The sequence below is a fragment of the Lepidochelys kempii genome, chromosome 9 (assembly GCF_965140265.1).
Source record: "Lepidochelys kempii isolate rLepKem1 chromosome 9, rLepKem1.hap2, whole genome shotgun sequence".
Taxonomy (NCBI): domain Eukaryota; kingdom Metazoa; phylum Chordata; order Testudines; family Cheloniidae; genus Lepidochelys; species Lepidochelys kempii.
The window spans coordinates 30142185-30286363 of NC_133264.1; the positions used below are offsets into that span (position 1 = coordinate 30142185).

Genomic DNA, 144179 nt, shown 5'->3' on the forward strand with positions numbered 1-144179 from the left:
AGGGAGCATGAGACTGCTGGAGAAGATGAGGAAAGGCTATCACAAACAGGGTTAGAGACAGACAGCTATTTCCATCTCCTGTCTTGTTTCAGGATGAATTTTCAACCTGAAATGCTCACATATGCAAATGGGAGTCAGCAAACACTTCTGCTCAGAGGTCTAAAATCAAAAGTTTGGGATCAATACATATTTTTAAATCTCATGTTGATTTTAAAATCCTAATAGATTCATTGAAACAATCTCATGAGACTGGCAATACTCATGATGACTTATCCCACTGAATGAGGCTTAGGGCTGAAATTTGCCATGACAGGTGACAGAAACCAGCCCTTTCTCCCACCCCTTTATTTAATCTTCTAATTTATTTAATAAGAAACCCAAGGAAATTGCATATCTGTATTTGATGGGTTCTGAATGTGAGCACAAAGCTTTCTGCGAAGAGAATGGAAGAGAGCTTCTAAAATTACACAGTCTTCTTGATCACAGATCTATATTGGCTATGAGCCAATATAATATAATGGGAAGGCTGCTAGCTCCGTCTTAAACTCCAGTTTCCTATGCTTCATAATCTTAAAATAGAGCATCATGAGAGAGATCTCAGAGGGGTAGTGAGGATCCCTGACTACATACCTCCAGTCCAGAAGATATTTTTGTTGAATTTGGTATACGTAGAAATCTAAAGGAAAGGATTCACTTCAAGCCTGGACGATGTGACAGAATTCTGGTGTCTGACAACTTTGGCTTACTTTTCTCCGTGTTGGGCTGTCTGGGATAGCACCAAGCAATTATTGTTTGGCACTCTCCCTCTGATATCTAGACAAAAGGGCTTTGGAATGTGAGCTGAAAGGTCACCAGTAATGGGCATGCTGCTAAACTGGCCTAGGCACTTCAGTTGGCAGAACTGGAAAAGCCCATCCGAGTTATCTACCCTGGAGACCTCCCCTTCCTGAAAAGGTGAAGTGAAAGAGGGAGCAGATTACTGAAGTCTGTGGCTGAGAACTTCAATTTCAAGCTGAAAAGCAGATTCCTACTCTCTGCGTAGTTATTGCTCTCTCATCTCACCTACTTCCCTGCTTTGGTGTCCTGGCAAAGGTAAAGCACACTTTGATGCTGGGTGACTTTAAAAAAACAAAACAAAACAAAAAAACCCTACAACTGTTCCAACCCTCTGAAAGCAGCCACTTTGCAGACATTTGTGGCACCTTAGAGACTAACCAATTTATTTGAGCATAAGCTTTCGTGAGCTACAGCTCACTTCATTGGATGCATACTGTGGAAAGTGTAGAAGATCTTTTTATACACACAAAGCATGAAAAAATACCTCCCCCCCACCCCACTCTCCTGCTGGTAATAGCTTATCTAAAGTGATCACACTCCTTACAATATGTATGATAATCAAGTTGGGCCATATCCAGCACAAATCCAGGTCCCGTCCCACCCCTCCCCCCTCCCCACACACACATAAACCCAAGCTGTTGGTAATAGCTTATCTAAAGTGATAGCTTTACCAACAGGAGAGTGGGTTTATGGGTGGGGGGGGAAGGAGAGAGAACCTGGATTTGTGCTGGAAATGGCCCAACTTGATTATCATACATATTGTAAGGAGAGTGATCACTTTAGATAAGCTATTACCAGCAGGAGAGTGGGGTGGGGGGAGGTATTTTTTCATGCTTTGTGTGTACAAAAAGATCTTCTACACTTTCCACAGTATGCATCCGAAAAAATGAGCTGTAGCTCACGAAAGCTTATGCTCAAATAAATTGGTTAGTCTCTAAGGTGCCACAAGTACTCCTTTTCTTTTTGCGAATACAGACTAACACGGTTGTTACTCTGAAACCTTTGCAGGCATTTGTTGCAGTTCTCAGTCTTCCCCCTCATGTACTGCAGCAGCTGGCAGGCTCAGTTACTGTCTGGGAAGCACTAAAATGCTCCCTTCCTGTTCTGACTTAGGTGGGCATCAGCATGATTGGAACTAGTGTTCTGTTCAAACCATGCACCATCTGTACCCCCTCCCAAATAAGCAGAGTTCAAGCTACCTACCTGGTCCTGAAGGAGGAAATATTTTTCATATTTTTTTTTATTCACCAGCTTTAGAAGTGGGACTGAAAAGAAACATTCAGGATATCTGAACAAACTCCACATGTACAGTCTCCAGATGTGCTGAGGCTACTGCCCTATCTGAAATCTAAGACCATTACAATGGTTTAGAACTCCCTGTCCAGGCCATATCACATGGTTGGTATCAAAGATGTAAAAGTTATGAGGCTTGATTCTGCTCTCATCCCACTCCTACACTGAAGTTTCTCCACTGTAGTTTCTCCTGTACTATTGATTTACATGATCTAAGAGGGCTGGTTTGCAAAGGAGACTTCCTACCTAAAATGGATCTGAGTATAGTTCTGAGCATTCACATATGCCCAAGTGAAAAATAATACCTTTTTTTAAAGTTCTCTCCCCATGATGGTAACCTAGTGGTGGTTGCTTCATGTATGTTTTTTACCATGGCAACAAAAGGAGCAGTTCAACTCCTAAAGTCCCTAAGGGTAAAAAATGTTCTCTGACTGATTCAGTCATAAAAACCACTGACTGAGTCTCAGTCATGGTCCCCTTTACTAAGATTCATATTGCCTTGAGCAAACATAATTAAAAATCTATTTTAACTCCATTTCCCTCCCTAGTTTAGACTCCCTGTGATTGGCTTTGCATGCCAAATCCCACACTGTAAACACTTCCTTGTGGAAAAACAGGCTGGTCAGGATGTAATATTGGCCCACGGGTCAGAGGCTGTGACAGAGTGCTGAGCAACAGTAGTTGATCCAGCACTCTTGTCACTGTAACTTTAATTAGAGTAGACGTGGTTCAGAAGAGCTGTGCCTACCTGATAGCCCTCCTCAGCCCATCCCCACTTAAGGGGCTAATTAGACCATCAGGCAGAAGGTAGGAAAGAAATGTAAAAGTTCAGAGTCCGAGCCTAGCCTTACAGAGATCTCCCAGGGGAAAGCTCCCTTCCCTTTCCCTCATTGGCTAAGGATTGGGTCCTAGTGTAAATAAGGAGTTGCACAAGTCTGTAAAGGTGTGTGGGGAAGGACAATGTGAAATAAACCACATGAGGTGCTTACCAGAAAATAGCCTCTGAGCTGTTTGTAACTTGAAAAGACAAGAGCAGGACTCTGCCCTGTCACACAGGCATCAAACTAGACTACTAGTGGCTCTTGTCGTTCTTCCTCACCTTTCCCGTGGTCATCTTCAGTTACAGAGATCCAAAATGCTTGCTGGAGGCCTGGAGAAAAGTTTATTCAAATTGCCTTGCTGGACTTCGTGTGATAGAGAAGAAACCTTCTTGCAATGTCTCACTTTTGTCTAGGTTTACTTGCTCTATTAATGCTGGAAACAGATGGTTCAAAGGCAAACTGGGATGCCTCTTTAGGTAACAGGGTAAATAGGCAGTGGGACCGGTGTGAGCTCCCCCTCACTGTGAACAAGTTAGAGCTTCTCATGCTCTAGCAAGAACCAGCTAGCACATTCCCTAATTGTCAGACAGCAGCCCAGATGTGTTTTGTCTAAATAAGCTGGAGGGAATGAGGTCATCATGGATGAGCAATCTGGCTATAAAAATTTTAGAGCTGGGGCAGGGAAAGAAATTTAGTCTGGGAGCGACATTCCACGGCTAGAGAATGTGAAAGAGGATGCCTTGTCCTGGGGCAAGGCCTGTAGGAGGAAGGTTCCCTATTCTCAGTGGTTTTCCTCCAACTCTGCCAGCTTTCTGGGATGACTAAGAAGTAGGCATTATCTCTTGCTTGAGCTTGAACAGCTGTAAAATCACATTTACCCAGTGTTGCCCAGAGGATTCAGGGGGACTGGGGCAAAGCAGTTTCGGAGGCCCCTTCCATTTAAAAAAAGTGCAATACTACAGTATTCTGTGGAGCCCGGGGGCATGGGACAAATTGCCCCACTTGCCCCACCCCCAGATGGCCCTGCATTTACCCACTCCTCTCCATTGGTTAAATATATGTGACATCTCTGTCTGCTTAGTAACATGCATTTATGTCAGAGGAACATTTTTTGTTAGGATGGTTTATTGACAGACGTACAAAACCAAACAGACTCCTAGTTTCAGACTTCTAGGTAAACAGCTTTGCCCACGAGCTCCTATTAATTCCCCAGTAAGAGTCCAGGAAACCTGGGCTTTTAATCCACTTCTCTGAATCTGCTCATTTTCCACTATACTCCTTTCTGCCATCCCTAAACTATGCAGAGGAAAAGCTTTGAATTAATAATAATCTGCTTTAACACCTTGTATTTGAGGATCTCAAAACCTCTTACAGCACAGTGGAGTTGAAAGTATTCAGCACTTTCCAGGAGCAGGACCCCACAGTTCAATTATCAGTTGTCTACACCTATGTAAATCCCAATAGCATGAATGTTTCTTATGGGCACAAAACAAGGTGCTCAGGCTTTTGTGTTGAACAGATGCAGGTAAGGAAGGTTATTTGGATCTGGATTTAGCTTAGGAAAGAGGTAAGGGGTTCTGACTTCAGGCCAAAACAGCACTGTGGGCATTAGAATTTGTCCTTTTCAGGCTTGATCCTTCACTCTTTGACGTTACTGGCAAACCTTTCCTATGACTTCAGTGTTGCAGGTCTGGGGCTATAGATGAGACATCATGTGTTTCATACCCAGGGGAGGACCATCAAGGAAAACCTAACATTACGCTTACAGCCACCAACATCTTACTCCATTCTGGAGCCTGTGGAGTAAGGGAAAATCTCTCTCCTTGTAATTTTGGAAGCCATTCTTTTGAGTAATTATGGGTAATATAGCTGATTATACCCTGGTACTGCTTGCCAACACCATCAATCTTTTGTTCCTAAAGACTGGATGTTATAACTATGATTACAGATAATAATGAGAAACAAAGTAAATACTTATAAGGAGGTTTGCAGAGAAGCTATAAACGTAGTCCAAGAAGTACACTAAGATTCAGATCCTGTGAGTTCCCACAGACCTCCACCTTCAATGAGACTTGACTTCAGTAGCGGGTGAGGATGCTCAGCACCTCTTGGGAGATGCTCAGCACCTGGCAGGATCATATCTGGCAACAATTAGGAGAAATTCTGATTGAGGTTAAAGATAAAATTGAAGGGAGGTAACCAAAGAAATTATATTCAGAAACCAGAGTACAATTATGGCAGTGGTTAAAGTGACTCCTTTAAAATGAGATGTTTAGCACATAATTTACTGTTAGGACTGAAATATCAAATACTTATTTGATATGTACCATTGAGCCTCTAATTCTCGGTTACTGAGGCATGCAAATATACTGTGTCTTCTAATGCTGTGTTCTGTTTGCTGTGCCTTTGAAATCATATTGGCACTATTTTTAGTGTGGTTTTTTTTTCCAAATAAATGCTTTCCGTTTCTTTAATACAGGCCATAATGTGTTTCGCAGGCTTATGGAGAAATTGGCTAAAAATGTCAGCACCTGAATGAAATATTTTTTTGAAAAACATGTATTTTTCCTTTTGGACTGAAGAAGGATTTTTTAAACTTTCCATTATATACGACCATTACTCTTTATTTGCTTTGTTAAAAAAAAAAACATACTTGGTAGTTTCAGCTCTTACTGCACTTCTTCTGGCCCATCTAAGTCTTAAGATGCACCAATTAATATATAATTTAAAACAAGCTTGTCTTATTTTCAGGTATTACACAGGGAAAGCGATTTGTAAACTGGGAGAACAGACATGACTAACTCCAAGTAGCATTACTAATAAAATATCCAAAAATAAACGTATACTAAGTTGTAACACTTCTGTAATAAACTAGATCAAGTACGTAACTGGCTGTGGACAAAATTCAGCCATAATTCTAGACTTTCAGTGACTTGGAGCCAACCAGTGATTTCATAGGACCATAATATTAATAACATTCAAAATGTTTTTCTCTCATGGGGAGAAGAAACTGAAGGGGTGTGGAAGAGGAGAAGAATGATTGGTCATCTATAAAGCCACTATGATTGCTGCTGAAGGTGCATGAGGAATGATTCACGCACCCGCAGACAAAACAGACCTATTGCCTTCTGCCAAACATGACAAATTTGTCATCTGCTAGAAGAATCTTCCTAGCACTTGGGTGATGTGTAGGTTTTAAAGTAGCTTGTCATCATGAGATGTTTTCTGTTCTTTCGACAATGCTGTTGGTGAACTGATGACGACACTTTATAACTCTGTTTTCCACAGGCTTATTATTTCCCCCTTCTCCTGTGCTTTATTACTGTGTAATGGGGTGCATCAGTCCTTCACGGCTAGTGAGGGAAGCTTCTGGGGCCAGCACTATCCCATTTCAGGGGTTTCTGGAAAAGATGCATCTGTGGGACATGGGCTTCGTTAGTACAAGAGGTTTTTGAAGTGGTAATTGAAGATTTGCAGGAGACATGCAGACTGACGGTTAGGGCCCTGTAGACTTCAATCACAATGTAAGATGAGCTGTAACTCTCCTCCACTTCCTTCAGTGTGATGGAGTTTCTGGTAACAGTAGTGCTCTGGCAGCCACGTGCAGTCCCAAGGTAGGCAAGGCATTCTGGCAGAAGGGACTGTATAAATTCTGTCACCCCTCCCAAAGAGGTAGGGGGAAGCTGCAGGAACTGAGAAGCCTCTCCTGCAAAAAAGGAGCAACCAGCCCCCACACACTGTTGTCTAGTTCCTTTCCCTGTAGGAAAGGACTGAGATGGACCTCTGAGTGAGTATGAGTGGGAGAACCATACTAACTACAGAGCATACATTGAAAAGAGAGGCTTTGCATCAGCTCTCTCTGGGGAGGGGCTGTGCTAATATCAGAAACACCAAGGAAAGTCTTTGATGGGGATTTGTAAAAAAAAAACAAAAAAACACTTCTTGTGTATGGCTCTCTAGTTTAGCCTGCAACATATCCTTTGACTTTTTTTTTATAAAAGGGGAAAAAGTGGGTAAAGGATCAGTAACTCACTTTATATACCTCTGTAAGCAGAGTCCCAGGGGAACCACACTGAGGCTACTAAATTAGAGCAAACTGCAAAGAATGGGGCACACAATCCCCAAAGCTGGTGGATATTCCAATAGGATATTCCAATTTACCAAGCCAGCACAAAACAGCTTCTATAATACCTTCCTGGTTACCCAAAAGTCAAGAACGCAGTTCCCTTAGAGCAGTGGTTCCCAAACTAGAGGCACTGCTTGTTCAGGGAAAGCCCCTGGCAGGCCGGGCTAGTTTGTTTACCTGCCACGTCTGCAGGTTTGGCCGATCACAGCTCCCACTGGCTGCCGTTTGCCGCTCTAGGCCAATGGGGGCTGCGGGAAGGGCAGGAGGATCCTGTTATGGTCCTGCAGGAGAGGGAAAGGAACAGAGCTTGGCCTGAATGTTTGACATTTGAGTTCTAAATATCACTAGTGACGTTTGTGCAAAACACTTAAAAAAAAAAAAGTCTTACACCTGCAATCCTGGGAACTGGCACTCTGGTTGAGTGGAAGGCTTTGAACCGCTAAGAGAAATTCTTTCACCCAACTGCACAGTTACTGTTACAACAGTTGCAAAGACCCCCCCTCTTGCTGCCTTTGCCCCACATATCCCTGGAGGACAATTTCTGGAGGATCCTCATAATGACTGGTTCTCACATTGCATCCTCTCTTTTGCTATGGTCCTAAACCCTCTCGTGTGTGGCTGCTTGTGGCATCCTATAGAACAAGGCTTGATGTGATAAGGTAGTCTGCATCCCTGCATTGCCCCTCTCCAGTCTGATGCCTTTGCACAGCAGAACTGCATTGGTTCTGATGTATGAACGACTCTCCACAGTGCAGAGGAAGGGGAGGAATTTCCCTCCAAAAGGAAGAGGGGAAAGGGAATGTTTTAAGTATAAAAGCGTCTTTAAGGGTCAATAAAATGTCAAGGGAGCGGGTACCATGTAATTTTATACTAAAATTGTGTAGTCTAGAAAAAACAAGAAATGATCATTGGCAGGGCCAAATCTCAACAACGGTCTCTGTTAATGCCAATTCAGGGACATGGCTCCCATTATTTTTGTCTTTTGGGGTTCCTTGCCATGCCTTAAGGGACACCACAACTAAAAATAAGCAAAATAATCACAATTAACTTTCTTTTTTTATTAAGTAAAATAAAACATTAAACAGAACACAAGCAAACAATAGGGACTTCAGTTACAATCTTTGAGAGCTTTTAATAGAGGCTATTCTCCCATTGCTGTAGTAAATCTACCTCCCCGAGATGTGGTACCTAGGTCTGACCTAATGTTTAATTACATTCAAAAATTCATATGCTTGTTTTGTTAATATGTTTGCTGTTGAAGAAAAAAATCCAGAATACATAGCATTGTTTTATTTAACTAAAAAAAGAATTTAAATGTCTGTCTGATGACGTTCTCTTCCTAGTACAGCATGGCAAGAAAATCCTCCAAATATTGATTAACCTGTTGAATTGGAGATAGTTCACTACCCAATGACTTCATAAATATCTGCTTCAATTGAAATAACAAAACAATCATTCATTTTCTGATACAGCTGTAAGACTAATCTGAAAAGTTTTCAAAATAAATCACTTTAAAAATGTATAGTGTATACCTTCCAAAAATGAAACCCACATCTATCTCTGCATTGTGAAAAATATGTATTAAGGTTATAGCAACCAACAAGAATTCACTTTTATGTAGAAATCCATGATTAAATTGAGTCTTCCTGACTAGTGATTTAAATCAAATCCACCCTGGCTCAAAAAGAAAAAATGAGTCTTAAGTCCCTTTGTAAATCCCACCCTTAAGTGCTGCAATGCTCAGCATCGCAGCACCTAACTTTTAGGTCCTTTACTGCCTAGCTGCATTCACACCCCTCAGTGATGTGTCAGCCCTCTCCCCCCCATACAATGCAGGGGAAGAGTTAGGTGTGTAAGAATGGAATTCATAAAAGGCAGCACACTGAGTTGAGAGCCACCCAAATTAGATAGTACGAAAGGGTGTGCCATATCTGCTCTCTAGTTTTACCACCACCATGAACCTTCTGGCCGCAGGCACCTAAACCAATTCAGTCCTTGTTAACGAAGGGTGGAGGAGGAAGTGGTGCACCATTCTCTCTCTTTTAGCCCAGCAGTTAGGGCACTCACCCAGGATGTGGGAAACCTGTGATCAATTTCCCCCAAATGATGTGGAGAAGGGATTTGTAGGGTCTCCCAGGAGGGCCCTAGCTCTGGGATATTCTGGGGCAGGTCTCTCCTGTTCCACTGTGTATAAACAGTTAAATATTCAGGGGGCCAGAGCAAGTGAAGATGAGGCTACAGCTCAAGGAGTAGGGCACTTTGCTGGGAGACCCACATTCCATTTCCTCTGCTCCGAGAAGTGGCAGTTAGGTGCCTAAAATCCCCTGGTGACCCCTGTGCTATCAGTACACCAGAGGGCAATGAAAGCAAGAGGATGATTCTACTCCGGCTTTACTACCAAATATCAGTCCATCAATGCATGTTCGTTCCGTCAGAAAAGATGGACAATGTCGATTATTCTAAATAGCAGCTATAAAATGATGCTTGTCAGATAACAACCCTTTGTGATTATGGCACTGCTTTTCACTTTTATATATGATCTATCTGTATCAGGAAAAAAATTCCTAGAGGGATGATTGCATCAGCATTGTCTTCTTCAAAGAAATATACAATAAAAGGGAGTTGAAGACAGTGTATATCTCACTGCCTATCCCCTAGATGGACAGCAATGCTTTGCAGAAACAAGATAAAACCCAAAGCTGCAAGCCATTAATTAAATATAATATTGGCATCCTACAGGCACCTACTCCGAAGCACACACTGTTCAGCTGGATGATAAGACAACACATTATTAGATACAAGACTTCTTCACATGACACTTAAGAGGCCTCTGAAATAGCGCAGATCAGTGCCTCTGGCAGAGTGCTAGGCACGGCAACTTGCACTCCCGGCAGCCACAGCTAGGACACTAGACTTAGCAGCAGGCAACGTAGCAGGATAATTACCCCCTCCGACCCAGACCCACGGTGCTAGGCTCCCTTGCACCCGTGGAGGTTTTGGCCTAGTGTCTCCCCTTCCCCATGATCGCCCTGCTCAGCTCCTGGGCTCCGCCTGACCCCGCGGGGCACTGCAGGGGCAGCGGCCTCGCTTTGCGAACGGGCACGTGCGGAGGCTTCCCACCCGCTGGCTGGAGGCCGGGCCGCTTCTGCTGTCCCGCAGGCTCCGGAGCCGGCTCTGCCGCGGCCCGATCCCCGCGCACGGGCCGGCCCGAGCCGCAGCCGCCTCCCGCCCCCGAGCCAGCGCCGCTCCCGCAGCCAATAGCGGGGATGCTGCAGGAGGAGCAGCCGCGGCTCCCATCTCCGCCCCGGGGGTCTGCCGGCGGCCCGGATCCTCCCACTGCCGCTAAGCTCATAAAGCCCCCGCCCGCCCTGGGGCGGCCCTTTGCCTATTGCCCTGAGCGGAGGAGGAGACGGGCGGCCCACTGCTGCAGCGGCTGGAGGCGGAGAGCTCGCGAGGGGGGCTTCGGTGCCCCCTCCCCGGCAGCGCCCCCTTCTCCGCGGCGCCCGGCGCCTCCCGTGGCGCGGGGGGGCGTGACCGGCTGCGGCGGGGCAAACGGGAGCTGCTGGCGGCGCGTCCCACTGGAGGGGCGAAGATGGCGCTGAACGGCAGCAGGCAGCCCCCCAGCCTCCTCTTCCTGCTGGCTCTGGTTCTCCCGCTAGCGCCGCCAAGCCGGGCAGCGGACACAGCGCTGCCCCCCATCCCCGCAGGTGAGTGAGGGGGGCGGGAGGCCGCTCCAGCCCCTCTTCGTGCGCTCCGGGAGGGCTCAGGGCTCATTCATTCATGACCGGCCCCGCTGCAAGAGACACGGGGAAATTGCCCGCCCGGCTGGGCTGCCGCAGGCTCGCCAGGTCCCTTCCGACTCGCGGTGAATTCTCGGCGCTTGGGGGTGTTGCAGCGAGAGGCGAACTGGAAGTTGGAAAGTTAGTTGCCCCTCCCCCGGTGGTGGCTGGATGACGATGATTTATAGGTAGCTGTGGTTTGGTGAGACGTTGAAAACTCTCCGATGGTTCTCTCAGCTTGGCGCTGCTCAGCCCCGTTGTTGAAATGCTCTCCAAGAGCATCGCCAGCTCTGGCTTTGGGCTTGTGCGTTTCAGCGGAATTGGTTGCTCGTGTGTTCTGTTTACTCCCCAGTGCAAGATCCGTCTGAAAGATCAACCTCCTCCAGGCTCTTGGGTGACTTGCCCTAGGTGACCGCTTTATGCTGAAACAGGGAACTTTTTTTTTTAAAAAAAAATGGAAATGTTTTTAGACCTCCGAAACAGTTTTATTTGGAGGAGGGAATAGCTCTTTCTTCATGGTGCATGAATATCTACTGATCATGAAAATCCTGCTGGGGAGGAACTATTCAAAGATCTCCCAGTTTTTGAATAGCAAGTGGATAAATAGAGGGTCATAATGTATTTAGCAAACAGTAAGGCAAACCACACAAATATAGACATACACTGGCTGAAAAGCTAATGTCCAAAGCCAGGATCTTCCCCCATGGGGGAAGAGATTTGCCCCTGTCTTCCCCTTTCCCTGTTAAGTAATCAGTCATAGAATCATAGAATATCAGAGTTGGAAGAGACCTCAGGAGGTCATCTAGTCCAACCCTCTGCTCAAAGCAGGACCAATCCCCAATTTTTGCCCCAGATCCCTAAATGGCCCCCTCAGGGATTGAACTCAGAACCCTGGGTTTAGCAGGCCAGTGCTCAAACCACCAGTTCTCCTTCCTCTCCCCCATGAATAGCCTGAGATTCCTGACAAGGTGTTGATGGGCCACATACTTCTTAGCTCCTGGAAGAGCAGATGGTGCCACTCACTGATGACCCAACTTAGTAACTTACATCCAGTGAAGCTACACTACTTTGTTTCTTCATAAGAGTTTTCTCCTAGCGGAACACATTGGAAGGCTGAGCTCCCTCCCTTTCGCTCCAAAGCTTGTTCACGTTCTGCCGCTTGAATCTTGTAATGTTCCAAGAAGCTAGACGGCAGCAAGAAATTCAATCCTTAGTGTTTCAGAGTAGCAGCCATGTTAGTCTGTATCCGCCAAAAGAAAAGGAGTTAGTCTCCAAGGCACCACAAGTACTCCTTTTCTTTTTGCGAATCCTTTGTGAGTAAAACAATAGCAAAAAGAACTTATGCCCAAAACCGGTTGAAAAAGGGGTTGGAAGCGTCTGTCAAAATACTGCCTGTGCTTCCAGGGAGTCGCTTGTTACAGGTTTGCTGTAATTTTGAACCTCTCACTGGATTCTTGCATGGGAAAGGTATCCTATCCTGCTAGATGGATTTCACATGGTGATAAAAATAGGTAGAGTCTTGACAAGTTCAAAGCAATAATAAGGTTATTTTAGTGCCTGGTTTAATTCTCTCAGTATGCAGAAGAAAAGTTTTTAGGGAGTGAGTCTTGTAAATCTCACCCCGTTTGATGAGACTGTATCGGGTAAGGTTGTTGGGAGCTTGAGTAATAACTAATGTAACAAAATCTTGTGTTGACCTATACCAGACTGTAGACCTGTGAACCTGCTCGTCTGTAGCTTCCTTATATGGACAGTGCTGGCCTTGTTAGCTTGCGATTCTGGCTTTAGTCCTGTTAGTGATTTCCTACAAAGCTGCTCTGTGCACAGTTTATTGCAGTCTGTCAGAGGCTCTGTGTGTGTGTGTGTGTGTGTGTGCACACGCACTGACACTGCTGTTTTTATATTAGTCAGCAGTGTGTGTCAATTTACAGCAAACTGCTTGCATTTCATTCCATTCCAAGTACACTTCCTATAAAAGCACCTTTTCAAACTGTAATATGTGTCTATTTTATTAACTGAGATAAATAAGTGTTTCAGGGTGGGTGTTAGAGGTAGGATCTCAAGATTTAACGGATAGTTAGTGTTGTACTATGATCTAACAGGTTTCAGAGTAGCAGCCGTGTTAGTCTGTATTTGCAAAAAGAAAAGGAGGACTTGTGGCACCTTAGAGACTAACCAATTTATTTGAGCATAAGCTTTCGTGAGCTACAGCTCACTTCATCGGATGCATTCAGTGGAAAATACAGGGATGAGATTTATATACACACAGAACATGAAAAAATGGGTGTTGTCATACACACTGTAAGGAGAGTGATCACTTAAGATGAGCTATTACCAGCAGGAGAGCGGGGCAAGGGGAGAAAACCCTTTGTAGTGATCATCAAGGTGGGTCATTCCATCAGTTAACAGGAACGTCTGAGGAACGGGGGGTGGGGGGGAATAAATATGGGGAAATAGTTTTACTTTGTGTAATGACCCATCCACTCCCAGTCTCTATTCAAGTCTAAGTTAATTGTATCCAGTTTGCAAGTTAATTCCAATTCAACAGTCTCTCGTTGGAGTCTGTTTTTGAAGTCTTTTTGTTGTAATATTGCGACTTTTAGGTCTGTAAGCGAGTGACCAGAGATATTGAAGTGTTCTCCAACTGGTTTATGAATGTTATAATTCTTGACATCTGATTTGTGTCTGTTTATTCTTTTACGTAGACACTGTCCAGTTTGACCAATGTACATGGCAGAGGGGCATTGCTGGCACATGATGGCATATATCACATTGGTAGATGTGCAGGTGAACGAGCCTCTGATAGTGTGGCTGATGTGATTAGGCCCTATGATGGTGTCCCCTGAATAGATATGTGGACAAAATTGGCAACGGGCTTTGTTGCAAGGATAGGTTCCTGGGTTAGTGGTTGTGGTGTGTAGTTGCTGGTGAGTATTTGCTTCAGGTTGGGGGGCTGTCTGTAGGCAAGGACTGGCCTGTCTCCCAAGATTTGTGAGAGTGATGGGTCATCCTTCAGGATAGGTTGTAGATCCCTGATGATGCAATCCACTGAATGCATCCGATGAAGTGAGCTGTAGCTAACGAAAGCTTTTGCTCAAATAAATTGGTTAGTCTCTAAGGTGCCACAAGTACTCCTTATGATCTAACAGAATACTTAACTAATTTGGTAGGGGCGTTACATTAACTAATCCTGGTGATAGCTCTGTGAAGTAGGATTGAACTATTAATTTTGAACAATACTAATAGAAAACAGTTATTTGTATTATGGAGGCTGCCACTTTTTTTAAAGTGGATTCTGGCTAACATGAAGATTAAGAAAATCTGTACTGAAGTATAACAGACTGCTGACTTGGAAGCTGCTCCTTGAGTTTCTTGATCCCAGACATATAGCAAGTTTGTTTGTTAGCTGCAGACTCCAGTTCTAACCGGCAGTGATTTTCCTGAGTTATTCAGTGCACATTTTATTGCCTTCTATTAAGTATGTTTTGCTGCTCAGTGAGAAATAGAACTTGACACGTCTCACTTTTATATCACTGTTATATCAGTCTTGAGCTCAATTTCTAGGCTGCTGGTATTTTGTGGAACAGTATGTAATTTTCAGTGTGTAACACACAATTTTCAAAACATCAATATTACTTACATTGGAAATCATTTGTAACAGGAGTGAGGAAAAGTGGCTGCCAGATGCTATCTTCCTCTATTATTTTCAAACATCGTCTTGATCAAAAAGTCCAATGTCTCATTAATACAGAATTACAAATGTTCATGAAGAGTGAAAAAAAAAAGAAGATAGTTAACAGACCAGAATTGTGCAGTTTATTGCAGCTAAAGTTACAAGAACTACACTGGGGGGTCAAATCTAGTTAAAACAAAAACTCTTCTCCCTCCATCTCCTCCCCTCTTCCCCCCCCCCCCGAAAACTCAGCTATTTTTTTCAGCCATAAAAAAAAAGTACATAAGGACCATTATTGTCCCAATTGGGTACATAATACTGAGCGAAGTTGAAATCAGTATCTAACTGTGCATGATGAAGCCACAGTTTGATGTCAAGACATTTCTTGTTGTGTCAAACTTAGTAAATATCTACATCTTGTCATCTAATGTAACCCACCCAAGTGAGTTAGGACACCTGTAGGCTTCAGCAGGAATTTTATGGATTGCAGTGGAGTCTAAAACAGATTTAAGTTGCTAAATCTGGTGTTTAGGCACCTAGGTACCTCGTAGTCTTTTGGATCCTGATCCACAGTTGACTTGCCCAAGATCACACTGGAAATCTGGCAGAGCAGGGAATTGTATTTGGGTCTCCTGAGTGTCAGGCTGCTGCCCTAAACCACTGGATTGCCCAGCAAAAATTACTTATGTGAAAAATCCCTATTTCTGTGAGTAAAGCCACTGAAGTCAGTGTGGGCTGCTCCCATGTGAAATGATTATTTGCGGATGTGTTGGCAAGATCTGGCCCTGAATTAGATTAAAACATGCAGAATGATAACTGACTACTGTGGGTGTGCAGCAGGGAAGTGTGTGTGTGTCTGAAGATAACCGTAAATAAATAAATATGGTTGCTCTTGGAGTGCTGCTCAGAAAAGTTGCTTTTGTGTCACATTTCTAGTTACTTTTTAACTTTAAATATTGTTGGATTAACTTTGAAAGGCTTCCCTGGCAAAATAATTTTGACACATTTTGCAAGCCTTTTATAGCATTCAGGATACGTGACATAATGAGGGTGGAGTGTGTTAACGTGCGTAGTAAGTGCTTTGATGTATGCTAGTTAGTGCTGGAAATTTCAAATCATCTTAGATTTATAGACTAAGACAAGATTTTGCCACCCTTCTTCACGTTGAGAAACAACTTAGTGTGCAACTAGTTCCATTGATTTCATTGTGCAACTTGCAAGTGTGGCGAAAATCTGACCCAAACACACTAATACCAAAGCAGACTTCAGTGGAACTACTCACTGAGCAAGTTTCTACTCCATGTGAGTAAAGGTGGCAGAATCGGCCTGTTTATCACTGAGGCCATGATCCTGCAAGCTGCAATGCACAGGTACCGTGGCCGGCTTGCTACTCATTTTAAGTCAGTGGGGCTCTGTGCAAGTAGCTTGCAGGATTAGGGTCTAAATTGGCTGCATGTGTCTCATATGAAGTATTTATTTGCACTAATTAAAATATTTGGAAATATCATGACTAGATCATGTCTTAAGTGTTTTGATTTCTTCTCTGCCAATTTAATTACTCATTTAAAAACAAAAAAAAATTACTGGACTGTTGGCATTGAGGGACCATTCAATTTATGCAGTGAATTGTGCTATTAAAATATGTTAATCAATATAAATATCCTCTAGTTCTTATGGAACTGTTACTGTTTTAAAGTTTACTTTGCCCAGTGCTTGAATTGGTTACTTTGCATGAAGAATAGGTATGGGCATTGTAAGGGCATCTGTAGGTTTTTTTTTAAAATATTTGATTTTAAAATGCAAAAATAAAGTGCTCCTCAGAATTATGTTTGAGAGGGTCATAGACTGAATGATGAGAGAGGAATAATTCCCTTTTCACTTTAAACAGTGACTTTACTTTTCTGCAGCATAAAAATACCTTGTTTGGTGACATTTCTCTAATGGGAGTGTATTGTAACTGTGTAGGAAATATTTAGATAATAGTTAGATTATGGTTTCATTGGAGGGGGTATATTTAATCATTAAAGAACAGATTTTGATAGCCTTGCTCACATTCAGGAGCACCCTATTCAATGAGTAGATGAGTAGTCTGACTATTCATGGAATAAGATACTACTCAAGGTGAGTATGGGTATCATAATCTGGCCCATATTGATCGGACAGAAGTGAAGCATCTAAAAAGCATAATTCCAAAATAGGTCACTTTCCACCAATAAATAACTACACCCACAATTTTCAGTAGTTACTTGACAATACACTGTTTCAGACACACAACAATATCTTGCATTTGGCTCTTCTCAAAACATCCTGACTTCTTTACACTTCAATATCGTTGTTATAATGTGTATATACATTCCTTTATATTGTTTTGTTGGTTTTAATTCAATATTGTGGCTGTAGAACGTCTTACATGCTGACAAATGTTCAAAAACCTTATACGGAAAATATTTGGCCATTTCATCCTTTTCTATGGAAACCAAAATGAAAGGTGCACAATGTATTGCTGTATAATTTTATTGTAAATTATGATAATTTTTGTGATGAAGCACAGAGTAATTTAAGGCTGATTTCCGAAATAGTTTAAAGCAACAAAATACAACTCTGGTTTGATTAGGAACCTTAAACTGGAATTTTATATGGGAACTATGAAAAAAATCAATGTATTTCTTTTTTGATCCACTAGCATATCTTTAACACAACTTGAATTTTTTTTGCTGTAGAAGCAACTTGGAGGACTTAGTGTGGATTTTTCTCACAAGTGTGACATGGGGTTTGAAAGATCATGATTTAATGACCTGAAGGATCTTATTGGGAGATGAGAGTTAAAGAATGTAAAGTGTAATATTTTTGTTTGATAGCCGTGCTAATTTCATTCTTTTGACATCACTGTTGTATTTAAAATCTGGCATGAGTTCCTATATTTGTAATTAATGTGAGGATTAAAGCAGAAAAAGTACCATTAGCCTTAAAATCTGAGATGTAAGATTGAACAAGAGAAAAGTGCTAGACAAACTTAGTTTTTCATTATGGGCTAAGTTCAGCATTGAAGTCAATAGGAATGTTTCTATTGACTTCCAGATGGTATAGGATCAGATTCCGTAGGCCTGTCCTGCTTCCATGGAGTTCAGTGGAAGCCAACTTGTGCTCACGAGTAGGAAAAATCAAATTCCACTAATGAAAGCAGTTCCAGCAGGGCCATTCCATGAAATGCAAAAACTAACGAGTCTTTGTTCCATAGTGTGTGTTTAATTTAGAACTCTTATTATAACAAGGTGTTATTTAGTTACTGATCTGGATTCTGACCTTACACCTGTTTTACATCAGCGAACAGTAACTTTAATAGAGTTAATCCTCATTTATAATAGTGTAAGTGAGATCAGAATCAGGCACATGGACTTACTAAAGAATCTCAGTCACTAGCATAAGGGTGGGTAAGATACAAAGTCTTAGAGGTGGGCTAGATATCCTGCTTTTCTGTGCTGACTTCCATTACAAGAGTCCTGGAGCAAACACTTGCCAGGAGTAGAATGGGAGCAGTTTCTCAATGATGCTATATAAGGACTTGAAACACCATTTGCCCCCCTGGCAAGTAATGTTAGATTTCCCTGGCAAGTTGGGGTTGAGAGCCATCCATTTGTGTAGAATAAAGGAGCTCTTCAGAAAGAAACACTTCTGTCCTGTATGGTTGTGAAGATGAACTTCTTGCAGCCTGTGTAACTGTGTAAATAGTTAAAGCCAGACTTTCTAAAGACCTCAGGGCCAGAATTTCAGGTGCTTAGCACCTACAATTGGGGCCAGATGTTTAAAACTGTTAACAGCCTAGCCGCTCCCAGTGTGAAACTTCTGGCCAGATTTTTCAAAAGAGCTCAGAAAAAGATTTTTCAAAAGAGCTCAGAATTCATTTGGTGCTTAATTGGGAGTGGAACAATTCCGAAAATCTGGCCTATATTGTGGGTGCTGAGCTTTTTTGAAAATGGGAACTGTAATGACTGTAGGGAGGCAGCTTTGTGTGTCCTCAGCTCTGCTAAAGCTCCAGTTCCTCTTTTCTCAAGTAAATACCGACCTCAGGATGGGTCATTAATGCAAATCTCAGTCTGTGACTTCATTGATAAATTAGCTGTAGGGAATTGGAAGAAGGTCTTTGGTAAGATTCTCACTGTTCTGTTTGACCTTGTTTAAACAGGTGGCCTCATAAAGAAATCGCCTAAGGACAAGAAATTTATTACTGATATTGTAAACAGTCAAAATGGCAGGAGCTGAATAAACTTGCTCACTTGTGCCGCTTATGTCAATTTCAGACTATCCACTGAAAAGCTGTTCTGTTGACAATTTACAAGAATTTCCTCACAGTTGTTTAAGGAGCAGCTGGTTCATGCATTATAATGACATAACATACCAAATAAACTGTTTGTTTTGTTTTGTTTGTTAGTTTGGTAATTGAGACCTGTCCTATGCTTGCTTGAAACAAACACTTCATTGAGTAGATAGGGTCTGATCCAAAGACCAATTAAGTCAATGGAAAGAATTTCATCCTCTAACACTAGTAGTTGGTTTTCAATAAAAATCAAAGTGGTGAAAATCTTGTGTGAGAGTGGAAGTCAGCCCTGACACGGAGCCAACATTCTGTCTGTGACATCCATTTCATCCATTTAATGACACTAGATTAATTAGTGAACATGCAATTCTTTAATAGGGCTTTGTTGAGTGTACACTCAATGCTACTGGAAAACCACTGTATATGGTTTTTAGAAGATGGGCAGCATCAACTTGAAAATCTAAAATTATTTCTGGAAAACATTTACTACTATTGCAAGTAGAGAAATTTGGCACTCTGGGTACAATTAGTTTCTTTTTTCCTTTTGTTTAGTCAGTCAGCTTTTTTCAGTTGTTTGAAGAAACAGGGAAAAGGAAAGGAACCTAAACTCTTAAACCATAAAAACTGGCAGGGATATTCAGGGGTGGATGTAATACCCAACAGTCCTTTTATTCTGTGTTTGCACTTGCCTAGTTCCGTGGAGCACTACTCTTTCTTTTTTTTTTTTTGGGCGGGCGGGCGGGCGGGAAATGCCTACACTCCAATAGGTTTCAGAGTAACAGCCGTGTTAGTCTGTATTCGCAAAAAGAAAAGGAGTACTTGTGGCACCTTAGAGACTAACCAATTTATTAGAGCATAAGCTTTCGTGAGCTACAGCTCACTTCATCTGAGGAAGTGAGCTGTAGCTCACGAAAGCTTATGCTCTAATAAATTGGTTAGTCTCTAAGGTGCCACAAGTACTCCTTTTCTTTTTACACTCCAATAGTGATTCTTGTGTAGACATACTCAGATTAGCTTTATCTAGCTATCTTGAGGTACTGGAGCAGTGAAGCTGTGGCAGCATGGGCTAGTGAACTGAGTAATTACCCGGAGTTCTGGATGGGTTTGTACAGCCTGCATTGAAGTCTATACGACTGCAGCTTCACTGCTTTGTAGAGAGACTAGACAGCAAGTGTGAAAAATTGGGACGGGGGTGGGGGGTAATAGGCACCTATATAAGATAAAGTTCCAAATACTGTGACTGTCCCTATACAGTCGGGACATCTGGTCACCCTGCTGCTATCCAATATTTTTAAATCAGCCCTATGCTAGCAGCTTATTTTCTGTATAAGTCAAGGTAATTGTTGTAGATTTCCTTACATTTTCCAGGATATGCTCCAGAAAAAAATACTTGATTTGTAACACCGATTACAAAATGTAACTCTCAAATACACAGATTGTATCACAAAGAAGCTATTAAGAGTTTTCCTTATCAATCTTTACTAGTCTCATCATAAAGTTCTGGGTTATTTTGAGTTTTGAATTCTATTCAGTAGTTTCAAAACCCAAGAATCACTTCTTTGTGCCACGTTCGTTTGGATTTAATAGTACATTCAGTAGTTGCCATTACCCTTTATATTTACTGTTGTGTTTGCGAGACAGAACATTTATGAGAGCAACAAAAATAAAACTGTCTAATGTGTCATGCTTGAAGGAATCTATCAGGAGAAGGTGCTGGCTGTGCAGATATCTTGGTTATAAGCACAGTTATGGACTTACGAACCAATTATCCATTCCAAACTTTTAAAAAAAATACCTCTGTTCAAGGCCCAGCAGAGGGGGGAGGTCGGGAAAGTTCACCAGCAGCTTTTTCTAAATAAAAGTACTAAAAATTCTGGGAGTGCAGGTATCCGAATTCTGAAGACAATTTTTATTTATTTATTTTACTTTTAGACTGCCGCTTGATGTAGATGACCAGGTGGAGTTCCTTTTTTTTTTTACAGGTTATTAGCTGCCTTTCTGTTCCAACTCCTGTGGATGCAAAAGTACAATAACAAAATAACAAAAGTAGAATAACAGAGTCAGGACTCTTAATAATTTCAGCTGTTTCCTGCTTCCATATCCATGGAAATGAGCATCCAACTGGGGAGCGAACAAGGGTTTAGAGAAACTTTTTTTTCTCCCTCTGTTTTCATTTTCTATGGAAATTGGATCAGAAAGGCAGCTGTAGGAATTCTTAGCCACTTTAAGCTATTGGTTGTGACCTTAGAGTACTCGGTACCAGGTTTCAGAACAGTAATTTAGAATATTTAAATGAAGGGGAGGGGAACCTATTAATTTGTCTGATCTTCCAGTGAGGGAGAGGATGAGCTAGCAACTGCAGTAGAACCTCAGAGTTATGAACACTTTGGGAATGGAGGTTGTTCATAATTCTGAAATGTTTGTAACTCTGAAAAAATGTTATGGTGGTTGTTTCAAAAGTTTACAGCTTAACATTGATTTAATACAGCTTTGAAACTTTACTATGCAGAAGAAAAATGCTGCTTTTAACCATCTTAATTTAAATGAAACAAGCACCAAAAGTTTCCTTACCTTGTCAAATCCTGTTTTAAACTTTCCCTTTATTTTTTTAGTAGTTTACATTTAATACAGTACTGTACTGTATTTGCTCCTCCCCTCCCCGTCTCTGCTGCTGCCTGATTCCATATTTCTGGTTCCAAATGAAGTGCGTGGTTGACTGGTCAGGTTGTCACACTGGTGTTCATAACTCTGAGGTTCTACTGGAATACTTTATATGCAGGACTAGCTAAATCTTTTTCCCATTTCAGGGATCTGAATCTTCACTTACATCCTCTTTGACGCATCCTATAGTCTGGAGAGTGACGTATGCCCTATTACTCAGGGAACACTATAGTGAGTAAGGGCATCTATATGGATGGCTGGTCCCTCTGTCCAACTTGCATGGTTTCCATCTTCTGTTTGGTGCCATGCAGTCAAGCCCACCTGCCCCGGCTTCAGCCTGTCTCCTCTGACACACTTGAATAAGTCCAGCTGGAGGTGCACCAGGGCTAAGGCAGGCTTCCTGCCTGCCCTGGCTCCACATGGCTCCCAGAAGCGGCTGGCATGTGTGGCTCCTAGGCTCAGGGTGGCCACGGGGGCTCCGCTTGCTGCCCGAGTGCCGGCTCCGCCGCTCCCATGGGCTGGGAACGGTGGCCAGTGGGAGCTGCGAGGATGGCGCCTGCAGGCGTGGGCAGTGAGCAGAGCTCCCCGGCCCCTTTGTTTAAGAGACGGACGTGCCATCCGCTTCTGGGAGCTGACTAAGGTAAGCACCGCTTGATTGGAGTCCGCACCCCAAACCTCCCACACACACCTTAATTTCCTCCTAGACCTTGCACCCCTTTCCCCACGCCAACCCTGAGCCCTCTCCCATGCACCAAAACCCTTGGCCCTGCCCCAGAGCCACACCCCAAGCTGGAATCCTCAGGTCCTCCTGCACCCCAACCCCCTGCCCTAGCCCGGAGCCCCCTTCTGCACCTTGAACCCCTCATTTCTGGCCCACCCCAGAGCCCTCACCCCCTCCTGCACTGCTGCCCCAGCCCGGTGAAAGTGAGTGAAGGTGGGGGAGAGTGAATGATGGAGGGAGGAGGGATGATGTAATCTGGGGGTGGGGCCTCAGAAGGGGTGGGGCTTCTGGGCAGGGCAAGGGTGTTTGGTTTTGTGCAATTAGAAATTTGGCAACCCTAGCCCAAGCTCCAGGACCCTCCCACTTTGCAATTAAATAACCTGTTAACTTGAGCCCTGCAAACCCAAGTTAGCTGTCCTGGGCCAGCTGTGGGTATCTAATTGCAGTGTAGACATGAGCCTGTGTTTGTCTCCATGGCTGTGCCTTCTCTCCCTGGAGTCTTAGGCACTCTTCTTCCCCCATTCCCTGTCTCTTGCCTTCTAGCCACTTTTGGCAGGTATTTGTGCCTCTTTGATTTACTCTGCACCCAAAAACAGAGGAATATAGATCTAAAGAAGTTGCCAGTTACACAGCTGTAATTCTGTTTTGGATTTACATAGTCTCTAGAACCCTAGGGGTGGAACTATATTTCTGTAATTGTAAATCTTTAAAACTCTATGCAGTATGTGGCTCAGAGAGCCATTATCCCTTTTGTACTTGGGGAGAGTACAAGCATGTCTGTGTCAATAGGTCTACAAGATTTGGATCTAAGAATTCAACCTCAGTCATCATATGGTAGCAAACGGTATTCCAGGTCTTGGCTGCTCCTAAAACAATTCTGAAAGTGTCCACAAGCACTGGTGCAAATCTGTGTCTCTTCATTCAATAAAAATAAAAACCATGTGGGTCAAAGACTGGCAAAAGTCTAGCTAGTCACACATTGTTTGGCAGGGGGCTTGGGCGGAGGACATTGTTACTTAAACTTGGCAGAACGGTTCCTGCTTTAGAACTTGTTGGCTAACCTTCAGCCCAAAGCAAACATTCTGAATTATAGTTCTGACTCCTGAAAACAAAAATTTATGATGGGAGTGTTGTCAGATCCTTGATTTATGGCAGCCCAAAAGTCAGTTATGTAAGGGAAATTAGATGATGATGTAAAATGTTCATTAGGAATCCTAATAAGTTACAAAGACCTTTGTATGCAACCTTGGCTTTGTCGACATGACTAGCAAAGTGTTTCCTTATTGGTAAAGTTATAATTTGCATTTAAAAATGAGCACATTTGCCTCTGGAGATACTGTGTCAGCTAAATGCTGAGTGTCTCTCAGTGGTTGTCTCTGGAAAGCAGGTCTGTTTTATTAATGTAATTGTCAGACTGCCCTCTATAGTAACACGCTGCTAAGTTTAGCACACTCAGCTGGATTGAAGTTCCGGTCTGCATACATCCTTTTATACTTTGGTATTGCGTTGGGCTATAGGATCACATGCTTCCTGTTTACATGCTGCTTAAGTCTGCTGTATAACAAAACACTGGGCCTGATACTCCCCTCTGGTGACAGACAGGGTGCAAGTGACAGCTTGTATGTCAATGGAGGCATACTGCCAAAGAGTAGGTTTCAGAGTAACAGCCGTGTTAGTCTGTATTCGCAAAAAGAAAAGGAGTACTTGTGGCACCTTAGAGACTAACCAATTTATTTGAGCATGAGCTTTCGTGAGCTACAGCTCACTTCATCGGATGCATACCATGGAAACTGCAGCAGACTTTATATACACACAGAGATCATGAAACAATACCTCCTCTCACCCCACTGTCCTGCTGGTAATAGCTTATCTAAAGTGATCATCAAGTTGGGCCATTTCCAGCACAAATCCAGGTTTTCTCACCCTCCACCCCCCTGCACACAAACTCACTATCCTGCTGGTAATAGCTCATCCAAAGTGACCACTCTCCCTACAATGTGCATGATAATCAAGGTGGGCCATTTCCAGCACAAATCCAGGCTTTCTCACCCCCCCCCCCTTTTTTTTTCCGGGGACACACAAACACACACACACACAGAGGAAATGGCCCAACTTGATTATCATACACATTGTGAAGAGAGTGGTCACTTTGGATGGTCTATTACCAGCAGGAGAGTGAGTTTGTGTGTGGGAGGGTGTAGGGTGAGAAAACCTGGATTTGTGCTAGAAATGGCCCAACTTGATGATCACTTTAGATAAGCTATTACCAGCAGGACAGTGGGGTGGGAGGAGGTATTGTTTCATGATCTCTGTGTGTATATAAAGTCTGCTGCAGTTTCCATGGTATGCATCCGATGAAGTGAGCTGTAGCTCACGAAAGCTCATGCTCAAATAAATTGGTTAGTCTCTAAGGTGCCACAAGTACTCCTTTTCTCTTTGCCAAAGAGTAGGTGGATGATCAATGCTCATGGAGAGTCCCTTTGCCCCCTGCATGGATATCACTGGTCTCCTGCAGTTGCTTTGATTCCCTACATGTATAGATCTGGGTGGGGGGCACAGTCATGTTTGTTGTCCGAAATATTATTGTGCATGTAAATTGCATGTGGTATTGGAAGTTTCCAGAAACTAGATAGGATCCATTTTAATTTCAGCAGTTTGTAACGCTATGCCATGGGTGTCCTGTCAGTAGCAATGTTCAAACCCAGGCCCTCTAGATCTAAAAACATAAGTCTCTACTGCTAAGCTAAAAGACCCCGCTCTGTTAGCACAAAGGCTGTATGAATTCTAGCAATCCAGCTATTAGAGTAGGATAGAGCCACGCTGGGTGATCCTGAATTACAAGCACATTATTATGTAGTCTCATGGAGATGAAATGCTAAGTTTTAACATGAGGATTTTTTAGCTGTTTCTTCTTTTTCCCTTCCCCCTCCTGCTTTTTAAGTGAAATGATAGTTTGTTAAAGGTACTGAACTCACAGACTTTAATATAATAAGTCCTGCTTTTATCCACAGGGCCAAGTCCTTCTTGGTGTCAGTGAGTAGCCCTGTTGGAGTAAAGGAGACGACTCACGTGAGTAAGGAGGCTAGGTATAGGCCCAGGAAAATTGATATCAAGTACAGTGACAGAGGAATCTTCCCAACATTGCTTCATCAATGCATCCTAACCGTTATTTAGAGGGATCACCTTCGGGAGCCAGATGCTAAGTGTAGCATTCAATCCTTGATCTATGGCTTAGTCTTCCATCAGGGCGTGAGACATGATGATTGTTGTGATGTGTGGAAATCTGCTAGAAACATACTGAGGCCATTGCATTATGTGGTCTTTTATTTGTTAATTTGAGGTTTCAGAGGCATCACATCTTGGAATCAAAAGACACCTTGATTAAACTTACCTGTCCTGATTCTGTTTGTCACATACACTAGTTTTATGACTTCAACATGACTAGTTTTATGACTTCAACAGTAGAGTTACCTCAGGTTTATTCCAGTATAAGATTAGAATATGGCCCATTGACTTTAAGGACTTGCTGCATCTGAATGGCTAAATTAGTGAATTCAGGTCCCTTTTAAGTAAGACTCATTTGACCTCTTACATTTTCATAGCAGATTTCAAGAAATTTTTAATTGGAATTGACATTAGAAGGTAGCTGTTTTGCAGGACTAATGTGTTAAAGCCATCAGGCTCTTTTTCTTTTTAAAATTGCTCACAAATAGAACTAATGAGAAGTAGAATTGTCGAAGGAATTGACATTAAAGATGAGTTCATAAGGAATTTAATGTGATGTGTGAATGTAATTTTTTTTAGGTCTTTTTCTTCTTTTACGGAGGGACCTGATTCTTCTCTCAGGGCAAGTCTACACTACAGAGTTACATCAGTGCAGCTGCAACAGGTCTGGTGATGCCGTCATGCCGATGGGAGAGCGCTCGCCCATTGGCATAATGACACTATCTTGGCGAGAAGTAGAAACTATGTTGATGGGAGAGTGTCTCGTGCCGACATTGTGCTGGTGTGGACAGCCCGAAACTTGCATTGCTCAGGAGGGGTGGGGCTTTTTCACACTCCTGAGCGAAGTAAGGTATATTGATTTAGGCTGTAGTTTAGACCTGCCCTCACTTATATAGGAATAAGTGAGCAGCAGCTCCAACGACATCAGCTATGCCAGTTCATGAGATCAGAATAAGGCCTATGAAGTTATATGAATTACACAAGTATTTTTTTAGTAACTTATTGGGGGTTTGAAAGAAAAGGGAGCTGCTTTTTCAGCTGTGTGCCCATATAACTGTAATCTGATAAATTTTTGCAGTGCCTCTCCAGACACAATAGACAGGATGACAGCGCATTCTGTCTGCTTTCTTCAGACAGGTTCCAATTCAAAAAACAAAACAAAACCCTTCAAAGGATAACTATTGCATAAACAGAGTACAACTCAAAGCACAGTAGCTGCAGTTGCTACTGTGTTTGTAAAAGAACTCTTTAAGGATCACATACACCTAACAACTTGTACCCTCGTATGATCAATGGATTAGAGATGCTGAATGAGAGTATGCAACAACTCATTAGCTGTAATATAAAAAATGCGTGTTCAAACCAGGACAAATATACCAAAAGACAAAATATTCTTATTGCAGATATTACCTATAGCCTCATTTTGATATGACACAGTTTGAGACACTAAATAATGTAATCAGTTTGTGGTTTCAATTACTACGAACCATCTTGTAGGTCCTCTTGAAAATCAGTGTCAACTGTTCCTCAATTTGGCTGCCTACATTGCCCCATTTTATACAGTCACAGGTTGTGATTATTTACATGCCAGCATGCTTGCTCATTTCCCCCATCTTGAATGAGTCTAGTAAAATGTACTGGACCATTACTGTGCTGTATAATGAATGTTGGGCTAAATGAACACAGTGCATATTGGACTGCGTGCCCCAAATGTCTTCGCACAAAGTGCTGATGGCTTTATACGAACTTTCATTGTACCAAAAACCAAACAAACAACCCTCCCTCCCCCAATTAGCTATGCTAGATAACTTGTGCTTATCAGAACATGTTGGTTTGAATTTTTTTCTGAGTCATTAAGTTGAATTGCATATTTAAAAAAAATCTAATCTAGCCCAGGCTTGGCACTTACATCATCGTGTCTAGTACAGATGTTGAAATCCTTGATGTTAACATTCTGCCGGAAAGGGTAGATGTAAAATATGTCTGCCCCAAATGAAATTCTGCCAAGTCTTGTAAGTCTGTAGCTAATTCTTTAGAGGTCATGTAGGATTAACTTGGCTTTGTAATGGTCTAGTATGATCACATTTTCCAGTGCATTCTATTTCTTTTAAGTGCTGAATTTTTAAATTAATATATAATTTACTCTCATTCCACAGGGAAAAAACCCAGCCCTTTTCTCTTCAGTTTTGTTTTAGTCGTGGTCCAGGATTTACTTTTATTCATTCTATATTGACTCCCTTATAACCACTTTAGATTGGCTGTCCTTTTAAACAAACAGTTTTTTAGTCATATAGAAGTACTATTTCACATTTTGTGTGTAGTTGTAGGTCAGTACCTCCATGGACACTTTGCATTGAAGTCCTATTGTGAGAATAACCCATACATTTTAAAACATGGGGACTGTATTTTTACAAAAGGCTGCTGAAATATTTTTAAGTTGCAAAGCTTGAGAAATTTAAAAATATTTGGTTAAGCACCCTAAAGCTTGGATGTTTCTCTAAACCTGTCTAGTATACAAACTTGGGCTGTAAATCTCAAATTGATTTTTTTTCTTGTCACACTTGAAGAATTTTCAGTTTCCACTTTGGCTGGGGATATTAGAGCCACCTCTCCTGCACGATTTTGGTACTTTTGATCCAGGAAATGAAGATGTTCAAGGACCAGAGGAGTGGGAAATAATTCTTTTTTTTTAACCTCCAGAAGTTTTTGTCCACTCAGTTCTTAGTTTATCTGTACTACTTCACTGATCTCTATTAAATGCTACTCTTTACTTAAAATATCATTTACATTTCTGTTGGCTCTTTGATCCAAAATAATTTCCAAATACTTTAATTTAAAACTTTTGACACCACTCCATCACTGAAATAAAGCCACGCAAGGGAGGGAGGGCAGTAGCTAGGCAGACAACCAGGGCAAGGCACTGCACAATGGGAGTCAGAGCTGTAATTTTGATTTCCTATTTATATGGATCTTGAGGCCAATCTCTGTAGTCTAGTGGGGTTGAATTAAAAGGAAACACTTTCCTTCATGAACACTCTAGGTTAAAACTCCACTTCTCCTTCGATGTGGTTAGTGAATCATGTTATTTTCTTGGGCCCTGTTGTTCTGTTCCTAGTTCTCCTTTTGCTATTTTGTTAGCTCTCACCCAGTAATCAAAGGAGTAGATGAAGAAGCAATGAAATAGTGATAGCTCAATTGGTTTGCTGAAGCGCGCTGACCCCAGGGAACAGTAACTAGTGATATGCATCCCTTCTACAAGGCAAGTGACAGAAACGGATAAGCAGTATATTTACTACATCATGGTTTGTTAATTTGATTGTTGCCAAGCCAAACAAAATGCCAACTGGAAGGTGACCAATAAAATACACAGATGTTGAAGACCTGTGTGTTTAGGGGATGATCAGTCTGTCCTGGAGTGAGCTGCAATCATAGTAGGGATGTTGTCACAGCTTCTGCCTAGAACAGATGTTGCAACACCGCTGAAGATAAGACTAGGGGATTTTTGGGGAAGTGAAGCAACGTGAACTCCATCTGGAGGAGATCATTTTGAATTTCTGGATCAGTTGATCTCACAAGCTCTGTTTAGAAAACAGCTGTGGCTTGAAACAAACTAGAGAACTGAAATACTCACTGGCGAACCGACCAGTCTGACTAGAAAGTTAAAGTTGGATAGGGTTCCTGCATGATTAGGTACCCATAACTGAGTGTGGACCTTTATTGCATAGCCATGGTATTGAGGCCATGGTACAGAGCAGTGCTCAACAGTTGGGTCAGAGCAATGCCAAGCTCTTTCGGAGCTTCACAGTTTCATCTGAACTGTTCAAGATACAGACTTCTCAGTCAAAAGCAAAGGCGATGACAAGAAAGTTTGTTGTACTGTCATTTGCTGGCATGCCACTGAAAGTACAGAGTAGTCAACAAGGTATCATACAAACCTCAGACTTGGAATAAGAATGAACAGTTTTTCTCTTTGACAACATGTTTTAAAGGCAAAAAAATTTAATCAGTCACAGGAGTGCAGGCTTCCAGGGGACTCTACTCTCAGCAGTGTATTTCTAGAACTGTAAACATGTTAACCTATAAACAGAGTCTCCAAGCCCCTGTGCCTGCCAACTGCATTTAAAGGATTTGTTAAGCTGGGATCTGGTACAAAAGTCTGTGCTGCCGTGTGGTGATCAGACAAAGGATTAGTTCAAATTCAGACTAGAAATGTATTGCATCCTTTTTCTTTAGCTTGTTTTTCGTTTATATTCCATTTGTTTGTGTCTTAGATATATTCTGCTTTTTTCATTGGGGCATATGGAAGAACACAGGGTTTTTGTTCATCTGAAGTCATTGGTTCCTCATCTGAAGTTGTAATCCTGTAATGTGACATCCTCCCCTTTTTTTTTTTCTAAATCAGACGCACAAAGGGGCACAAGTACTTTAGTAACACCACCATGTTGCTCAGTGTGGACTATGAAAGCTAATATGCATTAAAATCTGATAGTCAGCCTCTTTGTCATAAACTGTGGCTTTATGATATAAAGTTGTTGATCTTATCTCTCTTTGCCCTCACCAGATAAACTATTAGTTCTAACTGTTGCAACTAAAGAAACAGATGGCTTTCACCGCTTCATGCAAACTGCAAAGCACTTCAACTATACAGTGAAGGTACTGTATGCTGTCACTCATGCTGAATATTGGACATAGTTTTATAGCCTTAACTCAGAAATGAAATAGTCTTAACACAGAAACAATGTGTCATGATTATGCTGCAGTCAGGTAAAACAGTTATGGAACCTAGCAATGGAGACAACCCATTAGGTCATCTGTTCCGTATCCTTGCAGGATATGTTTCCCATTAGACATTTGCTAGTGTTTTGTCTAGTCTGTTTCTAAATGTGCCAGGGAATGGGGTTTCTTCCACGGACCTTGAGAAATTATTCCACAGATTCATAGATTTCACTGTTAGAATGACATTTCTGAAAGCGTGTTTTCTTTCTGAATTTCATTCCATTACTACCACATTTGTTATTACTCTTAGCTATTTTGCTGTTACACGTTTTCATTCTAAGCATGCCACCCTTCCCTCAGTATTCGCACCCTTCAAGTGTTTGTAGATTATCATGTCACACCTTAGTTTTTGCTTAGCAAAGCTATATTTATTTGACTACCTCATCATCCCTCCTGCAGCAAAACCCATGGGAGCTGTGCTGACAGAGCTCATGAAGCTGAAGATGCCTTCAGGGCCCCATACCTCTTAAATGGGTCCTACTATTGGGGAAGTGGGGTGCATAGAAACCTAATAAATCCCTTAGCTGTGTTATATTTCCCAGGGAATCTCTGCAGAGCTGGTGAGAGGACAATACAAATCTTCCCACTCCTCCCTTATCACTCTTTCACCACTTTTGATCACCCAATCCTCTTGGTGGCCTACTCTGGACTACTATTTCCAATGCAGAATGAAGGAATCTGTATCCTGAAGCTGCCTCCTGCATGCAAATCTCACAGGAGCATGATCAGCGCCCCCCCGCCCCCCCCATTTTTAAAACTTTTCTCCATAAATCAGTCCCTCAAGATAAAACCAAGGGATTGAAATGTATCTTTGATAAAACATTATCAATGCTTATCACATCCGATGAAGTGAGCTGTAGCTCACGAAAGCTTATGCTCAAATAAATTTGTTAGTCTGTAAGGTGCCACAAGTACTCCTTTTCTTATCACACTATTGAAACTATAAATCAAAAGAGACCAATTCATGGCAGTTGGCCCATTGATTTCTCTTTTAGAAATAAGTTGAAATGCTGTAGTCTGTTTACTTCAACCATCAAGTCCTGAAAAAGTACAGGAGGAAAAATCATCTTTCCTAACTGAACAATAATATATTAAAAATCCTAGGAAACTGACCTTTGGAGAGTGCCATTTGCTTGTAATTTTGCTGATTGTTATATAGCAACTATATTGCTGTAATCCCTCTGACAGTTAGTAGTTCAAGAAAAATATAATAATCTAGTGTTTAAACTTTCAAGGATTACAAAAGATTTAGGTGAAAAAAGAAAAGGAGGACTTGTGGCACCTTGGAGACTAACCAATTTATTTGAGCATGAGCTTTCGTGAGCTACAGCTCACTTCATCGGATTCATTGTAAAATGCAGTGAGCCAACATTTCAAGCATTGTAAGTAACACGGCTGTTACTCTGAAAAGATTTAGGTGGTTATTGTTGATATGATTCCCTACAATACTTGGTAAGGATGGAATTCTGTTGATTTAATTGCCTATCATACATTGAGGAATCCATCCTAAACCTGTAGTGTGAGAAAGTGGCCTGAGGCATTAAAAACAACTAAATGTTTATAGTATCAGAGGGGTTGCCATGTTAGTCTGCATCTGAAAAAGCGGCAAAGAGTCCTGTGGCACCTTATACACTAACAAGTGTATTGGAGCATATGCCACTTAAATGTTTATAGTTTCCATTGTCATGTCCCTTTTATGCTCTTACCCCTCTTTACCTCCAAATACTGTAGCAATGTTTAAAGGTCATATAGTGAGTGAATGTTTTAATATACAATTTAGAGGAATATTACCATCAACATATCTTCTCTTCCTAAGTGAGAGAGATATGAGATGTAGTGGAAAGTAATCTTTGGGTTCTTATTTGGTTTGGAATTGTCTCTATTTCTGAAATGATGTCATTGTGCTCAGTTCTACTTGAGGCATGGAAAACTTACAATGCTTGAAATGCTGGCTCACTGCATTTTACAATGCTAGAACATCCACTAGTTGGCGTTTGCTTGCTTGCCTCTGCTTTGACATCCATTTTTTAACAAGGTTATATTAAAAATTACCCTCTGGGTACAAGTGAAAAAATACAATTTCTCCCTGTTCCCAGGTTCTTGGTAAAGGTGAAGAGTGGAAAGGTGGGAAGTTAATTAACTCTATTGGAGGAGGACAGAAAGTGCGATTGCTGAAAGAAGGAATAGACAGCTATGCTGATCAAGAGGACTTGATTGTAATGTTTATTGAATGGTAAGCAAATTCTGCTTGTTGCTTTCATGCTCTATTCTGTATAGGATGCTAATAAAAGCTCTTGTGGCATGCTGATATTTTCTCCTCTTTTAGTTTTTATTGGAGAAAGTTAGCTTCTAGTTTTCCATTCATAAAAATATTATGCAATTGGAGCAGATGTTGGTTTTTGTCAGATTTACAGATGTAGAAATTGTCTCAGGGCCATGGCTCTGCTGTACTATGAACAATGTTATTGCATGACCAAGCTGTGAAACCCATTGACTGACTAAACATTTGGTTATTAGTTTACCTTTTCCCATGAAAAAGCAACTGTCTTGTTGCTGTTCTAACAGAAGGTGATTGTGAGATGGAAATGGTGTGTGAGGAAGTGGTAAAAGCAGCTTCAAACTGAAGTGGTGGCCAGTAGACCGCTGGGGCATAATTCTCAAAAACACGAAAGCCCCTTTATGTTGGTCTGGCAGTTTAAAGGGGTCTTAAATAGGCTGGAAATGCTCCCTGGAAATATCTCCTGTGTGAGGGGTCTCCCCAACTGCTGTAGAGCTTCAGTAAGGGCCCCCTCACCAGCCATGATTCTACTGCCTATGGGGAGAGGACAGCCCCACAGCAGGGATGTAACATGCTGCAGCACACTGAACTACCATGATTTTCTGCTTCCCAGGTCCCATAGCAAAGTATAAGTTAGAGCAACTTCCCTGGGGGCCAGGTAGGTCCCTCAGACCAGAATACAAGGAGCACACAAAGGTGACCTGAAGCTATCTTTCCCTCCCCACCTGCCAAATCCCTCCTGTTCCTTCCCTAAGGACAGGATTGGTGTAACTGAGAATCTGGTCCATGGAATTCTACAGAAGCTTCTCTGTCAACTTCTATCAGAGCCAGGTCAAACCTTTAAAGCAGTTGCCTTGGTGGATGCAAGGAGAGTGAATCACAAAGTAGGGAATTGCAGAAATGCTTCAGTTTGTGCACCCTGAGAAGTTTTGTGTGAGCTGAGTAACATCTGCTGCTTTTATTATTGACAGTGATGTCCTATCTGATGCAGACTTCTGTCAGTTTGGAATAAAATTTTTGGCAGACATACTACAATTCTTTTTTTTTTCCTTTTCTTTCTTTTCATCTTTAAAACCACTCAGTCTGTCATTTACACACACACTCATTCTAAACAAGACCACAATGCAATGGCCTCTTGGACTTACATCAGGTTAATTTCTCTTTTGATTTAGTATAACTTCTGTGCAATTTTGGATTTCCTTTAAAGTTTGAGTGTTTTTGCAAGTTAAACAGATATGGAGGGGTAGGTTAGCAAAGTTCATATGTGAGAGAGTGATCTCCCTGCATCATCTTATTTATTCAAAAGTTCTCATGCTTTTCTGATTACATTATGAGTTAGGGCAGCTGTTCGACTGGATTTTCAACCTTACAGTCATGTTTTATGACTTGACTTACATTCTCTCATTTTTTTCTCTTTGTGATATGCAAAAAGTAGTTAGAAATGGAAAGCAGAAATCAGTTTACCTGCTTTATGAACAACATTTGTAATAGAACTGACAGGGGACTAAATATTTTCATTCTCTTACATTTAATTTGCATTTAGAGTGATGTACGATTGGTAGGATAAGCTACCCATTCAGATATGAAATTGCTACTTGCAGACACTTTCTTTCATATTTAACCTTATTACCAATTTACTGTATTTTGATAAATGGAATGCATCTTGAGAGCAATTGTTTGTTTCATTCTTTAAAAGGAGTTAACCTTATTTGGGTTTGATAAAATGAGTAATTTAGTCTGCCCTATTGGGCAAGTACTAATGAAACTTATTTTACAATTTAATTTTGAAGATATCTTTACTTAGGATGTGTGTGTAATCTCAAATTTTTATACTGATTGTAGAGGGATTTCTTCCCCCCACCCTCCATTTTATATTTCTTGAGTTAAAGTCTGTCCTTTTTGCTTTTGCCCTCTCCCTAAGTGGGTATAAAAGTCACGAGGTCTTACTCCGATAGTCTGAGTATTAAAGTCTCATACTGCTAATTCTCAGAGTCCCAGGTTCAAATCCCACTGTTGCTCATGCAAGGTCAGTTAGATACACTGAATTACTGGTGCAGTCTCATAATTTCATGTAGGAACAAGTTCAGTTTTCTAGCTAGAAATGGGCTGTGGTATTAATCTAAGCTATGGCTGAACACCTGTGTAGAATTGGGAAGGAATTTTTCCTATGCTGCAAGATGCTTTTTCTTTTTTTGCTTTCCTTGAAGTAACAGGCAGGCATGGCATGTAATGAATGATACAGTCAATGACAAGATTTAGTTACATAAAAGTAACTAAATGTTGCAGGAAAGTAGGGTAGTTTTTGCAAGGGCCTTTGCTTACTTCAACCGTGAGCAATGGGCCAGGAGCCAATGAGGACTCAGACAGGAGTATTGGGCATCTAAATTGTGCACATGTTCACTCATCCATTATCAGTATTTTTAGCACTTCTCTTCATGAAAGAGGAGCATTAGAAGGATGGTTAATCCCTAACACTGGCATTTGTTTGGATCAGAAGTGAAGCTGCCTTGTATGATAAGAGAGCCCTCTCAGTTAGTGGAAATGGGAGCTCCACAATGGATTGGTGTTGCTGAGTAACAGTTGTGGTGGTGGTGGTGTTTAAATTAAAGCTCACTATTAATAAAGTTTAATCACACTGACTAATAAAGCTTCAGTTTGTTTTTTAAAGCCATAAACACCTGTGTGGGTTATTCTTTCGCTTGCTGAGTCCTGGCCAGCATATCCATTTCACAAGTAGTTAGTGCAGGGCATTACGCTACTCTTCTGGGGATGAGGGAGGAATGGAGCCACTTTTGATAAACCTGCTATTGCAGTAGTAAATTTGCTTGGGAAGCAGTGCTTTGGAGATGCAGCTGGCTCCTGTCCTCAGCTGGAAGATGCTTCAGTAGATCCATTTGAAAAAGTGCAGCCTGCCATAAAACTACTGGGCTAAAGCCTTTGACCAACTCCCCATCAGCCTTTCCCCTCTGTCTTGCTGTATCCTAGCTCTGAATCAGGCTTCACCAATTTGAATGGGAAGAGGAGGGAAGGATGTTTCTGGGCAAAGGCAGATAATTTTTGTAAGGCAGGGGAGGTTCCAAGGCATACTTATTTCTTTTCATAAAGTCTTGTGACAAACCTACAGGAGGGCAAACCAGTTTTCTATACGTTCTGTAACACACTTCCTTTCCTTGGGGTGCGTATTTACCAGTTACTCTGGTTTGTGCTGTAGAGCCCTCCTCCTCTTCCAAACTAGTGGTGGCTGTGTTGGTCAGGTCTGCCAAGCCAAATGGATAGGATTACCTTTTTTAAAGGCTCTTTATACAATTGCAAAATTGGAATGAGTGTTAAGAAGTTCTGTGAATGTAAAGATACTTGGATGTGAAGCACTTTATTTTAGCATCATAAATTTAAATCCTTTTAGCAAAGTCTGTAAAGATTAGACTCCAGCACCCTTATTCCTACTCTGTAAGTAGGTCCCCTTCCCTTCAAAGGACTACTCTTAGAGTAGTACTCAGTGGATGGATTCTCCTTTAGTTCCTGCATTTGAGGAGGGAAGTAGCTTTCAAGCAGAGACGCTGGCGGGGTGTGGGGGGGGGGGTTTCACCTTCTTTTACAGTGTGGGGCATTGAGCACTTGCTGGTTTGAACTAGAGTAAATGGTTGATTCTCTGTAACGTGAAGTCTTTAAATTATGATTTGAGGAATTCAGTAAGTCAGTCAGAGGTTAGAGGTCTAATATAGGTGTGGGTGGGTGAGGTTCTGTGGCCTGCAATGTGCAGGAAGTCAGACTAGATGATCATGATTGTCCCTTCTGGCCTTAAAGTCTGAGTAATTGATGATGCCTTTTGCGGGGCTTACTCAGCCTCTGCTGCCTGCCCCAACCCATGTAAATTAGAATGACTTTCGGGCTGCTCTGACACTCTGCTTCCTGTGGTCGCTGGGAAGCAAAGAATAGATGTTGTGCAGTACGCTCTGGCATGCCTTCTCCCCTAATGTATATGCTTATGCCTTTTGGAGTTAAGTGCAGCAAGAAATTGCACCTGCTTGAAGAGAAAGGGGCACCAAAGATGATACTATCAGAAAAATGAGTTTCCTTTTAAATTACTCATTTGTCTTCAGAGTAATTTATGAGGCAAGGATTTTTTTCCCTTAACTCCAGAAAATGGTGGTCTTGCTATTACCGTGTCCTCATCCTGGCAGATAGATTGAGATTGTTTTTGAAGTCTCTCTTCCTTCCCCTCTTCCCCCATAGGAAATAAGCTGGAAAGTATGCACTATGCCAAGTCTCTCAATTTTGGAATAAGGCATTTTTTTGGCAAAGGGACTTAACTCTGACTCTGCTGCTTCTGTTATGGTTCATAACAAGTAGCTTTTGCCGGTGGTTTTCTCTTCCTTTATAGAGGATGCTTTGAAAACCCATTTCTCACAAATGCCTCTTTCAACAGCTGTTTTATTACTTAAACAGTATTTTCCTTTAGAGTAAATAAGATAAATGCCACTAATTTTCAGAGTGTATGCATGCTTAGATTTAATCTAGGGAGAATAGGGACTTGGGCAGATATCGTGCCCTCCACTGCCAATGTCTACAGGAAAGTCAGTTAGGTGGGGAAGCTAACTGCATTGTGTGGTATGGGTTGGGGGCAGATGTAACAATAGCACTAAGTCAGGTCTTGAGGACTTCAACGACTGGTGTAGCTTCATTGGTACAAATCCTTAGTGTAAAAGGGGAAGGCAAACAAGTGCAATTAGTCCCACTTTCAAGCAAAATAAGCTGCACCACTTCAAAGAGTATCTTATTTTTGCTGGCTATACTGGGTGTTGGTAATGGTACAGCTACACTAATGGCTGGTCACTCACTGCTGTACCTGGTTAGAGAAGGCCTTAGAGGAATCGGAGCCTTGTCAAGTGACAGGGATATGTAACTTAGAAATGCACCATTGGCAGGAATAATTTAAATAAATTGAACTACACATAAACAGTGCTTATTGTAAAATTAACTGTAACCTCTTGGGAAAGAGACCTGGGCATCATTGTAGACAGCTCAGTGAAAACTTCTGCTCAATAAGCAACAGCAGTCAAAACAAAAGGTTAAGATGTGTAATGAATGAGAGAGAAAATATTACAATGCTCTCAGTGATATGTCTCTTTTCACCTAGAATACAGTGTAGTTCTGCTCAACCAACCTCCAAAAAGTTATAGCAGGAAAATGGTGTTCAGATTTGAGAGAGTAATATTACTAGAAATAGAAAGATTTCATTATGAGGATGGAATGAAACACTGGAGCTATTTAGTTTAGAGGTGAGGGAGAAGAAGGGATATGTTTGCTTAATACCAAATGATGAATGAGATAGAGAAGTTAAATGCAGAGCTTCTGTTTACCAGTTTTTTGTAGTACAAGAACATAATAAAATTGAAAGGCAACAATCTTCAAAACTGAGAAGTTTGTTTCCCCTCTCCCCACTTGGCCCTCCAATGCACAATAAACTTGTGACGCTCACTCCTCCAAGATATCACTGAGACCAGGAGCTTAGCAGGATTCAAGGACTGGACATTCTCATGGGTAAAGAGAACATCCACATTAACGTTACAGTGGCAGCGGGAGAGGGGGATTACAAGGAATAAAAGACTTTCTCTTTCATAGCCATCCAGTAACTGACCGGATTTAGGCAAAACTTCTCCTATGGGCAAGTAGTTCAAACTGGTCTGTTGAAGGGCTTCTTTCCCCTTCCTCAAACATCTAGTGCTGGCCATGCTAGGAGACAGGCTGCTGGACAAGATGGACTACTGATTTAATTCAACCAGCAGTTTTTATTTCCTATGCTCCTATTAATTTGGTTTACTTTTTTGAAGTAAGTGACTAGATTGCATAGTAAAAAACCCATAGATCAAGACTCAGACCATGGGGCATATATCTGTGCTATGCAACATATTCATGGTATTTATTGCATATGTAATTGCTTTAAATTCAAACCTCTATAATTGTCACTAAGGAAAGCAGGCATCCTAGCCTAACACTTACTGACTGGAATAGCACCTAAAGTGTGCATAAACAAGGGCGCTAGTCATTAGATGTAGACAGTATTTCATTATATTAGTGTTAAGGTAGATGCATTCATTGGTTTCCCTAGGTTTACAACTGTAGGGCTACTGTACATGCTCAGTATGTGACTTTTTAAAGATAGTCACCCCATCAAATCAAAACTAGTTGCTTTCTGGAACAAGACCACTCACTGCTTTCCAGCAAGGGCCATTTTATGCCAGATTTCAACCCCAATCTGTGTCAGTTGTTGAGCTCCTACCCAATAAATAAATTAATTTTAGAAAGTTGTTTTACAATTGGAAAAAGTATATTCTTATTATTATTATTTAAAACTCCTTAAACTAAAAAAACCCAACCAAACCAAAAAAAAAAAAAAAAAAAACCTCCAAATTAGAGGCAAAGCCTTAAACATTTCAGCCAAAAAAGTGAAATATTCAGAGAATTTTGTGTGTAAGTGGTCAGGGAAGGGATACATATATGTAGAGTGGTTAAGATAGTGATTGGTCATATCTTGGTAAGAAATAGGATCTGTAGATGGTGTTAACTTAAAGTATGGTAATATACCATGTTTCTGAATGAAACAGTTACATCAAAATTAAGAGACCACTCTTAGGTTTATTTAACTCTGCATGGTTTTAAGTCTGAATAAGCCAAAGCTTTTCTGATTTGAATTTTCTTGTTTAAAATCAGAGCTATCTAACAGGTCTCTCTCCATTACTTTAGCTACGATGTTATCTTTGCGGGTGGCCCTGAAGAGATGCTAAAGAAGTTCCAGCAAGCTAATCATAAAGTAGTATTTGCAGCAGATGGACTAATATGGCCCGATAAAAGATTAGCAGAGAAGTATCCTGTTGTCCGGAGTGGAAAACGATTCCTTAATTCAGGAGGTAGGTATGATGGTTGTACATAGTAAAGGTTAATTAAGGTTAGCTGTTCTGTTGTTCTCATTGTGTGTGTGTGTGTGTGTGTGTGTGTGTGTGTGTGTAGGGGGGCAACTAACCTAAAGTGCAGGTTTCCTAAATTCATGTTTGGGCACCTAAATCACCATTAGAGGAAAAATTTTTGTTCACTCTTGTGACTGAGAATCACCTTGTTCTTTTCTTCTTTCAGCATGAAGGAGTCTTGCTTTATTCTTAGTTAGGTGTCAGCCTCCTTACATCACCAGCCTGTTAGCGACTCAAGAGCTTTTCTCTGGGCTATGCCAGCTCTTACTTTACCTTGCAGTTTAACAGGTTCACCCCAGTCTTCAAGTCCCTTTTGAAGTGATCCCCTCACATGGGCTACTCACAGAGCTACCAGGTCCACTGTTCCCAAAGGAACAGAACTCATCAGTTTGTAAGATTCAGCTCAAGATCAGTACTTTGCTTAATATCACAGCACTTCAATAAACTTATTCTCATTGTCAGTATAAATTTATTATCAAAGATTCAAGTGATTAGAGTAAAAATACTAGAAACAAATATAAAACACAACTGTAACATGCTTTCTAGAGACTAAACTTAACTAACAGGTTAACCACTTGTCTAAATAAGTTCATCTCACCCAAAGTCTCCTGCGGTGTTTTCAACGAAGGCTCGCTGAGATCCCATATACCCTCAAAGTTCATTGTCTTTGCTCATAGACAGGATAACCACCTGAGGCTTGCTTCCCTTGCCCCCACCCCCTGCGTGCTGCTTCTGTGTTGACTTTGTATATAAATGAGCATCCACTGTGTTAGCTTATACTTCTTAATTTACATCCTGAAAGAGGGATATACATTTCTTACCTCCTGGCTGAAGGAAAACCTGTTTTTCATCTTTGCTGGTAACTAATACATTTATACAGACTTTAAAATACATGTGAAGGTCTTGTGCTGCCAATACTGAATTTCTAAACATTATAGATGACCATTTCCTAACTCAGAAAGTGTTGTGGCCAACATGGGGGTTGATCTAATATACTTAGCCTTCTGTAAAGCATTTTACTTGGTATGTTCAATGTTTTGATTAAAAATCTAGAACGATATAAAATTAACATGGCACACATTAAATGGATTAAAACCTGATTGACTGATAGGTCTCAAAATGTAACTGTTAACAGGGCATCATCACTGAGTGGGTATGTTTACAGTGGTGTCCCAAAGAGATCGGTTCTTGACCCTAAGTTATTTAACATTTTTATCAATGACCTGGAAGAAAACATAAAATCGTCACTGATAAAGTTTTCAGATGACACAAAACGTGGGAAAATGGTATATAATGAAGGGGACAAGTCACTGATTCAGAGTGATCTGGATCACTTGGTAAACTGGGCACAGGCAAACAATATGCGTTTTAATATGGCTAAATGTATATGTATACATGTAGGAACAAAGAATATAGGCCATACTTGCAGGCTGGGGGACTCTGTCCTGGGAAGCAGTGACTTTGAAAAAGATTTGAGTGTCTTGGTGGATCATAAGCTGAACATGAGCTCCCAATATAATGCTGTAGCCAAAAGAGCTATTGCAATCCTGGGATGCATAAACAGAGGACCCTTGAGTAGGCGTAGAGAAGATTTTTTACCTCTTTATTTGGCACTGCTGCTACCACTGCTGGAATACCGTGTCCAGTTCTGGTGGTCACAATTCAAGAAAGGTGTTAATAAATTGGAGAGGATGCAGAGAAGAGCCACGAGAATGGTTAAAAGATTAGAAAACCTGCCTTATAGTGATAAATAGATTGAGCTCTTTGAATCTAATGTAACAAAGAGAAGGTTAAGAGGTAACTTGATTCCAGTCTATAAGTATCTGCATGGAGAGCAAATATTAAATAATAGGATCTTCTATCTAGCAGAGAGGTATTGTGACAGGGCACTATTAGTAGCACCCTGGTCTCTGAGGTTGCTACAGCACTGGGATGAGTGCAGGCTTAACTGAAGCCAATTAATCAATTTTTGTTGGGGGTTACTGACATTTGGCAATTTCTGGGCTAATGGGACAATTGGCTCAGTAATTGGGAGGATATAAGTGGAGGAACAGGAAGCAGGGGAAAAGCTTAGAGGGTGAGCTGGGGCTGAGCAGAGAAGGCTATGTGGAAGCCGCCGCTTGCTGTAAGCCTTCAGTATGCTGTTATACTTTGTAAGGCTAGAATAAATATGTGGTGAAAGGGCAACAACCTGGTATGTTCTCAGTCATAAAAGACACATGAACTGGCCAGGCAGTGAGGTACGCTGGATAGCAACCAAGGAAAGGTATACACAGGAGGGGTATAACACAATACCATGGCTGGAAGGTGAAGCTAGACAAATTCAGACTGGAAATAAGGTGTAAATTTTTGACAGTGAGGGTAATTGTCCATTGGAATAATTTACCAAGCATTGTGGTGGATTTTTCATCACTCACAATTTTTAAATCAGTGCTCTAGGAATTATTTTGGAGAAGTTCTCAGGCCTGTAATACACTAGGTCAGACTAGATGATCACAATGGTCCCTTTTGGCCTTGGACTCTGTGAGTCCATCTATGAATTTTCAGTGTATGTTTAAGTAACTCCTTACATAGTATCTGTACACACTTTTCATAGTGGTATTAATGACCAGTGTGATGCTGGCTTTCATTTGAGATTTCACATGACATGCTATTGAGAACTAGGATGCACACACCAGACTCACGAGATTTCTATAACTCTTTTGTCAGTTAACATTGAGAGGTTCTTGGGTCACAACACTTTTTGTAATAGTATTCTCTATTTTCTTTTGCAGGAATGCGTAGGAAGACGTGTGCTAATTTGTGAGGGGGAAAGGAGGGTTATTGAATTGAGAGTGCTAAAATATTTATTTAGCAAAAACATTGCTTGGACAAACTCTGGCTCTGGAGCTGCCAGGATGGGGTTTCTTCTTGGTGACTTTTCCCTGATGGCTGCCATGTTTTTGCTAGAGATTCTATGATTGATTTACTTTTTTAAAAAAAAAAAAAACCAGCAGCAAAGTCTTTAGACTTTGGTTTTGCAAAGATGATGTACAAAATGTAAACCAAGTGTAACTGAGGCCTGGTCTACACTTAAAAATTAGATTGATCTAGCTATGTTGCTCTGAGCTGTGAAAACATTTTAACCCTGAGCCATGTAGTTAAATCGACCTAAACCCTGGTGTTGACCTCCCTACTGCCTCTCATAGAAGTGTATTAACTACATCAACGGAAAGAATCTTTCCCTCCAATGTAGGAAGCAGCTACCTTCTAGCTCAACAGCAGCACGGCTGCAAATGATGTAGCTTTGCTGCCCCAGCAGCTGTGCTGTAGACGTGCCTTAGAAGGTAAGGTCCTTATGAGTCTGCAGGCAGCTTGCAGCAATAGCTCTGAGAGAAGTGTGACCTACTGCTATTTGATTTCAGTGAAGTGCTAACTCTGAAGCCGAACTGTTGTCACTTTAAATGTCAGCATGGTGAACCATTTAATTGCTGAGAAGAAGGAAATACGTTGACTATGAAAACCTGCACCATCTGTTGTGCATGGCATCTTGTCTTGGGCTTCTCTTGGACTCATGAGTGGTTGGAGCTTCATAGACACAGCTTTTGAAAGTTAATGCCATTTCCGCCCCCCACGCAACCTAGCCCCTGCTTTGGTTTGTTTTGTCTTTGAAGTAAATGTGATGTATGGCAAGTTTCAGCTGAATTTCCTGTACTGTTGTGGCATGTTGGATTTATACTTTCCTGCCAGCAAGGAGAGACTGACAACACTAAGGCTTAGCTTCATGCCATTTTCCACAGCTGGATCCCTTCTTTCTCAGCAGCAGGCGTAGCCTCAGACCCATACCTTGGAACTGTCTGAGCTCTTCCTCTAACTGTCTAAAACAGATCCCAGAATCCTTCATGTTTCTTAATATACCATTATAAGGAAAACTAAACAGGTGAAAGCGATTCAAAATATGTACCATGAAGACAGATCTTTGGAGATGGAAATTGATGGCAGAGAATGGTTACACTGCCATCTGACATGCAATGGAATGATCAGAAAGATAGTTTTCAAGTAGAAATAAATTCTCTTGTGTGATATTGCAGGATTTATTGGTTATGCTCCATATATAAACCAAATGGTACAGCAATGGAACCTGCAAGATAATGATGATGACCAGCTGTTTTATACCAAAATCTATATTGACCCACTGCAGAGGGTATGTAGTGACTCATTTTCCCCTTAATAGTAGTTCTTGCCACTTGAAATAACTTGCTGCTTCAATTGTAGTGTCAGAAGGCTGCTACAAACTTGCTAAGAATGAAAAAAAAAGTTTGTGTAATTAGCTGTGAATGCCATAGTGCAAAGATGGTTGCTGTACTGCAGGGGCTCTCAGCCTAGAGGGTCACAAATAGGGTTCAGGAGGATCATGATTCAGAGTGTTGTTTCAGGCTGTCTGCGGATCTTGGCAGGCATCACTGTATTGTCTTAAAATAATAGCTCTGCGATATGTGATCAGCCCCATTAATCTCAATAAAGACCCTGTGGACTCTGCAGGTACCTCTTGCTCTCCAACTTTCCACCCAAAGGGGGAATTAATCGGATTACAGCCTGGATTCTCAGCATGGGGAGCACAAGTCCCTATCCATCCCATATTGCTAAATGGGAGTTCCAATTAAGTCCCAGCAAATGAGAAGATCACAGGGTGGTCCTGGTATGGCAAGAGAGGTCCCAGCGTGGAAGAGTCTGGGAACCAGAATGACATGCCAAAGTTTCAGAAGGTCATGCTTCAGAAGTAATTTGGAGTTTATAACATGGGATAAACGAAGTGGCTTACTGAGAGGTGAAGTCCTTTGAAATGTGTATAAAATCAAACAGTAGTTTGTGAAAGCAAGTCACAAAATATGTAAGGAAATCTGGAGAGCCCAAAGGAAGAACTGTAATTCAAAGCTGAATATAAATCTTTTCTGTTTGAAGTGTATATGCCTAGATCAACATTTTTAATTTTGGGTTCCCACAGTCAGGCACCTAAATCTGTAATTAGAAATTTAACTCATACCCTGAGTTTCAGAGGTATAGTTAATCAGAGCTGCAGCACGGAATTCCTGTTTGATCCTTGCTAAATGCTGTTTTCACGGCAATGAAATACTTCAAAAATATTTGCAGGTCACCTCTTAGGCCTGATACTGAATTCTTTGTTCACCCTAAACTCCACTGAAGCCAAGGAGAGCTTGGGGCGTTCAATGAAATATACAAAGAAGCCCTAATTATTTTCTAGGGGCAGTGTAGAAACTTCAGTTCTAGTAGAGCTGTATGTATTAGAGCTACTGATACTGTGTTATATCAAGAAGCTTAGTTTTAACTTTTATATTTGAAGAAATATGCTGTATTTTGTGTATGGGGGAGGGGGGGGGGAGTTTGGTTTTAAATGTTAATCCTGTTTGGCTATGACTTTAGTCTTTTTTAGTCCGAGAGAGGGCATGGGGGGGAGACTTCTCTCTAGCTTATACTGACAAACTGATTCCTTTGGAAAGTCATGACGTCCATTTGCTGAGTTTACATAATTTAAAGCAAACTCATTGCTTGTGTATAGGGCCTTACCAAATTCACAGCCATGATAAATGTGTCCCGGACTGTGAAATCTGATCTCCCTCCATGAAATCTGTCTAGTATAGGGTAAAAGCACACAAGACTGAATCCAAGCATTAGCTACAAATTAAAAAAACAAAACATTCTCTATCAAATTTAACAAATGGAATAGAAATGAAGCAAAGGAAACAATGAACTGTACAAACGTCATTTTTAGGCATCAAGTGTCAGGGACTTACCACTACTTTCAAAATGCTCCCTTGAAGTCTTTAAACCATGATTTGAGGACTTCAGTAGCTCAGACACAAGTTAGGGGTTTGTTACAGGAATTGGTGGGTGAGATTCCATGACCTGCGTTTTGCAGGAGGTCAGACTAGATGATCATAATGGTCCCTTCTGACCTTAAAGTCTATGATTCTAAGACCAGATTTCCTGGGAAACACCAGCATTTCTCAAACTGGGGGTCCTGTCCCAAAAGGGAATTGCAGGGGTTGGAAGGCTATTTTAAGGGTGGCAATACCACAACCCCCCCCCCCCCCCACTTCTGCACTGTCTTCAGAGCTGGGCAGCCAGAAAGCAGCGGCTGTTGGCCAGGCACCCAGCTCTGAAGGCAGCACCGCCGCCAGCTTCAGCACAGAAGTATGGGTAGCAGTACCGCAAACCCCCCTACAATAACTTTGCGATTCCTTCCTCCCTTCCCTCGCCCCCCCACAAACTCCTTTTTTGGTCAAGACCCCTATAATTACAAAACCATGAAACTTTAGATTTAAATATCTGAAATCATTAAATGTACGATTTTTAAATCCTATGACACTGAAATTGACCAAAATGGACCGTGAATTTGGTAGTGCCCTACTTATGTACTAGATCAATTTAAACAATTTTCTGATAAATCAGATGTTCTGGAGGGAATACATGTGCAAGTAACTGTCAGCTGTAAAGCTAAATGAGACTTTTTGAAAAAGAAGAGTATTGAAAGATTAAAAACTTGCAATTAGATCCCAAAAACAGATGAAACCTAAAAAAACCTGTAACTTTTAACTGGTTAACATCTGTCAATACATGTGCTATGCTAACTGCTATAACACCTCAGTGTCCTTGCTGGTTTTAATTTTTAGGCACGTATCAACATTACTTTGGACCACAAGTGCAGAATTTTCCAGACCCTGAACGGGGCTGTTGGTATGTGTATTAGCACGTATATTGAGTGGCATGTACTGCCTCTGTGTCTGCCGTTAACCTTCCTTTTTTGTTTGCTTTTAAAGTGAAAATAGTTCTCTTATTTAAATAAACAAATTTTACATGTATGCAAGGGATTACTCCATGATGAACACATTAGTGAGATTATCAGGCCTCTCAGATCTGATATGTACAATATCAATTGATTTTTCTGTATCACTAGCAAAATTTTTAATCGTTTTGGTATATCTAAAACTAGGTTTGTCTAACTGAACTTCCTTCCTTACCTCCACCTTTGACTTTCAACTGTGGAACAACAAAATTGAATTCCTTCGTAAATGGAAAGTTACAGTTATGCTATTTTATGAGCTCTAAGCAAAGCTTCTTAAAACATGTGAAGGATGTAGACCATATTCTCCATGTCTAATTTACCTATGCAGTGCTTAGAGACTAAGGTAATAAGAACGCCCATTAGATAAGTAGTATAAATTAATACTTCGCTCTTATATACCATTTTTCATCCACAGACCTCAAAGCATTTACCGAGGAGGTCAGTATCCTATCTCAGTTACACAGAGGGGAAACTGAGGCATAAGGCGGAAAGGCACTTTCCCTCACTCACCCAGCAAAATAGTGGCAGGGCCAAGACTTGAACATAGGGCACTGGACTAGGGCCAGACTACTTACAGGACCAGAATATATTTGGTGCTGTGTCACAATTAACAGACTTTAATCGCTTGAGCATCCTCCAATTAACTATTTTCATTCATATTGTTAACATGCTGGTTAATTTGCAGATGAAGTTCTTCTGAAATTTGAAGAAGGAAGAGTAAGAGCAAGGAATTCAGTGTATGAGACGCTGCCCATCACTCTGCATGGAAATGGCCCCACTAAAGTAAGTGACAGTCACTTTTTCAGCTTTTATCAAGGACCAGTTTTAATAAGACAACAAAAGAAACTGAAATAAACTTTCAGCATAGCACAGGTAAATGAGGGGCTCACTTTCCGATTAACGTTAATATGCGTCGTGGCTAAAGTTTCATATATTGTGCTGATCATTTACTCCTCAGCCTGTTATTCCATTGCCACTATATTGATAACAAGTTATATCAATTGCTCACTCTTTGCTTAGCAAACTGATTGCAGCGCTGGATTTCAGAAGCTAATGCTTTCATTGAACTATCATCATTGCTGAACAGCAAGTGGAGAACTTTGATTTTATTCATAATCACAGTAGGTGATTTATGCATAGTGGGGCTTTTTTCAAATGAAGTATGTAGAGGCTTTGGGGGGAAGAGAAGTCCCAGGCAGGGCACAGAAGTGGAGTATAATGCCTCAAGGCTGCAACTGCCATCCTGCCAACACTAATCATTTTAAAATCCTGGCCACTACTGACTATTAGTTTTTTTTCCTCCTAGCATTTGATCTTTTAAAATATAATATCTAATATAGTAGATATTAAAACTATGGTTGACTTAATTCTAAAATACATACTAGATAGCTGATATTTCTTCCATATGGCTTCCATTTACAAATATTTGCTTTGATTCTATTTGGCACTAATTAGTACCTCTACTTAGCTGTCAACACTCAGATACAATTGTATTTTTCCGTTTTTGTTTTGTTTTTTTAAGTAACGTGTGTGACAAGTGGATCGGGTGAAGCCTAATTCCCAAAATATTCTATATTAAACAAAACTTGTTTCTTGTTTATAGTCACACAGCAGTTTACCCTACTTCTGTCACAGTGCAAAAGCATTTTAAGGATTTTAGTCTAAAAACCTACTGAAGCAGGAAAAAAATAATCCTACTATGAGTTTCTCTGAAACATTTTGTCATAGTCTGATTGTGCCCTTCAGTGGCAATAGAGTTTAAGCAGAGATACATAAATGTGATGAACAGGTTAGAAAAACATTTAAACGTTCACCAGATGAGGAATGGCCATGCATTGAAATAATCTCCAAAACTAAAATACTTAGTATTTGCAAGAAACTTCTATTTTATACATGCTCTGTTGAACTCAGATTAGGATTTAGTGGATTACTTTTTATCTAAAAGGTAGGAGCAAAATTATAGCAATAATATAAAGTGTTCTTTACTCTTTTCCTTAGTGTAGTTATCTTTGTATTGGTGTCATATTTTATTTGGCTAAGCACTCTTACAGATTTATTTTTAGGTATCTGAAAGTTCGGTAACGATTTAGTTTGTCTGATTTTGATAAATATTTTCCACTGACTACATCTGATAAAGAAGAGGGAAATAAACATATCAAGAAATAAACAAATGGAAGCAAACTCTAACATATTTGAGTCTATCATGGAGCAGTTTTCACATGGGAAATTATGTTCTGCCTACTCACTGAGTATGATAGGGGTGGTTGTAGGGCATTAACCCATGAGAATGGTAATATGAATTTGGAAGGGACCTTATTTGCTAATGTGGCCATGGATAAAATATGGCATCCAGGAACATATGGCACCCTAGACAGCCTAACCTTCAAATAATTATATAGCTGATTTGAAGCCAATTCCAAAATTGCCAACACAACTGCCAGAGAACCTGTCGGAGAGCCAGGTGCATTAGTGAAATGTGTTCCACTGTTTGTTTTCTGGGTCATGGAATAGCTGAAGAAGCTTCAGTCCAATTCATTTGACATCTGTGCACCTGTATCTTCTAAATTTTATATATCCCTTCCCAGGAAGTTTTGCTCTTTTCCCATCTCTATTTTCCCATAAATACCAGTGACCATCAGTTGCAGGAAGGGTACTAACTTGGTTCTGCTAATATTTTTTTGGCATGGCATCAGTCATGGCATTTTTCAAAGACGGGTGAAATGCAGTATGTGTTTTATTATGCCCACCACAATTGTTCAGCTTCCTGAATCTGTGACCACAAATTCCAGAGGATGTTATCGCTGTATCTTGTAAAAGGGGTCAAAATAGCTTTGGCAGATTTTTTTTGTGTGTGTTTTGTTTTTTAAAGAAAGACAAGCATACCTATACAGAAATTATTAAACCAATATTGAGGATTAAAATTGATGTGTTGATCTCTGTGTTAAGATACAGGGGTGGGTTGCATTTACATATAGTAAATGTGAATTGTTCTTTTGCTTACTAGATTCACCTCAGTTACTTTGGAAATTATATCCCTAATGCTTGGACACGTGAAACTGGATGTGGTGTTTGTGATTTAGATTTACTAGACCTATCAATGGTTAAAGTAAGTATATCTCAAGTATAACTGAACGCTTTATAATACATGAATTTCAGTGCCCTTATAGTGCTTTTTCTGAGACAAAAAGGCTCCAGTACATAATGTTACATTTCAAGCACACTTGAGGCTGTTTTCATATGTTAGATATTATACAAAATAATAATGGAAACAGATTCATGAGTTACAAACTTATTAGTACTATTTTAAGTGGCAAATGTCAATATTTTCATATTAGTTATAATTTGGCATACCCCAGAGCCTTTTTCCCCCCTCATCACCAGCCCCACCCCAGAGCCCTCATCCCCTCCACACCCCAACCCCCTGCCACAGCCTGGTGAAAGTGAGTGAGGGTGTGGGAAAGTGAGAGATGAATGGAGTGGGGATGGAGCGAGCGGGGCCGGAGACTCAGAGAAGGGGAGGGGGAGGGATGTTCGGTTTTGTGCGTTTAGAAAGTTGGCAACCCTACTTGCATAGGTGTATGTGATTGCAGATTGTGCCCCATAACTGGCTACAAGTCTGTGGAAGGATGGGAGGGACTATCTATGTGTGGAAGGGGGAATCACACCAGTTCAATGTCATTGTTCCCTCACCCCCACCCCCACCCCGTGCTGCCTTCTGGACCCCTGTGAAGGGTGGGTCTTGAGCCCATGCTGTGGGAGAGGGTAGAGAATGGGAGAGGTCAAGGGGAAGGAGTGTATAGGCCAGGAATAGGGGTTGTTAACATATATATTCCCCACCATCCCCAGTGACATACTCTCTTTTCATAGCTGTTTCCTTCACCATCTCTCTTGGCTGCCCCAAGACTCCCTGTGGGAGTGTCTGGTAGCAGGACTCTGCTGGAACACTGTAGCCAATGAGCAGAGGAGGGCCCAGGAGGTCACCACCAGTGCAGAGGCCCAAGAACTCTGTGTGGCTGGCCCTGATCTCTTGGGACTCACCAGGATCCACCAAATTTGCAGATGAGCCCTTCAGGTCTCTCTGTGGCTTGAGGGGGGGGCACCAAAAAAGTGGTATAATGGTGGGGAATCTCTGTGAAATAAATCCTCAAGGAGATTTCCTTCACCTTAGTCCTTCGTTTTCCTTTGTGTAATGAGCAAAGGATGCAGTGGTGACTGGAGCGTGTGTGTGTGTGGTGCTGTGCAAACATGTCCTTGAAGGGCTTACAGCTTAATTAAAGGCAAGATGCAACAATTGAGTAAGGTGTAGGGAGGGTGGATGGACCATGATAAGAAATAATGAGGCTGTAAAGGTGCTGCTTCCTTAAAAGGGCTTATGGGACCACATCTCTTCCAGAGTAACAGCCGTGTTAGTCTGTATTCGCAAAAAGAAAAGGAGTACTTGTGGCACCTTAGAGACTAACCAATTTATTTGAGCATGCTGATGAAGTGAGCTGTAGCTCACGAAAGCTTATGCTCAAATAAATTGGTTAGTCTCTAAGGTGCCACAAGTACTCCTTTTCTTTTTTCACATCTCTTCCGTTTGCATTGGGGATGGGAATGCTCAGCTACCTACCCCTAGTCCTGTTCCGTGGTGCTGATGATGTGGTTGCTGCTTCTGAATTTCTTCCTGGAGAATGTGGGGCTATCTTGAAGTGCCACACCCGCAGAATAATCCCATGGAATTTGAAAAATATGCAAAATCGAGTGTATTGCCCGTCTTGCTTGTGTGTGCTTTCTATCATTGGTAGCAATTACATATGCCCTGCTTAATGATGCATTTTATTACAACATGTGCACTTCACTGATAAATCTTCTTCATAGAGTGGTTAACATTTGCTTGTAATCAACAATACAAGTTATCCTGACACGAGTCTCAGTAGAGCAGTTCCTGCCAGAATGACAGTAGATTGGAAATTTTAATAAGGTGTGAAATCCAGAAACAGTGCTGTATGCAGTGGTGTTGTATCCATGTCCGTCCCAGGTTATTAGAGAGACAAGGTGGTTGAGGTCATATCTTTTATTGGACCAGCTTCTGTTTGGTGTGAGTCACCAGCTTTCTTTTTAGTAAGATCATGATTTTTAGTGTTTAGCAAAGTTACGATAATAAAGACTGGATTTATGGCTTTTGAATCCGCCAACCCCCCTTTTTGTCCTCATGACTACAGAGGTATTAACAGGCTATTTCACCTTATATGGTTCCTTAGAATATGCGGTACTTGTGCTACGCTAGTTGTGTATTTAGCTGTGACACTAGCAGTAGCTTTTCCAGACCTGAAGAATAGCTCTGTGTAGCTTGAAAGCTTGTCTGTCTCACCAAACTGAAGTTGGTCCAATAAAAAAGACATTACTTCACCCACCTTGTCTCTCACTTGGACAATGACACTGAAATTTCAACACATCCTGATATCTTGTGCAGATGCACTGTAAGTGAATGTAGACTTGCTTAAAGAGAACTAACTTGAAGATTTTTATACCCATATTTGGTTTCTGTCTGAAGTCCATTGCAGTGAGTTTTAACAATGTTTATATTAATTGTCTGGTTTAGAAGTAGAAAAATATTTTTAATGATACATTTTTGTGTGTAGGAGTACATTACTGAAAGCTTAGATGTCTATCTCAAATAACTTACAAACCTGTTCTAGATAAAAAGTTACCTAATTTTGTTTTAGTGGTGGTCTTTTTATAAAACATTCCTGTAATTTAATATTACTGTTCTAAACCAAAAGTCCAAAATAATTTTAGTATCTAAATGTTATAAAAGCCTTTGCTTGGCTTTACATCACTTCTCTTCTATTTTTAATGAATTATTTAATTATTCTTGTTACCATAAATTGCAAACAGAAAAATAACTTTTGCTTAATGCTAACGAGCAAGTTTTAACCATCTATTTGCATGATTATAAAATTCTTATTTTAATGAACTATAGTAAAATGTATCTACAATGCATATCTACTATAGCTGACCTATCAATAGTTCCTTGAGTATAAATCAGTTAATAGGGAAGTAGAGAAGGCTGCTGTTATGCCTTGCCTGTCTTTGGCTGCTTTCCATGCATTAATGAACTCGTATAATATAGATGAGTAAAATATTTTGTGGCATAAATTCAGTTATGTAATTTATTTTTAAAATCAGTCTGTTTTCCTTTAGACAACTAAAATATATTTTCTATAGCTAAAACGTTAACTTTATAGATTTTTGCATACTATTTTTAAAATTTATTTTGTGAAATATTGTTTTTCTAATGTTTATATGCATTTCTTTCATATGTCAGTAATTTAAAACCTTGACTTGCAATATTCAGTAGCTACACTGAGACTGAAAATAACTTGTAGAGAATTTAGTTAAGTACATAAGAATGACTATATTTGGTCAGATCAGTAGTCCATCTAGTAGCAGTTTTGCAATTTCATATTTGAGTTTCTTCAGAACTCTTGGCTGAATACCATCTGGTCCTGGTGACTTACTGCTGTTTCATTTATCAGTTTGTTCCAAAACAACCTCTGCGGTTGCTTCAATCTGTGACAGTTCCTCAGATATGTCACCTAAAAAGAATGGCTCAGGTGTAGGACTCTCCCTCACATCTTCTGCAGTGAAGACTGTGGCAGAGAATTCATTTAGCTTCTTCATAACTGCCTTGTCTTCCTTGAGTGCTCCTTTAGCATCTCAATGGTCCAATGACCCACTGATTGTGATGTGTCCTGCTTCTTATGTACTTTCAAAAAAAAAAATTGTGGTTAGTGTTTGTGTCTTTTCATAGTTGTTCCTCAAATTCATTATGGCCTGCGTAATTATACTTTGACTCTTGACTTGCCAGAGTTTGTGCTCCTTTCTATTTTCCTGAGTAGGATCTGACTTCCCATTTTTAATAGATATTGTTTTAAATTTCTAACGAACTTTTTTTACTCTGTTTGGTCATTATGGCATTTTGGGGGGGGGTGTTCTCTTTTATATTTTTATAATATATATATATTTGGTGTGCGTATTTATGTATGTATAGATAGTTTGACCCTCTATTATGGTGTTTTAAAACAGCTTCCATGCAGCTTGCAGGCATTTAACTCTTGTGACTGTTCCCTTTAATTTTAGTTTACTTAACCTCATTTTTGTGTAGTTTCCCTTTTTTGAAGTTAAATGCTCCTGTGGTGGCTTTGGTATTTTCCTTCCTCCAAGGATGTTAAATTTAGTTATAGTGTGGTCACCATTATTGAGCAGTTGAGCTATATTTACCTCTTTGGACCAGTTTAGGACTAAATCAAGAATTTCCTCTCCTCTTATGGGTTCCATGACTAGCTGTTCCAAGACATTAATGGTATCTAGAAATTTTATTTTTGCATCCCATCCTCAGGTGAAGTGTTCCCAGTCAATATGGGATAGTTGAAATCCCCTATTCTTTTATTGGGTTTTCTGTTTTTGTAGCCTCTCTAATCTGCCTGCGCATTGCACAGTCACCATCACCATCCTGGTCAGGTGGTCAGTAGTGTATTCCTAGTGTTATATGCTTATTATTCAAGCATGGCATTTCTATCTATAGAGATTCTATGGAACTATTTGATTCATTTACGATTTTTACTAAATTTGCCTCTGCTTTCTTTCACACATAGTGCCATCCCTTCCCGCCTCCAGTGGTGCAACCTATGTTGTCATTCCTATATATTTTCTACCCTGGTATTGCCATGCCCCATTGATTATTTTCGTTCCACCAAGTTTCTGTGATGCCTATTATATCAATAGCTTCATTTTAATATCAGGCACTCAAGTTCCCTCATCTTAGTATTTAGACTTCTTGCATTTGTATACAAGCACTTATAAAATGTGTCAATATTAATTTGTCTGCCTTCATGTGAGATAATTAAATGGGCCTCTTTTTTTCATTTGACTGTTTCTCTTCCGTTCTTATCTGTACTTTTATTAACTTCTATCCCTATTCATAAATCCTGGCCAAAAGGAATGTCTGTCCAAACTCACACCTTCTGACTTTCCCCTCAGTTTAAAGAATCCTCTATGACCTTTTTAATTTTACATGTCAGCAATCTGGTTCCATTTTGGTTTAGGTGGAGTTCATCCTTCCTGTATAGCCTCCTCATTTCCCAAAAGGTTTTCCCAGATCCTAATGAAACTAAATCCATTTGGTTTACTGGACATCTATGTTAGTATCTTGTAAAATCAGATAGTGAATGTACACAGAAGCATGATGATTTTTAGATACGGAGTTGAGATCAACTGTACTAAAAGCAGGACTGAGCTCATGCTGTTGTCATCTTAGAGAGGAGGCAAATGTTCCTGGTTGTATTTTGTGTCAACATATTATTTCTTTTAGGACTATCCAAGGGTTACAATTGCTGTTTTCATTGAACAACCAACTCCTTTCCTACCTAAATTTTTAGACAGACTGTTGACTCTGGATTACCCAAAGGAACCACTTAGTATCTTCATTCATAATAATGTAAGTACGGGGGAACTATCTGGACCAGTTTTACTTTTATTCAGGTGCAATTGCTAAAATGTAATTGAGATTTTGCATACTATGGTAAGCAGCAATGGAAAATATGCAGTGATATAATGTTAAATAGGAGCAACAGCACTTTTCTCAAGGAGTTTATTTGATTAAATTCAAGAGGCACTTTCTGGAACCTTTAATTGAATCGGATTAGTTTTTTTCTGCTTTCTGTGGCCAAGACCTCAATGTTATTTTATTACAATTCGGGTTCCTGATGTATGTCATAACATTTGTATTCCATGAAGCTCCCAGCCTTAAAGTGAAAGATATGAGTCTCCAAAACATACACAGGAGAGAACAGTTGGGCTGACTTTTACTTTGAGTGCTCCTTGCTATTCATCTAAGGCAGTGATTCTCAACCTCTGGCCAGGGGCCGCTTGCAGCCCAATCAGCACCGTGCTGTGGCCCATGTGAAATCTTCAGGGGCATACAGGTAGTATTGGATGCGGCCCATGTAACACATTGTAAGAACCACTTATCTAAGGGCTCAATCCTGCAAGACTTACGCCCTATTGAGTTCAGTAGCATTAATCATATGAGTAGTTACTGATGTGCACAAGTCTTTGCAGGATTGGCTCATAAGTGATGTGATAATAGGATTGGTCCCTGTATTTTTCTCTCTTTACACCGGCATGTAGTCCATTGACATCGATGGCATAGCATGCCTTGATAAGGAGTTGGCCATCAAGCTTTATGAATATTTTTGTGGGGGGATAGTAAAAGATATGCAGATTATATACCAGTAATAATTATGGGCTTTTATCATTGTGCAAAACAAATGCCTCATTGTGCCAATCAGAAGTTAAATAGCCTTTGAAATTATCAAAAAGTTGGCTATCCTCCTTTTTAATATAAAGAGGGGGGAAATTGGTGAGAATTTGGGTGGGTTGTTTTTTTTTAATTATTCTAAAGCCAGCCATGTTATCTGAGAGTTGGCTTAGAACTATTGCATGCTGTAGAAAACTGTAAGGCATAGCCAAGGAAATTAGCAATAAAGAGAAATAATAATTAGAAACTCATTTCTGAGAGAATTATCAAATATTCAGCACTTCTATGAATATACACAGAAATGTTGTTTTTACCAACTTGGGTGAAGATGCTCTGCACAACTTCCACCCTGCTTCCTCCTCACAAACACTCCATTCTTTCAGTCAGTGTGTCCAAACAGTTTCTCCACCTCCATCCATTTAAAAGGCCTCATGTCATAACAAACTTCCTAACTTCACAGAAGGATGGATATTGTTCTAGCCAGAGTAAGTTTTGTGCCTCTCCTCCTACTGGCCAGCCAGGATCATTGGAGAGCAGTGAGAGGCACTAACTCTACAGCGTTCTTAACCTGAAAGTGAGAAACTGAACCTAAGATCCAAACACTGATCCCTATGTGCATTTTATAAAGCTCTAAGCCCACATCCTGCAACTGGATATGTGTGGGCAGACCCCTACATCTCTACAGAGCCCACTGAAGTCCATGGGCATTTGCGTGGCCATAAGGGTTCATCTGTGCAGATTTTATTGTGGGTTTGGGGCCATAGGTTGCAAAATATGCATCCAGCAAAATGATCATTTAAACAGTTTGCGACTCCCCCAGTACTAGAACCACAATAGTTACACGAATTCCATTGTTCCACCACAGAGATTTTTCTAAATTCTTCAGCAAAAGAGCTTGTTTTAGTACTTGAAAATATTCTGAAGATATCTGCAAAAATTGTAATCGCCTCTTCTTTCTTCCTGTGATAGTACAATTTGCATTTGGACATTAAATGTTTTCTTATTTGTGTCTTACAGCACAGCAATTGGTATTTTACATTAACTCTGAATTATGTTAACATGATTACAGGAGGTTTATCATGAAAAGCACATCAAGAAATTTTGGGAGAAAGCCAAGAAGGCTATCAGAAGTATAAAAATTGTTGGACCTGAGGAGAACCTGAGTCAAGCAGAAGCCAGGAACATGGGAATGTAATTAATTTTTTTTTTTAAATTGTATATGAATGTTAAGTTAGATTATGCATTTTCAACAGAGGATCAATAGACACTTAAGCAAGATTTTCATGGAATAACACACTGTATTTAGACACACACAGTGGAATATTGAATGTTTTATGATGTGTCCTCATTATGTATACCGTTGTTTGTTTTTAATATAAAAAGCTGTTGTTCATTTGTGTAGGCATTTCTTGTTGGCTTGGATTTAGCTTTGTTTAAATTATCTATCATTTGGACTTCAGATGAAGGCTTTCAGAATATAGGGAGTAATAGATTATGTAGGAGTGGAGCAGATGTTGTGGATTATTCATGAAGTATATCTGGCAGGAACATGAACATATTTCTAAGCATATATGATGAGCAATAAAATCTGTCCAAATATAAATTCGTGTTTTTGAAAAGAAGCATGCTATGCAAAGTAAATGATGCAACATAAAGTACTAGTTAAACTTTATACTACATTACAATACGAAATGTGTGGCTGTTGTTTCAAGTTTAAATAGCTATGTTAATTTCTGAAAAAAGTATTTTTTTTCTGCTACTATTTTCAGGGGTGGACATATGCTCAAGACCTAAAACAAAGTTAATATAGACTGATGTGTCAAGGAAAAAAAATACAGCTTGCATTCAAAGATGCATCAACTCTATGCATTGTTGTACTCGACATCTTCCATCTTGTTTCTTATAGTAAAATTAAACTTAATGTAGAACTAGAGAGAGATCTGAGTATGAACACACCATAATTTTCTCTTTCCGCATGTATGGAGTAGGGTGGGGTTCAGAAACTGAACCCATACCCAGATTTTGCATCTGGCTCTTGTTCCATTAATTTGTATTTCATTAGTTCAGATCCATTCTGAACATCCTCCCCTAAGCTTTATATGTGGGTGTAGTTTGGAACCTGAGCTTTGATCTGTATTTTATGGGTTTGGTCTAGTCTCTCTAGGTAACAGTGAGATTTCAGTCTACAGAGACTATGTTAAATTCCAGATCAAACTGCTCAATAATCCATTTTATTTCCCTAATATCAAATATATACATTCCCACTCAGTGGGTTTACAATTACTTCCATTTTATTCTGTAAAAGTACATTTTCTTTCATTATTTTAGATTATTTATTTCTATTTGGGAGGGCCTTAGTGCTATTGTTTGTTTTTCTGGGTTGTGTAGAGTTACATCAGATGCTAAGGATTAACAGATTTGTTGACCTTTTCCCATGTTTTGTTCTAAACGTATATGCAGCTACTTCCAACTTTACGTCTGCTTCCATGTGTTTAATGGCCTCTAAAACTGTATTTCATTGTACTTCCAATGAGAAATTGCAATCGTGATTATTCTCAGGACATTGCAAAACAATTCTTACGGGAGAGGAACTGAATCATACAGGGCTCCTAGTTGCTGTTTTTGATATTGAGAATTTGTTGATTTAAAACCTCCAGTGGATGTTATCTTTGTCCATGTTTAAGTTCTTTTGACTTAGTGGTCTAAACATTATTTAGGGGATTATAGATATTTTCCATCCCCAAAAGGGCACTTCCATATTACCGATGTGTTTCTGGCAATCTTACCTGCTGTTGGGTATTCCCTGGGGTCTTTTATTACCTTGGAGGCATAGTAATAATTAAGAAAAGGACCCTCACTATAAAACCAATTAAGTTTCAGAATAGAATAACACAACTCCAGAAGCACAGCTAAACCACAGGTTAAACAATCAGTTTGGAAGTAAGAATCAACCACTAAATTGTTAGACAAATAAACACTTCCTGTCTGCTGACAACCCCCTCCCCCCCACTAGTGGTGATGACTAATGGACCGCATTCCCCTCTTTGGCTTATTAGAGCCTGTTAAATGTAACTGAAGATACCAGTAGTGTTTTGATTGCATCTATAGGTCAAATGCGTCCCCGGTGCCGCTTGGTTAGGCATGAAGAGGAGTTGCATGCCCAACGCCAGGGCTGACTTTGGCCTTTGTGTATTTACATATTTGTCCTGCATCTTTTTCTGACAGCCACTGTATATTCCTTGCCTTTTCTCTGCATGCCTAGGTAGTTATACGAAGAGATGTTTCAAAAATATTTCATTGTCACCCCCTTACCACTAAACATATGTATCCTGATGTAAGAGGTTAAATTTGTGTGTGTAATATATGGTCATGTGAAAATGTGTACTGCATCATACAGGGCTCCAAGCTATTGTTCATAGATTCATAGATACTAAGGTCAGAAGGGACCATTATGATCATCTAGTCTGACCTCCTGCACAACGCAGGCCACAGAATCTCACCCACCCACTCCTGCAAAAAACCTCTCACCTATGTCTGAGCTATTGAAGTCCTCAAATCGTGGTTTAAAGACTTCAAGGAGCAGAGAATCCTCCAGCAAGTGACCCGTGCCCCATGGTACAGAGGAAGGCGAAAAACCTCCAGGGCCTCTTCCAATCTGCCCTGGAGGAAAATTCCTTCCTGACCCCAAATATGGCGATCAGCTAAACCCTGAGCATATGGGCAAGATTCACCAGCCAGATACTACAGAAAATTTTTTCCTGGGTAACTCAGATCCCACCCCATCTCACATCCCATCACAGGCCATTAGGCCTATTTACCATGAATATTTAAAGATCAATTAATTACCAAAACCATGTTATCCCATCATACCATCTCCTCCATAAACTTTCGAGTTTAATCTTAAAGCCAGATAGATCTTTTGCCCCCACTGCTTCCCTTGGAAGGCTATTCCAAAACTTCACTCCTCTGATGGTTAGAAACCTTCATCTAATTTTAAGTCTAAACTTCCCAATGACCAGTTTATATCCATTTGTTCTTGTGCCCACATTGGTATTGAGCTTAAAAAAATTCCTCTCCCTCTCCGGTATTTATCCCTCTGATATATTTATAGAGAGAAATCATATCTCCTCTCAACCTTCTTTTAGTTAGGCTAAACAAGCCAAGCTCCTTGAGTCTCCTTTCATAGGACAGGTTTTCCATTCCTCGGATCATCCTAGTAGCCCTTCTTTGTACCTGTTCCAGTTTGAATTCATCCTTCTTAAACATGGGAGACCAGAACTGCACACAGTATTCCAGGTGAGGTCTCACCAGTGCCTTGTATAATGGTACTAAAACCTCCTTATCCCTACTGGAAATACCTCTCCCGATGCATCCCAAGACCGCATTAGTTTTTTTCACGGCCATATCACATTGGCGGCTCATAGTCATCCTATGATCAACCAATACTCCAAGGTCCTTCTCCTCCTCCGTTAATTGATGCGTCCCCAGCTTATAACTAAAATTCTTGTTATTAATCCCTAAATGCATGACCTTACACTTCTCACTATTAAATTTCATCCTATTACTATTACTCCAGTTTACAAGGTCATCCAGATCCTCCTGTATGATATCCCGGTCCTTCTCTAAATTGGCAATACCTCCTAGCTTTGTATTATCCGCAAACTTTATTAGCACACTCCCACTTTTTGTGCCAAGGTCAGTAATAAAAAGATTAAATAAGATTGGTCCCAAAACCGATCCCTGAGGAACGCCACTGGTAACCTCCCTCCAGCTTGACCGTTCACCTTTCAGTATGACCCCTGTAGCCTTCCCTTTAACCAATTCCTTATCCACCTTTCAATTTTCATATTGATCCCCATCTTTTCCAATTTAACTAATAATTCCCCATGGGGCACGGTATCAAACGCCTTACTGAAATCTAGGTAAATTAGATTGTTAGTTTAATGTTGAGAATCATTGATCTATCTTCCTCTATCCCCATTTAAGTTCTTTTGAATTAATGGGTCTAAACATCACTTAGGAAATACTTGTAATCCCTGGAACCTTAATTTTGATTCCAGTTGATTTATTCCTTCATCCATCTTTAGGCTTGACCCTACCCTTATGAGGTAGAGAGAGGATCATGAAGTCTACTCTGTGCTGTTCTTTTGAGGTTTGCAGGTTTGAATAAATAAATAAAGATACTCTGCTTTTTCTCCACTATTACATACTGCACTTGAAAACTTGTGAACTGGTTTATTGTATGTGCAGCTCTAGAGGATCTTCCACCCTTCCCCATTTATATTATTGTATAAGTGTAAAAGGGAAGTGCTATCTTCAGTAATAAGCTTATATCATATTATAACACTAAGCTCCAGATCTCAGTTGCAGAGCCTAGAGATCTCTGCCTCCTCTCATGAAGCTTACAGTAGCATAATGTGACAGAAAGCAGAACTACATACAAAAGCCCCTAAGACTCTTTGAGATCCAGCGGATTATAAATAATTTAAATGGATGGTAGGAGTGGTGGCTATAAACTAGCCATTCACCAGAAGATTAAAAAGAGCCCCACAAAACTACCTGTTTGTCAGTGTTGCATAGCATTCTATCAAACTCCCCTTTGTAAGATAAAAGTATGTGATACATAACAGTGGATACTTATTTCCACCACAATACAAATATAATTTGGCCCATGTTGTTCCTCCTCTGATATGCCACTTGCTAACAGTCTCTGTCCTGCAGGGGATGTGTAGCATAAAGGGAAAGTGTAAAAAATCATATACAAGCCAACACAGAGAACTGCACTGAGCTCAAATGATAACTATTAAAAGTAGGAATTTTAAAGTGAGTAATGCAAATATAAATTGACAGAGCACCTTAATTCAACCTAAAATCAATTCCACGTTCAACTATGTATTCTTCTATCCTCAAGGTCTGTTTCCACTCCCTCCTGAAATTAATCTGATTCCCTGTGACATCTGAAAAATGTATGTTTGCTTTTCTCTGATAAATCCAACTAAACTTTTGGGTTAGATTTGTGACACAAATTCCCTGTGGGTTATATCTGCTGCTTGCTCTTAGCCTTTTCTTCTCTTCATCTGGAATTCAGAATTTTATTCCATTCCCTTTAGTATTCCAATGTGAATGCATTGAAAAGAGTGACTCTTCACAAATCTGACTTTTTCTCAAATTTTGCTTGCATAGCTCAAGCAATGCTCACGCAGTTGTTAAAAATCGGAGGGTTTCGGGGCCAAATTCAAAAGTGATTTAAAGTGGTGTAAACACATCTTCTGGCCACCTCAGTATCTGTAATATCAATTGATACTTACACGCCTCCTCTTATAAGTTGTTTTTACTGCTTTGCTTCTCTTAGGATTCTCTTAGACTCACCTCTGAATTTGGCCCATTGTCTTAAACAGATTTCTTGTGTGGAATATGTGTTTGAACAAATAGAAATAATCCACCAATCAACATTCCACAAAATTCTTGACCACTGAATGGCTATTTTCAGTTTCTGACATCTTAATTTGGATTTATTTTCTAGTCAGTCTGTTTTCTATTTTAAGTATTTTATTTTCTCTTATCAGCAGTAAACGTTGGTTGTGTGCACATGCCAGAGTTCCATACAAATGGACCACTCTTACTTCTGTATCCAAGCTTTTTTGAGAAATAGACCCAATGTCCTTAACTTTATCCATAGACTCATGGGCTATATCAAATCCATGATGTAGCATATTATCTTCTACTTGTTTTTTATCACTATGAAGAATATCCTGAGAAAGGGTATGCATAACTCCTACCGACCTTTCTAAGATATAAAATTTATGGTAGAGTCCTGTGACTTTCCTGTTTTTACTTTTGGCAATCTTTTGGCACAGCACGTTCATTAAATTGGGTAGATTTTCATTCTTCTATCCATGTCCTTCTAGTCTGCCCATTATTTGATCCCTGGTACAAAATTAAGAATTGCATAACAGTTCCTCCAGGAATGTTACTCTCTTCTTCTCCTTAGTTGAACCAACCTCACTCATTTGGTTTACATTCCTCTCCCCTACCCCACTGCTTTCCATCGTGACCATTATCAGAACCAAGACTGAGAGTTTCATATGAGGAGCCAGAGCATGGGACATCACTGTCATGTGTTCTTAGATTTTTTTAAAAGTACATTTAAGGGGCAATCCACTGTGTGATAGTCTAATCTGAAGTGTTTATTTGGCTTCCATTTTCATCACTAGGTACAGTCAATTGCAGAAATTTAACGTGGGGTTGATATAATCATGGAGATATAATCATAGCCAGAAAAGGTGGAAGATGTTGCAATCTGAGTGTTCTGGATCAATAATGAGTCCAGTAGGACTCCCAAAACCATGGAGATTGGAGGCCAGATCACCTTAACAGTTGTTGAAGTTAATTTCCTAGTTAGATTCCTAAAAGGATTGTCCCCCCCCTTACCTCTTATGTCTTATATGGGATAAGTTTGAGTTGTTTTCCATCTGTATACTTACCTCTCGGATATTGTGACAACTGGGTGGCAGTGTTGGCTGTCCTTAAAGCTCTGTATGGTTGGTGCATTGATGGCAGCGGTTTTTGATATAATTCCAGAGTGTTATCTGTATGGGGAACACAAAATGACATTCTTTGCACCAGTTGTAGAAGCAAAATGAGAGTGGAAGGAGGAAAGATAATGGAAAAAAAGGAGATGTAAAGTCAACTGGGCACTCTGCCTATGTATGCACATCTCTTGGAATTTCTGTTCTTCAGTTTTAAAAAAACCTTGTCTTCAAGGAACATGTGTGATATTTTACTGTCATTTTTTCCACCCTTTCCAGTTCAACTGTGAACTTGGATTTATTCACCTTTGCAATTTGGAGACCAGATTTAATCAGCTATTGTAGATTTTGGTGTAACAGAAAACTCTAGAGATTAAGATGAATATGTTCAGGCTATAATAAATGTAAGAAGTAATTTGTTTCAGTTCCTTATAGGATTATCAGTCCTTAGAATCTTGTTATTGGATGATCCCCCACTTTCCCCCTCTCACTTCAGGGAATTTTTACGGGTGTTGGTAGCTTTTCAGGATGTAGTAGAGCTACTTTAGTAGTTCTGCTCTTCAGGCTTAATTTCATAAATAAAAGCCCTTTATCCATTGTGTGGTTAGATATGTTTACCTCTTTTGGGACAGAAGTGTTGGTATATACTATTCTGAAGGAATCAAAAGATTTCACTAAGGATATTCAGAAATTGCCAAGTGTAGTTCTAGGTGACACAACTATGGCATGATTGGAACTATATGCTATTAATATCTTATGGAAAAGTCACCCCATGTATTCAATTCAGCTCCCAACTGAGCAGGAATTACTAAATTATATAATGCATTGGTTAACTCACATTCACCAAATGGCCATTAGTACTGATGGTTAATTTTTGTCCTTCATAAGTCACACGGAGAGGTAAGTGGTGTCATCTTATTATATTACTAGGCACCATTTTTAAGGTGTTTCTCAAACTGTAGTATTCATAAAGAGGCGTCTGAATGTCCTAAGGCAGGGGTGGGCAAACTGCGGGTTGGATCTGGCCCCTCAGGGCTTTGGATCTGGCCCAGGGGATTGTATTTCCCCCCCCCCCCGACGCCGTGGGCCACAGTGCTCCCAGAAGCAGCCAGCACCAGGTCCCTGTGGTCCCCGGGGGTGCAGGGGGCATGCAGAGGGCGCTATGCGCTGCCCTCGCTTCCAGGCACCACCACCACCCCCCGCAGCTCCCATTGGCTGGGAACAGGTAATCGCAGCCAATGGGAGCTTCAGGGGAGGTACCTGGAGGCGCGGCAAGGGCAGTGTGCGGAGCCCTCTGTCCCCACTCCCCCAGGGGCTGCAGGGACGTGGTGCTAGCTGCTTCCGGGAGCAGTGCAGCGCGGGGCCAGGGCAGATAGGCAGGCAGGGAGCCTGCCCTGGCCCCGGGGCATGCTGCTGCCACCCCAGAGCCGCTCCAGCTAAGCGGCACTGGGCTGGAGCCTGAACCCTTCCTGCACCCCAACTCCCTGCCCTGAATCCCCTCCCTGCACCCCTGCCCTGAGCCCCCTCCTACACGCCGTACCCCTTCTGCACCCCAACCCCCTTCCCTCAGCCCCTTCCTGCACACCGCACTCCCTCCCACACCCAAACCCCCTGCCACGGCTCTGCATGCAATTTCCCCACCTGTTGTGGCCCTCGGGCCAAAAAGTTTGCCGACCCCTAAAATTTATGTCATCTATTCCAGAATTGCAATTCTCTTTCCAAACTGTGGACAGAAAATGATAGACTGCTTCAATTTCAAATACAAATCATGTTTATAGATGTTTTAAATGGCTGTTTGCTAGAGGAAATTGAACAGATTATGTCTCTTCCCAACAAGTTACTGTGGGTTAGGATCACATGGTCTTAGTGGAAAGTTTTGTTCACAAAAGAACAGCAACATTTTTCCTTTTCCTAAGATATACTCACTGTCACAGATAAGCCAGTACTTCACAAGCAGAGTTAAACAGTAGTATTAATCCTCTCTCAGAATCTTTGTCTTCTCCTACTGACCACTTCTTATCGCTGCTTTAAAACAGCTTCTTGAACTTGTGTACCAAAAAAAAAAAATCTTTTCAACTTTCACGTTTATGCTACTAAGATAAATCTAAGCAAATGTACTGAGGCCAGGGAAATAAAGTTCTTCAAAAATGATATGATTTGATTTTAGTGGTGTTAAGCACCTCTGAAAAGCAAGCAGCCCATTTGTCACTGCTATCCCTGTCTCCTACTTGAATTAAGGAGTAGGTTCACGTGTTATCCTTACATATCTGTGTCCTTAAAGACTAGGCTATTATCAAAATGTAATATCCTGAAGCAGAAAGACTATCAAAGACCATTTGTGTTTCCTAGGGAGAGCTTCTAGACTGTGTTGAAAGCCTCAGAAAAGTAAATCTGAATTTCATTATTATTAGCAGGTTTCCTTTATTAGTATTGAGAAATTTTATAAGTCCATGTTATGTATAATCCAAAGCTAGGGAATTTTATAGAAGTTTTGTTGATGGTGGTTGCAAGTGAATAGTAAGAACCATGCTTCCTACAAAAATTCCAGAAATGCAGGAAACTCTTAATTAAAAGTGAAGCTCTAACCTAACGATCCAGCCTGTTCTACTATAGTGAGAATGGAAGGAAAGAGTTAAAAAATGGAAGGATTCAGACTAAGGTCAGGAAGTCCCAACTGGATTTGCTGCATTAATTTTGAAGATTCTTGTGGGGGTTTTTGTTGGTTAAAAATATTCCTATAACTTTTATTACAAATGAATTCCCTTATATTTAAGGTAATAGAATATTTCTAAAGGCTTCCAAATAGATCACTAGTACTTTGGGTATATGTTAACTTGGAAGCTTTTCAAATGTCTAATAGCCTGTCATTTAGATTAATATATTTGAATACAGTACAGAAGGATTCGTAAAACTAGACAGAGCCAATTTTAACAGAATACTCTGACAATTTATTTTGTAAAAATAAAAAAAGTTGAAGTCCCACAAATTGCCTGCAAAATTTTATTGGAAGAGACTTAATTTTTCCAATTACGTCTGCTCAAAAATGAATCTAAAGCTGCTACTTCTGTTTTATTTTATGTAGCATATAATTAAAAACAATCTGTATAGATTATTTTCAAATGTTGGTTAAAAGAAAACTCCCTATGATGTTTATCTGAGACTTTATTTTCTAATAATAAAGCCAAATGAATTTTATGGCAGAGTTACAAAGCTTTGGACAGAGCAAATTAATAGACTGAAATAAACTCTGCCAGTGTCAGATGGAAATAATGAGTGTAAAGAATTCAGAAATCATAGTTCACAACCTGACACAAACATGTAGGACATTCATATGATGGAAAATTGGCTATGAAGGAAGTGCTGGTTAAGTAATAGCCTGTACTTTCACCGAGACTGTTAACCATGGACCTGTGCATAAAAACCTCTTCTTCAATGAATTCTTCATTGTATTGACTATCCTTCCTGTTAACTCAGTATTATTTTAGAAATTCAGCTCAAATGATTATTGCAACAGTGTGTTGACTAAGTGACTAGCTTGGTTTTAAGTCAATGGAATGGAATGGAGAAGGATGTCGTTTACCTTCCAGTGCAGTTTCACAAAAGGATCTTGAGGTACCAGTTTGAGCACAAGAGGACCTGATAATCAAAAGGGTGACCGTCCTTGATAAAGAACGCTTGCAGGAGAAATACCGCAGGCTGAATTCCGTGGTAAACTGAACAGGATATAGTTTTGTGGTTCTGCACTGGAAAAAAAGACCTGCAGTCTTCTCCATGCTTTGATTTGTTTGTAGTCACTTTTCTTCTTGTGAGATCTCTTGAATTTATGAAAAACCACCATTAATTTCCCCAGGTATCAATCAAAACTCAGGTCAAGTTAGATTAAACAAAAGTAGCATTTATTAGAATTTTTACAGAAAGTGGAATAAGTGAAATAAAATGTATGCAGGTAAGATGGAATCTGTAGTGAGACCGTACAAGCCAGCACAATAAATGTAAGCTGTATAGGGAAGCTATTGCCTCAGAGTGATATTCCATCTTTTAAAATAATATATTCCCATAGAGACATCAGGGCCAAATTCACTGGTGATGTAAATTGTTGCAGTTCCACTGATTTCAATGGAGCTGTGTTCACTGATACCCAAACTTAGCCCTGAGAGTTGTCTACCAAAAAAAAAAAAAAAATTCTTCTGCGCTTGTAATTGGTCACATTTATATTAAAGGATAATACAATATTCCTCCTCCTTTCAGTGAAACTTCTCTGGAGAACAGGGACATGCAGAAATTTCTATTTCCTCCTTCTCTGGTATCAGAAACTTAGGTGATAGATTGCTTCAAAGACGACCTCCTAAGGGCACGTCTGTGCTGCCCTGCAGTTTGGACTACCAGGATCTGAATTGCAACATGCACCAAACTGCTGCACTGTAACTCCCCTGTATGGAAGCGGCAGACGTGAACGTGAACTCTGACAGGACTACCTCAGTGTGAACTAGCGACTTTTAAGTTTGCACCTGAAGTATCCATTCAGGGGAGTTACAGTGCAGCCCTTTTGTACTCACTGCAGTTCATACCTCTGTGATCCAAACTGCACAGCAGTGTAGACATGAGTTCCCTTTTTTACACTGATCAGTGGTCACCTCAGTTGGGATTTTGGTGTATCTAGTATTTTAACAATTACGTTCTTATTCTTTTAGATAAAGTTTTGCTTAACCAACTGGGTATAAGTAGTTCAATTGATTTCCCCCTGTTCTCTCGCCCCCCCCCCCCCCAATGTTGCTAATGGCTTCAGTTAACAGCTTCCTGGAAGGGAGTTCTATCACCATTCAGATCAGCAGATCACACATGTAGCTCCTTTGTTCAAGCAAAGCTCATGGGTTGAGACTATATTAGACACCCAGTTAAATGATTCTTAATACAGAACCCAACATTTGCAAACTTGGCTGCCCAAACTTCAGTACCTAATCCATATTTAGTCACCTAAATGAAAACTGGAGATTTTCAGAGATGTTGAGCACTTACAATTCCCACTGAAGACAACAGAACCTGGAGATTGTGCAGCACCTTCAAAAATTAGACCCCTTTTATTTAAGCATCTAAATGGATTTAAGTACATAATTTTAGGCACCTAAGTTGGAAAAGTTTTATCAAGTATTTATTAAATGTGCTTGAGTTTTTCCACAATAAACTTATTTTTAACATCACACGAGGATGTACTGGTTGTGCTAAGAGCTGCTTTCTCTCTTTGCAGGGACCTTTGTCGCCAGAATAAAGCATGTGACTATTACTTCAGCATAGATGCGGATGTTGTGCTGACAAACCCGAAGACTTTAAGACTTCTGATAGAGCAGAACAGGTTCAGTATAACTTTGTCTTACAGAGTGAGGATCTTCATTTTTTCTAGTCTGGAAGCACTCTCCAGGATCCCCTTTTACTTGTCCCTTCTATGGTATTGCATTATTGTAAGAGAAGTTTGGCTCAATTCCCTGTGGAGCTTATCAGCATTCCACTCTACTTGAGGGAGCATCAGGTGATCATGTTACTGCAAACTATGTGGTGCCAATAGACCACTAAGCCATTCCAATGGCAAACATCTTTAACTCTGTAATTAATCTTGGCTGCTTGTTTGCCAAAAAAACCTGCTTTAATGGAATGCTGAGTTCTGTGGGGAAAAATAATCAGACCTAATTATTTGGTTAATGGAAACACTTTCTCACTTGAAAATGTTGAAGTGAAAAAGGTAGGTGAACGGAGTATGTTCACTGGATTGGGCCCTGCAGGCCAGTTAGGTGGAGGAATCACTCTGGGGCTTAGGCATCTGCATGCCCAGAGTGAGGATGCAGTATGCATGTGCAGAGGCAGAAACATAAGCACCTAGGGAACTTTTACTACAAAAAGGTAGGTGTCAAGCAAGTTTTGGCACCTACAGGGTTCAGCAGCAACTAGATGGGGGTTTTGTGAATCCCAATGGGGCCTGATTCTGAAATTTAGGCAACTAAAGGGGAAGCTAGGCACCTAAGTCCTCTTGTGAATCTAGCTCATGTTGACCAGGAAGATGTACTGATTATCACTCTTTATAGTAAGCATGGGAGTTAACCATTCACAAAATCTGTTGCATAGAAGAATATGCACAAACAGCAATTCCCAGTCTGAACATCCAAGAATCTAAATCATTCTGAAGACAGCTGTGTGATGTCATTGCTTTCTGTTAAATGAAGCAGGATTTCCAAGACTGACTGATCAGAAATTGTACAATTCAGGCATAAAAAAAGCCCACTTGTTTCAGTCTTAGTATTTGGAGTTTTAAAAAAAGAGATTTATTCTTGGAGATAGAACATCGTTGTTTTTGCTCTTACAAGCTGTTTCTCATTGTCTTGTATCTTGTGAAATTATTTAACAAACTAAACGTTGACATCCAATACGAATACAAATAATATTTGTTAGCTTTTCACAATTTCCAGAAAAGATCCAATATTGACTACTATTCACGGCTCATATTGGGTTTTTTCCTGCTTTAGGGCCAAATCTTGCTTGCTTTACTCATGAAAATCCGTGAATTCCCATGTGAGTAAAGTACACCGGATTTGGCCGTGAGTGGTAATGCCAGGCTTTTCAGGTGGGTCAGACAAAGAGGCAGAGTATTAATTTCATCACCATATGTTGGAAACTTGCATTTACCTAATGATGAGGACTGAGTTGTAGATAAAGGCGTAGCTGGCTTGTCGTTTTGATTATATTATTTCTTCGCTGAAATTGGTTGCTTTTGTAAAAGAGAAGTTTAGGACCCAGTATAGTGCAGACAGAAGTAGCATAAGCTTCACAAAACAGGCCTAGGGGGGGACAGCACTTATAAAAGAAGTTCCATTATTTTGCTTCCATTTCTAGTCACCTCACATTTCCCTTCTCACCTGTTTTCAATGTCTGCTGAGTTATTTTTCCATTTGGAATAATTTCCGTAATCAAAGTCCTCTACTTTTTTTTTTGCTTTTTTCATTTTTTGTTTTTGTTGCCTCTGCAAAAAAATCCTTAGCTAAGCTTTTGTTAAAGGCCTGCCCACTTGTGCTCATTCTGTCTGCAGAAAGAGGACAAGAGTATTTTCCTCTGCCTGAAAACTCCATGATTTATAGCGATGCTGGGCATGGCAGCTAAATTCCTGTCTGTTGCTCTCACCTTTGGGTGGCTGGAAGTTTGGAAACTAGCAGTTAATGGAAAATATTTCCCTTCAACTCAAGTGTAGAATGGCTGCTTCTAGATTTGATGGTCCTTCAATTCTGGTGCTCTGTCAAAAAGTGCAGAAGTGAGAGGCACCTTCGATACACTGCAGATGTTCACAGGCAGCCATTACAACTATTTTAATGCTAGCAGAATCAAAGTTCATGTTTTATTTTCTTATGGAATATTTTGTTTTTACAGGAAGATAATTGCTCCACTTGTAACTCGCCATGGGAAGCTATGGTCCAACTTTTGGGGTGCTTTGAGCCCTGATGGCTATTATGCTCGCTCAGAAGATTATGTGGATATTGTCCAAGGGAACAGAGTGTAAGTTAACTTAAACTAATCACTAACACCAGATATCATTGGACAGTAGTTAGTGACATATTCTTTCCTTGCCCAGCAAATACCAATATTTTTCATGTAAAGAGAGAGAGAATTTCTGAACCGTTAATGTCAGTTACGTTCATGAATTTCTTCAATAATCCAGGATTACTTTCTGTTTCTGCAACCTGGAATAGAAAGGCACAGTGCCCAGCACAATGAGGTCCTAGGTACTATCCCAACACACGCAATTAATAAGTGATGGTCATCAGTACTGAATATGATTATGCTATGAAAATGAACTGTAATTAATTGCAAAAATTGAAGAAGTTATACTGTGAATTTATGCCAAAAAATAATCTAGAGACACTTCATCAAATGTGTAACAAGTAAAGTGTTTCCTCATCTCTTCTGGACAAGCACAATATTTAATCAGCAGCTGAAATTAAAATTAATAACCATTTTTGATACAGCAGTATTTGTTCCATTATATGCTGTCTACTTTCCATCCTTATAACAGCCCAGAAATGTTAGACTAAAGTGAAAGCAGATGAGAAATACTTTCATTTCACAAACAGTAACTTTTCCCCAAAATGAACATACTTTAAACTACCTGAGGCCTGATTTGCATATGTGCCAATGGCCCTTTACTTGACCCTGGCAATTCGAAAAGGTCTTATTGGGCTGATACTCCTTTACAGTTATGTACTGGTTTTATAGATCTGCCTCTGGGAAACAGAAAACTTGTAGAGCAGTGCATTGTCCTATGGAGATGCCTATTTGTTGATATTGGCTCAACTGAATTAAATTTATGGCCTGTTGCATTCACCGGGTATCAGTGTAAAGAAGTCAGACGGTCTACGAGAAGCTACGGTTGGGTGTTTAAACGAACATAAAATCTGTTTAATAGTTTTCTCCATCCCACTGAGTAACTTAATGCTATAATATAAAGGAATTTAATTGATAGCCTTGACCTAGTCTGGAAAGGGACGTGTTTATATATTTAAAACCCACTTTAAGGAATTTGGTAGAATTACTTTCTTCGTGATAAAAGCTCATAAAATTTGAATTGCTGCTTATGCTCCCTTCAAGTCCAGCTGTAGCTTTTCAGATATCTTGGGAACCTTACATCATTGCCTTGAACTTTGCCTGGTCTTTTCAGTAAATAATAAAATCCTGATGTTCAAATTGTAAAATGTACAATACATTCCAGTTTTCATAGTCTTAAACCTTTTCCCCTGGACTTCTTTTACAGAGGAGTCTGGAATATCCCTTATATGGCTAATATATACTTAATTAAAGGACAGACTCTCAGATCAGAGATGAGAGAGAGAAACTATTTTGTTCGTGATAAGTTGGATCCTGATATGGCACTCTGCAGGAATGCCAGGGAAATGGTAAGGTGGATGGATGGATGGCTTGCTTTTAAATAGTACATGCAGTTGTTTTTTTTTAACGTGCTTGCTACAGGTGTATGTATGTAATCTTGAATTGTGTTCACTTCTTTCTAATTACAAGTACTAGCCAATTTTTTGTGGGATACTGGCATTAGTGGGTGTTTTTTTTTTTTTAATAATTGAAAAGAATACAGTGGAAGCATTTGGCTTTGATCAAGACCAGTGGACTGGTGCACTGACAGCATATTTATTTCTATTTAAATACAGTTAAAATTCATAGGTACTATAAATTACCTTACTTGTTGGCACAATTGTATAACATGAAGGCGGACTCAGTGGCCACCTTGTTAATATATCAGCTATCATTGAGTATCTCCATTTGTCTTGAAATGTCTTAGTTAATCTGCACAATTTGGAACTTATAACAAGTTAGGTGGAACACTTTGTTTTATGTTTAAATGAGAATACTTAAAGTTAATGATTGAAGCTGGCAATATACAAATCTTATTTTAAGCCATTTTCAGAATGATACCCTTATTAAAGGTGTTATACTATTTAGTGTTGCTTGTATTATGCTGTCAGTAATATGAAGATTGATTTATATTAGGAGTATAAATATGCAAAACCATATTTGTACTGATATTTACACTAGTTTCAGAACAGAAACAAATAAGAGGTAAACCACAGCTAGTTCCAGACAGTATAGCATTGAAAAATAACTTGCTGAATTGAACAAGAAAAGTTGGCAAGTATAATTTTTTTATTCCCTCCATAACAAGGCATGATTTCATTTGTTTGTACTCATTCTACAGAACAACCCAATCAACATACTCTTGTTTTCAACCTTCTAAGCAGCAGTTATTGCACTTTGTGCTTACCATGTGCTCCTGTTAAACTAATCTGACTCTGTGGCTCGTCAGAGAATTGCCTTCTCTCTTTCTCTTTCTCAACCTGTGCTATGAGACCGTCTGGTACGTGCTTGTTTTTGTATTGCAGCAGATAAGGGGCTGGTGGATACAGCTTTAACATGTACATAGGAGCTTTGCTTGGAGATGCATGCTGCCCGTAAAAGCTATTTTGGAATATCAGCTTTTGATCGAAGGCTGTTATTTACCTAATGTAACTGTGGAACCCTAAAACCTAATACATCTCTGACAAAGAGAGAGAGAGAGACCACATATCGGTCAACTGATGTGATGCTTCTCCTTCATTTTAGAGTTTACAAAGGGAAAAAGGCTCCCCTTCTTCGGAAACATTCCATATGCTCAGACCCCCAAAGGTGTTGCTTTTTTTTATTCATTAGTTGTTACTATTATGCAGTATCATTCTACCACAGGAAAACCCTTCCCCTCTCTCCACTTACCTTAGTAAAAGTTGCTATACCTTTCTCTTTAGTCTTAAGTTACATTTTCAAAAGTGACTGGTGATATGGGGTGCCTAATCAAAACATCTTAAAACTTGATTTTTCATGGTGAGAGCTCTTAATGCTCTGAAAATCAGGCTCCTTTTAAGATGTCTGAATCTGGGCACCTGGAAATCAAGATAACCAATGTCACTAGTCATTTTTTGAGGATTTAGGCCATTACAGCTTAATTATTGGCATTATTAGTACAATGAAACTGGTTAAACGATTCAAAACCTCTCTGAATATTACCCAAAATCACAAAAAAAGACAAAGTGCAAAGTTTCTCTGACCTGTCTAGCCTGTCTTATTTGTAAAGTCTTTGTTCAGTTTTGCTACAGCTTGTGTTTGTGCAGCCATTGGGCAAAATTCTGCAGTGCTTACTCCCATGAATAGTCCTATTGCTAGACCTATTGAAGAACTGGTCTCAGTGTGTCCATTACTTCAATGTCATGTTTCGGGAAAAGAAAGCAAGCACTAATGGTGTGTTACAACTGCATGGGTGGTGGACACACTTAAAAAGTTGCTTCTGGTCCTAGAAATACTAGCAGTATTTCCTCATTTCAAGAATACAAAATCGTTCTAAAGCCAGAATAAACTTAAGGTTACCTTCTCAAAGGGCTTGATTGACATTTTTGTTTCTCCGTATTTATTATGATGTAACTCTATTGAAATCAGAGTTGCACTGAATAAAACTGGAGCAACAACGTGGTGAATCAGGCCCAGGGTATCCTGTATAGGAAAGCTTTTTGTGATAAGCATTGGGTAGCCACTTTTGCCAGACCCTCCTTATTTTCCTTGCTGTAGCTATTTAATGTGTTAAGAGCCAAGAACTGAGTACATGTTTAACACGTTTTATCATGCTGGCAATTTAACACTTTTTCAGACCTAAAACTGAGGTCCAGATACAAGCAAACAAGTGGGAATGGCTCTGTGTTGTGCAAATCTAAAATGGAGAAAACTTTCTAAAATGGGGTTGGGTCTGAAAAACAGTTAAACTAAAAGAAACCCCAATTTCTTTTAAACAAAAATATTTTCTGCTACTAATTCTAATCAAGGGAGCCCTGTTGATATCCTAGCTTTTATTTATGAACCAGTGTAGCAGCACATTTAATTGTTGGTCTTTATATCACTGATATATTCTTTATTCCTCATCATAATTCTAACATGCATTGTATTTTCAGATTTTTTTTTCAGGACAATTCACCAAAAGGATTACTTAATAATAAATGTTCTGAAGCAGCGCAGAACTTGCGTGTTTGGTGTTCTGACAGTACTTAAACCTTTTTTCTAATTGTTCGCTTTTTTCAGATAAAATCCCCAGCCCCAGACTTTGTTGTCAGTTTAATTTGTGTGAGAGTTCTGTTTGAAAACCGGTGTTTCAGGAGGGTTGAACATTTTAATATATGGTCTTTCTAGGCTTACTGAAGAAAAAAACAAAGGATATTAAATTTGTTTTTCTTTTCCAATTGCATATTTGCACTATTACAAAACATTTTGTTGCCTTAATTTGATTAGAAAACAAATGATACCAAATGTGTCTTTTTTAATGTGGATCATAGTAGAAATACATGTTCAGGAATCAGTAATACAGGCTGTGATCAGAAATAGTCATGTGAAAGTTTAAAGATTTCCTTAAAAAACAAACCCAGAGGTAGTTAAAACGTGTATGAGAGAGACATAAATATATAGGTAAAATATAAATTATATATACCATATTTTAGCTACATGTCTGTGTTTTGGGGATATATATATAAAATTTTAAAAGCCGAATATCATTCTTACTGTTACACAGTGTTGCTAACATCATTTTTCTTCTTTGTTTGATACAGGGTGTCTTTATGTACATTACCAACAGACATGAATTTGGGAGACTTATTTCAACTGCCAACTACAATACCTCCCACTACAACAATGATCTCTGGCAGATTTTTGAAAATCCTGTGGTATATATCACATTATGCATAAAACTGTTAATAGGTTTTAGAAATCATTATATGACCATATGGAAAATTATAACTTTTTGTGGTTACTATATATTGGCAAATATTACTGAGAGGCGCACACATAATAATAAATTCAGTATCCGCATATCATATAAAATATGACTCATAATCTGGAAAAAGAAATGCATGCCTGAGTCAAAAATGGACCCATATATCCCAAAATGTTTCCTGAGATAATAGAATCAAGAGTTAATTTACAGATAGAATAACATCTTTAATTGTTTCTAATGATTTGAATGGAAGAAATCAAAGGAATTTGCAGAGTAGTAAAATTCATTTTTAATTTCTATATTTTTTGTTGTGCATTTTAAAAAAGGAAATAAGTGAGCTGTTTAATCTGTTCAAATCATTCTTTTCAGGACTGGAAGGAAACCTATATAAATCCCAACTACTCAAAGATCTTCACTGAAAATCTAGTGGAACAGGTTAGTATTAATACTATTAAAATGAGAGAGACAAAAAATTATCTAAGTTTTGGTTCAATGAACTGGCATAGAATAAATGCTTTGACTGTTGTATCACATTGAGCTGTGATCTTGTTAGATCTCAGCATGTATATGCACCTAAAACAAAATGGAAGTTAGTACCTCACAAAATTAGAGATTTTGAGGAATGGCCACAGAACTGAATTTTGCATTGTGGAACTTTCTCTGCTGCTAAGCTTCACACGGTTCATCCTTTTCAGTAGTTGGATGGGAGGTGTCCAAGGAAAACTGAGGTGCAGCAAGAAGTGGTGGCCAGAATTTGTTAGGTAGGAGGCACTCCTTCCTCTGAGTGGCTACTGAGTCAGTACCCCATGTGATGCTAAGTGCTGTTGGAAGGACTCTTTTCTGAGTGAGACTTACAGCTGATGTGAAGAGTACTTGAGATCAAAAGAGATCCCCATGGAACTTGCTGCAAGAGGAAGTGTGTCAATCCCAACGTTCTGGTGAAATTTCACTTTCTGTTCCACCCCTTTATTTAAATTCCCCCAGTTGTTTCAATTGGAAAATGTATTCTTTATTCCCTTCTTTGTAACAAATAGATCCCACTGTGCAGTGATTTTAGTGCCAAATGCTAAGCATTTGCACCTCAGAATTGTTTGATCCTTGTATTTAGTCTGCTTAAAAAAACAAAACAGAAACCCTGTCGATTCCTTGGCTGTTTCGCAATGCCAAGTTGTTTCACATACACTTGTAGTGACCTTATACAAATTATTTTAAAATAAAGATCACTTTACCAGACAACAGTGAAAATGTCCAAGTAGCATGGATGATGGCAGAACTGATTATAATGTAAACTTTCAGTCTTTTATTCCCGAGAAGTTGACACTAATCACTAGGTTGGTGCTGGAGATGAAACCCTGGCCCTATTGATGTCAATAGAAAAACTCCCACTAATTTCAGTGAGGCCAGGATTTTACCATCGAAGTTGATAATGGGCAATGTTTGGGTTGATTTTCAGCATTGCAGATGTTTGGCACGTGGAGTTTCTATTTAATGACGATGTGTCGGAGGGTTTTTATGAGTGCATGGGTAGCTAGGGCGGGCTTTCAGCATTGGCCTAGCTCTAGACTAATTGAAGTCAGTGGGAGTTAGTGCTGAGTGCTTTTGACAAGTCCACCCTCAGTATACACTTGCAAACTGTAAAGAGTTAGGGATGCTTATGGGGAGGGGGGGGGGGGGGGAAAGAGTGGTCCAGAATGATGGGAAAATGAATATGGACATTTATGCCAAACCAAACTTGAATACATACTGTCAAGTTGGCAGACTTCAGACTAGACCTAACTAAAATGTAATTTATCAGGCAGTCCTAAAATCCATGCTGATGAGCTGGGGAGTCCAAATAAAACAAACTAAGGAAGATGGGATTGATTGACGTGGCAATTCAAGCATGCAAACTTCCACCATATCTTCTCATTTGTCGTCAAGCCACTGTCAGCATAGCTTGAAATTCAGAACACCAGCAAGAGCGGTTGGGAATTGAAGACAACTGCTGTGTTGTTTTGTAGAATAGGAATATATATTTATAAACTTGAAGAGGTGGAGCCGGATACATACGTGTGTGTGTGTGTGTGTGAGAGAGAGAGAGATTTAGTGCTCTTTACCCAACAGTGTTAAGTGGAGGGAGTGCGAGCATACAATGCAGGACTTTATCATTGAACATGGGACTGGGAGTAGGTGGGTTTAGGGTTAACTTTTGGGTAAAAATTTATCCCTGATAAATTGCTTTGTCCTAGTCCCTACTAAATGAAAGGTCCTAGTCCCTACTAAATGAAACTGGACACTGGTTAACATCCCAGCAGGTGGAACTAAGAAAAATCCACACATTTTGAGACCTGTGTCCTAAAAGAGCATTTGTTTTGCCAGAGCACTCCACTGCAAGGATCTTCCCTGTCTGTAAAACTTCTCGCTGCTCCTGATTCGGTCATCCTTATATGTGCTGAGTATTGCCTTACTCTGTGAGTAGTTCCACTGTAATCAACAGGAGTACTTCGGGAGCAAGGTACTGCTTAGTGTGAGTGCGAGTGGGCAGGATCCAGCCCTGAGTAATCACCCCAAAAAAGTATGATGGACAAAATTGTAAAAAGGAGAATGTGTAGTGGGTAGCTGTCCAAGGTCAATAATGATGTGCTGAGAGACCAGGGCAAAATAATCTTCCTCTCATGTCTTCTTCACATTAGTGCGTAACTGTCTCTGAGCCCTCTAAAGGGCAGCAGTGGAAGGGAGAAGTTTTACCACGAATACCTAAGAGAAATCAAACTAAAGTAACTAAAATTCCCTATCTTACAAACCTTTAGTTGGTCTAGATAATAGGAACTCCCAAAGCAATGCTCATTGCAGATACCATATATTAGGGTGGGTACTTGGCATCAGAGGAAAGACCCCTTAAAATATCCGGTTTCAGAGTAACAGCCGTGTTAGTCTGTATTCGCAAAAAGAAAAGGAGTAATTGTGGCACCTTAGAGACTAACCAATTTATTAGAGCATAAGCTTTCGTGAGCTACAGCTCACTTCATCAGAAGTGAAGTGAGCTGTAGCTCACGAAAGCTTATGCTCTAATAAATTGGTTAGTCTCTAAGGTGCCACAATTACTCCTTTTCTTCTTAAAATATCCCTGATTCACACATGGTAGGGGTCTACTTCAGACCGCCTAACTAAGAAGAATTGGTGGATGAGGCTTTTTATAAACAACTAACAAAATCATCCAAAGCACAGGACTTAGTGGTGATGGGGGGGACTTCAACTACCCAAATGTCTCTTGGAGAAATAACACAGCAGGGCATGGATTATCCAACAAGTTCTTATTCTAGAAGGTGGAGAAAGCCACTAGGGGAGAGGCTGTTCTAGATTTGATTTTGACAAATAGAGAGGAACTCGTTAAGAATTTGAAAGTGGAAGGCATCTTGGATGAAAGTGATCATGAAATGATAGAGTTCATGATTCTAAGGAATGGTAGGAGGGAACACAACACAAAGATAATGGATTGCAAGAAGGCAGACTTTAGCAAACTCAGGGAGCTGGTAGGTAAGATCCCATAGGAAGCAAGTCTAAAGGAAAAATAGTTCGAGAGCTGGCAGTTTTTCAAAGCGATATTATTAAGGGCACAAGAGCAAACTATCCCACTGTGCAGGAAAGATAGGAAGTACGGTAAGAGACCACTCTGACTTCAATGATCTGAAACAAAAAAGAGTCCTACAAAAAAGTGGAAACTAGGTCATATTACAAAGGATGAATATAAACAAATAACACAAGCATGTGGGGACAAAATTAGAAAGCCCTAGGCACAAAATGAGACTAAACTAGCTAGAGACCTAAAGAGTCACCAGAAAGCATTCTACAAATACATTAGAAGCAGAGGAAGACCAAGGACAGGGTAGGCCTATTACTCAATGCGGAAATGGCAGATGGACTAAATGACTTTTTTTGTTTCAGTTTTCACAAAACTGTTTAGTAGCGATTGGACATCTAACATAGTGAATGCCAGTGAAAATGTGGTAGGATCAGAGGCTGAAATAGGGAAAGAACAAATTAAAAATTACTTAGACAAGTTAGATGGCTTCAAGTCACCAGGGCCTGATGAAATACATCCTAGAATACTTGAGATCATTGAGAAGATATCTGAGCCATTAGCAGTTATCTTCGAAAAGTCATGGAAGATGGGAGAGATTCCAGAGGACTGGAAAAGGGGGCAAATATAGTGCCAATCTATAAAAGGGAAATCAGGACAACCCGTGGAATTACAGACCAGTCAGCTTAACTTCAGTGTCTGGGAAGATAATGGAGCAAATAATTAAGCAATCAATTTGCGCACACCCAGAATATAATAAGCTGGTAAATTACAGTCAGCATGGATTTGTCAAGAACAAATCATGTCAAGCTAACATAATAGCTTTCTTTGACAGGGTAAAAGGCCTTCTGAATAGAGGGAAGCAGTAATGTGGTATATTTTGACTTTAGAAAGGCTTTTGATACCGTCTTGCATGATCTTCTCCTAAACAAACTAGGCAAATACAACCCTGATGGAGCTACTATAAGGTGGGTGCAAAACTGCTTGGAAAACCGTTCTCGGAGAGTAGTTATCAGTGGTGCACAGTCAAGCTGGAAAGGCATGTCAAGTGGGGTCCCGCAGAGATCAGTTGTTGGTCTTGTTCAGTTCAATATCTTTATCAGTGATTTAAATAATGGCATAGAGAGTACACTTATAAAATTTGCAGATGATACCAAGCTGGGAGGGGTTGCAAGTACTTTGGAGGACAGGTTTAAAATTCAAAATCATCTGGATAAATTGGAGAAATGGTCTGAAGTAAGTAGGAGGAAATTCAATAAGGACAAATACAAAGTAGCTCCACTTAGGAAGGAACAATCAATTGCATACACATAAAACAGGAAATGACTGCCTAGAAAGGAGTACTGTGGAAAAGGATCTAGGGGGTTGTCAAGGTTCCTCCCCCACTCTGAACTCTAGGGTACAGATGTGGGGACCTGCATGAAAAACCTCCTAAGCTTATCTTTACCAGCTTAGGTCAAAACTTCCCCAAGGTACAAAATATTACCCCCGTTATCCTTGGAATGGCCGCTACCACCACCAAACTAATACTGGTTACTGGGGAAGAGCTGTTTGGATGCGTCCTTCCCCCCAAAATACTTCCCAAAACCTTGCACCCCACTTCCTGGACAAGGTTTGGTAAAAAGCCTCACCAATTTGCCTAGGTGACTACAGACCCAGACCCTTGGATCTTAAGAACAATGAACAATCCTCCCAACACTTGCACCCCCCCCTTTCCTGGGAAATGTTGGATAAAAAGCCTCACCAATTTGCATAGGTGATCACAAACCCAAACCCTTGGATCTGAAAACAATGAAAAAGCATTCAGTGTTTTACAAGAAGACTTTTAATAAAAAATAGAAGTAAATAGAAATAAAGAAATCCCCCCTGTAAAATCAGGATGGTATATATCTTACAGGGTAATTAGATTCAAAAACATAGAGAACCCCTCTAGGCAAAACCTTAAGTTACAAAAAAGATACACAGACAGAAATAGTTATTCTATTCAGCACAATTCTTTTCTCAGCCATTTAAAGAAATCATAATCTAACACATACCTAGCTAGATTACTTACTAAAAGTTCTAAGACTCCATTCCTGTTCTGTCCCCGGCCAAGACGACTACAGAGAGACCCTTTGTTCCTCTCCCTCCTCCCAGCTTTTGAAAGTATCTTGTCTCCTCATTGGTCATTTTGGTCAGGTGCCAGCGAGGTTACCTTTAGCTTCTTAACCCTTTACAGGTGAGAGGAGCTTTCCCCTGGCCAGGAGGGATTTCAAAGGGGTTTACCCTTCCCTTTATATTTATGACAGGGGTCATAGTAGATCACAGGCTAAATGAGTCAACAGTGTAACACTGTTGTGTCCGTCCCGTCCCCCCCCCCCCCCCCCCCAAAAAAAAAAAAAAAAGCAAATATCATTGTGGGATGTATCCTCAGGAGTGTTGTAGGCAAGACACACACAGTCATTTTTCTGCTCTACGCTGTGCTGATTAGGCCTGAACTGGAGTATTGTGTCGAGTTCTGGGTGCCACGTTTCAGGAAAGATGTGGACAAACTGGAGAAAGTCCAGAGAAGTGTAACAAAAATGATTAAAAGGTCTAGAAAACATGACCTATGAGGGAAGATTGGAAAAAAAATGGGTTTGTTTAGTCTGGAGAAGAGAAGACTCAGAGGGGGACATAACAGTTTTCAAGTACATAAAAGGTTGTTATAAGGAAGAGGGAGAAAAATTGTTCTCCTTAACCTCTGAGGATAGGACAAGAAGCAAAGGGCTTAAATTGCAGCAAGGACAATTTAGGTTGAACATTAGGGAAAAACTTCCTGTCAGGATAGTTAAGCAATGGAATAAATTGCCTAGGTAGGTTGTGGAATCTCCATCATTAGAGATTTTTAAGGGCAGGTTAGACAAACGCCTGTCAGGGATGGTCTATAATACTTAGTCCTGCCTTGAGTGCAGGAGACTGGACTAGAAGACCTCTTGAGGTCCCTTCCAGTCCTACGATTCTATGCAGGTTTTGCCTTCCAAAGATAATTTCTTCAAAGATCTGCATGTTTTAGATGACGACAATCCTAGATCTTATAGATGAATTTTTTTTCTCCTGTATTTCTAAAAATGCTTTATGAATGAAGGTGAGCTTAAAGTAATTGTAACTCATTTTTTCCCAGCAGGAACACAAGCTAAGCACAATACATAACCCTTTAGAGTGAAACGAAGACACAATGTATTTCACTGGTTGTTAGTTTTTGCCACCTTCAGTGAAAATGCAGCTACAAATCAGGAATTTCTTCATTACTTTAATATATCTGAATTCTGACTTAGTGGAAATAGTGGCACTATTTTATTGATCTACCTAGCTCTTTTTTAAAAACTGTTTAAAAATTACTGGAGTAATAAATATGACTTCTAAAACAATGGTGTGGGGTTTTTTTATAGCCATGCCCAGATGTGTATTGGTTTCCCATATTTTCGGAGACTGCCTGTGATGAACTGGTAGAGGAAATGGAACATTATGGACAGTGGTCTGGAGGAAAACATCGTGTAAGTGTCACCTCTTGTAAACAAAACTAGTACTTGTTTTCTAGCAGGTCTTCATGTACTTTAATGTTTTAAATAAATGCTTCATTAGAAAGTGCACTGGGTGGTGTAGTCTGCAACTACTGAAAACTTAGTTAAACATGATACTTTTATTGCCTTTGTTTTATTCTATATGCCTGCAGTTTTCAAATAAATTAAAACCTATATTATATAAGTACTGAAAAAACCCACATTTTTGAGGCCCTTCTGGTTTTTAGGATAGTCGTATATCTGGAGGTTATGAAAATGTCCCAACTGATGATATTCACATGAAGCAAATCGGGCTGGATGGTGAATGGCTACATTTCATTAGAGAGTTCATTGCACCAGTAACACTAAAAGTCTTTGCTGGCTATTATACAAAGGTAAACTTTTAAAATTATTATAGGTGAATAGTTGAGTTGAGTGGTTAATTTGTAGGGAATGATTTATGAGATTAATCCCAGAATCTTCTTGCTCATGAAATATTTTAGAGGAGGCTACACTTTTCTCAGTTTTATTTATTATATATTTAAAAAAAATTGTTACTTTTGTGTGTTGATTGAAAATATTCCAGACTTGAGCTGTGTTGCTTTGTCGTGATGGGTAAGATAAATCCAATGTTGTAACTGTTTCGGACTTGAAGCACGAACATTTGCCAGTGAGTAGCTTTTAAAATTCAGCTCCCACGAATAAGCACGTATTTGATTTCGAAATTCACACACTGATGAGAAATCCTTTTGATTGCTACACATTTATTTCAGGGATATGCCATGCTGAATTTTGTTGTAAAGTACACTACGGACAGACAGCGTTCCCTCAGACCTCATCATGACTCTTCTACGTTTACCATCAACATTGCTCTCAACAAAGGAGGAGAAGATTTTCAGGTAAGCAATAGTCATTTCACTAAATATTGCTGCTCTTCAATTTATCTAAATCATTTCCATGCTTGGGTCCAAATAGACGTGGTTAGGACCCTGTGTAAGAGGAGAAGACATGCAGCACACATAGCAATGTGTTGCTGGTGGTAGAATCTGGCTCTGGATCATATTAACTCATCCACAGGTAGAACAACTTGTTCCATTTTGACCATCAAGGCATGCAGTGTATTTTTCCATTCCTATACTTAAATTATTTAGATTATTTTCAAAACTGCTATCTTGAGGAATGATGCTTTGGCTCTAGACCCCTGATAAAGGAAAACACTTGATCATGGGCTAACGTGCTGTCCTGAGTCAAGGCCTAGAAAGGGTGATTAACTAGTCTGTCATCTACAGTAATGTTACCGAATGGCTGATTGGTTGGAAACAATATACCACTAAGACTGTGCAAAGGAGCTGCTCTGCAGTGGTTACCAAAATAAAAGGGACTGAAATCCCTATTACCAGGTGGTGGTGCCACATGTATTGCTGCAAAGGAAACCTTCCTTAAGAAGTATGCCTTACTAGTATGGATAGAGAACTTCTGATGTTAAGTATCTGTTAATAACAATAAAACATTCTGATTGTTGGACAAAAGGAAAAATGCAATTATAACCCAAGCTAAGAAATCTGTCTTCTGATTTTTTGTAACAGGGAGGTGGATGTAAATTTATTAGATACAACTGTTCCATTGAGTCACCCAGGAAAGGATGGAGCTTCATGCATCCAGGAAGACTTACTCATTTACACGAAGGACTTCCCATTTTAAATGGAACAAGATACATTGCAGTATCATTTATTGATCCCTAACTTTATTTTCCTGCCTCTTCAAAACCAGTGGTTGGTTCTTTATGACATAAACTCTTATTTATAGTTTTCCTCCCAGAAGATGGTGATAAAAGAAACTTTAATTTACTTCCTCTAGACAGCAGATTTACTTTGAGCTAAAAGATTGAAAAAACAACTTTAAAAAATGTTGGACACTTCCAAATGTCTGCTCTGAGCCTTACGTCACAAAGTAAAAATGCTCTGTTTATTTTTGTACGCTGCTGTCTTGAAAGGTGGGGCGGGGAGGGAAAATAGAAATGCATTTTAAAATATTTTTTTTCTGTTATGAAAAATTCCCAGATACAAAATTATCTCCAAATCTTCTCTTGTGGTTTTCATTCAGTAAAATGATGCAGATGAAGTTGTGTGTTGTGCATATTTTATAACTACCAATAGAAGAACCACATATAGAATTAGCATCAAGTGAATCCCATAGCCTAGCAGAATTGCACACAAATTTTGGCTTTAAGTGAAAGCATATTTTGTGTGCTGATGTGCACTTTGGCAACACCCCAGTAAAACTTTTTAAAATACTTAGTTTATATTAAATATCAACATCTATATCCTCCTAAAGAATATATGCATTGCAAAGTTTGAGGAATAGATTGAATACGTTTTTTTTTTTTAAATGGCTTTATCAAGAACTGCAAGTATGTGTTCTAAAGAAGAACTTGTCCCATTAAGGTTACTTCTCTTTACCAAGTGTTCTTCAATTAAAATGAGCTATTTTTGTAATGTATAGTTGCACCAGGTTGATACTGGAAATTTAAATTCTATTTTCAGAACTCTGCTAAATTTTAATATCAGGATGTTTTGTAAACACAATTTTCTGTTTAAAATTACTTGAATTTTGTATCAGGAAAATGAAATTGGTGAAGTCTTTCTTTTAAACCTAAGAGGTTTGACTTACCATTTATTTTAAAGGAATCAGTTTTAAATATTCCTACTGTATCTACTGTTTGTAATTTAAAGAAACTTGAAGCAAACTCTAAACCAAGGAACCTAAGGTGCCGGAGTGCACAATGTGTTTAAAAACTTGTGAAAAATAAAAGGTAATTTTAAATTAATGTAACAGTTTTTGTTTGTCTTAGTGAAGATGGCAATATATCCCAAACTGTTATCTTTAAAATGTAGTGTATTTAACAATTTTAAAAGGAACTATTGTGTATCATAGTGAGCATGATCAACTTTATGTTGGCAAACGTTTTTTTTTAAATATTCTGAGTAGTCACCACTAGCTGCTTGGTGCTCTTGAATAATGTCTGTCATTAATTGGCATCTAAGTCATTATCAAGATGGGCAAAGTTTTAAGAGCTTCAGCAGCAGTGTGTGTGTCTGCTGCCTGTTGTAATAATCCCTTTTGGCAAGCAGGGTATTGTAGTGATCTAAGCAGCAACCTCTCCCCCACTATCCTGACTGATGCTGTGTTGAAGGAAATTCACCACTAGTACTGTATGTCGGTCGGAGTGGTTTTAAGACCAGTTTGTTTTCTCTGAGTTGTCGTTTCCTGTATTTATATTCTTAACTTTTCTCCATTTCAAGCAGATGCTTACAGATTTCAGAAATGCACCAGCACATTGAGTTTCCTGACATCAGTAAATTCCAATTTTGCAGATACCTTTGCCTGAGTGAGCTGCTTTGACTGAGTGTAGGCTGCACTTAAGCAAAGGATAAAATTCAGAAAATCATCAGGACTCTACGGCATGAAAGCTGCCTTTGTTAATTACCTTTTTTCTGAGTGTTTGCCTATGGTCTGTTAGGATGGCATGGAAAACAGGCTGGGTCAGTTTAGTATAGGTCAGTGTAATAAAGCTTTCTTTATAGAGATACTTGAAAACAGGACACGGGGGGAGATTTTTGGAGCTCATTCGGCATAATTTTTGCTTCTACAGTCTAGATTTTGTTTTTCACTGATTTACTCTGTTTTGATTTATTTGTTTTGAAGACTTGGATTATTAAACTTCTAGATTTTCATTCATTTACTCTTTCAGCTGTGAGCTCTTTCAACAAGCTAGACACATTTACCTCGCTCAGACTCGCATTACTAGAGTCCTTGCCTTATTAGTCAACCATAGAGGTTACTAAATCTCTTTCAGGCTGATAGGAATGTTACAACGTTGAGACAGAGCACTCATTCACTTCTTTGCATTGACCAAATATTGGAAGAATAGGCAAATTCCAGTGGGCATTAAAATCTAAAATGCACAAATGTTTGGTCTTAATAATGAATTTAGATATGATTTGTTAGCTTTAATGTACTGTTAGTAAACTAGCTCATTTGAATTGAATTTTCACGAGTAATACTGTAAAGCAAGCCTTGAGAGAGATGTCTGACCCTCCTAATACCAGACTACAGAGCTGAGACACAAGATCAGTAACATGGAGAAAATGCAGCCTAACCTCTGGCAGTATTCATAAGACACTAGGAGTACAAGGACATAAAGGTGGACTCTTTAACTGCAGTAGATGAGACATTTGCAGATTATGTGATTGGTTTTGCTTATGTTCAAGCCTAGTTCTTCACTAATAAACCAGATATGAATTCCAGATTCAGTGGTAGGGGTGATGGGAGAGAGGGCAATTTGTAATTATTTTTTAACAAAATGACAAGCCTGACTATTTTTAATCCACTTTATTGGTGTGGGAGCCACTGTGACCCTCCAGCACTACTTGTCGACAAAGTACTGGATAACACTCAGTATATCAGTTGACTTTTTTTTTTGGGGGGGGGGGGGGGTTACAAAACATATGTAGCCCTCATTAAAGCCACCATGCCACAAGCTATTGTAGCATAGGCTTGTCACTCACTTCATTTTCTTCTGTTGCTGCCAGGAATAAGAGCATAGTTAAACACAAAGAGAAATGATGGATTTTCAGTAATGTGGAAACGCTGACCTCATCTCAAGTGTGAATGTTTAGTGCCCCGCCCCCGGCAGTTTTAGTGTATGGATGGAATATATGTTAATCAAAAGCAGGGCATCCACATGAAAGCTTTCCTTTTGTCAGTCTTCTAGAAATAGAGACAAAGAAATGAAAAGGATGCAGAAGTTTGGGAAGGACTCTGCCAAACCCCCTCCAAAACCACATTCAGATGGGAATTTATTTTCATCTGTGCAAGTAAAGTTTGTATGAATTCTTTTCAGCCACAGCAACATACTTATTTTATTCTTTTATATTTATCTCTGATATGCTCCAGCCTGGATCCAGAGACTGAGAAAGCAGGGGGTGGAGCCACTGGGTTGTGTCTTTCTGGGATGAAAGTAGTAGGCTGCTTGTTAGCCTTATAAATGGCATGAATGGATTCACTCTTCTCCGGAGCCCTGTGAGTGGTTAAACTATCAGCTGAATGACTTGAAGGTTTTTCGGGTGATGTAGCTGAGCTCCAGACAGCAACATTAGTCATTGCACTAGTTCTGAAATAATCATTTTCAGGCTGTCAGCAGTTGTCCTTAACTGGGGCAAAGAATATCTTGAGTCTGAGACTCAGGTGGTGTAAATTATTGTAGCTCCTCTGACTTTAATGGAGGTATGACATTTTACATCGGGTCCCCAGCCCATTGTCTTTGACTGCAACTCTTCTTTTGACTGATCCATTCATTAGCCTTAAGAAGCCGATGCGGTCAGATGTTCAGCTGCGTGTGTGTGTTCTCCATGTGTGCCATCCTAGCTCTATGTAGATAGCTGGCACGGTAGACCTTGAGCGAACCGCCCAATAAATCCACAGACTCGGTTTTCAGTGAAGGAACTTGGTCAGGTTTATTGCCAATGAGGTAAGGTGCTAATGCCCCGGCTCAATGGCTACAGGTACACAAACGCATGTATGCCCGTGACAATGGACCGGCTCAGTGAATCCCCTAGGCCAGACGAAGACATTGCCTTTGAGATACATCCTTATCCACAGATACAAACAAGTTATGTATTACTCCTTTGATGTGGCTAACCACCACCCATTATGTTGTACCTGTTGGTTCGATCAAAACATCTGTATCCATCATGCTGTCAACCTGACCTTATCTTTAGGATGGGTCAGTATGTTTCTGTTACTTTTGAAGAATGTTCTGGTATCAGGGTGTTCTGGCACTGTCCTGGAATGTGTTTACATGTATGTTTTTGTGCATAGTACCTCTTAAGAATGTGTTTCTGCAATATCAGCCCTGTTCTTGCCAGATTCTGTGAGCACGGCCTGCCTCTTGCTCACAACTTAACCTTGTTTTATGGCAGCAAGTTTTGACCACTACTTTAGCTCAGGCCTCTCATACACGGCCTTATGTTTCAGGCTCTCTTCCTACTACAGCCCAAAGTATGGTGGTTGGTTTGTTTTGTTTTGTTGTTTTTTTCTTCCTGGAGGAGCTCTGCCAGGCAAAAGCTTTGCTGGGACCCCAGCCAAAACTGAAAGTGAGGGGATTCCATACTGCAGAATCTTCACTGTATCATAACGTTGAGAGTTAGAGTGCAGATCCGGTCCAATGGCACTGTATCCTGGCTTCCTGGAAACTCATTTTATTTTATGCAGCAAGTCATGCTGTGTAATACTAAATTTTAATCAAAATCTTACGTGTTGCAAGGCAAATCTAGGATATGGCCAGAGGAGGGAAGAGTCCTGAAGCAGGAAGATTCCTTTCCTCTCAGGGGAGAAGTGACTAGTTGATTACAGTTAACATATAGCTTTAAGAGCAGAGGATCATGGACTGCTCTGTGTGCATTTAACTGCCTACGACGCGTGGGCACACACACACGCAGTAGGAAGAGCTGTGAGCATGTGTACTTATTTATGAAAGAGATCCGGGAGTGGGGACAGGAGTGTCAGTGTTCAGGAAACCTCAAAGTTCACTTCAGACACTGGACTGTGCTCTTATGGCTACCTCTCCCTCAGACTCGTGGCAGATGTTGTGGGGTAGTTATAGGCCTCCTGAGATGATGCCAAGGTCTGTAAACATGATGGGAAAGAGAAGGTTGCCTTGTTTATCTCATAATATTTGTTGACAATTTGTTCTGGATGGGACTTCAAATATTTTTTGTTCTGCGAAGAGCTGTAAGTTGGCCGTGTTTTTACAATGATACTCCAAGGGATGGTTTTATGTAAGTAACTTGTGTGGCATAAAAAGTGCAGACAAAGTATATTCAGCTGAAGGTAGTTCACTGTATTAGTAGGAGATGGCCACATCCCAAAGACAGCTGCAGCCCAGGATTTCAATCCACAGTGGTTGCAATCTGTAGGCTAAATCCTCCGGTGGTGTAAATTGATGTAGCTCCTTTGAAATTACCGGCTGACATTCTGGCCCTACATTAACAACACCAGTACTGATGCTCAAGAGCAACGTGGTGCCTGCTATGATACCAGTTTATTTAAAACAAAAAACAAGAAAGCCTTTACATGGTCCGAAACATGAATCTTATTCCCTATATATCTGCTCTCTTCACTGCATCCATGGTCTTGAAATTCCTCTGATTATTTTTGGATGATTTACTGTCTCTGGAGTAGGGCATAAAAGTATGATGTCACTCTACAGCAAGTTTATACAGAAACTGTTTATTTGGCCTGAAACCAGCATTCCTGCTATTTCGAAGACCTTTATCCAGCTGTGAGTAGGAGTTGGTCAAATACTAATGACTTTGGAGCAGCTTGTTCCCTGACCCTGAACAGGATGTGCATGTGAGACGGGAGTGAGAATGAGGAAGTGCAAGTAGACTACTCCCCCATGCGTAAGGGAATGATACTCTAGTTCCTTTAGGTGACAGATGCCCTTCAGCAATAGGCATGCAGAGAGGCTGTAAGAATCGTCATGTAAAGCAGTTCATCTCAGCTAGTGATACATGCACGAGTACTACTTAGCTTTGGCTTTTCAAAGGAGTGAAGTAAATAGCGCGTCACCTAAATCTCAGTCTAAGATCTTGGGGGCTGATGTCCTAAACGTCATCCTCTTAAATTAATGATAGGCCTGTGGCACAGCCCACGTTTGCTCATGCTGTGATTCACAACAGAGGCTGAGCAGTTCCCAGTGTCATTCTTGTGGATTTATTTCTGAGCAGCCTTGTGGTTCTGAGCACGTGCAAATGAATGCGAGGCAAGAAACGCAGGTGTGGACATCCAAGGTCTTAGTCTAATAAAATCACACATTTACCCCAGATGTTCAAGACCTATTGAGTTAGAGAGACACTTCCGTAGGGCTTTTAAAGTTCTATTTGGAGAATTCACTTATAGCTAAAATTTAAATATATAAACTAAAAAAATTAAGTATAGAACAAACTTATTTTTCAAACTGTCTCCTGAAACTTGTGGACTCTGACACCACTAATTTTAATCTGAGGTATCCTATTCTGGATAAAAATATCACTATTTCCTCCTTTAAGCTATTGCTTTGCTGAAAAGAACTAGATAAGTTCCTGGACAATAGGTCCACCAATGGCTATTAGCCAGGATGGGCAGGGATGGTGTCTCTAGCCTCTGTTTGCCAGAAGCTGGGAATGAGCAACAGGGAATAAATCACTTGATGGTTACCTGTTCTGTTCATTCCCTCTGGGGCACCTGGCATTGGCCACTCTCCGAAGCCAGGATACTGGGCTAGATGGACCTTTGGTCTGACACAGACCGGCTGTTCTTAAAGAATACACCATGCCATTGCTGCAGGATAGAAAGCTTTACACAGCACCACTGCAATAAGAAAAACACAGACATTTAGTGCCCATACACCTACACAGACTGTACACTTAGCAAAGCCTTAATGAACATAGAAGCATTATCAGTGTGTGATGAATGAATACAGGTGTTCATGTAGGCTTATGCAAAATAATGTGTGTATCTGCTATTTTGCTTAAATGTATTACAACATACAGCTAGAATATAAATTAGAACAATAGTAATAAATAACAGACATCATGGCCCATCCCTACGTTCCCCTTCCATGTTTGCACATGTCCCACTGGCTTAAACTGCTATTCCTGTTTACCAGATGTCAACTTTCCAGTGCAGATATAACTATATTGTGCCACTCCAGGCTTATTCTTATCCAAAGTATCATGTAACTGGACAAGAAAGTGAGGAGTAAGAGAGACAAATGCAAGGCATCTGTTACTTACTATGAGATTTATTTTAAATGCAAAATCTAATTCCCTCCTCTGTGGCCCTGAAGAGCCTCTTGGCAACAGGACTCTATTTCCAGTTGATAAAGAAAAGGACTGGGAGGCTGCACAGGTAGCATGCGCGTCAACATGGAACGGAGTTCAGCTTCTCATAAGCTTTGTTTGCTACAGTATAGGAGGTTGGAGGTGACAGGGTGGAACTAGAAGATTCTTTTGCTTTTTTGATCCTACCCACCTTGTAAGGAGCCCTATACAAGCCTGTAGATGCAATATCAGCCATTGGACGAGTGCAGCCTCATCAAAATGGCTTCATGGATGCTCTGCAGTTTGCAATGAAGATTTTTCCCGCCCCTCCTGCTTTCTGCACATCTGATCAGTAGCCACCTGGCTATGTGCCCTTCATGCGTGCTTTCTGCTTGTTAATAAACGCCTTATTTTAAGGCCACCTTTATTTTCCCCGTTCTATACTGGAACCTTTTTTTGGTAATTCTTAAAATTAAGACTAAACCAAGTCAGCATACCAGTGGAATAAGATGGCACGACTTAACTATCTTGAAAAAGCAGTGGTAGGCACTGGGAATTTTTCTGTAGACCAGCTGGATAACGGTCTCAAAATCTTTTAGTTCCGAAGTGATCTATATGGTAGGACAAGATCCTATTCAGTTTTAAAAGGAAGGACTATGATCTTTATGCAATCCAAGGAACTTCCATCTCCATGTAGAATAAGGGAGAAAAGTTCGTAACACAGATACATGTAACTGAAGTCCCCTTGTGACCAAGATGGAGTCCACTTTGTGGGGGTGGCTCCAACCAAGAAAAGGTGAATGAAGCAGAGAACTTGCCTTCCACCCCAGGGGCATCTATTCCAAACCTCCCAGAGTAAACACACACGAACAGTACAACAAAAGCAAGAAAGGAAAATATTTATTTACAGAGGTATGAATAGAGAAAAAGGACAGGGAGAAGACCAAGGGAGTGGTCAAATAGGGTTACTTTCAACACAAGGCCCAGTGGTACCACAGTATAAACGGATAGCTGCCAAGTACTGCATCTAGCCTCAGAGTTCAGGACTCTGGGCAGAGTTCCAATCTGGGAGTGAGTCCTGGCCTTTGGCACCAGTGAACTTTCCCCAACAAGCCCTTCCGGTGCCACCTTCTGCCGCACTCTGCAAACCCACACAGAGCAACAACCTCCTCATTCAACTAGCTACAACCACTCTCCTTATTCCCAATGTAGAGTCATAAGCCCCAGTGCTCACAGCCCTGCACAGTTCTGAGGATGGTGATACTGGGTTAAGCTCCAGTTTGTCCTTTTCAGGTGATTCCTTCCTGGTATGGTGCTCCTGCTGGCCCCCATTCTGGGGCATCCCCCGGTCAGCCACTCTGTTCCTCCTGGACTTTGGTCTCAGCTGCTTTGTTACATAAGGGCCTGCTCACTCTAGCCCTCTTCTCTGGAGCTACAGGCCCACACTCACCTGCCCCATCACTCTCGACCCCCTCCCTTCCTGAAACAATCAGCATTTCACCTTCCTGGAACAACCAGCACTGTCTCTATCTCAGGACAAGATTTTAAAGGGGCTTTGCTCTCTGAACCCCAGTTGCATTATGTACAGCTAATGGGGGCTTGGATCTAACTCATTCTTTAATATTGTATGTAAAATACAGGGCTAAAGACCTAAAATCATGTTTCAAAATTCCGATACACACACATGCTCTTGAAATTTTGTCTTGGCAAATACATTTAGTTGCTTTTGGCAATGTGGTGTCCTTAATTGTTTTCAGTCTAAAAGGAAGAGAAACGTATTGTAGAAATACTTTTGACAATCTGATTATTTAGCACTGTTGAAACACTGGGAGTCAAAATTCTACTTTTTTAAAAAACTATGGTTGGAATACTGCAATTTTATTGCAGAGCGGAGGTAACCTCTGTGCCATTAAAGCATTGACACATTGCACTGGCCTAAATGGAACACTGAACAACTAAAAACCAGAAGAGGTGTAGTACCAGAGTCCTCAAATAACCGCAGCATGAATGCCTGGTTTGGTTTGGTTTTGACCAAGTTTATCTTTCCAGAAAAATAATCTTAAAAATTGAATGGCCAGGACTCCTAGGCTGCAAACATCACTCCTGAGGTGTTTTACATTTTTGGTTAGAAGTGTGAACTTCCAGGAAATCTCACCCTTTAGGTGAGCATAAATATTATCATTCATGAATTTGGGGCCAAATCCCATAGTCTTTTAGCTTTTCTCCTATGAGAGAAAAGTTCTCACTGAGTTGATGTACTGCTTGTAGGTCTAATTACTAACATACACATACAACTGTATGGTAAACAAGTTAACCTAATTTAAAAAAACATTGACGCATACTGGGACAGCTGTTTTGAGCAGATTCAAGTATTTGGTAAGTAAGGGTCTGCTTTTTCTCCCACTGAAATTAATATGTTTGTCCATTAACTTTTATTGCTGTAGGATCAATCTCCAGATCCTATGAACTGCTCAGTGGGTTGTGGTTCCCAAGTGCTTAGAAAAAGCCCATCTTAATGCTGTGCGCTATCCATTTCCACAGTGAGTGCATTCATTTGCTTTAAGGCTAATGCCACTTTATAGAACTCCAAAGATTTCCTAAGATTTTACAAGAAAGTTTGGAATCTTAAAAGAAAATCTAGGATGCCATATTGTTGTTCTTGCTTTACAGTTTAGGAAAGTTAAAACTTCAGGCTTTTCTCTAACTTTATATTAGCCATAAGTTTGGCCGTTAAAACACTGACCACCCTTTATCAGAAATTAGAGTTTGTGCTGCAATGAGGAATTCTGCTACACAGGTTTCCAGATGCACTGTTTGGTCTCCAATGCTATTTGTCCTCCTAGTCTGAGTCCAAAGAAAACAGTAAAGCAGTCAAATAATACAGAAACTGTCCTATTGAATATCTCTCTCTCTCTCGCTCGCTCTCTCGTGTGACTGTTCACGTTATTAAACTTCCATAAATAAACAGCAAAATCCATTTCCTCTAACACTGGAAGGCTTATTTATATGCCTCAGTATAATTTATTTTGAAGGACTTCCTTACAAATTGAATGAAGATTTAGTGAAATTCCTGTAGATTTGAAAGGATTTCTGGCAATAGTAAATAATACAAATCATTTGCTTGGACACAGAGGATGAAATTTGAGCATTTTGGGCATTTTGTGTGAAATGGCAGAAATATTGGAATTTGTAGCAATATTTGGTTTTAAGATTAACACTCTGGAAACTCTGAAGTTTAAGGGGAGCATGAGCCAGGAAAATGTACATATATGTAAACTTCCCATCACATTCAGAATGGTTTCTTAACGTAGTGCTGTGCAATAAGTATAATTATCACATTTTGTACAAAACCTACTTTCAAATGTGTTCCTTTTATTACTGGGGGCTTGGTCCTGCTCCTTTTAAAGTCCCAAGGAAAAACTCTCATGAAAGTAGGATCAATCCCTAACTGACCAGCTACTAAGTCTCATCAACTTCCATAGTAATTGGGGGCTCAACGGCATGCTGAATCAGCCCACGTAGGAAAGCCAGAGGTCTCTTTGTCAGAGTCAATAGAGCAAACACAGGAAATATAGCAAAACAGCCTATTTACAGAACAAAAAGTGACCGTGATCAAGGTCTGTTGGACCATGGATTTGTTCATATCTGCTATGAACTGATGTGGTGCTACTTCACTTTCTTTTCATAAACCTGGTAACTCAAAATGTGATCCCAAAATGCAATTGTAATTAGAGCCAATTATTTTTCCTTTAAATTGTTAAAAAATTGTAAATTTTACATGAGATTATTTTGGTTTATTTTTCAAAAACCAGAATTTTTTTTTTAATTTAAAATGTTTTGGTTTTCAAAATCTGAAAACTGAGAATTTTTACTAAAACTTCATCTTTAAATTTCTGGGTTTTCAAAATTGATATTCCCTCCACCCCAAAGTTGTTGTGGGTTTTTTTTGTGTTTTTTTGTGGTTTTTTTGTTACTGTTGGAAATAAATGTTTAAATTAACTTTCCTCCATCCCCGCTCCCTGCAATCTGTTCTATTGGTAACATATTGATTCCTTTAAGTCTAATGCGGGAAACTATACTGTTCTATGGTGTCCTGGAAGAAATATCTTTCAGAGGGAATGTGGGTGCTGAGAGGCTGCTATCCCTGTTGAGAACCCAAAAGTGCACCTGGGAAACTGAAATTGCCCTTCCCCTCAGTACATGAGTTGACTGTTTTGTTTCCAACCAGTCTTCCGCCCATCAGACTGTAAGAGCAGAGCAGGTTGGGAGTTTTATTTCTCAGAGCAGCTGAGGCTATAGTTCAGGGTTCCTGCAAGGCCTGCTGGGTAGGGCACAGTAGATAAGGAACTCTGTAATCTTGAAAGAGAGAGAGAGTTGGAGGGAGCTGGAAGAGCTAAGAATCCTCCTGTGTTGCCTGTTTGGGTTTTTGTCATTATTTTATTGGCTCATTTTTTATACACTGGAATTTTTAGTTGAAGAAATAATAGGAAGGCAACCCCTCTAGAAGGAGCCAGGCTTAGTCCCAAAAACTGGGTGTAGTCCTCGTTTGAGGATGGATTGGAAATTAATTTAAATTCCTCTGAGCCCCTTAGGAAATGATTGAGGAAGAAAGTCCTTAATAAGGGAAGCTTTTGTCTTGTTTTGAAAAGAACTCTACAAATTGATTTGGCCTACTTGTGTAATGCACAGAGTAAGGACTACATGAATAAAGGTTTGCAGGATTGGTTTAATAAAAGTGACAAATCCTCTTCCATTTCACAAAGAAACTGGGGAGAAGATGACTATTGTGGTGTTCCTGTTGCTGTTCTTACATGTGGAAGAGGATGGAAACTATTACTGAAGTTGCCACAGTTCAGTGAAACTGCTGCTGTATATGGGAAAACCTTGGAGAAACCAATGTTGCTGGTGGAAATATCATAAAGTTCATAGGTAGCATAAACAAAGACATTTTACTAGAATAATCATCAGGGTATTTTAGTTATTCCACTATGATGAACATTGTCCAAGTCTTTTTCTTAAAACTCTGCCAGCTCCTGTACATTGTTTTCAACTATTTTAAAACCTGTTTATTTGAAAAGAAAAGAAAAAGTAGTGAAATCTTGTCTTATGCATCTGTAAGCAGCCCAATATTTAGCAAGTAAATCTTAAGACTGGGTGCCAAGGACTGTATCCAGGGCTGCTTGGTCAGGAATCTTTATTCCTCCTGGATAACAGTATATTTTATAAATTATTAAAAATTCCACCTGTATGGGTATCTGTTTCTCCCTCCCAGTCAGAAGCTTTAAGGCATGATGTTCTGGGCAGAGGATAAGCACAGGCTGGAGCAATCCTGGATCTGGGTTTCTTTCATACATGTCCAGAACGAAACCATATACGGTAGGTACAAACCATGTACTGGCAAGTAGATAGGCTAGATGATCGAACAGAATTTAGAGTTGCAAAAGGCCTAGGGTGAAATCCTGGCCACATTAAAGTGAGTGGATGTCTTGCCATTAATTACAGTTGTGCTAAGATTTTGCCCTTAGGATTCAATACAGGCAGACTGGTCTGTGAAGAAAAGATAAGGAATTATTTGTATATGAATGTATCTCATAAAAATGCAGATTGGTTTTTATCTTCTCCGTATATAAATATTCTGCTTTAGGTGTCTCTTTTTAAAGTGCTTAACTTCAAGCTGATGATTTCATATGCTGTGGGGTATGTAATGCTGCTTCTGTACTATAAAGAGTGAAACCTAAAAAGCTTACTTGGATTGAATATCTTCCACAGGACTTTGACCTGTCAAAAGGTTTCATTTCATGTAGACATTGCTTTACTGGATTTTTATCTATTCATTCTCTGTGGGAAGAGGTAAGAAGAGTTTGCTAATAACAGGGTTGTTTCTTCCACAAGTAATGAAGCTTACAGGTGATGCAAAAGAACTATTTAGGCCTGTTTTATCAAAAGAAACTCATTTTTGCCTGCTTTCTTTCTCTCAGGGATATCTGGTTTTGTGGCTAAACCCAATTTACACTAACATATAAAATAAAGGAAATTCCATTGATGATGCAGTAATAATCTTAACTCTCAAAACTCTAGTGCTTAGATATTGCAGAACATCTAAAGAGCTTTTTTATGGAAGTGAAAGGGATGGTTTAAGACCATAAGTAATTCTACACAACTTAGCCTGATCATAAATAGCGATAATGAAGTACAGAGACAGCCCTGTCAATCCAGTTGCTAATCTCTGGTGAACAAAGAAATACAGATCTTCAGAGATTAATAAAGCCTCTTTTTGCCTACAATGCCTTAGTCTGAGAAACCTGATTCCCAACAAATATTTCTTCCATCACTTGCACAGGATCCTTTGACTATGTCTTTGATGATGGTATGTAACGTGATTGATAGAAATTTTAGCTTTTTCCTAGCTTTTATTTGCCTTCACTTTGGTAATCCTACTTCCTTGACTTCAGTGTTTAATGACTTTAGTCTGTTATACTTACATCCTGCTCCTGCTAATTGCTAGGTGTGCATTCCATGGAAACTGCAAGTGGAATATTAAGACACTTCCTCTCTCCAATACCACTTGGCTGATGAATGGCACTTTTCCATACCTTGTGCCAGTTTCTCACTTTAACCCATCTTTTTCTAAAATGTCTGTTGTCCACTGCTAAAGAGATTAACTGCAGTCCTTCCTTACCTATTTCTTAACTGGTTTACTTATTTTAAACTCCTGGAAGCCAGTTGTAGATAAAGCATTTCTTCTTTGCATTGACAGCTGTGGCTTTAGTAGAAATCGCTGGTAGCCCTTGCTTTGCACAACTTGATACAAAGAATATTCATCCTTTCCAGCTAGCTTCCCAACCTCTCAGCTTTTGAATTAGGACAGTTTTTCTTTATGGTAAGGTGTTGCAGCAGAGGAAAAACACTCAGAGGCATAGCTGGCATAATTGAGAGTACAACTCTGTAAGTACGTAAACTAAGGAATTCTCCATGTTCATTAATAAGAAATAGCTGTACTCTTCCACTGTCTCTTGTTTCTCTCTCCCTGCTGTCCCCTCTTCACTGCAGTACTATCTTCCTTCAGACCAAATATAGACTAAAAAAACCCTTTCCTTTGCTTTTTGAAATGGAAACAGATACACAAAGCGTACTGACTGGCAAAATGTTGAGTTTGCACTTCACTCAGACAATCCCTATTTTAAGGGATCATTACATTGTTTGAATTAAACTGTTACTGTCTTCAAATTTAAGTACATTGTGATGCAGTGAGTTCAGAAGGACACATGAAATCCAAGCAAAGTTCTCTGAATTTTGTCATTGGTGTTTAGTATTCTTTTTTTCAAAAATTCAGGGCAGGATTCCATCAAAAGTCTCGTGAATTTGCTAAAGTTGGACCAAGAATCAACCCATAAAAGTTGGGATATAATTTGAGACTACATTTTGGATATTTCCGTGGCATGGTCTTTGGCTGATGTTCTGCTCTGGTTATTCATCCTGTTAGCTCAGATGCAAGCTACATATATGTATTCAGCAAACATGCCAGGACGACAAAGTCTTAATTTCTCATTCAGTGGTTAGTTTAAATTACTAACAGGCAATGTTACAAAGATCTGTTAAATACAAAATAAACCATGGTAATTCCAGTTTATCTGCAACGAAAACAATACTTGATATGGAAAATAAAATAGTAGTCTCAGTTGTTGCATCATGCTTGTAAATTACTGAGCTTCTGTACAGCCTCTGACTTCTGTTACCTCTTGGAAATGACATTTCCTGACTGAATTCTAGAGTAAGGATCATAAACTTTGTAGTGCAACTCCTTCTCTTAATTGGCTGCGGAGGTTGACGTATTTAGCCTAGTTTACTGAGCAAGAGAAGACAGAGGCAGTGTAAGTCAAAAGGCATTACTATATACACCTTTCATCGGATAAGGAACAAGTGGAGTTAAAAATAATGCTTTGATTCTATACTTCTGCCATCCTGTGGTCAAACTGGCACATTCAATTTGAAGGGATGTGTTAATGTTGCAAATAGCCTAATTCCCTTCTGCGTGATATTTTCTCCCTAAATATTTAGCTCTACAAATACTAGACCCTGCTTATTTAAGGATTCATGTGTGTGTGTGTGGCACTTTTGTAGTTCTTACATACATACACCTCCCTTGAGATGGCGGTAATACAGTCTTGTTTGACAGAGGGTGATACAATTCCAGTTAATACAACAATACTCCTACAGATATTCAAAGTAGCTTGCAAGCATAATTTCTCACAATGAAGCGGGTATCCTCGCCAGTTTACAAACTGGGAAAGGTCAGTGTCACCTGACAGCACTGCTCGGAAGAGGCAGGTCGCCCTGCAGTCTTTTGCTTTAACCACTGGACAAGTGGTTCTTGAACTGAGCTCGTCAGACCAACTGTGATCCCTAGATCCCTTCCTGGTGGTCTGTAGAATTAAACACATTGACAGCCGAGTGGTGGGGGATTAAAATATATAAGTGGGATAATTCATGTGACACCCACACAGGCTACTCCTGGAAAGAAAGAAAAATCAGGGAAATATTGTGAGACCCTCCCTGCCTGTCTTGCATCTTTTTAAGGCTCTCTTCCCCCTGAATTTACAGGCTCCAGAACTTCTTACGATCACCTTAATCTAAACGATAACCAGCAGCAGGAACTGGAGCACCACCTTCCCTGCATCTCTGGTTCTCACTGGGGGACACCCCCACCTCCTCTCCTGGCTCAGATCTCAGAAGTTTATTCCGAGAATATACCCTTGGGTAGTTAAGCAACTGTTTGGTATTTTCTAATGAAATAATTTAAGGCCAAACATGTTTAGGCAGAGGAATTAGTAATACCCAGAAAATGCATTAGGACATGGGGGCACTGTGAGTTGAAAGTTGTCTTGTTGAGTCTTTGCGTTATTTACAATCCAAAATGTATTGCTGTAAATCAGATGCTTAGCTAGATGAGTTTAATAATCCCAGTTAAAAAGGATATACAGTCTTCAAAGGGCACCTAAATTTCCTTGCATTTGCCCCCATTGTCCTGCAGGGAGAGTTGTATGTTGATCTTGTTTGATTTTAGCCATTCTGGGTAGCTAAGTGAATTCTTTTCTTTCCAGAGGTTGTGTGTTACTGTACATGTATGACTAGAAGCATTGTCATCACCTCTTGTCTTCCTACCCAGTGAGAAATTTGGGGATTCTCTGGGTATCCACTGTGAAGATGTATCTGGTTATCTAGCTTCTTAGGAAGACTTCTTTTGGGTGGGGGGGGGCGGACGGGGGATGGACACTTCTCTTGCCAGGATCTTGTTACATCTGGGCGGTCCCCAAACAAGTCTGTAGTCTGCTTTCCATTTTGGCACAGCCAGCAAAGATCTGTAGAGCTAAGGAATGCATGGGATGGAGTCTCTACTATTTTATATTGTGATCATTGTTAGGCAGGTATTCCTTGTGGCTTGCTCACATTTTGCTATATCTTTTGCTAGGTTCCCCTCATTATTTATTTAGTTATTTTTATTTTGCCACCAATTCTCAGACTTTATTACAGCGTTGTGAAATCCTTAGTGTTTGAGAAGTTAGAAAGTCCTGTACTGAGAGAGACTCAGGGCTTGTCTTCGCTACTGAGCTACATCAGCGCAGCTGCAGCTATGCTGATGCAGGGCATCCGCTGAAGACGAGCTCCCATCAACGTAATTACTCCACCTCACCAAGAGACCAACATAGCATGGTATAGACAGCACTTTAAGTCAATGTAACTTGCATTGCTTGGGCGGGGATTTTTCACACCCCTGAGTGACGTAAGTTACATCGACTGAAGCGGTAGTCTAGATAAGACCCTTGTTTTTGCTGTGACCACTCTTGGGGTAGGTGGGGGGCTATTAGCCCTCAGTTTTTACTTTGCATTGTGACAAGACTGTCGATATGTAGAACCCTAACATTTGTTGCTTATAATCAAAACAAATGAAGGTTTTCCCTCTAAATTACATAGCCTATGAATTCTACCCACTGTATCTCGGACTAATTGAAAAACACACACTTACTTTCTAGCCTATGGATTTGGGGGAAAAACCCACTCTGGCTCTTGTTCCAGGTGATCAACTCAGCCACTCAACAAAGTGCTCCTTCAAGCAGATGATGAGCACCTATCTGATGAGGTTCAATAAGGATAAGTGCAGGGTCCTGCACTTAGGATGGAAGAATCCAATGCACCGCTACAGACTAGGGACCGAATGGCTAGGCAGCAGTTCTGCGGAAAAGGACCTAGGGGTGACAGTGGACGAGAAGCTGGATATGAGTCAGCAGTGTGCCCTTGTTGCCAAGAAGGCCAATGGCATTTTGGGATGTATAAGTAGGGGCATAGCGAGCAGATCGAGGGACGTGATCGTTCCCCTCTATTCAACATTGGTGAGGCCTCATCTGGAGTACTGTCCAGTTTTGGGCCCCACACTACAAGAAGGATGTGGATAAATTGGAGAGAGTCCAGCGAAGGGCAACAAAAATGATTAGGGGTCTGGAACACAAGACTTATGAGGAGAGGCTGAGGGAGCTGGGATTGTTTAGCCTGCAGAAGAGAAGAATGAGGGGGGATTTGATAGCTGCTTTCAACTACCTGAAAGGGGGTTCCAAAGAGGATGGCTCTAGACTGTTCTCAATGGTAGCAGATGACAGAACGAGGAGTGATGGTCTCAAGTTGCAGTGGGGGAGGTTTAGATTGGATATTAGGAAAAACTTTTTCACTAAGAGGGTGGTGAAACACTGGAATGCGTTGCCTAGGGAGGTGGTGGAATCTCCTTCCTTAAAAGTTTTTAAGGTCAGGCTTGACAAAGCCCTGGCTGGGATGATTTAACTGGGAATTGGTCCTGCTTCGAGCCGGGGGTTGGACTAGATGACCTTCAGGGGTCCCTTCCAACCCTCATATTCTATGATTCTATGCTGGTGTGCGGCACAGGCCCTGGAGCCTTTCCATGCCTCCACTGCAGTTATGTTTGGCACGATCTGTTCCCCTACCCTTGCATTTCTGATCTCATGGCTATAGAGCTTGCTACTAGGGAACCTATTGGTGGGTTCTGCACCCTGGAGACTACCCTTAAAGGGGGATCCAATGACAGAGGGGGATACTGCTGAAAAGTTATTGTTGCACAGTGCTACTGAATCTCCACTGAGTGGGAAAGGGGATGATGTGCATTACCCAGCCCTTCTATCCCTCCATCAGCATTCTTGGTCACCACCTCTGCCCATATCCATGCTGAATGTGAACTCCTGTGGAAGATTTATCGTTTTTTCAGTAATTATTTAATATGTCCTGATTCTCAGGCGGTCTAAGGGTCCTTTACACCACTCTGACAGTGCAAAGGGGCTGCAAAGTGAGAGTAAATTCCCATGCAGAGCAGGGTTAATGGACATGGAGGCACTAGCCAGTTATTGGCAGCATTGATGGGGGTGGAGGGGTATAAAAAACACTCAACAGTACACAACAGGTACTAAGAGGAGATGCACCATTGCTGTCTCCTGCTCTGACAGGTGGGCTGGATCTCAGTGCTTTCTCAACTCTTACTCTATAATTATAAAGTACTCCAGGACAGTACTTAGACCAAGGATAACTTGGTGCTTCCCTCTAAGAGCTTATAGTCTTGAAGGTCAGTTTGATGGGACTGTTGCCATGAGTAAAATTATTCTGGTGTGTAAGCATTTGCAGGATCAGCCCCTAAAATGTAGACATCACAAATAGAACACACAATGGTTCCAGCAGCAACTTAGGATAGGAAGTGAAGGACAACAATAGTAATATGGTCTCCATGGGGGAAAATCTTTCATTCAAGATCTTTTTACAGAAGAAAATGGTCTCAACCTATAAGCACTTCACAAATACTAAATTTAGAAATTGTCAAGGAATGTAGTCTTCTCCCTTTGGTGAAGTATGCACCTAATTTTTGCTTAGTGGCAGATTCCTTCTGACAATATATGTAAACTTTGCTATGAATATTTCTGTTTGAAAGATTTTTTTTCAACATCTATGTAAACACTTCTAAGAAACCATGGAACAATATTTGTTAGAATCTTCTCCTTCCTGGCAGGCTTCCACTAAAGATCTCACAATAACTAAGTAATTTATCCACGGTGTACCTCTCTTTTTCCCCAAGGATCTCTCACAACGTCTCCATTTCAAATATGAAGGTCACTGAAAGTACTGAATTTACAGGTTCACTAGTGTTTAATTGTATTATCTCAGTAAATAGAAGTCTCCGTAGTGGTTAATATTACAGAAAATGATGCAACCATTTTCCTGATGATTCTGGTTGGTTGTAAAATATATAAGTATTGGATTTGGATGACTTTGGATTTAAGACATTAGACCACAGCTGAAGATATTCAAAACCATAACTCACTCTTTGTCCTGCCCTGTGAACCCTGAATTACTTGGTTCCCCAAGTCTTGAATCACTTTATATAAAATACTTGAAAAGTCATGGCAGCAGGGACTTGAATTTAGGCCTCCACCTCCTTGCTGAGTGGTCTAACCACTAGGTTATAGGATTTCATTTTTGTATAAAATACATGACTAATCATCAGGTGAAATGGTGTGTGCATGTATGGGTGGAGGCAATGACTAGCTTGGTGGTTGGGGACTCACCTGGGAAGTCAGAGGATCAGGCTCAGATTCTGGGAAGAGGAAGGATGTGTATTATCCAGCCTCTCCCTCAGTATGCTACGTCCCCGGTTCAGTGGCAAACTAGATCCACATACCAAATAAGAACTCATGTGGATCTCAAGCAGGCTAGGTTGAAATGCTGGAAAAGACATCTAGGGTGAGAGAAGCTTCTTTATACAGATGGGTAGCCTGGTTAAAGTTAAGTTTATTCTCTAGGAATCGTGTTATGATTTTGTTTTAATATGTAGTCTCTCTTTCCATTATCCTTACTCACTATCTTTTAAATCTTAACCTCTGAGAATAAATTTATGACTGTTTTCACTATAAATCTCTCTGCTGTGATATTATGATGGGAGCTGATTTTAAGTTGAATCATTCAAGTTGGTTCATTCTCCCTTGGGGAGAGCAAACCTGAATGAGTGTCCAGTGGGATAAGGGGCTGAAAACTACAGGCAAATGCTTCAAAGGAGCTCAGCGACTGGGGTGCACCAATTGCTATCCTGCAAGGCAAAGGAAGGGCTGGCATAGTCCAGAGGAGACTGTTTGGTTGGCTAACAGACTGAAGCTGTCAGGGAGCTGACATCCAGTTAAGCACGAACAAGTCTTCCTCTCACTGGAGGTGGGGGGACAAGGTGACTCAGTCCAGGGAACCTTGGGAACCATCACACTTTCCCTACCTACTTGCTTTAATAGGTGAGTAGCCCCAAATTTCTCCACCATGGCTGGAATCACAATCTGAGCAGGAGAGTAAAGGAATACTTACCCCTCTGTGGAGCTGAATAAAGGCTTTGACAATAATACTACTTCCCTCTCATACAACACTTTTCATCTGTAGAACTTAAAGTGCTTCTCAAAGCAGGCCAATATTATTTGCATTTTTTTAATAGATGGGAACCTGAGACATGAAGTCACATGTCCAAGCAGGTCAGTGGCAGAGCCAGGAATAGAATCCAGATCTCCTGAAGCCCAGTCCAGTGCTCTAGGCATGACACCTACTTCTCAGCCACTATTTTTTGTACCTACCACAATGGGGCCCCAACGTGCTACTATAATAAAAACACTAATGATTAGAAACCATTGTGCTGTGGAAAGTAAAGCTGTATATAGCTGTCTGAGATACTTAAACAATCTTAATTTCTACTTGCAGAGAAGGTATGCAGCAAGCTTTCACACTAGAAAAACTGTAGTAAGCGAACTGGTTACAAATATTGAAAAACCTCATTTTTTCTTATAAATGAGTTTGGAGAGTCGAGATCTTTCTCCAGTCCTTCCTCGCTAGTGGGGTTTTATTTTTGTTTTTTTCCTGCTGCGGGTTCATTTCTGAGCTCTGTTGTTAATGACACTGGCCTTGCTGAATATCTCTGTGTCTAGGTGCTACATTCCCTTCTTCTAACACTGCATTTTCTCCCTCTCTCTGTAGTAGGCAGCTGTTTAGTCTTTCAGATTTCAGACCCTCTTTTTTTCCTAGATAACTATATGTGGCATATTTTCCCTCTCTGAAACGTTTTTGTTCATAAGGGTTTTTCCCCATTTCAAGCTTTTATTACATTAGGACTCATAAAGAATGAAAACAAGTTCTGATGTGTATGAACTGGGTATGACTGAAATATGAAAAGCATCTGTAGTTTCTATTAAACCACTAATTACTATGAAGATTTCTGTTAACTCATTCTCCAGAAAAACTGGAGAACTGGACCAACAAAGTCGCATCAGATATTTAATGTCAATGTCAAAAGTTTATCTTTGGTATAGAGATGTTTTTTAAAAAAATTGAACTTCCCTCTTGTAGGAAATTTTAACAAATTTTAGCAAAAAGTTGAGTTATCAAATATATTCACAACATGAAGTTTTGAACTGGAAATATCAAAATGGAAAACTTCAGTATTTTCAATCAAAACAACTCACCATGTCAAGATGATATTTTTTCATTTTGATTCTACCAATCAAAAAAATAAAAATTAGATTTCAATTAAAAATAATCTTGTAGAAAATTTTGATTTAGATAAGACCCTATGTTCTGACAGGAATACTTTTCATGTGGAAAAAGCTCTGCTTTGGCAGATGTCCCTAATCCCTCTAATCAAGTTTAAAAAAAAAAATCTTAAACATGAAGTGGAGACTCCTGTAGTGTTTCAGTGGGTGGCTTAGCTAAGTATGTGGGTTTGAAGAACTACTGATGGAAAGCAAAGTTGAAAAAGCGGGTTTTACATTTTGATCTGACTACTGAAGTTTGTGGCTATTCCTGTCTCTCTCCTTTGTATGTTTTTCTAGACTACCTCTGGCTCCCACAAGTGTTCTGGGTGAAATCCTCGGCCAGTTGAAGTTAATGACAGTTGTGCCATTGACTGTAATGGACCAGGATTTCACCCTCTGTCTCTGGAGCTCACAAATCCTTTTTCAGTTGTACCAGTGAAACCTTGTTGTCGAGGTAGGTCATTATCTGGGAAGAGAGGCACTCTTGCAGTTAGAATGGGCCATTCCTTATCCTTTGGATTTTGAGTTTGATGCTGAGCCAGTTCAGAGAATAGAGCAATGAGATAATTTGATCATGGTGAGCTGTGCTACAGCGTAGATGAGCTGCTGTGTTTTTTGAGTGGCATTCTTCAGGGTGAGTGGCATTCTTCCTACTACCAACTGGAATACAAACAAATTCCTAATGTAGCCTGAAAGAACCTACATAGGATAAGTCTAACTTATCTTGTTTGCTTGCTAGCTAAGTTTCTCCTTCTTCTAAAGAGTTAATGCACCAGAAACCACAAGGCTAAATATATTTGATTTTACATTGAAAGAAAATGCCATCTCCTCAAGGAACACTAACAGACAGGGATGAAGACTTGTCCTCAGATACAAGCATGAGATATGCAGCAACAATTTACAAACTTATTACAATGGTTTTCCCATCCTGCAAAATTTTGAGACTTCCAAAATTTTCTTGTTCTTCTTCATTAAGATGAAAACGAGACCTTACAAATATTTTTGTGCAAAATGTGAGACCCATGCACCCCTGAAAAGGGGATGAGAGGGGGAGAAAGCAAAAACCCACCCCAGAGCAGCCAACAGCCTGGGGTTAGAACACTCATCTGGGATATGGGACACCCAAGTTCACAATCCTGGCCTTAATCAGGCAGAGCAGAGACTTCAACCTGGCTCTCCTCCACCCCAGGTGAGTGCCCTCATCACCTGGCTATTCTGGGGTGAGCTTAATGTTCTCTTTGTCTCTCTCTGAATGTGACCAGAAATTCCATCCTGGTTCTGAGAAACCTTTCCTGATGAAAGTTTAATTGAATCTGGTATGGGTCTGTGAAAACTTGCTGTTGTGACATATTGATATTTTGACAAACATTAAAAAAAAATCCTGGTGAATTCTAATAGTCAACACTACAATAGAGTCTTGCTTAGTGTACTGTAATCCCTGGTATCTTTATTCTAAAAAGAGACCGATCCAGTCCTTGTGTGAATTTAGGATTTACAACCTGGATACGAGGGTATAATCCAGTTTTGCATTGGGCAGGATTTCATCATGAAGGGCGGGGGGAGGAGAGAGAGAGCTTGTAGAGCCAAAACAAGATGTGACCCATTTTGTTTTCATGTTCTACTACCCCCTACCTAGTTTTTTCACTGAAGAGGAAAGAAAGGGAATAGGAATGTCTACTGCACCACTGTTCGAGAATCAGTGTCTCGTATCATTCTTTCAACTCCATTGGTCCAGAATGACAAGACTAGAAGGAAACAATGAAAATGTCATGTTTCAGTTTTTACTCATTGCCCACATTTATAGCGTCAGGCACAATAGCTGTTCCTCTGCTCCAGGTGAATGAAACCTCTAAATCAAGAGCTGTACAGCTGCTAATGAAACAGCTGCTTACTCATCAGTTCCAGCCTTGTAGTTAAGTCCCTGCAGTACATCTTTGCTCAGAATTCCAGTGCATACACACATGCAAAATATCTATCAACCAAGGAAGGATGCTCTTAAATATAAATCAATGTACACATTTTAAATGCTCTTTTAATTGCAATTTGGATATAGGCACTTTAGATATGGCTTTTTAACTGGGGAGCTGAGCTGATGTTGCAAAGCTTCAGAACCAGCCAATTGACTTCCAGCAGGGTCACAAAAGGGCAGAAAATGTGCTTGGTGTCATTAAGCATCTTGACAGACAGTGAAAAGCACTTTCAGTGGCAGTACTAGCTACACTGTGTGTGTGTGTGGTGACAAAGTTCCTCCTCTGCCTTGGTGGGTCCTGTGCTTATTGGCAGATTTGCTCGCCTCAGAGATTCACAGCAACCCTCAGTTTGGCCACTTTTGCTAGTGTCTCAAACCTGCTGTTCACTCAGCTAACCTCCATCACTGGCCAGCATGGGGAAAAGGAAGGAGAACAATCCCCACAGTCTCTGCTGGCCCACCTCGTGGGTTGGGGGACAGGCCAGGGACCTTTCCCTCTGGTGGGGCTCACAGTCCAGGTCAACTCTCCCTGTATCCAACAGGGAGATGGGGGGAACCCGGGCCTGCCCTCTACTCCAGGTTCCAGCCCAGGGCCCTGTGGATCACAGCTGTCTACAGTGTTTCATGTAACACCTGTGTGACAGCTACAACTTCCTGGGCTACTTCCCCATGGCCTCCTCCCAACATCTTCTTTATTCTCACCACAGGTCCTTCCTGCTGATGCCAGATAGCAATTGTACTCCTCAGTCCTCCAACAGCACACCCTCTCACTCTCAGCTCCTTGCACGCCCCTCACTGACTGAAGTGAAGTCCTTTTTAAACCTGATTAGCTTGCCTTAATTGATTCTAGCAGCTTCTTAATTGGCTCCAGGTGTCCTAATTAGCCTGTCTGCCTTAATTGGTTCCAGCAAGTTCCTGATTGTTCTGGAACTGCCCCTGTTATCTTACCCAGGGAAAAGGGACCTGCTTAACCTGGGGCTAATATATCTGCCTTCTATCACTCTCTTGGACCCCCGTCCCGGACATCTGCCCCTTCTGTGGTGTGAGGGAGACCTTGGCGCACGTTTACTTGGAGTGCGCCAGGTTGCCGCCCCTATTCTGGCTCCTCACAAATATTTTGTTATGTTTCTGGCTACACTTTTCCCCTCACCTCCTTATCTATGCACTCCCTATCTGTGGCCCCACAAAGTCACGGTACCTCCTGGCCAACCTCCTCCTGGCCCTGGCTAAAATGGCCATCTATAAAACCAGGGTGAGGAGGTTGGCCGATAGAGTCTTCTGTGACTGTGAGGCCTATTTTCAATCCTCTGTCCGTTTGCGTATCCGGGCAGAGTTCCTCTGAGCAGCGTCCACTGACTCCCTTGACACCTTCGAGGAGCAGTGGGCACTGTCCAGGGTTCTCTGCTCAGCATCCCTGTCTGGTTCCCCTAGTTTGACCCTTTGACCTCACTCCTGTCCGTCTTATTTCATTATTTGTCCCCTGGAATTACTTGGTTTCCAGGTCCTGTGGATCCCCCTCTAATGCTGGGGGGGGGGATCCTTTAGCAGCCTGCACACTTCCTGGATCCCAATAGGATCACTCTCCTGTAGCCATCTGGCCCGACCCTGTCACAGTGTATATATATGGACAATGGGTTTCTATGGAGTCTTTAACTCCTGTGTGAGGGGACTGAGTGGACTTGGCTCCTGTGTTCTGTATTTGTAGCCCTTGTAAAGGAACCTCAGATTAAAGGCATGTACAGAACTAGTACTGAAAGCACCCTTGTATTCACCCCCTACACACCACTGCAATAATGTTCATACAAAATATGCCCTTTGAGGTATCATCTGAAAACTAATCACTTGCTGGTCAATAATATTGTAGTGAAATACATGTAGCAACATTATATGTAAAGTTATGAATTCCCCCTATATGATGATAGTAGTACATGTTCAAAACCACACAGCCCTGCCTAGGCAAAAGTTGCTAAACAGGCCTATGCTAAACAAAGGAATGTGTGTTTACCTCAATATACATGTAAGTAAGAAACAGATCCTCCAAACAGCAGGGGTAGTAGATAGCAGAAAACGGAACCATTTGCATTTTAGCAAACACCGGTGGGGGAAGAAAGTGCAGGGAACTTCCTTCACCACTGGTCTCTATGTTGCCTTCCTTACTGCTTGACTAAACTTTACTGTGAAGGGTAACTTCAGAAGACTCCAAGTCAAAGGTTCACTGGCTATATAAAAAAAAAAAGTGGCAGAGGATGTCAAATTCTCTTTCACCTAAAAAGGAAATGGCGCCAGAACCTTTGGGTGTCTGGGAGAGATCCTGACCAAGGAAAGGCTCAGTCACTATCTTGCTGGAAGCCGGGAGTGAGAAAGGCCATCTGAAACAAAGCCTTGAACCAAAATTTACTAGATTAAGTTTTAGATTTCTAGATGTGTGTTTTCACTTTTATTTGCTTACAGCCATTTCTAACTTTACCTCTTATACCTGAATTTACTTAAAACCCTATCTTGTTTTGATGTTAAACTTGTTTTATTTTTGAATCCAGTGCTGTGTTTAAACTGAACTGTTTGGTAAATCAGCTGTTGAATATTGACTCTTTACAGATCTGAACTGTCCAGGAGAGGGCTGGACACTGCAGAATACAGGTTTTGGGGGAAATCCAGGACAGAGTGTGTGTTGAGTATGTGCAGTAACCAAGGCTGGTAGAAGCCTGAGTGTGATTGGTATATCTGTCAAGCTGCTGGGGTCAGGGCTGCAGCTAGACACACATATTTAGGCTAGTTGTGAGTGGCCCAGGTTGGGAGCTACAGCAGCAAAGCATTGTGAGGCACCCAGGGTTACAGGACAGGTGGTGACACAACCCGTCAGTGGTCTGGGCTGCACCTGAGAATGTGACAAGAACATTATCCCTGTTGACATAGAACACGCAATACTGGCCTGGAATGTTAAATCTAGAGGAGAAACAGTAACCCATCAGGTTTTCTTCATAGGTCTGTGGTGCACAAACAGGGAAACAAAAAACTAAGAGGAGGAGAATCCCATGAGTCTCCCGTTTCCTCCCAATCTTCTCCCCCTAGATCTTGGAACAGATGGAACATCTCCATTATACTTCTGTCCCCGTTTCTCAGGATTGGAAAATATACTTTTTCTATCCTCTGTATATGCTGTACCTGCAGTTAAATGTATAGCAAATTCAGATAAATCCTAACATTAAACAGTATACTGTGCAGAATCAGCAGATCTCTTTACTCCCTATTTTGGTAGCATTTTGGATTGCATATCAAGAAGGAGACTCCTAGATAAATTCAGAGCTAGCGTAAACAGCTTCAATTCAGACGAAATTAAGGAAATTGCACAAGACTGGAATTTAGCTCTCTGCACTCAGGACTGGTTAGTGATCATGTCATACAGTGAAACAACACTTGTATTTTTAGGAACTGTCAGGGATTATCTAGTACCGGATGTCACTTTTTTAAAAACTTGCCCTAGCTTCACCGTTTCCCTCAAACCTTTCAGTTCCTGTCTTTAGAAATCAACTTCAGTCTCTCTAGAACTCGTTTAAATGTAATTGTGTCATTCTTCCTATTAGTGTAAAACATGGATCTCTGTTGACTTCAAATGGCTTTTATGATTTTGAAATTCTTATGTTATCCTGAAGCTTCATTAACATATTCATTGTGATGCTCAGGTTTTCAGAGCTCCACAAGTGAAATACTGTTTACCAATTAAGACTAGCGGGTGGCTTATAAAATTTAGTTGCTACTTGCTAAGAAATCTTATGGGATAGTTAGGCAGGCGTATACATATGATGATTACCATTTAATGGGCAGCCTGACCGTGACCTACTACAAACTAAACTGCTGTCTTTTCCCCTGCTATTTCATAATTGCTTTTCAAATGGCTTCTTAAAGCAGATGTTCCCTATCCATGCAAGCACTTTCTTTCCATTACTAACCTTTCATTCTACACAGTTCCTATGCTGATGTTCTTTGCATTTGGGGAGGTGGGGGGGAGGAGGACTCCCTTGCCATTACTATTGTTTCTTCTTTGGCACTAAAACGTCTGACCACGTCTCACTACTGCTTCCAGATTTTTCTTTCTGGACCTCTCTCCGTAAGTCCTTGTTTGTACTTGGATCTTCCCTTGGTTATTAACATTCAGTTTTCCTCAGAGAAAAGCCTTTGACTCTATAGTAACTAGACATGAGCTCAAGCCACAAATGTCAGATCTCAGCTTCCCCAAATTTGAGGTGGTTTGGACATGGAGGTTTTTTTGGCTCATCATTGGTCAGGCCTGAAGTTCATTCCTAGATTCAGATATGAACTTCCCTAAAGTTCAGGGCTCTTCAGGTCTGTTGTTTTGCTTTAGTCCCATCTCTAACCAGTGCCTAGAAATTTAATTCATGTTCTTCTTGGAGTTTCTTGCACCTGTAGCCCATAGAGCTAGCTTTATCATTTATTTTATTCATCAGTGGTATCCTGTAAGGCTTCAGCACTTAGCATAAGGCCTATGTACTTTGGCACAGAGAGCCAAATGTTCACCCCTAAGTTTTGGGGAATTGGGAATAAAATGTTTAAGGGGGACAGTTTGTCCATAACAACACTAGCCAACCACCGGAACATGAGCTAACACCAGCTTTTGGACATTTTAGGATAGAACATCTGAAGATGTCTGATCACAAGAGTGCCATGGCAACAAATTGACATATATGATAAATTGAGATCATTAATATACTAACCTATAGGAGAGGGGTAACCCAACATTAGTAGGGTGAGGAAATACAAATAAGGATGAAGGGAGAAACCTCTCCTGAATATGCATTAGACATAGTGGATTCAGCGTAACATATTATAAAAGTAGTATCCCAGCCTCTGTGCAGGAGGGGAGAGAGAGAGAGATTTAGCCCTTGGGAGATGCCAGAATGATGGCTGGTGGCAATGATGTGGAAGGTGATAGTGATAAGGAAGATAATGGCTAACGTTTCAGGTTCTTTTGCAATGGATGCTGTGAGTATATGGATGTTCAGATGTAGGGTTTGTATTACCTTATCTACTTTGAGTTAAACTAGAGTGTTTGTGACTTTGCTAAATATATTTTAAATTATTGTTAATACAGAAGGGTTCCTAAAGTATGAGTGTTGCAGCTGTGAGCAGCAGGGTTCCCAACTAAACAATAATTTTCATCTTGGGACAAGAACCTGTCAAACCTCAGAGTGATAACTGAGAATTCCTAAATATCTACATAATTAATACATAATGTATAGATCGGGCTACACACTGGAACAAAACATATAACTGTACTTATTTATAACAGGTGGGTGGATTGGTTGTTATATATGTGCTGTAAATTTCCACAAAATGTAATGAATATTCACATTCAGAGCATGGTGCTTGCAGTTTTCTGAATCTTATTTGCAGTGAAATATAATTAGAGTGGAAACCTGTTCTCTTATTGACTTACTCACCCATCCATCTGGAGAGGCTACTGGGTTGCATCCTCCACCAGGACTCAAGAAAGCTAAGTGAATTTTTCTGAACCAATACCTTCCCGAACCAACTGTACCTATTCTGTGACGCCAGCTAACTGCATCTGCTAGCGTGCAGTTTTCTCTTGACCCTGTGCTCACTGTATTCTTTCTATCTAAACTATTTTATAATATAATAATAATACCACCTATCTCAGTGATTTATTTGGGTACTTTCTATTGTCAGAAAGACGAAGATGAGCTTCCATTCTCTCCCTAACTAACTATGCATTTTTCATCATTATGGTGAACAATCATGGCATAGGTAACTTACATTTGCAGATTGAGCTTCACAGAGTATTCTAGATTTTACCTTTTTCATACTGGAAAAAAGCTCTGTTTGAACTGCAGATAGACAGCATTGTGCACTGGAAAGACGTGCTCATGCTCAGTTCCACTGGAGAGATGGACTGCCATATTCTATACATGCAGGATCCTCTGTCACCTCCACCTTCATCTGCAGATATAGTGACTCACAGCAATCAAGTCCGACAATGTCAAGCATGTGGCTCATTGTGGCCAGATCCACATGGAAGAGGACAGGATGCAAGCTGCAAGTGGAAGGAGGCACCAGTCTACATGGGCATTCTGGATACTGATGAGCCCAGTAGAACCCTGAGCCTTTGTTCCGCTTTGACAAATAGGAGGGTAGTTTAGTGCTCTGGCTCCCCCCCTGCATTTCCTCCTTTCACTAACATCCTGTGGGTCTTGGCTGTGTCTAGTGTGAGTCAGTTGTTCCTCCAGATCCCGATCTCTGCTACTGAAAAACATGGCTAGGCCAAGAGCTGCCTCCCTAGCAATTACAGAGGGATTAAGCATCTTGAATAGCAAGAGAAAAGTCTTTTGGTATCCTCTCCTCCTCACAGCTATCACGTCTCCTGCTCATCAGTGTGCAATATATACAACAAAGAAGCACAAACTGCTCCTATTTAGCGCAGACTGGATGCTTTCTTCTTGTTTTCTGACTATTGCCTCGGTTGTGTAGAGATTGGCTGGGGAGTCTTTGTAATTCCAAAAGTGTCATCTACTTTGTCTCCAAAGCAGCCATTCTGCTAGGAAAGCTGGCTGACTTGTATCCTCAGGTCCTGCCTCTTTACCTACCCCTGGGCACAAGAACTAGGGGGAGCGGGTGAGGGGAACAAGGAAGCATGATTGGAATTAATCCTCTGCATGCTAGTGACTAGACTGGGCCTATCACACATGCTTACAAGTTTTACTAAATATCACTGTATTTAGCTCTCTCCAGGGTTCATAATTAAAATTACCCCCAAATTCACCCAATCCAGCTCGCTGATTTTACTTGTGAATGTGCTACAGGGGCTGCTATGAATTATAAATAAACATAACAGAGAGCCTTTCCCCGACAATCCTATTCCAACATTTTCAGAAGGACTTCATCAAATTAAAAGTGAAAATGTATCTAATCAGTAAGAACTAACACACCTCATTTGGAACTGGAAGTATGCTATCAGGCAGCAGTAGAGAGAGGAAAAAAACCCCACCCAAATACAGTACTACTGTGCAAAACATAAACTACTAAAAACAAAAAAAGCAAAAAGTTTAAAATTTTTTTTTTACAAGGTAAGGAAACTTTCTGTGTTTGTTTCATTTAAATTAAGATGGTTAAAAGCAGCATTTTTCTTCTGTATAGTAAAGTTTCAAATCTGTATTAAATCAATGTTCAGTTGTAAACTTTTGAAAGAAAAACCATAACATTTGTTCAGAGTTACAAACATTTCAAAGCTACGAACAACCTCCGTTCCTGAGGTGTAAATAGGGTGACCAGATGTCCCGATATTTGGGGCTTTTTCTTATATAGGCTCCTATTATCCCCCGCCCCATCCCGATTTTTCACACCTGCTATCTTGTCACCCTAGGTGTAAATCTGAGGTTCAAATGTACTATTTAGAATGCCTTAAATAAACACAACAGCCTGGCCGTTTTTCAGCCCACAGGAGGGCAACATTGAGCTACAGTTAAAAGCTAACAGGCTTTGCTAAAGTAGGTGTACAATTTATTAATTGAAAAATTAATGAATTGAAACAAGTTAGCTAATTTAAACATATTATAGACTATAGATATTTAATAATGTGTCAGTCTGCATTCAGACTGACTTCATGTTTGGTTGTGTTTGTGATTAATCTGTAAATTGTTCTAAAGTGCCTTTGTCATCTGTAGCCAATAAGAAATGTGTTTTGTGAAGAATGAGTCAAAGTTAAATTTCAGGAAAAGAAAGAGAAATACAAACTATTCTATGCAGATCCATATACATAAATAACCTAAATGTTAGGAGGCATCAAAGCTCTTTGGTGGTTAATTAAAGAACATGCCTGTGTGTAAGGGGATGAATAAATAGGCTGATTTCAGATTTGAATGCCACTCGTAGTTGGAGATCCTGTTAGGATATATTCAAGAATATGAAGAGTTTAAATAAAACTTATAATGAAGTCTCATCACATACCGAGAGAAAGAAGCCATGAATGCACCCAAGGACTGCAAGAGTACAGCAGCATTCCAGCATGCCCTCTTTCTTTAAGCTTCACCTTTGACATGTCCCCTAAGCCAGGGAATCTATGCCAGGGGAATTCCCAGGTAGTCAGTTACATAGGCCACAAAGTCCTTACATTGTCAACATTATGTTTAAGTATTTGTACCCAATGGAGATTAACAGGACACTCTCAGAGCTATTTTCCGGGTGCTCTGCAGACTCATGTAGTTAACACTTCCTCAGTTTACACTTGGTTCATGTTAGCTTTTCTCCACAACCATAAAGGCTAGAACAACTTATTTTTAAAATTATTTTTATTTTATGTATGTGTGTATTTATGGAAGCTTAGATTTTGGATTGCATTTGTGGAGCAAGGAGTGGATTCTATGCAAAGTTCCATGGTTCCAGAATCAGAGAATTACTAGGGGCCTATGTCTAATGTTCAAAGCAAGAAAGGATGCTCAGGGAGGGGAAGCATTTAATTTTATTATTTTTATATATACCTACAGCCCCTTATTAGAAAAGTTTTATTAAAAGTCAAAAAGCTCAATTAGGATATAAATATGTGATCATCATGTTAAGGATATTTCCTAGTACTCTACTAGGAAGCGATACCAGTTCCAGCTGTGATGTAGGCAAGGGTGCAGCACCATGTATCTTGTAAAATTAACTCTACATGAATCAGTATTTTGTGAAACTGCAGTTTCTGAGAAGGCCCTTCACACTTGACTTATCACGAGGCTGAATACTAATAGCTTCATGGTGGCCATGAGGATAAAATTTGGATCCACTGACTTAAAAAAGGAGTCCCTAGCACTTAAACTAAAAGGTGATCTCCATAGTTTTTGGCAGCATATGGTTAATGAATCTGATACACAGCTTAGTAGTTCTAAATTTATTCATGGCACAGCATAGGACATGGATTCAAAAGCCAGCTCTTTGTAATATCACTTTAAAAAAAATAATGGACAGAGCCCCCACTATTGCAATTAAGCACTGAAATCACTGAGGATATAACCCAATGTGTGTCCCACTTTTCTAGGGGGTCAAACATTTAAGATGTCATGGTGAGATGTTTTTTGGAAAGAGAAAAAATGTTTTCAAGGTTTTAATGGAGCTGAGGAACCAAAAACTAAAAGCATCCACATGAAGAGCATTATAAAGACCGACCACGGCATACCTTAAAAGTACTTAATGGAAGGAAATGGAAACTGTGTAAATAAAGATGTAGAATTAGACCTATTTTTGATTAAAAGAAGTACTGTCCATTGTAGGTGGCATAAATAGGTTTGAGGGGCAGATGCATATGTAGGGAACAGCCATATGATTGATGAATGGGTAGAGAATAATGATCCTGCTGATATTCAATATTACAGGCTTAGCAGAGACCAAAGACAGATGTTTTCATTATTTTCTCTGTCTTAAAAAGATGGTAAAGTAAGTTTGGTCCCAGAGAATAAATACAGCTTTCCATAAACGGGCAACAAAATTGCATTGAAATTGATGTATTATCTGTCCTTCTCCTTGTCCTCTGAAGTACAAAGAAGTAGCACAGTGGACTATGGGATACAACTTATGGGGCAATTTTTCACAAAAAAAGCTCTTTTCATTCTCGACCAGATCTGTTAATAATTGATTCCCATTTCAAGATATAAACAATTGAGCATTTGTGTAGTGACAGAAGCTAAAAGCTTCAGTAGAGATGAACAGATAATAAAAGTTCCTCATGGCTACTCCCCACTTATTTATTGGGCAGAAATATATTTCTTCATTTCTGACACCATGTCAGCACCAACAAATTCCAGCATTTCTGAGAGTATCAGGGTCAAGGAGCAAATACATCAAGAAACGGTGATTGCAAGGACAAAGTGTTGTCTCCTAATAGGAAAGCAGCAGTATGAATAGGAATATATCTTACCTGGTTGGTTGGAGACATCCGCATCATATTGGTTTTCAATCTTCTGCAGAGGAAACAGTAAGTGGGCTAATTTGCTAATATTCTGAGGGTTATCCCAGTCTCTTCACATTTTTTTAAGACTAATCCCCAAAATTATTCTCTGATCAGCATCTACCTTCTCAGCTGCCAACCTCTGAGTCAGGACACCAGGGACTAATCTTGGAACCCAGTAGCACTCTACGTGGTCTCTACATATTCATTTGGGCCACTTCTGTTATCTCCTGCTGGGCAGACAACTCCCACCTTTCACTGGCCTAAACAGCATGAGATTGATGCTGGGTATCTAGCCTACATAACTGAGCATAACACTACCACTATCTGATAATGCTATGGAGACAGATGGTGTGGACAGAGAACTCGACTGGGACTCCCACTGGCCTGCTGAGTGACCTTGGGCAAGTCACTTCACCATTCTGTGCTTCAGTTTTCCCATTTGTAATATGAAGCTAATGATAGTAATTGACCTCCTGTGTAAAGCACTTTTAAATCTACTGAAGAAAAGTGCTAAGTAAGAGCTAGTCGCTCTTAATTTAAACATGATCCTGTACCTAAGGAAGTCAACAGAAGGATTTCTGTTGACTTTGAGTTAGATTGGACCCTTTATTCTTAAGAGCTCTTTAAATGGTAAAGCTTCTGATACTAGAGGAAAGTTGTGCAAGATTTTTGCTATTTAAAAGGCTATTGCCTAAACTGATAGATCCAAATTATGATGTGCCTGGTTTCCACAGCTGTGGAAACTAATACAGGCAGCAGGAATGCCAGCTTCGGCACAATGCACTAGAAATGATGCTTAATCTTGTTTGGGCACGGTGACCTCTAGGAGAGAGGGTAGTTCAGTAACCAGCCTTATGTGATTTTTTCAGAGTTTGCTGTCCATTTTGATAATTATCATAATTTAATGAATTTTTGATGAAACTGTATCAGTAAATACCATATATCCAAAACCCAGAACACTGCTAACTCTTATTCAGTGTTCCTGAGGAGTGGATGCTTCAGGGGACTCATAATGTTATAATATACAGAAGTTTTTGCTACTAGGTTGCTGGTTCAAACCCAAGTCAGGTCTGTAGAGTTTAGAGTTGGTCAAAATTTTCACTAGGAGTATTTTTTCCCCCTGAATTAGCCCTTTCCTTGCCCTTCCCCCTTCTATTTGTAGATCAGTCTTGATTTCTGCTAATGTGATCAGTATTTGTAAGTCTATGCTGAATAATTTGGATGGATAACTTTCAGCCCAGGGCTGACTCTCAGACTATTCAGAGCAAGTGACTGGTTACATGATATCATTCTTGCTTCTGATTAGATGGTTGAGACTTTTGAAACTGGAAAGTAACAAATACCAAATGTCACAAACTCAAGTTCATAAATAAAAACCCTGGTTTGCATGTGAATCTGGTTATTCATACAAAGAACAGCCATTTCCCACCTAGCAACTGTTTCTGAGGCAGAGGTTCAAGTACTTTCTGATGGCCTATGGAGACCATGCTGCTGGCTCTGTTTCCAGCTGTTAAACTGCATTAAAACAGAACTAAAGATTTGTTAAATGCTTTCCCATTATTACTTTTCCATGTCAGTGTTTGCTGTAACTGCCTCAGGGATGTTATTTGATAGTTTGCATGACTTACCTTCCTCTCTATTAATATATGAGCTTTACTGAAACATTTGAGAACCTATGTTCACCAATTCCATTTAACCACTTTTGGCTCAAAGGAAGAAGACTTTTTTTGGAGGAAGAATTTTAAAAAAATATATTTTTATTTAATTTTTTAAAGAATGCTCAAAGCATAGGGTTTTGACTGTTATAATAATACTGTAGTCTTACCATTGTAATAATGAAATGCCTTCAGAGACCTTTTTAAAGGGCGTTAGAAAATGGGTAATAAGTAGCACTCTTTCTGGTTCAATTACCACCAGTTCTTCACACGCAGTCTTAAAAAAAATTAAATTCCTATAGTGCCTAATAACATGTAGGACAGGATCATTTTCAATAGAACCAGATAATAAAAACTATTGTACATTAATTGCAGTAATTGTGCCAGGAAACTGGCAATAATCGCCTTAGCTGGAGTAAAGGACAAATTATTTTTAATAGTAAACACATAATTTCTCAGTAAAGTAAAAAAAAAGAGGAACATTAATTTCCTGAAGTTTATGAAATAATAATTCTCTGGCTCTGTGTTTTGTTGGACTTGGGTGCACTAAATGATGACAGTGGTGGGTTTCCTCCTTCTCCTCCCCCATGTCCCCTATAGATTTATACAGTATGTCATTAGCAGGGAATAGGCTTGGGATAGGCTCACCATAATAAAACCATCTGAGCAGAAAGAAAAGGAGTACTTGTGGCACCTTAGTGACTAACAAATTTATTTGAGGATAAGCTTTCGTGAGCTACAGCTGTTAATAATAATTGATTCCCATTTCAAGATATAAAATGATCAGGTAAGGTGAGCTATTACCAGCAGGAGAGAAAAAAAAACCTTTTGTAGTGATAATCAAGGTGGACCATTCCCAGCAGTTGACAAGAACGTGTGAGGAACAGTGGTAGATGTGCAGGTGAACGAGCCTCTGATAGTGTGGCTGATGTGGTTAGGCCCTATGATGGTGTCCCCTGAAGAATTAATTTGTAAACTGGACACCATTAAATTAGGCTTGGATAAAGACTGGGAGTAGATGTGTCATTACACAAAGATGGACTACAAGCCATCAGGAACAGTATCCCCGATAATGTCACGGCAAACCTGGTGGCTGAACTTTGTGACTTTGTCCTCACCCATAACTATTTCACATTTGGGACAATGTATACCTTCAAATCAGTGGCACTGCTATGGGTACCCACATGTCCCCATAGTATGCCAACATTTTTATGGCTGACTTAGAACAAAGCTTCCTCAGATCTCGTCCCCTAACGCCCCTACTCACGCTACGCTGATGACATCTTCATCAACTGGACCAATGGAAAGCCCTTGAGGAATTCCACTATGATTTCAATAATTTCCATCCCACCATCAACCTCAGCCTGGACCAATCCACACAAGAGATTCACTTCCTGAATGCTACAGTGCTAATAAGTGATGGTCACATAAACACCACCCTATACTAGAAACCTAATGACCGCGACACTTACCTACATGCCTCCAGCTTTCATCCACACCACACCACACGATCCATTGTCTACAGCCAAGCTCTACGATACAACCGCATTTGCTCCAACCCCTCAGACATGGACAAACACCTACAAGATCTCTATCAAGCTTTGTTACAACTACAGTACCCACCTGCTGAAGTGAAGAAACAGATTGACAGAGCCAGAAGAGTACCCAAAAGTTACCTATTACAGGACAGGCCCAACAAAGAAAATAACAGAACACCACTAGCCATCACCTTCAACCCCTACCTAAAACCTCTCCAGTGCATCATCAAGGATCTACAACCTATCCTGAAAGACGACCTATCACTCTCACAGATCTTGGGAGACAGGCCAGTCCTTGCTTACAGACAGGCCCCCAACCTGACGCAAATACTCACCAGCAACCACACACCACACAACAAAAACACTAACCCAGGAACCTATCCTTGCAACAAAGCCCGTTGGCAACTGTGTCCACATATCTATTCAGGGGACACCATCATAGGGCCTAATCACATCAGCCACACTATCAGAGGCTCGTTCACCTGCACATCTACCAATGGGATATATGCCAGCATGTGCTGGCAATGTCCCTCTGCCATGAACATTGACCAAACTGGACAGTCTCTATGCAAAAGAATAAATGGACACAAATCAGACGTCAAGAATTAGAACATTCAAAAACCAGTTGGAGAACACTTCAATCTCTCTGGTCACTCGATTATAGACCTAAAAGTCGCAATTCTTCAACAAAAAAACTTCAAAAACAGACTCCAACAAGAGACTGCTGAATTGGAATTAATTTGCAAACTGGACACCATTAACTTAGGCTTGAATAAAGACTGGGAGTGGATGGGTCATTACAGAAAGTAAAACTATTTCCCCATGTTTAATTCTCCCCAGCCCCCATACTGTTCCTCACACATTCTTGTCAACTGCTGGAAATGGCCCACCTTGATTATCACTACAAGTTTTTTTTCTCTCCTGCTGGTAATAGCTCACCTTACCTGATCACACTCATTACAGTGTGTACAGTAGTATCCACTGTTTCATGTTCTCTGTGTATATAAAATCTCCCCACTGTATTTTCCACTGCATGCAGCTGATGAAGTAAGCTGTGGCTCACAAAAGCTTATTCTCAAATAAATTTGTTAGTCTCTAAGGTGGCACAAGTACTCCTTTTCTTTTTGTGGTTATAGACTAACACGGCAGCTACTCTGAAACATGTGAGCAGAGAGCAGTATAGTGGGGTTTTTGAAGTGCTTTATCTTTCTTCCTCCCCAGCCACCATCATCAACTAAAATGAACTGCATAATCCTGCTCTATTAAAAATAATTGCATAGATGATCTCACTCCATTATTTATTTTACCATGGAGAAATAATAAGCTTCCCCTTCCCATATGTCTTTTACATAATGATTGAGATATGGAAGGAGCTTTTATGGAGGATGTACATCATTCAGAGGTTTTTTGCATCAGGCAACTCAATTAGGTGGATCCCCCACAATTACTTTCTTAAAAATATGGTTTTTGGCCTCTCTCTACTGCCCTCCCTTAGAATGATTCTGGTGCGGGTTCGTTAAGAATTTGTGTTTTGGGAAGAGTACTTGAATGTGATTTTAACCATCAAAGAACCTCCTTGTATTTAAAAGTCCTCTTTTGACATGATGACCTGTTCAGTTTGGAATTCGTTACCTCTCTGGATTTGTCATTGGCAGGCACTGCATTGTAGTGACCATTTAGCCCTGAGTGCCTACCTCTGCATGGGGCTGTGATGTCTTCATTAGCTGAGATTTTGTAATGATCCAGTTTCAGGTTTTAGCCATTTTATGTGTATAAAATATCCATTGAGGTAGTTACAATAAAAAAAACTCCCACAAGAATACAAAACTCTACAATCACATCAGGAGGTTACTGGAGCTTGAGCCTCACATATGTAACCTCACATATCAAAAAAAAAAAAAAAGATTTCATTCTTTATTTGGATTTAAACATAATAATTTAGAAAGCCCTAATTGGGCCAGAGGTGTTCTTGCCATTGGTTAAAATTTACAATGTAAGAATCACTACAACACCAGCTATGACTGAATGCACCCCTGTATCCACACCCTACACACTATTGTAATAATGTTTGTACAACATATGTCATGTGAGGTATCATTTGAAGACTATTAACTCAGTGGCCAATAAGATCATGCTGAAATGTATGGAGCATGATTATGTGTAAAGTTATGAAATCCCCCCTGGATGATGATGATGATAACAACACATGTTCAAACTCTCAGTCCTGATTAGAACTAGTCAAGCAGCCCTGTCTTAAACAATTAGATGTATGTTTACCTCACTCTGCATATAATCTGTAAACAGAATCCTCAGACAGGAGGAGGTGGAAGAAAAAAAGACAAAGAAAATCTGCGTTTAAGCATACACTGGTGAAAATAAAAGCATAAAGCCTCCTTCTGCCACCAGTGTTCATGTTTCCTTGCTGTCAGCTGCAAAGAACTTTAACTATGGCTCAGGAAATGCTTTTCAAAATGTGTCTGAACTATAAAAATGAGGGCCAAGTTCTGTCTCCCTACCCATCTGTCATTTCACCTAAGATGACAAGAGAAACAGCTGTTGGATTTTGGGAACAGATCCTGGCCTGAGACTTTCGTCAGCAATGTTACTGGAAACGTGCAGTAAGGGACTTCACTTTGAACCAAGTCTGGTTTGGTAAGTTTAGAAAGTGTTTTATCTTTATTTCTCTTGTAACCATTTCTGACTCATTACTTGTAAACACTTAAAAGCTCTCTCTTTGTAGGTAAATAAACTTGTTTTATTCTTTAATCAAAACTAATCCAGTGTTGTGAACCCTGTGGGCAATTCCATTTGATATATCGACCCCTTAGAGGGGCAACAGACCCAAAATATCTGCACTGTCCAGGAGAGGGCTGGACAGTGAAGAATGCATGTTTTGGGGGGACAATCCGGGACTGGGAGTATGTTGGGGTCACCCTGCATGTGGTAACCAAGGCTGGTGGAAGCCAGCGTGTTACTGGTGTTCTGAGGTTAGAGCTGGAGTCAGAGCTGCTTGACCAGTGGTGTAGCTATATGCAGACACTCAGTTTGTGACCTGCATGTTGGCAGTCTGTTTGTGATCGACACAAATTGGAAGCTACAACAGCAAAGCACTGTGAGGCACCCAAGGTTGCAGAACAGGGCGGCCACAGCCGCTCACTAGTTTGGATTGCACTCCGGAATGTCATACTAACGCAGCAGTATATTTTTCCCCTTTATGTCCCAGAGAAAAGCTCCAAGCTCTCTTATATCCTAGCTGGAGCTAACAAGATTCAGTATAAGATGCCAGTATAAGTCAGTGGTAATTAATTTGCATCTTCATGCATTCTTCTAGCACCTGAGACTGGAATGACTCAAAGAGGAGCCTCACATTTCTAAGATGGGCCCTTAAACTGCTACCCTGTTACATATGCATCTCATTAAAACAAGGGTGAGTCCTAAGACTCATTTGGGGATATACCCAATTTCTCAGTTCCTGATCCTCCTCCTATGGATACACAAATGAGGCTAATTAATAAAGCACCTTCAATAATAAAGCATTAAGCACCTTCAATGGTCTAATACAGGCTACGGTACCATACATTGGGTCCCCTCAACAACATTAAATGCTATATTCTATATAAACAAAGCAAAGCTTATGTAAATTGCAACCAACTGGATTAGCTGTATGTTGTTTTTTTTAATAACTGTCAGACAGAAATTGCTGAACATTGAATTATGAAGCTTCACATAGAAATTCCAACTCTAGATGTGCTGTCACAAATTAACTTTTGAATTGTTATCAGTATATAGGAGCTTACATATGCTTGTGTGTATATGCATACTATCTGTGTTTACACTATTTGTGTCCATGCATATACATTTATGGATGTATATGCATGTGTGGATGTATCTATATAAATAAAATAAAAGCCTTTCACTATGTATGTTTCTTCAGGATTGGCATTGTCCTCATGTGGGATAAACATGCCAGCTTTTATCATTGACATAAAGGACCGATAATTAAGGTTCAAGATTCTGACTCCCTCAAACCTAAGCACATTTTATGTGCATGCTAGCAGGCTATGTTTATTCAGTAGTGAAAATGCTTGGCTTTAGATTGTGTGTGAAAGGTATTTATATAACCTTTCTGAAAGTACACTTCCCAAATGAGATTCTTCAGGTAGACTCAGGATATTTGGTGAAAGTATGTAGACATTTTAATATCAGAATTTAGGATCACATTCATGTTTGAAAACTGAAATCTAAGATGTTTAATTGAATCATATCTTTAGTTTATATGCTCTTATCTTCTGACATGTTTAAACTTTTGATTACTTATAAAGTCCAGACATAACACCAAATTAATATTCAGAGAGAATATTTGAATCTTCAGGCATTATTTGATCATGCTAAGTATGAACTGCACTTTGATTAAGACTTTGCAGCTCCTGGAGTAAAATCATTAAACATTCATAAGTGCCCATTGCCTTTTCTCTTCCTCAAGTATGTACTGACACAATTTATGCAATTATCTTACTGAACTCTTGATCCTCTTCACGCTCTCTCAAATGCTTACATCAGGTAGGAAAATGTAATGTTAAAGCACTCTGTAAATGCTTACATAGCAGTATCTGAAACAAATGACAATTTTTTAAAAAAGTAATGTCACAGTCATGTCTTGATTCTTTTCTTTATTTTTGTATATACATACATGATTTTGCTATAAGCCCTCGACAGGCTGAAATTCCTTTGAGGCTAGGAAAAGATGGATACTTAATTAAAATGTGGCTATACTTTGGAAAGTGACCCTGTAAAAATGGCATTGTGGGGAGTCTGTGTTTGTCTATTACAGTGATTTCCTTATAAAATTTGCCCATTTTCCAAAACTGGAGCATCTTGTTTTTTATTGATCAGACCCATACGCTCTCCCAGGGATCTGAAAGTCAGGCTGGGTTCTTTTCTTCCCAGATATCATCATTGCCAGTAACCCTCATCTAAAGGATGGGAAAAAGTAGTGATCTCTTACTTGATTTCCACTCTCAATTCCAAAATCTCCTATTTGATCCTCCCACAAGATAACACTCCAAATGACAAGTATCACACTGGAAAATGTTTGAATAGATATTAAAATACTGATATTTCTCTAAAAATTGTAGTATTGCAATTCATTGACTGTACACTTTTTCCAGTGGTTTCCTGTTTTAAAAATATATCTATATATATCACTCACTATCGATTACTACCCAAAATTACTTGGGCTCACACAATATTTCCCTGCACTTAAGAGAGGTGATCACTCCAAATGACAAATAGTCATTCCATGAATCACAGATTGAAAGGAAATAACTTGTGATTAAAAGGGCTGATCAGCTGGAATCTCTGTGAAGTCAATTCTTTTGGACTCTCTTGTAGAGGTTCTCTTTGGAAGACTCATGTGAGCTGCTGCAGCTCAGCTGACAGCCAACAGAACAGGGAGCCATGGCTTATGGATGGCTTATGCTGCAACTGCAAGAGAAGCAGTGTGGGCAGGGAAAGGGATCGTGGCGTGTGGCAAAAACCCCTCACTTGCTGACAGTTGCTGCTTTGTCATTGGAGCTTGGATCAGCAAGGATGTGGCAAAGCTAGAGATTTCCTCATGCAATAACCTATGTGGAGGATGCAGGTCTTGCCTAAGCCTTGGAGGTGTATGGGCCTGTCAGAGCCTTGAATCTAGAATCATAGAACTGGAAGGGACGTCAAGAGGTTATCTAGTCCAGTCCCTGCACTCATGGCAGGGCTAAGTATTATCTAGACCATACCTGACAGGTGTTTGTCTAACCTGCTCTTAAAAATCTCTAATGATGGAGATTCCACAACCTCCTTAGGCAATTTATTCTAGTGCTTAACCACCCTGACAGTTAGGCTGTTTAGGATTTGGACAATTAGGTTGCTCTGAATTTGAACAGCTAAAGGGGGAGAAGCTGGTGACAGCTCAGGGTGATGGTTGCCTCCCCTTCACCTTTCACTCTTGCCAGGACAGTTACCTTGTTTGTTTTATTTTACAGTTAAATTGTGGCTTCTTACACAAAATCTAATCTCACTTATAACAAGTGTATGGCATGGAGAAAGGTGAGCTCTCAGGTAACCAAGTCCTAAACTATTTAGCAAGGTATATTATGTTAGTGGTTTTAGTATGCTGGGGATTTTGTTAGTACACATGTAAAATACCACCAAAGGCTTGGAATTATCTCATGATATGCTCTTGTGTTATTTTTGGGAATATTGCATATCAAGCAATATCATGCTGGCTGTGCTGGAACCTAAGCAACAAAATGGCTGGGCACAATAGGCCAGATGGCTTTTCCCTGTTTCTATAGTTTATGCTCTTGTGTTCTAACTGCAACCTAGAGAAGTAAGAGGCAGAGACCAAAAGAAACAGATATAAGCTATTATCTTCAATGTCTGCAGCTATCTAAAAGCTAAAATATTATTGAGAATTCTTTGCTAAATAATACTAGACTTTTCCATAGTCTATTCTAAATGTGAGCATTACTCTTAAATAAACACTATAATTTATGGGCCATTTAAAATATTAAAGCTTTTTCCTGTTCCAATTTGTCAATGGCAAATCCCCCGTTACTTTAGTGGGCTCATACATTAGTCTAACATTCTTAAACAAAACCCTTATATGCACATATTCCCGAAGTAGAATGTAAAGTATGTAGAACACTGTTCACTTCAGTGTGATGGTGTTCCTATGTATATTAAGTTTACAGTGAGATAAGGGGAGGAGAGGGAAGGGACTGTCAATTCTAAAGCTCCAGAAGGAATGTGCATGTGTTCTACTAACACTTCGCATATAATGTTTAAACCAACTTCATTCAAAGCAAAAACAAAAATTGGGTTTGGGCCCGTTTTTGTTTATGATAGCATTTTATTTTTATGGCTTGGTCTTGTGCATTAGGTCCTGTGTAGGCTGAGTGGACAATTAATGAAAAAATAGCACCACAAGAGGTAAAAGATGAGCAACTCAGACTAGATTAGATTGTCAAACCATTTTGAGTTTTGCTTCTTTTTCAATTTGTATTTAAACTCCGTGACTAATATTTTATATACAGGAATATTCATTAATCTGTACTCTCAGATCTTTAATTACGATTTACTGTTGTAATACACATCCCTGAGACTTCCTAGATATCTTCCAGGGAAGGCCAAGCTTGGCATTCCTGATATTTCTCTTTATAACCCTTTAAAAGCAAACAAACAAATGGTCAAAACTTCTCAGGGCTTCTTTCAACATCATTGTAAAACAGCCCATATACATTCAGAGAGACAAGGTAGGTGAGCTAATATTTTTTATTGGACCAACTGCTGTCTGAGAGAAAGACAAGCTTTTGAGCCACACAGAGCTCTTCTTCAGATCTGGGAAAGGTACTCTGGGCATCAAAGCTAAATGAAAGATAGAACAGATTGTTTAGCATAAGTAGTAGACAATCTGTTCCATCTTTCATTTAGCTGTGAATGCCCAGCGTACTTTTCCCAGAGCTGAAGAAGAGCTCTGCATGGCTTGAAAGCTTGTCTCTTTCATCAATAGAAGTTGGTCCAATAAAAGATATTACCTCACTCACCTTGTCCCTCTAATTAGCTGAGATGGACATGGCAACAACTACACTGCATCCATACACATTGAGGACAAGCAGACTGTTCACATCAGTAAGAGAATGTCCAGCTACTGATTATGTTGCTGACATTGGCTAGACATCTAGAATGAACTGCATTGTGTAACAATATCTTAATCAGTGACTCCAAAATGCAAAGCAAAATACATGCTCCAACACTGAATCATTGTTTGTTTTAAGATTATTTCACGATTTTCTCCATGAAGCTCTGGGAAACAGTATTGTGTTGCTAATGCAGATTCATTTGCTGGTATTTCACATGTAATGCACAGTTTGACAAACCTGAACTAAGCTGTCTTCTCTAAAATATTTGTTCTCAGTACACAGACCTTCTTGTAGTTGTCCAAAATAACTGAATAACATGTAAATATTTGACTTGTAAAATATACTTGAGCAGGAATGAATTGCATTCCTACCACATTCTGCCTCTGCACTTAGCCTAGACTCGGTATAGCTCTAAAAATTTTACCACCATCTTTCATATGAAAATTTTCTGAAATGTTCTATGGGTTTAGGATTTCCTTCAGTAACTTCTAGGTTACTGAAGAACAAATGCAAGAAAAACAGAAGAGTCAAGATAACTTTGGCACTGGGCACAGAAAAACTTGAGCAGAAGTTCAAAGTTTCTATTACAGCAGATAAATTAAACTTGTTAGCTACAGTGCGACATTTTCCAGACTTTCCTCATTTGAACCACAAGGTTTTCCAGCACTGTCATTTATAGCTTCAGTATTGTCTGCCAGAACACCAGCATGTTTACTTTAAAAGAAATGTCTGTGCTGTAGCATGCAGAAAAATACATTTTAAAATTAAACAAAAAGCCTGCTGACATTTCAACTGCATCCCAAGAAAGGGGAAAAAATTCATAGGCAGGAGTTGTAGACCAAGGTAGATGAGCAAGCATCTCAGAGAGGTGATTAAGAAAAAGCAGAAAGCATACAGGGAGTGGAAGATGGGAGGGATCAGCAAGGAAAGCTACCTTATTGAGGTCAGAACATGTAGGGATAAAGTGAGAAAGGCTAAAAGTCAAGCAGAGTTGGACCTTGCAAAGGGAATTAAAACCAATAGTAAAAGGTTCTATAGTCATATAAATAAGAAGAAAACAAAGAAAGAAGAAGTGGGACTGCTAAACACTGAGGATGGAGTGGAAGTTAAGGATAATCTAAACAAATACTTTGCCTGAGTCTTTATTGAGGCCAATGAGGATCTTAGGGATAATGGTAGTATGACAAACGGGAATGAGGATATGGAGGTAGATATTACGATACCTGAGGTAGAAGCGAAACTCGAACAACTTAATGGGACTAAACTGGGGGGCCCAGATAATCTTCATCCAAGAATATTAAAGGAATTGGCACATGAAATTGCAAGCCCATTAGCAAGAATTTTTAATGAATCTGTAAACTCAGTGGTTGTACGGTATGACTGGAGAATTGCTAACATAGTTCCTATTTTTAAGAAAGGAAAAAAAAGTGATCTGGGTAACTACAGGCCTGTTAGTTTGACATCTGTAGTATGCAAGGTCTTGGAAAAAATTTTGAAGGAGAAGGTAGTTAAGGACATTGAGGTAAATAGGACAAAATACAACATGGTTTTACAAAAGGTAGATCATGCCAAACCAACCTGATCTCCTTCTTTGAGAAAGTAACAGATTTTTTAGACAAAGGAAACGCAGTGCATCTAATTTACCTAGATTTCAGTGAGGCGTTTGATATGGTGCAACATGGGGAATTATTGGTTAAATTGGAAAAGATGGGGATCAATATGAAAATTGAAAGGAGGATAAGGAATTGGTTAAAGGGCAGACTACAGGGGGTCATACTGAAAGGTGAACTGTCAAACTGGAGGGAGGTTACCAGTGGCGTTCCTCAGAGATCGGTTTTGGGACCAATCTTATTTAATCTTTTTATTACTGACCTTGGCACAAAAAGTGGGAGTGTGCTAATAAAGTTTTGCGGATGATACAAAGCTGGGAGGTATTGCCAATTTAGAGAAGGACTGGGATATCTTACAGGAGGATCTGGATGACCTTGTAAACTGGAGTAATAGTAATAGGATGAAATTTAATAGTGAGAAGTATAAGGTCATGCATTTAGGGATTAATAACAAGAATTTTAGTTATAAGCTGGGGATGCATCAATTAGAAGTAACGGAGGAGGAGAAGGACCTTGGAGTATTGGTTGACCACAGGATGACTATGAGCTGCCAATGTGATATGGACGTGAAAAAAGCTAATGCGGTCTTGGGATGCATCAGGCAGGGTACTTCCAGTAGAGATAAGGAGGTGTTAGTACCGTTATACAAGGCACTAGTGAGACCTCATCTGGAATACTGTGTGCAGTTCTGGTCTCCCATGTTTAAGAAGGATGAATTCAAACTGGAACAGGTACAAAGAAGGGCTACTAGGATGATCCGAGGAATGGAAAACCTGTCCTATGAAAGGAGACTCAAGGAGCTTGGCTTGTTTAGCCTAACTAAGAGAAGGTTGAGGGGAGATATGATTGCTCTCTATAAATATATCAGAGGGATAAATATCGGAGAGGGAGAGGAATTATTTAAGTTCAGTACCAATGTGGACACAAGAACAAATGGATATAAACTGGCCATCAGGAAGTTTAGACTTGAAATTAGATGAAGGTTTCTAACCATCAGAGGAGTGAAGTTCTGGAACAGCCTTCCAAGGGAAGCAGTGGGGGCAAAAGACCTATCTAGCTTCAAGATTAAACTTGATAAGTTCATGTAGGAGATGGTATGATGGGATAACATGATTTTGGCAATTAATTGATCTTTAACTATTCATAGTAAATAGGCCCAATGGCCTGTGATGAAATGTTAGATGGAATGGGATCTGAGTTACTACAGAGAATTCTTTCCTGGGTATCTGGCTGGTGAATCTTGTCCACATGCTCAGGGTTCAGCTGATCGCCATATTTGGGGTCAGGAAGGAATTTTCCTCCAGGGCAGATTGGAAGAGGCCCTGGGGTTTTTTCGCCTTGCTCTGGAGCATGGGACACGGGTCACTTGCTGGAGGATTCTCTGCACCTTGAAGTCTTTAAACCATGATTTGAGGACTTCAATAGCTCAGACATAGGTGAGAGGTTGATTGCAGTATTGGGTGGGTGAGATTCTGTGGCCTGCATTGTGCAGGAGGTCATACTAGATGATTATAATGGTCCCTTCTGACCTTAATATCTATGAATCTATAATTCTTTCTTTTATGTCTTCATTCCAGTTTGTTACAGGGAAGTCTCTACAGAAACAATAACATTCTCTACTATAACTTATCCCTTCAGTTTGTACATAAATTTAGACAACTTCTATGACACAGTGGTTCTGATTCTGTACTGCAGCTTATTTTGCTAGTACTTTGCATTTGCAGAGCAATGGTTCTTTGAGGAGCTCAGTGTGCTTTACAGTGGTAGGATGGACTTACTCTCATTTTACTTATAAAGAAAGGAAGACATGGAAGGATTAGGTGACATGCCCAAGGTCTCACAGCAAGTTCATTAGCAGAGTGGGCAAGACACCCTTGGACTCCTCACTCCCAGGACACTACTATAACCACCAGACCACCATGCTGTCACTACAGAGAATTTGAGCGTATTATCTACAAGCAAGAAATATGAAGAGAGGTTCAAAATATAAACTGATTGGAAATGATTGGGTTTGATTCCCTTACACTGGAGCGGTATTGGAGGAGGTCAGCTTTAATTTGTGGTTGGGGTTTTGTAGGGTACCTGCTAGTTGAAGTGTCCCAAGGGATACACTAAATCAGCACATCTCTAGGTTACAACCTAGCTACTTCTACCTCTCTTTGGGACTGCACTAGCCAGCAGTGGTCACCTGTCAGAGTGGGTTTGTGCCACACTATACCACTGTGACTCCCCTGCAGATGGCATTTCTGCAACTGGGAACCCATGTGCAAAGAACAAACAATATGGGACAGATGTATAGTCACAGTGCTTAATACACTACTGGAAGGCACTCCTACTATGGTGATACGCATGGTATAAGAACTTCTATAGAAAACAGAATAGTGAATCAAATTTGTTATCTGTATGCTGGTGATTTTTCTTTAGTAGTTTTATTATAATTCCTTTGATTTATCATACAAATAAGCAAAGTCAGTATTAAGGGCTTGACTTAATTGACTGAATTTATGCTGGTGTAAAGCAGGAGTAAGTCAGCTGGTATGAAATGGTGTAAATTAGAAGCAGGTCCTACATTTGTAGTACGTGTGTGCTTTAAGTATGATTCTTAATGTCTCAGGAAGAGGTTCAACACAATAACTTCAATTAAAGACATGAAAGAACTCAAGCTGAAATTTTACAAGGAACAGTCAGTGCTGTTGATCAATCAATATCAATAAAAATTGTCCAAAAACCTTATGGAGGACACACAGTGCAGAAGATGAGTTGCCAACAATTATTCCAAACTTTGGTAAACAAAACAGAACTTAATTGTGACACCAGACTTCTTTCAATGATTAAAAATGTTGCAAAAGGGTTCCTCAGACAACTAGGATGAAATATATCAGTGAAGTTTCAAAAGAATTACATTTAAAAAAAATGGAGATCCTGCCACCTCCCAAGAAATTAATGCAAAATTAAAGCTGGCTGCACTAAGCCTCAGGTTATCTTTCATCTTCAAAACCATGATGAAGAAGCCTCCCTCCCCCCCCAGAATCAAACTCACTGTGAGCTGCTGGATAATGTCAGGATATCTGCAGATGCTGCTAGTACGTGACCAGACTGTTTGTTTTTCTCTGCAGATAGGAAGGCTGGTCTTTTGGTGACTATATTTGGCTTCCAGAGAACATGGTAATGGTGAATAGTGTACTTTTGCACTCAAATGTGGCAGGTCCATGAAGACAGGGATGGACTCGTTGCTAACTGGTAGGTAGGTAGGAAGCATTGCCAGTGGGAGAAGGAGCCATTTTTGTTTCCCTATTTGCTCTCTCCTGGTGTTGGCTCAGGGGAACCTTTTCCCTATGTTAGCAGAATCAACACTGTGCACTGTATTTTGTGTGATTAAAGCATTCATAACCTAGAACTCTTTAGTACTGATTCTTTTCCGCATTTAGGATCAGGGAGGAATTTTTTTCCATGTGGTATATTTTGTTTGTTTGTTTGTTTGTTTCTGGGATTATCAGATGAGGACACATAATTGAAGGTTGGGTGTCTGAACGTGGCATGTTGGCTGCAGATAAGCTGATGGGAGCCCAGGTTAGAGTGGTCTGCCCTGTTTGGGATTAGTTCATTTTCATGGTGTACATTGGGCTACAAAGCCTAAAATATTTACCTTATTGATAACCGGTGTACCATGATTTGTAAGACTGGAACCCCTTGTGGTAAACTTGGTGATTGTGGCTTCCTTTCCCAGAAACTTGGACATGGGTTTGAGAATGTGGGTAGGGAGAACCGCGAAGGTGTGAGAAGCCCTCCTATCATGTATAGTATAGCCTTACTCCCTCACCCCACCCATGAATAAATCTGTCCCTCCCTAACATTTGCATGGTTTGGAAACTGTAGCTGTGGGGGCTGTCTTATTGGTGTCCACGGTGCAATCTGTATGTAGGCTTTTATATTTCTAGGAACACAGATACCACCCCTGTGAAGCAATACTGCAGTGAGTTATTTCACTAAACAAAACTCAGCCTTTACTCTAGTTACTGCATGAGTTATTACCACATTATACTGAACAGTCTCAGCCATGACAGAAAAATTATAACATTTATACTCTTACACATGTCAACTGCCAAATGTGTGAGAGAGGTATCAGGTGAAGAATAAATTCTCTCTGACCAATTACAGTTTGAGATGAGCTACAACAAGTGGTTGGCTTTATTGAGATGGATAAGTGGAATATTCCATCAAATATTTGTGTTGGTTCAGGGTACTTCCCTAAAGAATGTATTTTAGCTTTCTGCACTGAAAATTTCCTAGGATTTGATGCTTCTCCCAATGAAGACGATAGGAATTTTGCCACTGAATTAATTGGAAGGAGGATCGCGACTCTTCTGCTTACCCCAGTGTCCCTTGTCTCATCTACTCTCCTGTTGTTGTCGTATGATGGGTCAGCATTGCTGTGTTCTAAGCCTGCTGTGAGGGTGCACTATCTCCTGGAACTGCTGAATCAGGGCTAAAATATCACGCTCATGGTGGTAGTGAGAAGCAGCCATGGTTACATTGTAATCAATATGATGTGCATTTTTCCACTTGCAAACCCTCTGAATTATTTTTCATATTATGGTCTATTTTCAAGAAGATTCTTGCAAATGGGCCATATCAATGTACTGATTGGTACTACTGCCTTCTGGTTCTGTTTTCCACTGGCTTTCACCGGGAGAACTTTCTCCAAACATGAATTCCACCTGGCTTTTGGAGTGAATGATGGTAAGATGGAGCATCAATAAGCACAATTGCAATTCATGGGTATAGCTTCCACTCATCTTAATTTAGACAGAGCCTGTCTAATGTACAAGAACATTTTAAGATATTCTATTAGGTTTAGGCCAATTAAGTCAAATTTTGAGCCTTCCACCCCACCACTGAAGTTTAAACATTAATAGTTAGTTTCAGCCAAGTTAAATTAAGAGATTCTGAGAATGGGGGACGCTATTGTGAAAGAAAAAGAAAGCTGTGGTAGCAAAGAGGGAAGATTGTCTAAAGTTGGTGTCAGATGCTGATCAGCATGTCACATGACATATTGAAGTTTTCGAAACTTGCAATGAAACACAAGGGGCTGCTCAATGAAAATGAAAACAAATATCTGAGGTGCAGCACAAGATGATAAAAGGAGGAACATTTGGATTTGGTTCCAGATCAGAATTTCAGTCCCCAAATGGTTTCCACTTCCCCTTTTGAAATATTTTTAAGCAGTATTTTTTTTGGGGGGGGGGGGGGGAGGGTGTCGAGAGGAAGGAGAAGAGAAACTATCTGCTTTTACAATAAATTGCAAATAAGGTTCTGTACTGCTTTCATCCTGTAGGCCACTGACCAAAAGAAAATGCATCTCTTCATTCAGCACTCTTAGTTCTCAAATTGTTTAATTCCTAAACACCAAGAAGTGCTCTGCAGATCACTGATGGTTGACAGACAGTGGTTTGGGAAACACTAAACTAAGCAATACAAAATACTGAATAAAAATAGCACACCTCAGAACTAAAAAGTGGGTGGGCGGGGGAGAGGAAAATATATACTGTAAAAGAAGCATACTAAGATTTCCACTCAGGCCCCAGTCACAGGCAGAGTAGTTAAAAGAAGCTTTGTCGGTTGTGTGTTGTGCATTGAGGACATGAGATCAGCATGCCCATGGGCCAGGGACATAGACTGAGTACCTAAAACAAAACAAAGGAGTTTATCTTACGAGACTGAATTCAGCTACATTAGCAGGAGTTCCAGCAATAATAATGCTAGTTTATGGATATGGCAATAAAACTGATAAAAGGTTCAGAAAAAACTGACCTGAGGGAAGGTTTAAAAAAAACTGGGCATGTTTAGGCTATGTCTGTACTGCTCTGCCGTTTGGATTACGGTGGCATGAATAGTCGTGCACACCAAAGTGCATCCCTGCATGGGCACCATGGGTGTGAACTAAAAGGGTTCCTAGTTCAATATAATCCTGTTTGAAGAAGACTACGTTAAATGTGAACTAGTGTCCAAACGGGGGAGATACTGTGCAGCACTTTGGTGTGCACTGCTATTCACACCTCCAAAATTTGAACTGCAGGGCGGTGTAGACAAGCCCTTGGTCCTGAGAAAAGAAAACTAAGGAGGGGGGGGACTTATATGTCTTCAAGTATGTTAAAGGCTATTATAAAGAGGACACTGATCAATTTAAATTAGATATTAGGAAAAACTAATTTGAACGATCATGAAGTATTGAAATAAGTTACCAAGGGAGGTTGTGGAAGCCCCGTAATTGGAGATGTTAAAGAAAAGGTTAGACAAATGTACCCCACACACCTCCTGGGAGTGGTGTTCTGTCCCATCTAGTGGCACCGAGACCTCATAGAGAGCAATTAATGAGCCTGCTCTACAGCTTTAGCTAACAGGCAGTTGGCTTTTAGCTCATGCTGTAGAGCAGGGGTCAGCAACCTAAGGCACGTGTGCCAAAGACAGCACGTTAGCCGATTTTTAATGGCATGCTGTTGCCTGCCGGGTCCCAGCTGCTGGCCCCGCTCAGCCTGCTGCCGAACCCAGGCCAGCAGTGGGCTGAGCTGGGCCAGCGGCCAGGACCTGGGCAGGCAGCAGCGTGCCATTAAAAGTCCTGCCCGCCCCGGCCTGCTCTTCTCTGCCCTCTCCCTCCCCCCGCGGGGGCAGGGTGAAGAAGCTGCAGGGCAGGCAAGCTCCCCCCTCCCCAGCCTCTTCCCCCAGCATGCTGGGTTCCTGCCCCTCCTCCGTTCTCTCCCTACCGCCAGTCAGCTGATGGCCCTTGCGAGGGAGGGGGAGAAGCGGAGCCGCAGCACGCTCCCTGCTCCGGGGAGGAGGTGGAGAAGAGGTGGGAATAGGGTCTTGGGAAAGGGGGGTGGAATTAGGGCACATCCCCCTCCAGCCCCCTGCCATAAGCTGCTCTGGGCAGGGGGCTGGGAGTACCCCCAGGACCCTAGCCCACACCCCCAGCCCTCTGCCCTGATCCCTGAACCCTGCACCCCTCTCACACACCCTCAGCCCTCTGCCCTGACTCCTGCACCCCCCACACATACCCAACCCCCCACACCCCATGCCCTGACTCCTGCACCCCCTCACACACCCAGTCCTCTGCCCTGATCTCTGTATCCTCCCACGACCCCAGCCCTGACTCCTGCACCCTCCTCACACACCCAGCCCTCTGCCCTGACCCCTGCACCCCCCCAGACCCTCTGCCCTGACCTCTGCACCTCCCTCACACACCCCCAGCCCTCTGCCCTGATCTCTGCATCCTCCCACAACTCCAGCCCTGACTCCTGCACCCCACACACATACCCAGCCCCTCACACCCCATGCCCTGACTCCTGCACCCTCCTTACACACCCCCAGCCCCTTGCCCTGACTCCAGCACCCTCCTCACACCCCCCAACCCCCTGCCCTGACTCCTGCACCCCCACACATACCCAGCCCCCCCACACCCCATGCCCTGACTCTTGCACCCCCCACATTCCCACCCCCACCCTGAACACCAAACAGGAGCTCCTGCACCCCCCTCCCCCCACATTCCCACCTGCACCCCTCGCACCAAGTGGGAGCTGCCCAGGTAAGCACTCCACACCCATACCTCCTTCCTCAACCTGAGCCCCCTTCCTCATTCTAGCTCCTGGCCAGATCCTATACCCCAACCCCCAGCCTGCTCCTTTACCCCCAGCCCTGTGCTCAGTGCACTCCCACCCTCAGCTCAGAGAGAAAGAGAGGAAGAGAATGGGCTAGAACCAAGGAGAAGGTAGGTACCCACTCTATGTGGGCAGGGCTGGGATCCCAGACCGGCAGTGGGCTGAATGGGGCCGGCAGCCAGGACCCTGGCTGGCAGGAGCCGGTGGACGGAACCCCAGACCAGCAGCGGGCGGAGTGGCAGCGGGCTGAGCCGCTCAGCCCACTGCCGGTCTGGGGTTCTGGCTGCCGGTTCCTTGCCAGCTGGGGTCCCGGCCACAGGCCCCGCTCAGCCTGCTGCTGGCCTAGGTGAACGGAACCCCAGGCTGGCAGTGGGCTGAGCGGGCCAGTGGCGTAATATCATTTTAATTTAATTTTAAATGAAGCTTCTTAAACATTTTGAAAACCTTGTTTACTTTACAAATGACAATAGTTTAGTTATATAATATATAGACTTCTAGAGAGAGACCTTCTAAAAAAACGTTAAAATGTATTACTGGCACGCAAAACCTTAAATTAAAGTGAATAAATGAAGACTCGGCACACCACTTCTGAAAGGTTGCCGATCCCTGCTGTAGAGGCTCATGCACTAATTCCAGAGGTCCCCAGTTTGATCCCGATGACCGGGGTCTGTCGGTGTTACTCAAGCACTGGTCAAGGACAGTTTAAGCGGACTGGGTCCTGCCTTAACATGAGAGGCTGGACTCGATTACTTCTCTAGGTCCCTTTCCACCCTACCTTGCTATGATTCTGACACCTACCTCTAATATAAGTAACCCTCTTTTCTTTTGCGGCAGCCTTGCATTTCAAACTCAAAACAAAATCTCTAAGGCACATAACGGCTGCTCAATTGATTTTAAGACATAACCATTCTGTTAAGCAAAGAGCACAAGTGTTGAGCCTTAGATCAGAAGTTTAAAATTCTTTTTGTAAGATTAAACGACAAAGATAAGGGGTTAGTTTAAAACTGCTTTTAAAAAAATCTTGATAGTCTCCCTTTCAATCTGTATTTTTCCACCCTGAAAAACCATGTGGTTTCTTAGGAAGAAGGGAGTGGTTTCTGTTGAGGAAAGAAAGTGCTTTGGGGAATTATGTGGCTAGCTAGGAATTTAAAAAGTAAGCTGTTGGGGTTTTCCTTACCATTTTGAAAGTTTTACAATACTCCGGTGGCAAGATAAGAAAGAAAATGTGACTTATTGCAGAGACTTTTAACTCTGCTATGTGAATGTTAGAATGATACTGGCATTATCAAATTTTTCCATAATCAAAGTAAAAGTCTGTAGTCTCATCTAAGGTGCATGATATAAGAAAGTCTGTTCCCTTCTGGTTTGGTGCTTTTAATTTACTGTTGCTAAAACAAAACCAGTTTGTTTTAGGCAGTTGATTTAAAAGATTGAATCTGCAATTAAGACAATATAACTTATTTTTTAAATCTTCTAAATGTTATCTCTTTTAATGCATGTCATGCATATTACCCATTTAGAGCTTGATTCTGAGATGTGTCCCATAAATTTACTTCAGTGAAAGTGAAATACACGTATCTAACTCTAAATAGATATATTAATTTCATCCTGTGTGATTAGTTGTTCCATTCAGCAGCACAAGTTACCTACACTGTCTGGAGAATATGACTGTACATGCAGCTGAATTAGTGTCAGCAGACAACTGTAAACAATCTACTAATCCTTTTTACTGTAATGGAAATAATGATGTTTCCCTGGAGCGAGCTGTGCAGATGCAGGATCATTCTGCCTGTGTGATCGACAGGGTCTGAGTAATCGTAACTGAAAGAAAGGAATCTTTTATAGTGCAATGGCAGACTCCATCTGGTCTCAAGTTCCCAAAAGGCTTGTTCCAAGCAGTAGGAAGCCAGGTGCATCTCAGACTGAATGCACTGTAGCGTGTGTAACAGAAACATGTTTGATATACAATACAAATGCATAGAATGCTCTGTGGTATGTACATTTTATTTAATAGCTCTAAGAGTGCAGTGCTAATGTCAAAGTGGTAATGTTCATTGTGAGCCTCTCTTCTGGTGAAAGACAGATTGATGTTAGAAAGAGACCAAATGAAGAGGATGCAATTCCATGAATTTGAAAATATATGTGGAAGGAAGTTCTAAGCTGCATATCAGACACTATCTGAATGAAACCAAATTAGAGAACTGTGTGTGTGTGTGAGCGAGAGAAAGAGAGAGAGAGAGAGAGAGAGAATATACAGGCTCTTGTCCAATATGCTGCTGGGAATCAATCCCGATCTACAGAGCACCTGGAATTTGCACAGCAGAAAACTCAGTATGTCTGAGCCCAAATGTCAATGCCTTTGGAGGTGAGCCTACAAGCTGCCGAGCACATTCAACTCTCATGTGTTTCAAGCTGTACAGCACCTCACAAAGTCTGAACTTTTGTGTTTCTAGATTGAAAACCTACAGGATAATTCTAATTGGCAAAACAAACCTTGAGAAAATAACTAATATTTCCACCAAATAAAATAGTTTATTGGCTATTTTCTATATCATATTAAAATAACATTGGGGATTGATTTTTTTGAAACTTTTCACATTTTATGCAGTGATGCAAGACCTCTCTCAAGTTAGATCACTGTTTGAGGGGGCCTGACTTGGAAAGATTTCATGACAATTACACAAAGACAAATGGAGTAATAGGGACAGATGATGCAATGGTGTGCTGACCAACACTGGTGTCCCAGAGGCCTTGCACTCTGTGTGCAAAGAACACACCCTGAATACTGCCATAGAACGTTCAAGTACTCTCAGACCAGATGCTAAAATCGGCCTAAATGTGGGAAGGAAAAGCTATGAAACACTCATATCCTCAGCAAAATAATAATGTGCCGCTTCCAGAGTTCAGGACGTGGTTTCTAAAGATGCAATTGAAGAAGGAAACATATCCGTTCCTTCAGCTAGTACCACATCTTGCTGACTGCCTCTCATGACTGAAGTGGAAGTCTACAGTCATTAACCATGCATGTTTTTGACTGTGATGGAGATTGTGTTCTGTATTTGCTGTGTGCATGTGGCTGTACTTTCAGTGTGCACAGGAGCGTAGCAAATCTACTAACATTATACGCTGCTTTTCTCTATGGCCATGCAGACCTGGAGAGTTCATAGGATGCTTGTTACACTTGCATAACTGTTTATTTCCAATGTTTGCCAGGCTGCGCTGGAATTCCAGAATTGGCTTCATGGTTTGCAAGAAGCAGCTGTCGCGCTGTAGCCTCAGAACTTCTAATGCAGGGTCCTGCACCTGCATAATGATGGAGGTGCAGCTGAAGCGAGCCGCAATGCAGTTTAGCCATAAGTATAGTCAAGCTCAAGCCATTTCAGACACCATGGTTAAAACCTGCTTTCTGTAAGTCTGAACTGGAGAGTGACTCTCAGTGATGTGATAATCAAAGATGCAGTCATCCTCACTATGTATATGTGAAGCACCTTTCCCATAGTACAGAAATAGCACCTCCCCCACTGACAGTCCTACAAGACGTACTATTTAAAAGTAACATTACAAACGCCAAAAAAAAAATCCAAATTGAAGACTGATATAACAGTATTGTCAAATTGTAGATAAATCGTGTGAAGACAGGAGCCATTTGTATCTTCAAATGGTGCTATGTGCATCACCAGCAATAGTTGTCCTTTGTAGTGCAAAGCAGAGGGAAAAAGATGAAAATGAAATGGCAAAATATTTTGCTTTCTACTGAGAATAAGAAGTCTTTCTCCAAGAGCTCTTCCTCTCCCCAGGGTAGCTGTTCTGGTAGCAGCTTACACAGCAGTTACCCTCAATTTCTCAGGTGCCACCCTCACATGCACCAGAGAAGCAGAGAAACCCACAAGAGATAGGAGCAGTGGCCACCAGGGAACAGGATGCCAGTTATAGGGCTGACATGTACCTAGTTCTGTATCTCAAATGGCAGAGGAACTGTACCTCTCAACTCAAGCAGTTTACTCGTTGTTGATTAACTGCTGTGCCTGTGATGCACAAAAAGGATATTACCAAATAAAGGCTAAACATGTTGTACATAAGCATGTGAAAACATGGATTCCTTCTTTCCTCATCCTTTACCAGACCCATCAATATACTGACTAGACAAACTCTTCTCCTGGCTGGTCCAGCATAGGGGAGCAATATTTACTGGGGCATTCTCTTCTGGCTGCAAGTACTGAAAAGTGTGGTGTATTTTAATGCTTTCCTGAAGGGGAGCAATGTGCACACACATCATCTGCTGGCCAGGTCTGTTCCTGATGGCTGTTTGGGTGGTTTACAAACCTTTAAAACCAGAGTGTGTCCCTTTATATATGTGAGACCCAAGAACCTCTTAATGCCAACAGGCAAAGGGCTGGGGAGGAACCGCCCATGGGCAGCAGGTGAACCCCCACTTTAGGGAGGCTAACCCACTGGCCACTCCCCTTCCTCCTGAGGCCCTGCTCCCCCTGCACGCTGGAGTCCCAAACCACCCCACCCCTGAAGGCTCTCCTATGACTGGAGGAGCCTGGCCTGCCCACCCCAGCCATGCTGGGCTGCCACCGCCAAGTGCCAGTCTGGTCCCAGCTACGCCGGGCCCCTGAGCCACCGGCAGGGTCGAGCCACTGGCCCTTGGTGCCACCAAGCAGCACCCACACCAGGTACGCCGGGCTGAGCTGTTGGGTCAGCCCTGGCCATGCTGGGCCACCTACCCCCAGCCCCACCAAGTGCTGGGCCAAGTCCGTGGCCACCCCAAGCACCGGGTCAGGCCCAGCCACTCTAATCCTCCGCCAGACCCTCCAACTCACTGCTTGCTGGCTGCATTCCCTCCTCACTCCCACGCCCCTGAGGAGGACGGACACGGTGAGCAGCAGCAGGCAGACAGCAGCAGACAGTGGGGGCCTTGGGGAAGGGGCAGGGGCAGGGCCGCCGCGGCCCAGGTTTCCAGTGGTGCGTTGGTGGCAGCTGCACAAGGGAAGGCTAGCCTTCCCTGGCCTATTATACTGCCTGATTCTGGTTATACATTCTGGTTCACCGCAGAATGTCATGTGAGGTCCCAAAGGAAAGCCACTATTACACTAGTCATCAATAGCATTGTGAAACGTACCTGCAAAAACTACATAAAACGTGTGTTTGTGTGTGTATACTGAAAATATGCTCTTTTAGTTGGCCAGGGGAGGGGGAGAGATGGTCATGAGAAAAGGTGAAAAACAGGTATTCTCACAGACAAGATATGTTTAGCCATCTGTCTGTTTACATGCAAATTGAATATTGTCTCATTCACAGTAGGTCTTCTATCACCAGTCTGAACTGATGCCAAATGAAGGATTGAAAGACGCAGGAAGAACAACACAGTGGGGAAGAAAAGAACCTCATTTTGAGGTTAAATCAAAGGTTTGCTTTACTGTATTTGAGGGGAAGAGAGGGCAGCCTTCACTGAGGAACTAAAAAGACAGCAATTTTGCTTCATGAAAAAGGCGTCTCAACCAGGCTTGGCTGAAAATGCTGACAATAACTTTTGGTGAGATAAGCTTCTTTAGCTAACAGAATAACTTGTTAGTTAAAGTTTAGCCTCTAGAAATCATGTTATGATTTTATTTTATATTTAACCTTTTGTTTCCAATATTCTTACTCATACTTAAATCTCTATTCTTTGAAATAATCTTATTTTTGTTTTCACTAAAGTGTGTGTGTATGTATGTATATGTGTGTGTGTGTCTGTGTGTATGTATGTATATCTATATCTATATATAAAATCAGTGCTGTGGTGTTAGGAACAGTTAGGAACAGGTCCTGAGTTGAATCTCACAAGCTGGTGTGTACTATTCTCTTGGGAACAGCAGGCCTGATTGTTCAGTAGATAAGGGACGCTTCCGGAAACACTCCAAGTATCTCAGACTTGTAGCACTCAGAGTGCTACTAGTTCTAAAATGCTGAAGGGTATGGCAACCAGAAGCAATTAGTTCAATTCATTACCTATAGATAATACTTCTTTTTTAAATAAATGAGTTAGTTTTAAATGCAAAATGTTTTGATAAACTTTTTTTTCTTATGTATCCAGCACTTTTCAGGTAGGGT

General features: G+C 40.5%; 1 protein-coding gene across 7 annotated transcripts; it reads left to right on the forward strand.

Annotated features, from left to right (window-relative positions):
- Positions 1–10345: 10345 nt before the first annotated feature.
- On the forward strand, positions 10346–85379 carry PLOD2 (procollagen-lysine,2-oxoglutarate 5-dioxygenase 2). Of its 7 annotated transcripts, none has more exons than XR_012160783.1 (20): positions 10352–10784; positions 30013–30104; positions 32324–32460; positions 39250–39413; positions 43541–43653; positions 46142–46205; positions 47000–47097; positions 49319–49420; positions 54671–54796; positions 56688–56809; positions 68393–68497; positions 70555–70680; positions 71933–72074; positions 73291–73353; positions 75309–75422; positions 75842–75907; positions 82442–82546; positions 82801–82947; positions 83139–83222; positions 83326–83411. XR_012160783.1 is itself a non-coding variant. In XM_073359743.1 (20 exons), the coding sequence occupies exons 1-20, from the start codon at positions 10670–10672 to the stop codon at positions 84292–84294; spliced, it is 2283 nt and encodes a 760-aa protein (XP_073215844.1). In that variant the 5' UTR covers positions 10358–10669; the 3' UTR covers positions 84295–85379. The 7 variants fall into 7 exon arrangements, 6 of the variants coding, with proteins under 6 accessions (XP_073215850.1, XP_073215849.1, XP_073215847.1 ...); XM_073359743.1 differs by lacking the exon at positions 83139–83222 and adding an exon at positions 84139–85379 and having other exon boundaries at positions 10358–10784; positions 83326–83451; XM_073359748.1 differs by having other exon boundaries at positions 83139–83419.
- Positions 85380–144179: the final 58800 nt, after the last annotated feature.

Bases quoted from the DNA above. Each gene is read 5' to 3' on its own strand.
- PLOD2 (XM_073359743.1), top strand. From the start codon at position 10,670: ATGGCGCTGAACGGCAGCAGGCAGCCCCCCAGCCTCCTCTTCCTGCTG. The intron at 43,654-46,141 runs GTATGTAGTGAC...TTTAATTTTTAG, and splicing joins ATATTGACCCACTGCAGAGG to GCACGTATCAACATTACTTT. The intron at 75,908-82,441 runs GTTAGTATTAAT...GTTTTTTTATAG, and splicing joins CTGAAAATCTAGTGGAACAG to CCATGCCCAGATGTGTATTG.